Genomic DNA, 105,866 nt, shown 5'->3' with positions numbered 1-105,866 from the left:
CCAAGACAGTCTATTCTACATATGAAAGAATTCTCCCCTTCAGCACCAGGGTGGTGGGATTAAGGCATGATAGTACTGTTCTCATGTCTTTCAGCCCTGCACAGATGAGCAGAGCACATGGATTCAGATGCCTCCAGAGAACTTCCATAAGCCTCCGTTTAAGTCTCATGTTTGGCTCATTGTGACTTGGATGTGTTCTTAAACTTCTATGAGTCTCAACGTATTCTCAAACCTTACATTTGGTGCCCAACATGAATGGAACTTGGAGGCCCCGTTTTCTTTCAAGGTAACCACATCTGGCTTCCCATAGGGCTGAACCCCTTTGAGGTTCGGCAGGCCTTCAACATGGTGGACTGGAGAAACTGCCATGGGCCAGTGATGATGTCAAAGAGCGCTCCCAGTGAGTTTGGACCGGTGACATGGGCTTGGCCGGACACCAGCAGATCCTGAATCCATCCGGTCCTGAATGCCAAAGAGGCTTGATGTCAGGCCTGTAGTTATATTCTTTTTAGGATCTTTGGCCTGCCACACTTTCTTATAATTTTCTATGCTGTTTCATTAGTGTAGTAGTTGGGAGGGGGGAATAGAAAGGAGTAGGATTGTGGAATGTATTGTTATGGATTTTCTTAGAAGCTCAAGGTCGTCTTTTGTCTCCGCACCTCGACACCTGGCCGGAAGAATAGGGGTGTACATGCCAGCGTGGAAGATGAAGATTGGACCATGTGATGAATTATGGGGTGTGGGGTTAGATGATGAACTTTTAACTGGGTGAACTCACAGGATGTACATTAGAGTTGAAATTTAACAGCATAATGCCAAAATGTCTGTCTTATTAAATTGGAGTTTTAAGGATAACTTTGCCTTGGACAATGATTTAATTCTGCATGATATTTGGAACGCTGACACCGTAGTTGTATTAATTCTAACTCTACTGCCCTCCCAAAATATCAGCATACCTTCTGGCAGAAGCCACCGGAACCAAACCCCTTTTTCAAATAGTTTTTTCGCTAAAAGCGAATATTTTTTTCTTTTATCTCTAACTTTCTTTGGATTTGTTTCAGGATGACTATCTCTCTATCCTTGTATTTTAACATTTGCCCCCTTTGTGCACTCAGAATCTCATCTCTTGTAGTCTTTCTAAGAAATTTGATGTGAACCTCTCTTGGAACATTGTGTGTTCTAGCATAAGCTGAATTAACTCTATAGACCAGGTCAATATCCTATCCCAACTGCTGTCTGTCTTTTTTAATATATTCAGCCAATAATTTTGTCATAATCTCCCTCAAATCTTCATCATCAGCCTCAATTACATTTTGAAATCTAAGGAAAAAAGACATCCTTTCAAATTCTATTTTTATCTGGTGGTTCTCAAGTTCTTGGTTTCCTCTCTGGACCCCCCCCCCTCACCTCCCCCTTCATCTCAGCCGTCCCCTCCTCCAAAACTTCCAGTCTCTGTGTATTTTGAGCTGTTCGGTTTTCGTTCTCTCTGAGCTGTTCATTCATTTCTTTCAGTTGACTTTTCAAGTCCTCCTGCCCCTTTAAGAGCTTTTGAAGCAACTGGTGGGTTAGGTCCTCCTCAGGGGCTTTGGGTTGTAATAAAGATGTTAATGTCTGTTGCCCACTGGGGCTGGACGTTGAGGATGTTGGAGCAGAGCCAGGAAAGCCTGGTTTCCCAGATGGCGGTCTCTTCAGTGCCATTTTAATAAAAAAGACTCAGAGGTGTCTGTGTCCATACGATGAGATGGCAACTATGATAACCAAGAGAGATCACGAGGCAGGCAGTCCAGGCAATAATAGGGACCTTTTCTATAGTTCAAATCCAGACAATAAAATCCATTATTCCAAGTCCAGGATACAGTATATCAAGAGATATTTCTGGGTGTCACGGAGACAAAGACAAAATGCCAGCAATTTCCATGGGTGGAGTCAAATTTCAAAGTGCCTAAAGACAGCGGAAGTGTGCCATCTTGCCTTGCCAGCACCGGGATCAGAAGGCAACAAACCAAAAATTTTCAGAGTTTTCAAAAGAATCAGATCATCACTTCTCTTTCACAATTGCAGCAGGGTATTCATCTGCTTGCTTGCTATGAGTGTGATTTCATTCTAAAGCTCTCCCTCTCCTCCTCCGAGAACAGAGAGCAGTCCAAAGCCGCTTTTCCAAGGGGGGGGGGAAATCCCCCTCCCTCCAATCGCACTTCCCAGGAACAGATTGAAGACCTTTAAAAAGCTGCCAATCCTTCATTAGACAATCAAAAAGGGAATTGGGGAGAGTTTCCATCTCACCACATTGCAGCTGTAGCCTTCAGATCATCAAGTTCGTCCAGCAGCCTCGATGCGAAAGCGCACAGAAGCATGGAAGCTCCTCGCGCACCCCCTTTCGCCTCCTGGCTCCTAGGGCAATGCCAGGAGCCCCCCCGCGGCCGCCACCGATGCAGGGGACCCCCAGCTAGCTGCCCCTTCGGCAGGGCACCCCTACAGGGCTCCCTGTGCCCCCCCAATCGAGGGGAGCCCACCAAGAGCGCGCAGGGCGAGCGAAACACGCCCGTCGCTCTCAACAACCGGAACCGGAAACTCCATGGATGTGTTCTTTAATGGGTCACCCTCTTTGTTTTAGGTTTGAAGCTCATCCTCCATGTACTGATCCTCCTCCACCTCCTCAAATCTAGCTTCTAGTTTGTATAGGAAGTCGAAAATATCTTGCAGCTGGGAGGATGTCCTCTTATGGGGGGCTGCTAGCCATTCCTTTGTGTCTCCCTCTAGGTCCCCATTGATGGTATTCACTATGGCTCTGTGCAATAGGTAAAGGTGTCTGTAGCGCTCTAAGACTCTAGCAGAATCAAGGAATAGAGCCAGCTGATCTGAGTCCCCATCGAATTTCCCCCTGAATTGGGGCCGTTTGTTCAGCACTGCTCCTCCCTCATCATGTTGGCCTCTGTATGCCTGAACTTGGTGTGTCTGGCAGTCTCCCTCAGCTCTAGTTTGTAGAGAGAGGTGGCTTGCCTGTTGCATGGAGGAGCCACCAGTAGCAGCTTTGGGCTCATTCTCCTTCTGGTGGGTGGAGAAGGGGGCTGCATTCCCATCTGTGTCTCCTCACTACACAGGGATCAGTTGCAATCCCCCTCTATTTTGGGCAGCACGATGGCCCCTCATCACAAAGGGTGGTTCAGCCAAATTTCTCCCTCAGCTATTCTAAGGATCCCTCCAAGGGTTCCATCAGAGTTTTTGGGAGTCTGACCTGTTCCAAGTCCCCCACCCCTTCCAGTCTTTCTAGCTCACTCAGGGGTTTCCCCCAGCCCTGGGTGCTAGGGTGGGGGAGCTCAACCTCAACCACTTTAGGAACTTTTTTCCATCAATACTCATCCATTTTCATTTCAGTTGCTGAGGCGCGCATCTCAGCTGTCTTGGCTTTGATGTCCAAAGAGAGCTGCAATTTGGTTCCAATTGAGCTGCTGGTTCCTGGAGTTCCCTGGGTGGGGGCAAGTTCTGCCCCACTCTGGGTTGCCTGGAGCAGGCTCTCTTCAGATAATCCACCCTCTACCAGGGTAGCCTGAGTTTCTCTCCATGCACCCCAGGTGTTGGGAGCGAATGGAGAGCCCAGGACTCAGGAATCCCAGTCATTTTGGTTAGTTTTGGGAGAGTTGTCTTGCTGTCAGGTTTTGACCAATGCCCTAATTAAATCATGATCCTCAAGCCAAGTTTCAAAAGAAATCCAGTTATTTATTAGGAGCTTCATGTTGGCACGGACCAAGTGAAGCCAACTCTGACCTCACTGAATTCATGCCTTGACTCTGACCCTGTTTCCTCCTCCCCTCAAGGTGTGTCATAAGTCACATTCCCCAATGAAGCAATTTCACGGGTTGTAGAAGTCACTCCCTCTGGCCACTGTGGGTTCCCATGGAAATGACCTTGATGTTGCCGGCTGGAATGTACTTTGTTTTGACTGAAATGCAAGTTCCTCAATGTAGTTGACAGGCTCAATTCCCCATCCCCTTGCCTATGGCAATTTGAGAGCAGATAAGGAATGCTTCATGAGTTGACACTATGCTGCTATAAAGCAGGAGAAAGAAGGTGCGAACAAGATCAAAAGAATCAAAAGAACAAAGATTGCATTCTCTTCCCCCATTGTACCACCTGTTAAAGAAATATAAAGGCAGCCTTTTTATTTTTCCCTTGAAAACCGACACAGAATTAGAACAGTGTTTTTCAAACCTGGCAACATTAAAATGTGTAAATTTCAATTCCCAGAATTCCCAAGCCAGTGTGAAGTTCACACGTTTTCAAGCTGCTGAGGTTGAGAACTACTGTTTTAGTTTAACTCCTGCTCAAAGCAAGAAACCACTAAACTATCCCCAATAGTGTAGTCTCCAAATGAAAGAGAAGATCATCCAACAAGGTAATTTCCAGGGTTAACCAATGTTTTTACACTTTGTTCAAATGTAGCCTTTCCTCCCATACTTTGCTCTGAACAGAGCAAAAACAATATTTGTCATGAATGATCACAACTCCACTATTTCTCTGGTGATGAAGTAACACCAGGTAGTTTAGTGATCCTTGTGTAGCTACTCCATTGAGGGAAAGACACTGGTTTACATCCATATATTGATGCTAATTTAGAACTGTTGTAATAAAAATGTATTTCATTGCACTACAATTTTATCTTGTGATCTTTTAAAAATACTTTCCAGTCTGCTTTGAAAATTAGAAATGTGACCTAATACATTTGAGATCAATACAAAGTAACTAAATGGAACTGGTTTGGCTACAAAATCTTTGTTCTTTGAGCACCAGCTATTGGAGGCAGGAAGAGCTGTTGGTTTCATGGTCAGCTAGGCTTTCTTGAAACAACCTGACATCGCAGGTTGTGCAATCTACACGACCAAGATATTGAGCTGAAGCAAGCTTTAATCTGACCAGTAGGTCTGTTCTGCTGACGGGCCCAATGGCGGAAGACTCAGCTGAGCACATGGCTGGTGGCCAGGCAAGTTCCTTGAGAGGGGGCTGCTATTCATCCATTTTTCCAGCTTGAAGGAGGGGCAAGGGGCCTTTCCTGCACTCCTCCCATCAGGATTCTGAAGTCCTCTGTTCTGATATCAAGGAGGCCTTTTGTGGCTCAGGCTCAGCATAGCTGGCATTGCCTGAAGCAGAGGAGTTTGTACTTTCCAGATGGGGCTTGTGCTCACTCCCAACTAACACATCCCTCCTGGCCTAAGAAAGCTTAGCACTGTGCATAAGCAACAGAAAAACACCCACAGAATGATTACCCTCGTGCAGTCAGCGCCCTCACCAATGCACAGTAGAAGATGCTGCCATGGTATGTGCTGAACAGCTGACTATAAAATGCCAGAAAATGATGTTTCTCCCACTTTTCAACCATTTTCTGGCATTTCCTTTGGCAAGATGTGGGCAAAGTTTGCATAACATGCTGAGATAAAAATGTAATTAACAAGTTTGAGAATTTCCCCATTTTAACTCCCTCTGCTAGCAGCTGCATAAAAAAGCTCCGTATTTTAGGTTCAGAGTTATTAGGAACAGTAACTCTTAGAACTGGCCAAAATGGTGAGATGCCACCTTGATTAAAGAAAATACTTTGTCTAACTTTGTTTCTATGTGGAAATCACTTGGAGTTTTTGCTAGATCTGAAAGGCATGCTCTATTAATTTGGGGATTTGATTATTAGAATTGTTTATGTTTATAGAAATGCTATGTAATATTGAATTTTACATCAAAAGGCCAATATATTTTATATTTGTAATTTTTGAAAAAAGTTTTTCCATTTTTTCCTTATTTTTTGCACCTTCCTCTTTTTTCTTTTTTCATTCATTTTTCTTTATATTTTATCTTTTGCACAACTTTAATAAATAATATTTTTTTAAAACAAGCTCCATGGGGTTTTTATAACTCATTACATAATCTGAAATAACAGTCATTTGGGGTTTGAACTCGTCTTTATACTCAAGATAAGTCCTGTGGAGATTGGCTGGGTTTGCTCAATACTAGAAAACATGATCAATATCTCCTCCATAGTATTATTAAAGAAAGATAATTTTATCTTTTAATAGCTAGTTTTCATAGAATATCAAAATTTGTGTGTTAATTATCATTTTATTTTACAGGTAGTTCTTGATTTACAATCATTTTTTATTGATTAGTCAAAGTTACAATGGTCCACAAAAAAGTCCACATACTTATAACTGTAGAAGCATCCCCTGATCAAAATCCAGGTGCTTGCCAACTGGCAGATATTAATGACAGTTTCACAGTCCTCGGTTCATGTGATCATCATCTATAATTTCCTGACCAGTTTCAGACAAGCAAAATTAATAGGGGAAGCCAGATTTGCTTTATCACGTAATTCACTTAATAACAGAATAACATTTGGAAGGGAGGTTCAAGCAGAAAACCCTATAACATTTTGGACAAATGATTGTCAAATCTCTTCTTAAAAACCTCCAGAATTAGAGCACCCACAACTTCTGGAGACAGATTATTCCACTGGTCCTTAGTTCTAGGTTGGTTCTCTCCTTGATTAATTTCCATCCATTGCTTCTTGTTCAGGTCCTTTGGATAGGTTGATTCCTCTCCTTTGTGGCAGCCACTTAAATATTGCTAAATGCACAGAACAGACTCAATAAAACAAAACATGTTATGATTTACCATTATACTTGTATCTTGGTACAGAAATTTAGCTCAGAACTAAGAATGGAAAATATATAATTTCTAAATAGATGTAAATCACAACCTACTTCTTGGAAAGATCGAAAAATATGGAATAGACAACATCACCACTAGATGCATTCATAACTTAGCTAAGCAACTGCACTCAATGTGCGGTCCCCAATGGATCCCAATCTACAATACATGGAGTGAAGCATGCAGCTCAAGGGTTTGTCTTAGGCCGAGTACTCTTTAGCACACAGGTGTCAAATTTGATCGCATCACGTGATGTCACGCGATGTATCGTGACGGTTTTTGCCTTTGTGGAGATGGGGTGGGTGTGGACTGTATGTGATGCATTCAGCCCACGGGTCTCCAGTTTGACACCCCTGCTCTAGCATTTTCATGAATGATCTAGATGAGGGGTTCAAGGGGGACTCATCAAGTTTGCAGATAATACCAAGCTGGGAGGAATAGCCAACATTTTAGAAGATAGGCTCAATATCCATAATGATTTTGACAAACGTGAAGAATGGGCCCTATCCAACAAAATGCAATTCAGTGGTGAGAAAAGTAAGGTTTTACACTTTACAAATGCACAGGTATAGAATAGAAGGTAGCTGGCTCAATAGCAGTAATTGTGAGAGGGATCTAGGAGTCCTAGCGGACAACCACTTAAATATGAGCCAACTGTGTGCTGCAGCTACCAAAAAAGCCAATGCAATCCCTGACTGCATCAATAGAAGGATAAAATCAAGATTATGTGAAGTAATTGTACTGGTTTATACTGCATTGATAAGACCATACTTGGAATACAGTTTTGGTCACCATAATAAAAAAAGATGTTACAACTCTAAAAACAGTGCAGAGAAGAGCAACAAGATGATTAGGGAGGTTGAAGGCTAAACATATGATGAATGGTTGCAGAAACTGGTTCTTTGTAACCTAATGGAGAGAAGCACTAGAGGTGAGCAGTCTTCCAATATTTGAGGGGTTATCACAGACTAGAGGGGATCAACCCATAGCACTTGAGGGCAGGACAAGAATTAATGGATGGAAGTTTATCAAAGAGAAATCCAAAAATTTCCTAATATGGAGAACAATTAATCAGCAGAATGGCTTGCATCCAGAATTTATGAGTGCTCCATCACTGGAGGTATTTAAGAAGAGATTGGACAGATTTCTGTCTGTAATAGTATAGGACAGGGCAGAGGTGAAATTCAGCAGGTTCTGACAGGTTCTGGAGAACCAGTAGTGGAAATTTTGAGTAGTTCGGAGAACCAGCAAACACCTAGCTAGCCCCAGAATGGGGTGGGAATGGAGATATTGCAGTATCCTTCCCCTGCCACACCCATCAAGCCACGCCCATAGAACCGGTAGTAAAAAAAAATTGAATTTTACCACTGGGGCAGGGGTGTCAAACTGGCGGCCCGTGGGCCGGATGTGTTACATTCAAGCCATCCCCACCCCAGCTCTGTGAATGGGAAAAACATCATGAAATGTCACGTGATGCAGTTTGACACCCATGGAATAGGGGGTTGGAAGACCTTCAAAGTTCGTTTCAACTCTGTTATTCTGTTAAATTTCTGTACTAGGGTTTGAATATCTATATACTGTATGGCTGTGGGTTTATGTTCCAGCATAACTCTAGAACGCCTCAAGCAATTTCAACCAAACTTGGTACACAGATGACTTACTCTCTGGAAACAAATACTGTGTGGGTAAGACACCCCTAAAACTCCTCGGGGTGTGTGTTCTGTTAAGATACAGCCTGTTGTGTCTTAAGATGGATTCTACTGTACTACCGTAAAATGGCTTCAACTGTGCAGCACAGTGGAGTTGCCGTGGTAATGGCTTCACAGTACTCCACAAGGAGCTCCCTCTGGGAAGGGGGAAAATCCAACATTAGAAATTACATTTGGTCCGGACATTTTTCCCCTATAAATAAATACCTGGGCAATGCCGGGTTATCGGGCTAGTAATTTATATATTTAAAATGCCTTACATATAATAATGATGTGATGTGATATATATAATATAATATGATATATGATAATTTTAAAGAAATGCAGTGATGTTCTGCTCCTCCTATTTTATGGCCCTGGAAACTGCCCTCCTACAAGGTTGGTGTTGAGCTGAACATGAACTAATCAACTTGAGCAAGAAGCAGGTTAGCAACAGTCATGTTCTGTGTCATGACAGGATACTGAAACGATATTCAATGTTCCAAAAAAACATGCACCTATGGGAAAATGCTTGGAAGGAGGTGATTCATACACACATCTATATGTACACATACACTCAAAGTTGTTACGGTAGTAGCTTTTCTATCAAAAGTTATCCAAAGCAATATTTAATAGGAAATCTTTTTGTTATTGAATAGTTTATTCAAACAGACTAGATTATTTACATGAACAGTAAAAGCAATACAAGTCATATATTGGTTTGCAACATGCATTCTAATTATCCCCATCATCCATAACCTTCACCTCTCAGTTATCAACCTCAGGATGTGAGTGTAGTTATGAAGTAAGTCAGCTTTTAATTTCTAACCTGTGCTGTGTCAAAGTGTAACCTGTGCTGTATCAAAGTGTCACATTTTACAAGGGTAATCATACACTTTTATTTGGTATTTGTAGGTTCTTGCCTCAAAGTATACTTGGGACAAAGACTCATGTTGTTTTACAAATACAGATCCTGAGATCTTTCACCATCTTCACCTTACAGCCTCTTAATGGGCCAACACCAAATTATTGATTCTCTTGGCATTCAGCCTGTAACTTAGAGAGTTGAAAAATGAGGTCTGTTTTATCCTAGAAGTCACAGTGTGATTAACTATGATTTCTTTTTTTATATAAAAAGTTTTTTATTTTTCCCTTTCAAATTCATTCACAAATATACATTCTTACAATTGCTATTAACACTTATCTATTCATCATTAATCTTTATCATTATTTTCTTGCAAATATATATTCTAATGTATTCTAATATATAATATAGAATACAGTTTGGGTCACTTTCTTGCCACCCCGTGCCTCCATCTTATATTGCAATAACCTTGCTCCTTCCATCTTCTCAACCTCCCTTCTCTGCCTTCTTCTTTCCTCCTCTCCTTCCTCCTGTCTTCTTCCCCTTTTTTCCTCCCTCCTCCACTCTTCTCCTCCTTCTTACCCTCTTTCTACTCTTAATTCCCTTCCCTTACTTCCTCTGCTTTACCCTTTCTTCCTTTCTCTCTCTTCTTCCTTCCTCCTTTCCTTTGTTGCCCTTGCTTATTTACTTTCTCTGATGGGTTCTCAGGGTGGCATTTTAGCAATCCCAACTTTATATTTTTATATAAATAATTTTCTCTGTTACATTTTATTTCTAATAATAATTCCACTTGTATCATTTTTAACTTGTATACTTGCATTTTAATACTTTCCTATCCCCCCCCCTAATTTAATAATGGGTTGTCTGAGTTATTTATTTTATACTTTGTTCCTTTCTCTTTCTCTTTGTATCTCTTTTCTAACCAATTGTAAAATCGCCCCCATGTCCTGTAGTACACTGATTTTCTTTGTCCCTTATTCTCAAGGTCGACCTGTTCATTTCTGCACAATCTAATATCTTCTTTATTATCTCTCCTTCTGATGGGATTTTATCTGCTTTATAATTTTGTGCAAATACAATTCTAGCTGCTGTTATTATCTGTACAATCAAATATGAATCTTCTTTACTATATTTCTCTGGTAGAATAGCCAATAAAAATACCTCTGGTCTAAGCTCTATGGGCTGATGTATCATTTTCTCTAACCATGTTTGTATTTTAACGCAATAGCGTTTTGCATTTCTGCATGACCACCACATGTGATAATATGATCCTGGCAATTGATGACACTTCCAACATTTGGCTGATTTATCCTTAAATATTTTTGCTAATCTTTCAGGTGGCATGTTCCATCTATAAAACATTTTATACAAATTCTCTTTATATTTATTTATTTATTTATTTATTACTTGAACTTATTAGTCGCCCCCTCTCCCCACAGGGACTCGGGGCGACGTACAAAAGTATTATATAGCGTACAGAGGAGGTAAGAATAAATAAATAAGTTACAATACCTAAAAAAGTTAAAACCCCACTGAAATTAACCCTTAAAAACTAAAATTACCAATTAAAAATTGGTATTATACAATTATATGTTGTATCCATTGTTAATTTATAGTTCCTTTCCCATAATTGTGGCCATTTTTCTAGTTTCCAAAGTTTTTTGTCCATCTTATCATTGTTTCTTTAACCTCTTCTTCTTCTAAGTTTATTCTGAGTAAGTTACTGCTTTAAAATCATTTTTTCATCCGTTCCCATGAGTATCTTATCTAGTTCTGAATTTTCCATGTTAAAACCATACTCTTTAACATCCTTCTCATATCTTGTTTTGTATTTGCATTTGTTTAAACCATCCTATATGAAGAACCCTTGTTCTTCTAACTCTTTCTTCTGTTTTAATTTTCCACTTGCTGTTAGTATATCTTTATATCTAATGACATTTCTCATACTACTAATATTTGGGTGTGTTAAAGCTTCCACCTTTGAAAGCCACATTGGTATTTCCATATAATGCTTTTCTTTCACTTTTTCCTAAATTGTGTATAAACCATTTCTTACATGATGTCTCTGAAAATAACCATGTATTCTATAGTTTATTATGACATATAAAATTTGCAAACATAGTTTGCAAACAGTATTTTAGCATAACGGGTAAATTGAGCCAACTTCGGATTAGTCAAATCAACACTCCAATTAAATCGCCAGCAGCAGTACAAATGTATAAATCCAATCCGTTTTCGCAAAAATAAATGCTCTTATCAGACGCTTATTTTGGAGTAAACCCAGTTCGCTGGCCACCGAGATTCGGGAATGGAACAGACCAGAAGATTCGAAAAAGAATGAAGAATTCGAGGCTATCCCGAAAGCTCATAAATAAAACAGATCTATGTCCCGTCCCCCTATATCCGACACTAGCCTTTGAAGCCGGCTTCTCCTTCGAGAAAGTAACCGCAGTGTGCTTGAACAATTGCAGGTCCAAGCGCTGCTGCTCGTTTCCTTTCTGTTTGAGGTTTTCCATTACTCCCCTGACAATGTCTTTCCCTTTAAGAAACCTAGCTCACCTGAAGGTGTAGCTAGCTCACCTGGCTCAGGTGGTTGCAAAACTCAGTCGAATAGGAGGAAGTAGGTCGGCGCGACAGTATGTCTGCCTCAGCAATTTTCATCCTTGACTTGAAAGGCAAGGTAAGTCTCACTACGGTTTGTTTCTTCCTCTTTGGCGCTTTGTGGCAGTTTCAGATGTTTGTGTGAGGGAGAATAATAATCCCCTTGATACAGTAGTAATGAAGGTCCACGAATATTGGCCTTCCTGCTTGTTTGTAGATAAAGCTTTCTTTTGGTAGAGGATCGTAGTGGAGGGCCTTACTTTCTTTTCCTCCCATGGGGGGGGGGGAATGCAAATTAAACAAAGGGGAGTAAAAGTGGAGTAAAAGTCCTGATTTAGACCCTCAATGTCTTGATTGTAGCTCCTGACTTGATCATTCTTTTTCATTAGCACTGCCTGACAAGTCTGCCTCCTTCTCCACCCATTATCTTTTCCCTACATTTTTCTTCCTATTAGGAAATTGAAGAAAGACAAGAAGTTCTGTAATTATGTTTATTGCTTCTGTTGTAGAGCTGAGACCTGGGAAAGTGGTGCTCTCTGTGGTATAGGGATGGGGAGTCACAAAGGAATTATCCTCCAAAGGCTGAAAAATTTAGACTTTCCTAACAGGAATCTGGGCACAATTGTTTCCATCCTGCTAGAAGCTTGCCTTGAAAGTTTGTTAAATAAATTGGGTTGCTTTAAAATTGCACGGAGGGTCAGGTTTGTAGCAGGAAAGCTGGATTTGTCCATCGTGTAAGGAAACAAAATGGAAGCATAGTGACAGCATACTTGGCTAAACAGCTTACATGCCTGGTCTGTGGAGTTGCCTTCCACTTCTGGAAAAGAGTTTGAAGTAATACTGTCAATAAAGAATTATCGGTATGCCAATGGTGTGAGACAGAATGGCTGAAAACAAGAGCACAGAACCTTATCCCTGGCATAAACATTACAGTATGTGGCAATTTTTGAGAACAAAACTAATCTTTAGAGTACGTTTGTATGAAAAGTTATCATTTAAAGCTGGTGAAGACAACATATCAACAGTATTCATTTATTTCCTTCCTTTTCCAAATTCTACATTGTGGTTTCATTTCAACAACATTATTAAAGTAATATGTAAGCTGAGAATTGCTCACTCTTACTACTATCATTAGTATTACTATGATTTTCTGTATGTTAAACAAGCCCCATATTCTGTTTCACATACATGCACCCACTACCCTTAGTATCTAGGTAACAAAGTTAACCAACTGTCCCCCTGTATTGTTTTATTACTCAGATAGTGGACCTAAAACACCCAAAATCTGTATATGGTATGTTGATTTTATTAAGCAAAGTACCGGTAGCTGGTATCCTGCTGCTGCCAATACCCCTCAAATTAAATCTGAAGTACTGCATTCTACTTATCTTTTTGTTCTTACAAGTTCACAGTGCAGTTTTTATAAGCAATACCCAGCTCTTGACAGAAGGGACCTGTTGAAGTATGGGATTCCTACTATTGAAGCTTCCCCTCAAGATATCTAAGCAATGATTTTATTTTTCACCACAGATACATGGAAGCACATCTGCTCATCCATCAGTGTTGCTACTGATGGAATAGCTCTTTTTTATTTGCCCTGGATCTGCAATGTGTCTTGTATATGCAATCCAACATAGCCTGAAGAATATAGTGTTAGAATTTAATTGCAGAAACTGATGTCTAAATTGAGAAGCAGCTGGAGAAAAAGATGTGCTTTGCACTGTAGTAAAAGGAAAGACTCTTCTCCCAGTGCTTACTCCAAACATACATACTCAATGTTTTTGAATTCTACATTGTTTAACCACTTTTGTCTACTGTAGCCACTAATCAGCCGCAACTATAAGGGAGATGTCAGCATGTTGGAGATTGATTACTTCATGCCACTTTTAATGCAAAAAGAGGAAGAGTGTGACCTGACCCCAGTCCTCTCCCATGGAAAAGTTCACTTCCTTTGGATAAAGCATAGCAACCTCTACTGTATCCTTTCAGAGCCTGAATGAAAAGTTATGAGATTCAGCCACGCTGCAAATATATGTCTCAAACAAAAAAAACAAGCATCTTATTTTGTTACGAAGAGCAGATCTGTAATGGTTGAGGATACAGTATATGGCCATACTTGAGAATGGCTCCCTGCTTTGTACTTGGTTGTGTGTAAATGCTTTTGTATATGCACTACAAATTGTCATTAACCAAGGGATAGAAAGAGGTGGCATGTAAGTTTTGCTTTGCTGGATCACACCCTGTAAGTTAGTGTTTAGTCTCAAAGGTAAGCTACAAGTAGTACTCAACTTAAAACTATAATTGAGTCCAAAATTTCCATTGCTGAGTAAGCAGAATGAGTTGCACCTCATTTTACAACCTTTTTTTTGGCCACTGTTGTTAAGGAAATAATTACAGTTAAGTGAATCATGTGGTCGTTAAGCAAATTTGGATTCCCCCAATGACTTTGCTTGTTGGAAGCTAGCTGGGAAGGTTACAAATAGTGATCATATGGCAGTTGCCAAGTGCCTAATTTTGATCAACTGGTCATAAGTTACTTTTTTCAATGCTATTGTAACTTCAAATGTTACTAAACAAATTGTGAATCAAGGATTACTTGCAGGTATCTCAGAAAAGCTTGCATACAAGATATGATAAAGAGTTTCTCTTTGATAATTAAAGAAATACAATCTCAATATAAAACACATAGTAACTATCAGTGCTATGCAATGATAATTGTTTATTTGCCTTTTTGAGTCAATTAGAAGATGAATAATTTGAATCAATTAGAATATAAATTCTTGTTTATTTATGAATTTATAACTTGAACCTTCAATTCAAGTTTAACTTGAACAGTATAGAAAAAAATAGTAAAAGTATGGGTCAAATAAAACATGCAGCCTCATAACAGATAATTGTTCTGTTGTGTTTATTAAATTAAAACTATTAACATTGGCATTTTAATTTTTTTCTCCTACCTCCTAATAATGTGTGTGTCAAGTGGGCCTTCTTGGAGATCATTCTAAATTTTAGTAGCCCGTTTTGAAGATGTGTGTATGTCCAATCTATCTCTTTTTAACAAGTGAAACAAAAGCGGATCTGTTTCAAGTAGGACCTCAAAATAATGTGTTGATTAATGCAGAAAGAGCTGGTAGCAGTTCCAAACCCATACGGGGTTTTAAAGTATAACCCAGCCTTTTGAACTGAATTTGGAAACTTATTGAGAAGGAATAAAGCTGGGATCACTTCCGGTCCCTGCAGGCGACGGACGTTTCGTCTGCCGCTTGTCTTCATGGTGGGCTCCTTTTGGAGCACAGGAGACCTTGGAGGGGACTCCTGCCATAGGGGTGGCTTGCTGGAGCCTCCCAGACTTGGCGGCAGCCGGTGGGTTTTTTTCCAGCTTTGCCCCAGGAGCCAGGGAGCAGAAGGGGGGGGGGCATGCTTGCCTCTTCGCCTAATGGATTCCGGAGGAAACAAGTTACATCAAAGGAAACGTGGCTGAAATGTTGGCCGTGGAGGATCCTTCCTAATCTCTTCAATTATTGGTAATGGATAAGCAGCAGGCTATCGTAAGTTTTTGTTCAATCTATTTTAAGCCGAAGATTGGAGGGGGGAGTTTTTCTTTTCTAACCCCCCTTTGGACAAAGCGGCATTCAAACTTTCTCTCTCCACTCCGGAATGGAGAGAGAACAAAGGCTGACTTCTCACTTGAATTAACTATGTGAGAAAGATTAAAATCACAGTTGCAAGAGTGTTTGCTGAGCTGTTTTTAAAAAACTAAAACTTTTGCTCTTCTCCCTGTGGAAAGGAGGAGTCGAAATGGCTCCCCTCCGCTCTCGCTTTTGTTCTTACAAATGAAGTCTGCTTTTTAAAACCACCCTGGGGGAAAAAAGAAATGATTTCTGGCATCTTTTAATACCTCCCATGAGGGTGCTCCGGACCTCTTCTGCTTCGTGGACCTTCTGGATTTGATTTATTTGGTTTTTCCCTTCTTGCTGTACCTCTGTGTCTTGGAACAGTGAAGGAGAACTGACTCTTTACTTTCGGATTTGCCTGTTGCCCTGGACCAGCCCAGCTGCGCGCCCTGGTGACGCCATTTTCTTTGCATAAGATTTACTATCTCTGAACTTAGACAATGGGACCTAAGAAACCCCCAACGGGCAAGTCACTTTCGGCCCCAGCTTCAGTGGCTTCCAGTCCAAGTACTCAGCAGCCGAAGATCACTTCCTTGCTTCAAACAAAAGCTGCTGGAGAGAGTTCAAAAGAACTATCTGTCAACCAAATGTTCCAGGAAATTATGAGAGGTCAAAACGAACTGAGGAAGGAAGTGGCAGACCTCAAAAATGAACTCAGAGGGGTACAACATAATATAGCAGAGAATAAACAGAGAATTGTAGTACTTGAGGAAAGCGCAGCTGGGATGGAAGAAAGGGTTAAGGAGGTCTGAAAGGGAAATTTAGAACTGGAAAATTTTATGGCCAAAATAGAATTGGAAAGGTGGATAATCTCAATTTTTCCATCTGTTTTTCCTGTTCTTTGTTCAATATTCTCCATTCTCTTCAATAATCTCTATTCTTACTTGTATTTTTTGCATAATCATCCGCAATGTCAATTCCTTTTCTTTTTTGTGATGCAACATCATCTATATTGATCTTTTCCTCCAGATAGTAAACAACTGCCACCTATATAGAATCCAAGGCTTTTTTATTAAATTCCAAACAAGTTCGCTGCAATTTTGTCTCTTTCAAGTCACGCTTTCTTTTCACTCCAGTCCAGCTATTGATAGTACCCCGAAGGAGCACCTGTATAAACAATCTATGCTCTTCCCACTATCATTTTCAATAACAAACTGCAAGACCTTGAAGTATAGATCAAGTGCTCAAAGGAAAAAAAAATATTTCCAAGCCTCCAAGTGGCAGTGTTACTTCTTTTCCTCTACTTTTGGGTGCATAAGTGGAATTATTGATCATGCTATTTGCAATAAGCATGTTTATGCACCCGATAAACTCTGATTAAAACAGGAGTGTCTTTTTTCCCACAGTAACACATTTATGCATGTTGGCTATCAACTAACCACTATGCAGTATATGCAGTTTTGTCCTTTGTATTAATATTCTCTCTAGAGTACAGGTGTCTAATATAACTGTTCATATATGTCTCATCTTTATCCTTAATCTTTCATATAGTGGTGGCCATCACCATGAAGAATGCCAATGCCTCACTGGTATATTCCTTTCTCTATAAAGTGGTTGAGGTACGTAGCCTTTTTCAAACATTCAGGACACCAAACAAAAAATATTCTCTCATACTTCAGAAGGAAAAAGAAAGTGGCCATTCCTTAACTCAAAAGTGCTTTTTCAAGAGCAACTAGACTTCCTGGTTTTTCTTTGAAGATGTTTCACTTCTCATCCAAGAAGCTTCTTCAGCTATGACTGGATGATGGGGAATGGAAGGATTTATACTCCTTGCAGACAGATGGTCATTTGCATTCATTTAGCCAGTCATTAAACTCAATTGGAGGTTTATCTGGGTGGTGCAAATGGGTGTGGAGCATTATACTGCATATACCACTTTCCTCAGTTTGTTTCTGGGTGTTTTATCCTTGGGGTGGACAGATTTCTGCCTTAGTGTACCTTGGGTTTGAAGTGCGCAGGTATGTTACTTTGGCTGAAGATCCTCCTGAACTTTTCAAATATTCCTGCAACATATGGAATGACAACATTGCTTTGCTTATTGTTCTCTTCATTGTCCATTATGGAAGAGTTCCTGTGGGGTCTTTTTGGAGATTTGATGAAGGCCGACTTGGGATAGCCACATGTTCTGAGAAGCTCCTGTGGGGTCTTTTTTGAGAAGCTCCTCCATAACAGACAACGAAGAAAACAATAAATGAAGCAACATTATTACAGATGAGAAGTGAAATGTCTTCAAAGAAAATCCAGAAAGTCCAGTTGCCTCTTGAAAAAATACCTTTGGGACTACCATGACCTAAATGACTGTGAATCTCCATAGACATTTGCCATTCCTTAACTTTTTGTTGCATTTTCCTGTTTATTCAATTTCTGAATTCTATCCAAATCTGAGAAAATAAATCTGATAAAATAGGTTATTTACATGCACATTCAATTATTGTTTGCCTATAATCGCACAAGTTGACCTTATAGAAAGGTTTCTGTGTTGAGAAGGTGCTCCTTCATTGATTGGGAACTGCCCACAGTTGGTTACAAAACAAACAACTATATAAATGTATTAAATAACTGTAAATAAATATGTGTCAGCTGTCCCAACTTAATTGATTAGAAAAGAAAGACAAAAGAATCCATTTTTATCAAAAGTACAGCCAAGTACCCCCCCTCCCTTTGAAGTTACCATCTTGTTACCATCTAGACATTATTTACCATCTATTTACCACCTATTACCTACCATCTTCCTCTGAAGTTACCATCCAGACTTTACTTACTATGATTTACTTACTATGATTTACCATCTAGACTTTAAGACTCTGGTCCTTTATTGAGACCCTAGCCCTGCCGGCTATTACCTATCAACTTTGTTTTATCAGTACCTTACCCTATTGGGACTTTTAATAACATATTCGAGGTTAGACTTGCTCCGCCTGCGGGAGGCCCCTCTCTCGCAGGCTTGGCCCTTGGCTCTTTCAAGGGCCCGCCTTGAGGACGGGTTCGTGGACCCCGAGAGGTGCAGGAATCGGAAGCTAAGGGGATTTTTAGTAAAATGTTTTTTATCTTTTTTAGGGGGTCCCAGGGTGGGGGGGAGGGTTAATCAGACCGGGAGGAGGACCAGAGCCAGACAGACAGGTGAGTCCAGGAAGGACGGGGATGCGGTGGAGGGGGGGAATATAAAGGTCACGAAAGCAGAGGGGTGTCCTATTACAACGGTCGCAGGGAGGAGGGGATGCGAGGACAGGATAAGATCCCAAGGTCGGTTGGGAGACCGCGGCTGCTGGTTACGCCCGGTCGCTTGTACCAACCCCTGCAGTCTAGGTGGACAGGTGCTACAGAGCCAGGGCCTGCGGCTGATGCTTTGCAATGCAAGGTCTGTCACCAACAAGGCCCCCCTCATTAATGAGTTGATCTCAGAGGGGGAGCTAGACCTTGCAGGGATAACGGAGACCTGGTTGGGCCACGAGGGTGGTTTACCCCTCGTGGAAATGTGCCCACCGGGTTTTCGAGCATTCCATCAGCCTCGGGCCCTGGGTAAGGGTGGTGGGGTGGCGGTGGTTATGCGGGAATGTTTAGAGCCGAGGGAGTTCACTGTTCCTCAGATACCCGGGTGTGAGTCCCTTGGTGTGAGCTGGGGCCCAGGGAGGCAGTGGGGCTTGCTGATTGTATACTTGGCTCCTCGCTATGCATCAGCAGCCCTGCCTGAGCTCCTCGAGCTAATCTCAGCGACGGCAGTTGAGACTCCCAGACTTTTGGTCATGGGGGACTTCAACTTGCCGTCAACGGGAGCGGCTTCCGAGGTGGTTCGGGAGTTCATGGCTTCCATGACGGCCATGGACCTGACCCAATTAGTGCAGGGCCCCACTCACGAAGGGGGCCACACACTGGACCTCATTTTTGTATCTGAACAGTGGACGAGTGATCTGGGAATAGGGGATTTAGTTATCATGCCCCTGTCATGGTCAGACCACTCATCCCTCCGGCTGGACTTCCCTGGCGCTATCCCCCACCGCGAGGAGGCGGAACCAGACTCTATAAACTGGTACCGCCCCAGGCACCTGATGGAATCTGATAGATTCCTGACGGAGCTTGGGCCAATACCTGTAGCCTTGTCCCGCTCCCGTTCCGAGGACCTAGTGACCGCCTGGAATAGGGCGACGACTGGGGCCTTGGACCGGGTTGCGCCTTTGCGACCTCTCCTGCGGCATCGATCCACCCGGGCTCCTTGGTTTACTGAGGAGCTCAGGGTGATGAAGCGCCACAGGAGACGTCTAGAGAGCAGGTGGAGATCCTCGCGCTCCGAATCTGACCGAACACAGGTAAGAGCCTATTTGCGGACTTACCTTGTGGCAATAAGAGCGGCCAAACGTAGACATTGTGCTGCTCTTATTGCGTCCGCGGATAACCGCCCTGCCGCCCTGTTTAGGGTGACTCGCTCCCTTTTATCGCAGGGGGCGCGGGAGACACCCTTACAGGGTAGAGCAGAGGAGTTTGGGGAATATCTTCAGGACAAAATCGATCAGATCCGGAGCGGGTGGACCTCCGTCAGTGGACCAGACGAGCCGCCAACAGCGAGTCTTGAGAGACCATTCTGGGAGGAGTTTGACTCTGTTGCCCCCGAGGATTTGGACAGGCTGCGTGGACGGCTGCGACCCACCACTTGTTTAACGGACCCGTGCCCCTCCTGGCTGGTACTGGCAGCCTGGGAGGTGACACGAGGCTGGCTCCTGGGCCTGGTGAGCGCCTCACTGAGTGAGGGATACTTACCAACCGCCTTGAAAGAGGCGGTGGTGAGACCCTTGCTCAAGAGGCCTGCGCTCGACCCAATGGAGCTAGCTAACTATCGTCCAGTCTCCAACCTCCCCTTCTTGGCGAAGGTTGTCGAGAATGTGGTGGCGCAGCAGCTCCCACGACACCTAGACGAATCCGACTATCTAGACCCACGCCAGTCCGGCTTCCGACCCGGGCACAGCACCGAAACAGCCTTGGTCGCGTTGGTTGATGATCTCTGGAGGGCCAGAGATAGGGGTTGCTCCTCTATCCTGGTCCTATTAGACCTCTCGGCGGCTTTTGATACCATCGACCATGGTATCCTATTGCGCCGGTTGGAGGGGATGGGAGTCGGAGGCACCGTTTTGCGGTGGTTCGGCTCCTACCTCTCCGACCGGAAGCAATGTGTGTTGACAGGGGGGCAGAGATCGTCCCTGAGGCCACTCACTTGTGGGGTGCCACAGGGGTCGGTCCTCTCGCCTCTCCTGTTCAACGCATATGTGAAGCCGCTGGGTGAGATCATCCGTGGTTTTGGGGTTGAGTACCATCTTTACGCTGATGATACTCAGCTGTATATTTCAACCCCAAACCACCCCAACGAGGCTGTCGAAGTGATGTCCCGGTGTTTGGAAGCCGTCGGGGTCTGGATGGGGGACAACAGACTCAAACTCAACCCCTCCAAGACCGAGTGGCTGTGGTTACCGGCACCTCGGTTCAGCCAGCTGACTCCATCGCTGGCCATAGGGGGCGAACAATTGTCCCCTGTGGAGCGGGCGCGCAATTTGGGCGTCCTCCTTGATGCCCGGCTGTCAATGGAGGACCATGTGGCAGCCGTGGCAAGGGGGGCGTTCCACCAGGTTCGCCTGGTGCGCCAATTGCGCCCCCTACTGGACCGGAGTGCCCTGCGCACGGTCACTCATGCGCTGGTGACGTCTCGCCTGGACTACTGCAATGCCCTCTACATGGGGCTTCCCTTGGGACGCATCCGGAGACTGCAGCTAGTTCAGAACGCAGCCGCGCGGGTTATTATGGGAAGTACACGTTACTCCCACGTAACACCTCTCCTGCGCGAGCTGCACTGGCTACCTGTGGCCTTTCGGGTGCGTTTCAAGGTATTGATCACCATCTTTAAAGCGCTCCATGGCAGAGGACCTAGTTACCTGCAGGATCGCATCCTACCACACACGTCCCTGCGACCTATCCGCTCACACAGAGAGGGGCTCCTCCTGGTGCCGTCTGCTAGTCAATGCCAGCGGGCGACACCTAGGAGTAGATCCTTCTCTGTGATGGGCCCAACCCTCTGGAATGACCTCCCCCCAGACATTCGAACTACCACCGACCTCCGTTCCTTCCGGCAAAAGTTAAAGACTCACCTGTTTCAATCAGCTGGCCTGGCACTTTCTTAGTTTTACCTCCCAGGGATTTATTTTATTTTAGGGTTTGGGGTTTTAATTGTGATGTTTTAAGATTAGAATTATTTATTTCTTAGTACAGCCTATTTCCCCCTCCAAATGTATCTTAAATGTAGTTTAAATGTATTTAATTATTATGAATGATTTTATTATATTGACTGTACACCGCCCCGAGTCCCTTTTTGGGAGAGGGGCGGTCTAAAAATCTAAGAAATAAAAATAAATAAATAAATAAATAAATAAATACAGTGTAGCAAAGCCAGATCTAAACTTTCACATCCATGGCATCTGGTTAACTTTTCTCTTCCTCCCACTTTCCCCCCACCCTGGTTGTCTCTGTGCAATTACATTCAAGCAAATTGCTTTGGTAACAGTCCCTGGCTTGAAAGGCTGTAAGGTGTTTCATTCCATGATGTGATCTTGGAATGGCCAGTGGCTCTCACGGAATGTCAAGATGAGTAGTTTTGATTCCCCTTATGCTAGCTCACCTCCTTATTCCACCCCACAGTTCCCTCCCCTGTTGCTTATGGCAGACTGGCATCCGATGAAGCATGGCTGGCGCAGCAGCATGGCAGTCCTGAAAATATGATAGAATCTATTTCAAAGATTAGCACCAAGGATCTGAATAAACTTAAATTGGCAGTTGAGCCCACAGCAAATGACATTTTCACTCACTTATTCCATTTAATACTTGTCAATGATTTACAAGATATATTTTAGACCAGTGGTAATTTTTAAGACATCTTCAGAGGAAGATGTATCAGAACATGAATAACAGCTGATTAGCTAGAATAGTGAACAGTGAGGAGCCTACAACTAAAGCAATTTATCATTCAAAATGATTGTTTTTCTTTCAGCAACCTTCATTCTAGTAAGGATTTTCAGTTTTCTTCCATATCTCCATGTACTTTATTTACTTCTAGTACAAAAACATAGCAGAACACCCTATACATAGAGAAGCAGCCCACAGGTGGGTTCCTACCGGTTCGCACCAGTTCAGTGGAACCAGTAGTGGAAACGGTGACTGGGTCGCCAAACCGGTAGGGATGGCATGCTTGCCATGTCCCCGAACTGGCTCCCCGGTCGCCGCAACATCTTTTTTTGACCTTTCAAAATATTCTGCACATGTATAGACCTATTCACAGGCAACTGCACACACCGAACCGGCAGTAATGCCAGGAGAAACCCACCCCTGAAGCAGCCTTAGTGGAATTGGAACACTCAATTTGATGGATGTTCTGAATAAGAAAATATTTTACCAGAGGTTTGAGGAATATTGCTTGCAGGACCTAAGAATAGGTTGAAGGGAGGTTACTTCACCCAACTTTATACTTAGCCCCTTTTATAGTCTCCTCCCAACCCCTGTGAATAATTTGACCTGAGTCCCTACCTGTTGTCTTTTCCAAGTTCCATATGTGTACAAAACTGGACATTCCAGAAGAGACACTTGAACCAAGCAATAAGAATTCTGGAAACTTCACTACAGGGTAATAATTCTTTAGTATGAAATCCATTCTCTCCTTGTCAGGTTTTTTCTGAATACTTCAAGGAGCTGGAGGAAGAGAGCATCCGTGACAATTTTGTCATTGTGTATGAGCTACTGGATGAGCTGATGGACTTTGGTTTTCCTCAGACAACAGATAGTAAAATTTTGCAGGAGTAAGTAATCTGTTTACTTGTTCTTCTAGGATCTGGATCTGTTTTTCTGTTGCTGTTCAGGATTTTAAAAACTGTAAATGTTGCAGTGAAACAAAATTCTAAGATGCATACAATTTTAGGTTTTTAGTTTAGATATTCATACTTACCAGTACATTTTTCAAAGATCACAGAAAGGGACTCTTACATGACATCTGCCAGACTTTCAAATTTAAAATTAGTTTTATCCTGGAGACAAACTTTTTTTCATCACTATCTTTTTTGGGTTACTAGACTCTAGCTTTGCCAATAGTTGCACTTAGGTATATCTGAACACAGATCCCCCTTGGGAGCAACATTGAAGCAAAATAGTTGAGTAGCTCTCCCAGTCTCTTGGCAGCAGGCCCACTTCTTTGCAATTATTCTTTTTACTATTACCATAATTTTAAAAAATGATATTGCTTTTAACTTTCCTTATGGTCTTAATGCATATTTTGCACTAAGCTTTCTAACTGTCTTTCTGCAGATATTAATGGCTTATTGGTATCCCTCCTGGGTGATTACGCCCTATTCAATTTCCTGTAACTCTGAGTTCAGCCAAAGCTCCCTATGCATCCACAATAATGTCTGCTTTGTTTTGTTAACGTTGGGGTGGAACATTATGAAATTGAACTTGTGGTATCTTATTTTCAATAAGTTTCCAATTCTCCTATTCCTCCTTTGACTTAATTCATTCCCATTTCTGTCCATGGGGTCCCATCTTCTGTTAAACCTGGTTTTCTTGAAATCCTAATGTGCATGTATAAGTAGATTCTAGTTTTTGAATGTGAACCTTTAATTTTTTTGTCAAATATACAGGTATGTCTCAGCATTATAACTAGGAAGGATTCAGAGAGAGGTCATTCTTAGTCCTACTAATAAGAATAACTTTTTACATTGGAAAATACATGTGCCAGCACATCCTTCCCCTCCCTGCCCAGCTGAAATGCTGTTGATATTTTAATGGTACTCTAGACAACAAAATGTATCTGAGACAAGCCATTCTGTAGTAGGATGTTTGATCAGGAATTCTTTCACTGCATCATAGGTACATCACTCAGCAGGGCAACAAACTGGAGACAGCTAAATCCCGAGTTCCAGCCACTGTCACCAATGCAGTATCTTGGAGATCGGAGGGGCTTAAATACAAGAAGAATGAAGTCTTCATTGATGTCATTGAATCTGTTAACCTGTTGGTGAGACAGACGTCAATTATTTGTGGTAGAAGATTATATAAATGAGTTTTTTAGAAGCTTCAACATGACTGTAACAGGTTCAGAAAGCTATTTTAATGTGTGTAAGATACAAAAATAGTGAACTTTGAGTTTATGCCCTGAACATGGTGGCATCTTTAAACACTAAGGATACATACATTACACTTTTTCAAGTACCTCAACTATCTTTATTAAATAATGTAAAATTTAATATATATAAAAATGAAATATTATGTTATTTTATTAAGTTAGTAAAGCCAACATACTTGAAAAAAATGTAGCTGGCATAGAAGTTTATAAGGATGTCATACCTTAAGCAATGGTACTTTAACTGAGCAACTGAAAAACATGGAAAATTAGTTCAAAGAATAACCCTATGAAGCAGATGAAGACTATCATTTTGGCAATGGACAGAAAAATAGAGAAAGATCTTCATTTTGCATCTGCACCTGTGCATCTGCCTTGTTATATATGTAATTTTATAATTATATAACTTTATTAATGTTTAGAAAGATAAAACTAATAATAAAGTAATATAAAGTAAAAAAAGAAAAAGAAAAAAGAAAGGAAGTAAAGAGAAATCAAAAAGAATGCAAGAAAAGAAAAAAGTTAAAGAGGAAAAAAGTTAAGGAAAAAATACAAAGAAATGACTTCCTATATTCTTTACAGTAATTATAAGTACAATTTAACCTCTTTAAACTTACAGTACATCATGATACTCTTCTTTCTATAATTTCTAGGTCAAAGCCATAAATCTCAAGTTCATTTTTTTCATTGGCTGACTGACAAGTCACACTCAACATGTAGTCCTCAATATCTACATGGAAGGAAGGAAGCAATGGAGTATCCCAAGGTTCTATTTTAGGCCCAATATTCTTCAAAATTTTCATAAATGATTTAAAGGGGGGAATAGAAGGGGAACTCATCAAATTTGCAAATGACAACAAAGCTGGCAGGAATAGCCAACACCCGAGATGATAGGCTCAAGATCCAGATGGATCTGGACAGAATTGAACACTGCACCCTGTCCAACAAAATGAAATTCAGTGTAGAGAAAAGTAAACAAGAAAAACCAAATATACAGGTACAGATTAGGTGAAACCTGGCTCAATAGCATTAACTGTGAGAGGGATCTTGGAGGCCTACTGGACAATCAAATATGAGCCAGCAGTGTGCAGCAGCAGCCAAAAAAGCCAATCCGATCCTAGACTGCATTAGCAGAGGGATAGAATCAAGATCATGTGAAGTACTACTATAGTTTTATAAAGCTTTACTAAGACATGTGGAAAACTGCATCCAGTTTTGGTCGCCAAAGAAGGGCAACAAAGATGATTAGGAGCCTGGAGGCTAAAACATATGAAGAACAATTGCAGGAATTGGGTATGTCTAGTCTAGTGAAAAGAAAGACTGGGGTGACGTAATAGCAGTGTTCCAATATTTGAGGGCTACCACAAAGGAGAAGGGTCAATCTATTTTCCAAAGCACCAGAAAGCAAGACAAGAAACAATGGTTGGAAACTAATCAAGGAGAGAAGCAACCTAGAACCAAGGAGGAATTTACTAACAATAAGAATGATTAATCAGACTTGCCTTCAGACATGCGTTCTCAATCACTGTATGGAATGGGACAACCAGTCACAGTTAACTTACTGCAACCAATTCACCATGGCCAACTTGCTGTGGGACAATTCGCCATGGCCAACTTGCCATGGAACAACTAGCGACAGGACAATTTAACAATTCAGTTTAATTTTTTAAAATAAATATAAAATTATTTTACTTGATGTCATTCTTATTTCATTTTATCATTATTACTCCACCATTTGAGTCTCATAGGATTACCCACTCTGATTTAATGGTGGTGAAGTTTTTGTGTCCATGTTTTGTTGGGAACTTCAATATGACTATGTTCAAGAGGAGGAGAAGCCATATTTCCTCATGGAGAAGATGTGGAGAGTAAATGGAGGACCTCAGACCCTACTTTGTCTTTCAGGTTAATGCCAATGGGAGTGTCCTGCTGAGTGAGATAGTGGGTTCCATCAAACTGAAGGTGTTCCTTTCTGGTATGCCAGAGCTACGCCTGGGCCTCAATGACAGGGTGCTTTTTGAGCTCACAGGACGTAAGTAAATCACAGTGTAATGACATTTGCATTTGGGGAGGAATAGACATTAGGTGAGTCTCAAATTTGAGTCTCATATCAATAATGTCCCTGCACTTCCATATCCATCTATGGAAAGTGGTAGATTGGTTATAAAGTTAGGAGAAAGAGCAAGTTTGCAAATTTGCTTTGAGAATGTCTATAAAAGTCCATACATTTTGATTTAATTTCAATAGACTACGCTATAATTTTTAATTGGAATTTTGTATTGTTAAATTTTATTTAGTTTTTAGCTTCCCACTCCGCAAAGCTGTTCATAACTTTATATGTTTCTTTTGCAGCATATTCATAGGATTTGATTATCAGAAAGTAGGGCTCATTATTTTTCTTTTCTTTTGTGAAACTTCGCTTCCATTGAAGATTTAAAGTTTTGTGAAGTTTCAACCAAAAACAGGCAATTGTTTCATCTAGTGTTGAAACTGTGCCAGAGATTATATATGTCTTTTAATAACTATACTTCTGACTTTCAGGTGGAAAAAATAAGTCTGTAGAACTCGAGGATGTCAAGTTCCACCAGTGTGTGCGACTATCACGTTTTGACAATGATCGTACTATTTCCTTCATTCCACCTGATGGAGATTTTGAGCTTATGTCATATCGTCTGAGTACACAGGTAGATCTTTGAAGTGTTCCTGGCAATAGAACAGAGAAAAAAATATTCTGGGACTTTACTCACAGCAAGAGTGATCTCCTGTACCAACTTCCCTCTGCTGAGATAGGTATCCCTTGCTTCTGGATTCACCAAGATAACACCTACACTTTGCTAATGATTGATGTCCAAGAGTGTCAGTTGCCTATTTATAAAATTAGTAGAAATTGTAGAAATTGCTGTGGAAGGGAGGTTTTATTTTGGTAAGGAGAGAACAACAGAAAATATGTCCAGATAATTAATGGTTTCCTTTTTCAAGTAGGTGGATTCTTTGCCTATCAGAAACCTGTCTATTGAGATATCTGAAAAACTTTGCAAGCATGATAAATGCCTAGTAATGGCTGTATATAGTGTCAGGGCTCTTTGCACCAATAAGCCAGCCATGCATATGTAACACATGCAACCAGTCCAAAAAGAGTTATATAGTTTAATGCAAAGTATGAACTCAGTGTTACACAAGATAATTAGATATTCTCTAATCTGATAGAATCCCAGCACTTTCTTCTTCTTCTGCGCATTTCCCCAGCAAAATAAAATTAAATATGTTGTTTGGTGCTGAAGTGATTAGAATGCAGTATTGTAGGCACAGCCTGGAGTTCGATCCTGATGGGGCTCAAGATTGACCCAGCCTTCCATTCTTCCGAGATTGGTAACATGAGGACCCAGATTGTTGGAGGCAATATGCTTATATTGTAAGATTCCCAGAGAGTGCTGTAAAGTTCTGTAGGGAGGTATATACAGTAAATCTAAGTGCTATTACCAAATAGAATACAATACTTTTCAGCTAAAGATAGCTGGGGCAGTTTTGCCAACCAGGACGATCTCTCCTTCCTATCAGTTCTTAAATAGTATTGATGACATTTTTGCAGTTAACAAGTAAATTAGCCATTCTTTTATGATTTTACTTAAACATATTTCTATGCTGCTGCAATCAAAAATTATTTAGAATAGGGTGAAATTCAGCAGGTTCTGACAGGCTCTGGAGAACCGGTAGCAGAAAATTTGAGTAGTTCGGAGAACCGGCAAATACCACCTCTAGCTGGCCCCAGAGTGGGGTGGGAATGGAGATTTTGCAATATCCTTCCCCTGTCACGCCCACCAAACCACGTCCACAGAACTGGTAGTAAAAAAAATTGAATTTCACTACTGATTTAGAAGCTCTATAAATGATTGTTGATGATGAGCCACAATGGCGCAGTGGTTAAAGTGAAGCTACTTTTGCTGACTGCTGGCTGCCTGCAATTTGACAGTTCAAATCTTACCAGGCTCAAGGTTGACTTAGCCTTCCATCCTTCCAAGGTGGGTAAAATGAGGACTGTTTATTGTTGGGGGCAATATACTGACTCTAAACCGTTTAGAGAGGTTGTAAAAGCAGTGTGAAATGATACATAAGTTCTATTGCTGCTATTAGACTATGTTTCATAGAGTATTATTCCTGCTGTTGCTACATTAAATAAGTCTGCTCAACTATGCAGTCTAATTAAAACTAATGGAGTTTTAATTATAACAGCTCCAAGGAGATGATAATTTTCATCATATTTAATACAATAATCTTTGGATTATTCTACATTTTCTATTGTATTAGAAGCTTTGAAATTCATGCATATCTTTTGTTCTTTCTCTCCCGCTCCCCATCCCAATAAGGTAAAACCTCTCATCTGGATCGAATCTGTCATTGAGAAGTTCTCTCACAGCCGAGTGGAGATAATGGTTAAGGTGAATTATTTTGAGCAATATCATCATTTATCTGCAAGCTCCAGTGTAAAAAAAAGACTAGATCCTAATAAAACGCACACTCTTACGTTTTATTCCTGTAAATGCTATTGATTGATTCAAATTGGCAAGCATAGAGAGAGATCCCACCTAAAAGTAAGAATAGCTAGCCTCCCAAATTGTGGGTGCTCCATCACTTCAGGTTTTCAGAAATAGACTGGACAACCATTTGACTGGGATGGTGTAAGGCTCCTGCCTTGAGCAGGGGGTTAAACTAGAAGTCTTCTGAGACCCATCCAGCTCTATGATTCTACACTCTGCAATATGTTCTAAAGGTATGGAATTTGCAGAAAAGAGCATGTGTGTCTTCATTGAATAAAAATAAATGAGTCCAAACCATCTTGAGTTTTGGATCTTTCTCTTGTGTCAGAGACTTAATTCATCGGGGAAATATGTCTTTTTCCATATTTCATTTTATTTATTCTGATTTTTTCCCTCTAAAAGGCAAAGGGCCAGTTCAAAAAACAATCAGTGGCCAATGGTGTGGAGATAAGTGTGCCTGTCCCAAGTGATGCTGACTCACCCAAATTCAAAACCAACATTGGCAATGCAAAATACCTGCCTGAAAAGAATACTGTTGTCTGGAACATAAAGTCCTTCCCAGTAAGAAAAATTCCTTTTGTTTTCTCTGATCAGTGCCCTGCATCTTTCACATCAGTAGTACTTTCCAATTAGTTAGACTTTTACCAGGAACTTTCATTAGGTTATATGGTTCTTTTGCTGAATTTGGAGTAGGGCACTATTTTATTGGAGAGCTTTTAACTGTACCTTGAAGTTTCTGACAAATATTGTAAGATCCACTGCTAGGGTGCTATAATAGGTAATGAATTCTTTCCAACTAGATTATAATGAAGCTTGGACTATGATAAAAACTGGCAATAGTGGTGGTGGTGGGGGTTGTCTTCTAGTTATTAGAGCCATACTGTGGAAACAAGTGTCTAGGAAATCTGGATTCAGATCACCAGGAAAAACTCTTTTGTATTTGCAGGGCGGTAAAGAATATTTGATGCGAGCCCATTTTGGGCTGCCCAGTGTTGAGAACGAACAGCTGGAAGGTCGGCCACCCATCTCAGTCCGATTTGAAATCCCCTACTTCACGGTCTCTGGGATTCAGGTAAGCCAGATTTGATGGAGAAGTGGGAATGGGGACATTTTTGACCTTGGGACTATATAAGATCAGGTGGTTTTGAGGAAGAGAAAAGAAAGCTAGGATGACTGAAGGTTGTGAGCTGTATAGACTGTGGTTGGTTGCAGTTAAGAACAGGTCACTATTACTAGTTGCTGCATTTTTTTTCACATTTATTCAAATTACTATATACCAAATACATGGGATAATTATCATTCTTTTTTTTAAACGTTTTATAGCAATTTGTTTTCATCATACACACTTTATGGACAGAGTGTTGACTGGGTCAATTATACCTCTCTTCTATTAACATTTTCCTCCTTATCCATCATCTCTTACTCTTTTAATGTTTCAATTTTTAATGATTTCTTGATCTGCTTTTTATCCCGTTCTCTCAAAGTCTTATTTCTCTCTTTTTTTTATTTTTATGTGTTGCATTTTCTCTTCTGTGGCCCTTTTATCCCTTTTTGTTTTATTTTTTTGCACCTCCCACACCGAAACTTTCATTTGTCTCTGCAAAATGTCCCTTTTTGTCTTTTAGCTGCTTCCTTTTCTTTTCTGAGGAGTTTTCCCCTTTTCCTCTCTACTCTTTCTCCTTTTATATAGGTTTCTGTGGCACTGTCTGGTTGATTTTTATTTTTTACTTCTTCCTCTTCTAGTTTTTTAGCTTCTTGTATTTCATTTACATTCCCCCCCTTCAAATTCTTCCTGTTTTCTTTTCTGTATGTTTAAACAAATTTTCTTTTTCTTTACTACCTATCAAAGATTCACATGCTTCTTTTAACATCAGAAGTATTTCTCCAAATATCAGAAACCCCATTTTAGAACAATCTGAAAATCTTTTAAAACCTCCCCAATTATCTCTTTTCACAATTAGTCCAAATTTAAAGCCTATTTATTTTCCTTGTTTTTTTCTTTTCTTCAATTATTCTCTTCTCTTCAAAGATAGGTGCTCTGCTATATTAATATAGTCTAATAGTGATCCAATTCCAAAATTAGACAAATCCAGTTAACAATTAGTTTTCTTCAAAGAGAGCAAAAAAAGAAAAAAGAAAAACACAAGCACTCCTTAAATTTTCTCATTATCGCCAAATTATCTTCTTCTTTGTAGCCAAGGTCAACTCTTCCAGCTCTTATTTTATCTGTTTTAGTATATATTCCACTCACCAAATCTGCTAAACTTTGTAGCGCTTTTTTTCTCCAGTAGATGGCACTCTGAATTTCTATTCCATATAATGTACAGCTAATTGATCAAAATATCCAGGGAGTTTAAAATACACATAAAATGCTACTTTCTCCTGAAATTCATTGGATTTTTTTTAGTTCTTTGGTTTTTCCCCCCGCTTCCCAATTACATGAATTCTTCTTCGGTCTTTTATTTTATAGTCTCAGGGTTTTCTTTTTTTGTTCCAAAAGTGCCAAATAGCTGCTATTCCAAGCTCCGGAATTAATTTAAGAACATTGATTTCAAATTTCCAAAAAAATTGTTTTAAGTGAGAGTTGGCAGTTATCTCACCCAGTTCCAGCATCGCTCTAGCACAATTCTTAAATTCGGTTGCCCCAGCTTCAAAACGACCATCAGAAAATGGCCGCCACTGCTGCCGCCAATTGGGAAAACTTGTTTCTGTCCTGGCGAGGAAATTGCCATCCACGAAACGCCTCTCCTTTCTTCACCATCCCTGCAAGGCTCCTGATAACTGATACTGACTGGTTTTCGTGGAACTCATTAGAGCTCCGGTAATTTCCAGTCCATTCTCGCTGCAACGTCAACTGGAAGTCCCTGGGATAATTATCATTCTAAACTGGAGAGGAAAAGATGCTTTGACTACAATATAGTGTGAAGTTAAAATTCAGTGGAAGTCTTGAGATGCCATCAAATCTGAATGAATTAAAGATAGTTAATGCACATTATTTTTTCTCTTTTTTCTCTCTCTTATATATTATCTTACTCTGACCAGGTGCGGTACATGAAGATCATTGAAAAGAGTGGGTACCAGGCTCTGCCATGGGTCCGCTATATCACCCAGAGTGGAGGTAAACTTTAAAGCCCGTGAAGAACCTGGATTTATATAGAGATAGTAACCACATTCACCCAGCAAACTAAATTTAGTATTGAGCACAGTTATAGCATTAACTTTCAAATATGCTTCAGAAACCAAGAAAACCACAATTTGCATGATTTATTAATCTTCATTCTGGTAGCTATCTGAACAATCTTTGCCAACCAAACCAACCTGGTTTGGTTTTGTGTAAAAATCAATATTTAACCAATGTCCACTCGGGCATGTGGGAGTTAGAGTTAATCTGCATGCCATGAAATAGAATTAATATTTTCCCTAGCCCTTTTTTTAATGAAATAATCCTCTATACTCATAGTTGAAATACAAAGCCAGAACAGATGAAGTGTTCTGCTTTATAGAAATTCCTACACTCAGTATCATTTTCCTAGAGGAGGAATGACAAATTTTAACTGTCAAGTAGCCAATAATCTAGATTTAGACATACACCTGTTTAATAAATAACTGCTAAATTATTTCCTCCCACCATATCCTTTTGTTTTTCTAGAATATGCGTGATTATTCTGCAGAGCTCTGGATTGGAATTTTAAATGTATGGGATCCTATCTTGTGATAGACTTTTGAAATGAGAAAATATGAAGCCAGCAAACATTGTTGTATCTATGCTATTCCGCTTTGTAGGCCAAATTTGCAGTGTATAAGAATTATCAATACCTATTAGTTCTGATGCCTATGTAGTTCTCCTGGCATTCAGTGCTGAAGGGTATGAAGTGGTGGTCCTATACTACTTTGCTTGTAGGTTTCCCAGGAATATATAATTGGCTCTTGCTGAATTTGATAGCCCTTTGTTCTTATGTTAATTTCTCCTTGATGAGACTTGTAGCAAGCATTTGATCAAAGCCCTTAGAGCAGGGTGTCAAACTTGTGAGGTCATGTCATGTGATGTATTGCGACTAAAATGCAGGTGGGTGTGGCCAGCACATGACGCATCCAGCCCATGGCCAATGAGTTTGATACCCCTACCTTAGAGTAAAAATTTCAGGAAAAGTTGCCCTATCTTGTTATAAGCACATGCTGTTTACAGCCTAATTTTGTCCAAATGTTTTTTTCATTTGGACAAAAAAGGTTTTACATAATTCCATAGTGTGTATGCAGTAGTACTTTCACATCCAATATAATTCCCATCATATTGATCATGTTTGTTTTCATCTAGAGGAAAGTTTTTAGATGTTTTTAGTAAAACTATATTTTCCTGGGATAATTGTAAGGTTGCCAGATATGTAGACAATAATAGTCCTACTCCACAGGGAAATTTTGGAACTTAGAAAGTTTCAATATGTGAACATTTTCATTTTTCAGCAAACATTGCAAGTTCACCTCTGAAAGAAATAGAACTATTTGCAGTCAGGAAGATTAAACTACATGGGAGTTTAACTTATTTGGTACTTTTCTCCCCAGATTATCAACTCCGGGCACATTAATCATATGATTCCACAGATTCTGATACTCTCAAGAATGAAGAAGTCTGAATGACTTTTAATCCAGGCTCTATTTGGATCTGATCTTGTATATTTGTATATTTCCTGGCAAAGTGCTACTCTGGTCCTCAGTCCATCCAACCACAACTTGGGTAGATAGTTGTTGGACAATTACACCAAAGGTTGATCTGGGTGGGAGAGAATCTTATTCTTATTCTTCTTGTTGACTACGATGGCATGTATACTGCTTCCTAGCTTGAATGAAAGCAACCCTGTTTGTATACTGTACCTTGCAAGGGTTTTGGGTGAAAAATCTTTGATGAGTAAAAGAGCTGCTGCGGCGCAGTGGTTAGAATCAGTACTGCAAGATACTTCTGCTGCCTGCCAGCTGCCTGCAATTTGGCAGATCGAATCTCACCAGGCTCAAGGTTGACTCAACCTTCCATCCTTCCGAGGTGGTAAAATGAGGATACAGATTGTTGCGGGCAATATGCTGACTCTGTAAACCGCTTAGAGGGCTGTAAAGCACTGGGAAGTCTTAAGTGCTATTGCTATTGCTTCATTCAGAATTTCTCTCTTAGAGAATTCCTGAGACAAAAGAGTAGATGTGGTAGTACCACTGGTGAGTGGGTGGGTCTCTTTATTTGGAAAACTTTCTCCAGGGGAATTGATGTTGCCTCTTACTAGTGCCTGAATAGAATTTGGTTCATCCTGAAATATAACCAAGTTTCTTCAGAGGGAGAGTTGTGTGCAGGAAGAATGCAATGACAGAAAGAAGAATCTACAATGTTATGGAATCAAGAACTGTAGGTCTGGGTTGAAATATCAACTTGTACATGAATTTTCTGAGAAATTGTGGTAAATTCTTAATGTCTGTTCTTTTTTTGTAAAATGAGAATAGTAACTGCCTATCTTTTGTTATAAAGATGATGAAATGACTTAATAGTTTTCTTGTTCTTAAAGTATGATTAACTCTAAATGGACAGAAATAAATCTTTTTCAGTGAAATTATTATTATATTGGTATGATATTCATCCTTATTTCCTTTTTGTTTCCAACAGATCAGTTTTGCATTTTACTTTTACTCCAGTGTTTGAACCCTTGGATTGAGGTTAGAGATATAGATATGAAATTTTGGGGGAAAAACCAGGGCAGTTAATAGTGCTCTCAGGAGTCCTGCAGGATAGGAGTGGTATCTAAATACTAGCAAACTAATCAACAAACAATTATTTGCCTGACCTTATCAAGGCAAAATGTGTAAGCTCTGGAAGTTGCTTCCTGGGCAATGTTTTGTTTATCTTATTTTCCTTCAAAGGATGATAAACTAAAACTAGAAACATTGTAGGCAGTTCTGTATGCAAGCAAAAAGAGATAGAAATGTTTTGTGTAGTTTATGTTGGCATTTGACAATTATTTTATTTCTCTTCTCCCAACAGCCTTCTTCTAACTTCTTCCTTCCTTGATTTGGATTTTGTAATTTCAAATGCAATAGTTGGAACTGCAGGATAAGCAGATAATGATATTATGATGGTTCTCATCCTTTTATTATTTCCTTTGTCATTTGACTATCCATTACCTACAAATGAATGTCTATATATGCAGATGCATATAGTATGTAATTTCTCTTTTACAGAATGATAGCATTAGAAAGAATTTAAGAATCCAATCTATAGCTCAGTACAAGATTCATTAAACCACCCCTGAGAGATGTTGAAAACCTCCAGTGAAGGGGAAGAAATTGCTCCAGGTAGTAATTAATTCTACCAATTAGCAGTTCTTATTGTCAAATTCTTCCTAATATCTGATCGGTATCTACATCCTTACATTAGTTCTAATCCTACCCTTTGGAGCAAATGAGGATCTAAACCCTCTACAGTGTGACAGCCCTCAGATATTTGAAAACTTGCTCCCTTTCAACCTTCTTCTAACTGTTACTCATAGGATTTGCTTTCCAGTCCTTTCATCAGAGGTGGTATTCATCCGGTTTGCACCAGTTCACCCGAACCGGTGGCAGAAATTTGGCTGAGTTTGGTGATGGCCAGCTGGCCCTGCCCCCGAACTGGTCCCCCTGTCGCTGCTTGCTCATCCCGCCCATCCGGTTGCTGCTCACTCACAAAGAGGCTGTCCAAGAGGCGGCGGCTGACTGCAGGCTGCCGAAAAGTGTTCCGGTGGGCGAAAAAGCTGCTACCATCGCAATCATGTCCTTCACACATAAGCATCCCATTGCCTTGCAAAATCCATTGCCTTTGCAAAGTGGCTCTCAAAGAGGCGGTGGGTGGGAGGTTTCTTTGCCAGTCAGCTGTTTCTCAGCAGCTGCAGCAGCTAGTTGGGGCTGCCCAAAACTCTGGTCAGCTTGCCTTCCGGAGTCTGGACCAGCCGCTGCAGAAAGTAAGCAGCCCGAACAAAGAGGTGGTGTGGGGGGAGGAAGCGGGGTTAGGGCGGGTGCTGCTAAAGGAGGGGAAACGGGGGTGACTGGCGAAGGGAGGGCTGGGGTAAATAGGTAGAAATCCCAAAAATTTCCTACCTTTTCTTGTGGGCATAGCTTTGGGGGGCGGGGGTTCATGTGACTGAGTGGGTGTGAGTGACATCCCACTCAGTCACATGGCCCTCATCTAGCCACGGCCACCAAACCAGTAGCGAAAATTTTTGAAACCTACCACTGCCTTTCATCATCATGGTAGCCTTCTTTGACCTTGCTCTAGTTTATTAATATCTTACAAGTTACAAACTTAACATTTGTTTAATGTTAAAATAAAGCCTACAGTAAAAGATTTTCCAAAAAATGATTTGTTACTCTACAATTTAAGAAATACAGTAACTGCAGTTGTTTTATAAAGCAAAACAGAATACTTGCTTTGTGGCTATACCTTTTTATTAACCGATTGCGATACTGATTACAGACTAATAGTTAGTACTCCAACTGAAGAGATTTGTTTTGAGTGTTAACATTAAAAGGAGGTCCCAATTTTTTATTCAAATACCAGTTCATTCCACGTATTGTTAATTTAAGTACGTTGTTGCTGTTGTTATTCTTACAAGTGTTGTAGAATATCTTTATCAATCAGTTAGTAAAATTGAACTTGCCTTATGTATACTGTCCAGATATCAATCTATTCTTCAGTTTGGAAATGATATTGACTAGGTACTCTCCATACCTTAAATTAGTGCATCCATCTGATCCTTTATCTCTCATTTGTGCTAGAAAAGGAGTCATCAGTTATTTCTTTTCCATGGATCAGCCTGAGGTTTTCACTGATACACCTTTTGTACAAAATCCTTCTCTTGATTTTTTTTGTATTTGACACCTTCCCTAAGGTGGCCCTCTGATGGACCAGTAGGAATATGGGAATCATAACTTTTTCTTGTTTCCTATTGTTGGAAGGAAAACCCATGATTCAGTTCCAAGGTGGGAGAAAGATGCTGGTAATAAAATGGAGACTGGAGGCAGATTGGAATGGAGGTCCATTTATTGAAGAACAGAATCACCAGGCTTGTGGTTTTGGGTCAGCTGAACAATTATTAGCTAGATGATTGCCAGGATTTTATATTGGTCCTGAAATGCTGTGTGTGTGTGTGTGTGTGTGTGTGTGTGTGTAATGAAGGGGCTTGTGTTCTGAAAGGATGTTGGGCAATTCTTTTTGTGTCTAATGGCTTTCGTCCTGTGCTGGATCTTGGGTGAGGGGCTGATGTACTAATCCTACCATTCTGCTTTTGTTAGCTGTCAAACTTTGCTGCAAGGAGTTTTGAAATATCCTGTCTTGAATGGATTTCTGCCTGCTGTGTTTGCTTTGCTTATGAATAGAGCCATCTAGATCAGGGGTGTCAAACTCAAGGATCTGGCTCATGGGGTACTTAGATCTGGCCTGCGATGCCACTCTGGAAACAGCAACGGTCTGGCTCCCGAGCTTCATTTTCACTGGCAAAGGGATACAGGAGGCCGTCACAGCCGAAAATGGAGCTCAGGAGCCCGTTTCTGCTGGCAGAGCACTTAGGCCACCACAGTTGCCCCCAACATGAGTGATGTCAAGCTAGCCATGCCCACCTTGGCCCCCAGAAGTCAAACACAACCCTGATGTGGCCCTCAATGAAATTGAATTTGATGCCCCTGATCTAGATAGCTGGGTTCCTCTTTCAGTAAGCTCTTTATCTCCTTAAGTGCTGGCATCTGCTGTGGGCTATTAAGAAAGACTGGAGACTGTTTCTGCCTCTAAAAATATGTTTCTCCATTTCTCCTTTAGGGAAATATTGTATTCTACCTTTTTTAATATTTCCCAAAATATTTCATTCTTCTGGGGACGGGAGAGAGGGGTTCCCTCATTGGGTTAAAAGAGGAAATTAGTACTTTTGTTAATTTCTCTTTTAAAGAAGCGTCCACTATTCTAATGACCAACAGTGAACTTGAAATATTTTTTAAAAAATGAAAATCCAGCCTTTACCAGTCCACTGGTGAATTTTTAAAAATTTAAACAAAACAAAAGTGTATTTCAACAGTCTGCCATGTGAAGATCTCTTTAAAGGGGGAAAGAAGCCCAGGATCAAATGATACAGAGGGCAGGGACCAGCAATAGAAGAGGAAGGGACATTCTGATCTCAGTTCACATTCACCAATTAGAGCAGAGATATTTGCCTATAATGAAATGAAGAGCTTTGCTAGAAGTGACGGTATTGTCTGGGCTGGTGAAAATCAGATAAACATTTTTTACTACAGCTCAAGAAAAAGCAGGCAAAGGCTGCCTTTACAGTGAATGGTGGGGGAGGGGCAGGTGAAGGACACAGTATGAAAAATCAGGGATAAGTGCAAATTCTGAGGTATTAGAATTGCGGGAAGCTAATCAAAACCGAGTATAATAACTGAAGATTGAAAGCAGGATCTTCCAAATCCTTTCTATGAAAGGACAGTCGATAAACCACCATGTGATGGAGTATATATAGAAAACCTGACTTGGCTTTCTTAAAAAAAAAAACCTAGCTAAATCCGGGGGCTGCTGTTCAGAAGCCACCTGTGACGTTAATCCCAACTAGATCAAATGCATGTAGTTTCCTTTGCTCAAAAGCAATTATTCCTGTTGTGTAAGAGCGAGCAAGGCGGATTTTACAAGGAAAACTTGGTGGAGCGTAGTCGAAAGCACTGATTTCCAAACTCAACAGGACTGGGATTGGCTGACCGCTTACACGGGCAGGACGAGAATCATTTTAGAGAGCCGTTCCCCCTCCCAGGTCGCGACCCCTGACTTGCCTTGTCTGCCTGGGACCGAGAGGTGAAAGCCGGAGATAGCTTCTTCCCGCCCGAAATACTGTTTGAATCGAAGAGACCCGCCTAGTAGTCCGCCACTAGTGAACCAATCAAAAGACGAGGCTCTCCGGCTCCCTGCCCGGAGCTGGCTCATGATTGGTCAGATCAGGCGAGGAGGGTGAAATGGAGAATCAGACAGGTTACAATGTATCCAAATTAATAGCGCAGAATGAAATTAAAAAAGTCACAAACAGCGTCCGTCATGAGAGGGCAGGGCCAAGGAGGGGAGGTTACCCTGCCGGTGCTGCAGCTCAATTAGTTGGGGCGGGCTTGGCACGATTTGTGCCGACTCCTCGCTTGGACGGGCAGACGAAGGAACGGGCGGCGCTGCCTGCCACGGCAGTCTTCGGCGGCTTTTCTTCTCAGTGCAGCCCAGCCTCGAGGCAGCCGACCGTCAGACACCTCCCTGGGTCGGCATTCTAGCAGCTTCTGCATTGATCTGTCTTGCCAGGACCCGACGCTTTGAACCTCCTTAGGGGCAGCAGCGAGGCCAGTCCTGTAGCCAGGTAGGCAACTCGGAAAGCGCTGATTTCTGCTCTGCTTGACAAGTACTTGGAGAAGAGGCTACCTCCCGGGAGTGGAAGTAAGCGCCCAAGAGCGAGCAGGATTCCCGCCCGAGGGAAGGCCGCTGCCGCCAGGGAGATGGGAAAATTTTAGCTAGTCCCTGCCGGCCTGTTGTCAAACGTCAAGGATGAAATGCGATGCGGAGCATCTACGCCTGTACACAATGCTTTCCCTGCATCCTGGAAATAGTGCCCACTTCCAAGCAGGACGGGCAAGCAGCATTGCAACTTCTGCGGGAGCTTCGGTGCCCACACCTCATTGCAAAAGAAAACTGCTTGTGGCAGCGCAAGAATTCTTTTCTGCTGATTGTCAGTTCATTCATTTTCGCCTGTTCTTTTTCTCTGCAGGTGCCTGTGCGGGCATGCAGCCGGGAAATGCCGAGATCCGGGCTGGAGACCGGCTAACCGGAGCTGCTGCCCGGGGGGATATAGCTGAAGTCCGACACCTTCTGCATCTGGAGCTGGTGCATCCCGACTCTCCTAATCGCTTTGGGAAGACCGCACTGCAGGTGAGTGAGGCATCACATGGTTCCTGTATCCTACAGAGAAAACAGTATCACCTGGAGACACCGGAGGCTTGGGTGAAGGGGCTCTGATTTTGCAGTTTCCCCCGATCTCAGTTCACTCCAATTGGTCTGGCACTTCTGGGAAAAGTGGCTGTTGCCAGATGGGGCCCCCTGTTTCAAGGACATTTCCCTCAACCAAACATTGATTCTAGATTGCAGCCCAATAATTAAGGCCACAGGATTCTCCCCACATTTTTATAGTTTTATAATCTATTCCATCTTTTCTACTTTTGCATGAAATCTCATCCAGCATGTAAACAATCGTGTTTTAAATAAATAGTACACAGACATAGGCCAAACAGGCTAGCCCTATTTTCTGTTGGGTTCAAACCAAATAGGGTTATTTAAAGGGCATGAGGTATCTTGTTTACAGCTATTTTGGAGAAAAGAGATACACCCTGTCTTGTATAATTACAGGAAGATCTGCCTGGGCTCTTCAACCAATCAACCACTATTCTACAGTTATTTGTTTATGTCTCACTACAGTATGTTGTACAAACACAGCCTTCAATAGAAGATAGCCTTCCCTATTACTTCCCATAATCAGCAAATGGGATTAAGGCTTGCCTGCTCACCTGAGAGGTGGTGAGGCTGTAAATATCCCTTGCTTCATCCTCTTTCATCCATCTTCCCACAGGTAATGATGTTTGGCAATATCTTTGTGGCTGAAGAACTGCTAAAGCAAGGTGCCAACCCTAACATCCAAGATGGGTCTGGCACAACACCTGCCCATGATGCTGCCCGCACTGGCTTTCTTGACACCTTGAAAATCTTGGTGGAGCATGGTGCAGATGTCAATGTCCCAGATGCTTCTGGCTCACTGCCCATCCATGTTGCTATTCGAGAAGGTCGCACAGATGTGGTTTGCTTCCTGGCACCTCAATCCCAACTGCAGCAGAAGGACTCCAAGGGGCAAACACCACTGGAGCTAGCAGAGTATCTCGGGCTTTCACACATCCAGTGCATCCTTGAGCAACACCTCTCTGTCCCAGCTTAATTTCAGAAAGAGCACTCTGGTCTGGACCAAACTTTCCCCTGCCTACTAGGCCCCTATTCCCCAAGACTGTCCTCCCCTCTCCCCTCAAGAGCTCTGGAACAAAAATAGTTGTTCTGCCCTACCTCAAAATGTGTGTTGAATTATTTGTTTCTATTTATTCATATTATATGAGTTCTCTTCTGTACTTCTGATTTCTAGCTTTTTCCAAATGTGCCAGTCCCTTGGGAATCACATTGCACTGCAGCATTTCTGCTTGACCTTCTCTAATTACTATCCTCTTGCATTTCTTCTCTTGAAATGGTCCCAAAAATTAGAAAAAGCATTTTGGATACCATTCAGGTTCAACAGATTTGGGTCTTTTTGACATTTGCTACTACATTGGGACTTCCTTCCATTACCACCTACCCCAGAATTTCAGCAGTCTTGTGATGCTTGGTGTTTTCCTTTCAGGGATATAATTCTGCCTCCTCCTAAGAATCTAGCAATTGCACTAGGTTTCTAACAAGAATGATAGTGACTACCATACTAAAGCACCAACAGTAAATATTAAATGGTGGTTGGCAGAAAACTAGCCTTGAATGGAAAACATGACTAGGATTTTTTTCTTCTTGGTGGACAAGATATTCGTTCCCATTTCTCTGCCAAATATGGGATCCAGAACTCCACAAGGTCTTATTGTATAGGGGTCTAACTCTTATTTTTTTAAAAAAAGTTTTCATCCATTTTGTGATCTTCCTAGTTTCTTTCTCAAGAGATCTTATGATTCCTGAGCCATTAGTAGCATTAGAGCATTAGTAGCTCTTGGCATTTTGGTGGTTGGCCATGCCTTTTACACACTTCTAAAGTGTGCTGAATCTTTTATCTTTGGCTAAAGTTTAAGGCTTGTTTTGAAGGCTTGTTCCCTGTAATGAATTTGTGGATCCAAGCAATGTATATAGTAGGTTTTAAAGGAGGCAAAATGTATTCTATTTATTGTGATTTGCAAGGGTGCATTTTATGGAATGACTAATTTAATTATTAAAAACATTTAATCTATTTGTGATTTATTGACATTTGATCTTGAGAAACACTCTAAGGTGAAATTTTTCTTTTTGCTTTCAAGGGGCTCATTCCTGACCATTATGAGTATCTTTCTGAGTAGCCCTTAATAAAAGTTGAATCCCAAAAGCCTGTAGGGGTAAAAGTGTGAATCCCAGCTCTTGCCCAACTTTCTATACTGTAAATGGAAGGCGGCTGTTTCATATCACAGTCCTGGAAGCCTTACCAACTTTGAAGATCTGTATGCTCTGATGCTTCTTACTATCAGCACCATTAAGAATGCTATGGAATCAGAATCCTTTCTACATATGATTCTCAAGAACAGACATGTCAAACTCAAGGCGCATGGGCCAGATCCAGCCGTGATGCGGATTTGGTCCATGGGGCCACTCTGGACTGTGCGCACAGAAGATGGAGAATGCGTGGAGGTGATATCCCCTATGAAAAGGAAGCACTCGCAGGCTGCAGGGCCAATGGGCGAGGCTGGGCTCTACTGATCTTCAACAACTTCATGGCAGCCACCCAGCCATGCCCACCTAGTCGCAGTGACCCGGCTGTCACCACCCAGCCATGTCTATCCAACCACACCCACCTGGTCGGCCAGGCTTTTGAGAACTATAGTTCAGCAGTATTTAGATAGCCATAGGCTGCCCCATCTCTTACTTGGAACATCTGGTAGGTAAATTTATAACTTCAGAGGTCAGGCAATTTTGTCAGAAATACATTGTCCCAGCCCTGAAAAAATAGTTTGTTATTGCGTTTTATATTGAATATGTGCAGCAATCCTAAATCAAACTGGTGCTACAATTTACTATTTTGGATAACTAATATCTAAACAGGTCCTCACAGTAGGGTCATTAGAGACAGATATAGTAGAAGTAAAATTAATACTGTTGAAATTGCTCTGACAAGGTAAGGTGGATTGAGACTGCAAAATGTACCAGATAAAATCAAGATTTTTGTATCTTGTCTCTAGGATGAAAAGAGAAGTGAAAGTTCCATTGGGTATCACCCAATTCAAAAACTGCTTTCTCTAGTAAGGGTATTCTAGTTCAGGGGTCCCCAATCCCCGGTGCATGGACCAGCTGCTTGACCGCTGCTTGACAGAAATTGGTCCACGTGAACAGGGAAAGCCTGAGGAGCATATGAAACCACACCCCCTCCGGTCCGCGGAAAAACCTCTCCATGGAACTGGTCCCTGGTGCCCAAAAGGTTTGGGGGCGCTGTTCTAGTTGACAGAACTTTCTGCCCAATACATGCATTATAGGCCTTGTTGAATCCTTAGCAAATCTAGAGGGAGCTGTTCCCATAGTTTTAATACTACTTTTTGAAGATTGCTACTGTATAACTTACGAAAATCATAACTCAAGATTTCCTGCTTGTTGATGTTTCATTGGGAGGAGGAGACTACCTTTTCAATCTCTGTTGAGATTATACTAGGTTTGTGTTTCTAATGCAGCCCTCACAGTGACACCAAAATAGCACAGCAGGATTATTTGATGCTGGACAGAAACTATGAAAGGAACCTGTGGCTTAAAGAGTTGAACTTTATTGCCTAGAATAATGTCCCAGTTGCTAGGTGTGGCCTTCAGGGATTCAGAAAAGGAAGGAAGCTAAATGTTTTGTAATACCAGCTGTCTGCCTGCTTGTCAAGCATTGTAAGGAATAGGGGATGGCTGGGTGCAGCTATAGATGTAAGCACAGAAGAGATAGAACGTTTTTAAAAATGAAACCTTAAAACAGCTGAGCTTGTTTTGCAACTTGTTTTGAATCCTTGCCAAATGCCTAGCATCTACCAGGAAACCACAAACAGCTGAGAGTTGAGAACATCAAAAAATCTCAATTGTAAGAAACAAGTCACTTCTTTCCTAATGGATGTACAGTACGTTTTGTTTCTTAAAGAAAAGCAATATTCATAAAACATGTTTACTACATGTAAATTACTTGTGGTTTATTTAATTTAATATTATGGGTTCACACAATACACAAAACTGTAAACAAAACCATGGATTGCTTTTGGTACCTGGTAAGATAAAATATAGTTGATTAGCATTTTTACTTAGCATGACTCCACAGAGATTGGTTATAATTTAGTAAATCATGTTAATAATGTTAATTTACCAGGAATTGGCATGTATGAATACAGCAATTCAATTAGGATTACTTATTAACCAGGAGAAGTAGTTGTAATTTTCCAAATGACAGATTTCAATTTTCATCAGCCTAACCTATATTGCCAATAGTTGAGAATGACAGAATTTAACATAATCAGGAAGGCTTCATGTTGCTACACCTGCTTTTAACACTTTGCTTGACAGCAATTAACTACTGAAGAACTATTGTTTTATTCAATAAGTTATCGAGTAATATTCAAGTCTTTCAAGATTCTCCTGAATCTTGTTTGTATCATCTAAAGTGTTAGCTATTCCCCCCAGCTTGATGTTCTCTGCAAATTCATGTTCTAGCTCAACTGCATGCTTCCCTCCATCTAGATGTAGTTCTATTGAGAACCCACTGAGTGTGGTTGGTAACCATTTGTGATGCAATCTGGTAATGGTAGTCTATCTACCCCACATTGTTCTACCTTACCAAGTAAATGGTCTACTTTGTCAAATGCCTTACTGAAATCTAAATAAACTATGTCCATAGCATTTCCCTTAACCACTAATTTAGTCATTTTGTCAAAGAAGGCAAGAATGTCTGGCATGATTTATTTGTGACAAACCCTTGCCGGCTTCTAGTAATTGTAGTTTGTTTTTAGGTGCTCACAAATGTGTCACTTGATTAACTTTTCTAGGATCTTCCCAGGTATTGATGTCAGGCTAATTGGTCTGTAGTTTCCTGGATCCACTTTTTTTTGTAGATTGGAACATCAATTCATTTCTAGTCCTCTGGTAGTTCCCTGATGTTCCAGCTTTGAAATATTTTATTCAGTGGTTTTGAGATCATGTCTGTCAGTTCCTTCAGAACCCTGTAATGTAATCCATTTGGTCCTGGCAATTTTAACTCATTATAGTGGATAGATGTTCTCTTACATTTTCCTGCCTATTTTAACTTGTGTTCCTGTTTTGTCACCTATGATATTGCTTTTGATAGGTTGGATTGTTTTTTCTTTTGCATAAAGACAGATGCAAATAATGAATTCAGCAGTTCCACTTTCTCCCTGCCACCCATCACCTCATTTCTGTCTTTTTAGTTTATTGAATTCAGTTTATGAGTAGGGCTGCCAATAAATTCGATTTATAAATAAATAAGCTATCAGACGTACAAAACTTTATTCTTGCGTGCATCTGTGTACGCATTCACAAACATCTACGTATAGAAAAAAAATAGGTAATTTAAATACAGATGAAATGAAAAACAAAATACTTTTTACATTTTATAACCATACATTACTATCTCTAAAATAGTGCTTGATATGTTCAATCCAGTAGAAGCTCTTAAATAATAATGCGTTTAGGTTTTTAACATCCCGTTTTGGAATTCTGCCCCGTTTTGAGAACAGTTACGTTAAGGACGTTCACCCCATCTACTCAATATTAACATCGGGCAGGTTCTGCGTAGTCTAATTGGCCCCGCCTCCAAAGCACTCACTCCAGTGGAACAATTAGTTGATTGATAACTTCCCGGCGACTGGGAGAACATCCAATTATTTCCGCTGGTGAGCCCAACCCTTTCCGTGCTGAGCGACCCGGAAGTAAACCTGCTTTCAACACAGTAGGCCTGAGTGGTAACACGATGTCTGGCCAGCCGGCATTGCGGGTCAACGCGGCGTTTGCTGCACGTTATGGGAAGTACCGGCGTCGGGAGGAGCTGCAGCGGCGTGAGTGGTGGACAATGTGGTCGGGTTTGGGCTTTGGGGGATTTGTTACCGCGCTGTCTAATTGTTATGCCTGATTTCTCGCTCCCTCAGTGCAGGACAAATATGGGGAAGAGGATAAAGTCTCGAGTTCCGAGTCGGCGTCTAGCGAAGAGGAGGTGGGTAGGCGTTGAGTGACAAGAAGCCCTCATTTCTGTTAATCCGGGAGAATCGGGTTACGTTTCCTGACGGGTGGTGTTCCCCTGCTGCTCTGAAAACTGAAATTCCAAAGCACTCGGAGCTACGTTTGGGATGAAGTTTAAGGGCCGTTTCTCTCGGCAAGTGAAACGCTGCCTTCCCAGAGTTCTCAAGGGGGGTTTGCTCCCAGGGGCACGGTTTTTATCACCTTCCTAGAAGTGCTGCTTATAATTTAAATTTCTAAATTCTGAATTTATCTCTAATGCCTTCGACTCAGTGAGAATTATCCGTGATGGGCAAGATTAAAAGCAAAAAGCCCTGGAGAGGGCTAGGCAGAATTCTTAGCAATTAGCACTGGATAAAGCTCTTTTCTGGAGAAAGGGCCATGTCTTCAGGGCTCTTTTGAAGAACATTAGGGTCAGACCTCTTAAGGGACTCTCTTATAAAGGGCAGTCTATAGAGCTTTCTGTTGTCTATATTTTGGGGGTTCTATCTTTGCTGGGACAAATTGGAAAATAGTACCACAGACCTTTTTTTTTCTTGAAATGTTAATATTCACCTCTGGTGGTTCTTTCCTTCCATGATAGGAACTTGACCCCAAACTGGAACGTGCTTTTTATTCCATGTTAGGCTTATTAAAAACAAAGGATCCCCGAATTTATCAAAAGAATGTCACTTTCTACACTGAGGAAGGTGAGTATTGTTTACAATTTTGGGGGGATTAAGGCAACTGTCCAATGGCTTTGTCCAAATATATATATACATACATATGTATTTATTTGAATATTTATATTGCTGCCTATTAGCACATGGCAACCCAAGGTAGTTTACAGGTGTGTGTGTGTGTGTGTGTGTAAATAATCAAATGATAAATTAATAATATAATAGCCCCCCCCTCCCCACCTGGTGATAACACATCATACCAGCCATTTAATGGGCTCCATCCTGCTCTGGGTTCCCCAGGCCCTCTGGTAGAATCAGGTCTTTAGCGCCTTTCAGAAGAGTGTTAGAGTGGGGGCCATTCTAATCTCTGGGGGAATGATGTTCCAGAGAAAGAGAGCCAATACGGAGAAGGCCATTCTTCTGGATCCCACCAGTTGTATCTCCCTAGTGGATGGGACCTGCAGCATTCTTTTCCTCCCCGCTCTAATGGGTCAGATATATATGACCGGCAAGAGATGGTCCCACAGATAACCTGGTCCCAAGCCATGAAGGACTTTAAAGGTGACAACTAGCACCTTGAATTGTGCCTGGAAGTAAATCAGCAACCAATGCAGCTCCCGCAGAAGAGGTGATACATGTGCACACCAAGGTCTGCACAAAACCATGCGGGCTGCTGCATTTTGCACCAAAAGGAGCTTCTGGATGCTTTTCAAGGGCAGCCCCATGTAGAGCATGTTGCAATAGTCAAGACGGGAAGTGACTAGGACATGAGTGACCATGAGTAGGAATTGTTGGTCCAGGAAAAGGTGTAACTGGCACACAACCCACAGTTGCACAAAGGCCCTCCTGGCCACGACTGCCATCTGTTTTTAATGCAGGAGTCATGAGTTCAGGAGAACCCCAAGATTGCACACACGGTCTGTTTGGGGTAGTGCCACCTCATGCAAGACCAAAGGTGACAATTCTCCATGGGCCAAAGAGCCCCAAACCCAGAGCCACTCAGTCTTGCCAGGATTCAGTTTCAACCCATTGCTCCTCATATAGCCCCTAATAGCGTCCAGGCACCGTGAGAGGGCAGACACAGCATCGCTTAACTCACCCCAGGCTGAGCCATACAGCTGAGTATCATCAGCATATTGATGATACCTCAGTCCATGGTGATGGATGATCTTACCGAATGGCTTCATATAAATGTTGAACAGGAGTGGAGAGAGTACCGAGCCCTGTGGCTGAGGGCTGGATCTCTCTTCTCCTATCAACATTGACTGAGAATGGCTCCAAAGGAAGGAAGTAAACCACGATAGCACAGGTCCTCCCACTCCCATGTCACAAAACTGCTCCCGAAGAATACCATGGTTGATGGTATCAAAAGCTACCAAGAGGTCAAGTAGAGCAAGGATGAATGCACTACCTCCATCCCACTCCTGCCAGAGATCATTCAAAAGCATGACCAAAGCTGTTTGTGTGCCATATCCAGGCCTGAATCCTAACTGGTAGGGGTCTAGATAATCCATTTCATCCAGAAACCTTTGGAGCTGCCGCGCAACCATCTTCTCAACCATCTTCGCCAAAAACGGAAGATTGGAGACAGGTTGGAAATTATCCAACAGGGTGGAATCCTGCTATGGCTTCTTAAGAAGAGGGTGGATCACTGCCTCCTTAAAGTGCTGCCCCCTTCTATAGGGAGGCATTAATCACTGCCAGAGTCTACATGTCTATTACCTCCCAGGAAGCTTTCACAAGCCAGGAGGGACATGGATCTAAAACACAGGTGCTTGCATACATACTCCCTAGGATAATGTCCACTTCCTCAGGAGCGACAGGGTCAAACTGTTCTCAGATAACAGCGTAAGATAACAGCGTAAGAACCTGCCTCAGACTTCCACCGGACCCACATTGACATTTAACTGGGAATGAAGTCGATTTTATCTTCCAGAAAATCCGCAAATTCCTCAGCATGCCCCTTCAGGTGGACCTCAGTCTCCCCCTTCATCCCTTGTGAGTAGCACTCTTGTAGTCTCTTCATCCCTTTCAATTCCTCTGTATACCACAAAGGGCAGAGAGGTCTATGGATGAGGAGAGTCGCATGGGCATAATGCAGGTTGTATTTGGGTTGGGTAATGATTTAGCTTTACTAGAAGTTTCAGGTGATCAGTTATGCTTGATTCTTTTCTCAGATTCTTGCTCAGCCACTGTTTCTAAGAAGACTTACATAAAGAAGAAAGAAAAGCCCATGCTACTTAAGGATTATGAGAGAAAAGTTATGGTGGAGAAGGCAGGGTAAGACATAAAAAGTTGGACCACAGAAGTGGACCACTAAACAAAAAACGATGTAGTAAAAAGAAAAGTCAACCAAAAGAGTAACATGCAAAGAAAAGCAAACAAAACACCCCCAGGAGCAAAACAAATGGAAGTTTAATTTGTGTGTATTGTTTAATGGACTGTTAAATTGGCAAAATGGACTGTTAAATTGGCCATGCCCACCCAATCACATGACCACCTAGCCACGTCTACCCAGTAACATGACCACCTAGCCATGCCCACCCGCCCGGTCTTGCCCCCCCTCCCCCAAACAATCTGAGGGACTGGGAATTGGCCCCGGTTTAAAAAGTTTGAAGACCCCTGCAATAGAATAGAATCCAACTAGTGTCTTAAACTTTAAAAGAGCGGATTTTAACAAATTCAAAACCTAAGCAAATTTTCATGAATAAAAATCCTAAAGGGGAAAACAAGAAATGTGGAAAACATTGAAAAATATGATCATAAAAATCCAGTCCAACACAATACCACTGGAAAAGAAAAAAAAATCCAAGAAGAAACCAGCATGGTTGCACAACCATCTCTTTAATAAAAAGAAAAAGGATAAGTATAAAAAATGGAAAGAGGGACACATAACAAAGGCTGAATATCACCAGATAGCCTAATCTGCAGAGATGAAATCAGGAAAGCAAAGGCTCAGAATGAACGAAGACTTGCAACAAAAGTCAAAGATAATAAAATTTCTTTCAACATATAAATAGCAGGATAAAAAGTCAATGAAACAACCAGTCCATTAAAGAAGATAACAGGCAGTAGAGAGATTGCACAACTGCTTAATGCTTTGCATCAGTTTTCACACAAAAAGACTTTAGCCCAAAAACACAATTGTGAAAGACACTACAAATAAAAATTAAAATAAGCATGAAAATAGTAAGAGAACATCTTTCTGACCTTGATGAATATAAATCACCAGGATCTAAGGGATTTACATCCCAGAGTTCTGAAGGAGCTGGTAGATGTTATCTCAGAACCATTGTATCATACCTTTAAGAAATCTTGGAGCACCACCAGGCAGGATAAGAAACAATGGATGGAAACTAATCAAGGAGAGAAGCAACTTGGATTTAAGGAGAAACTTCATAACAATAAAGACAATTAACCAGTGCTATGCCTTCAGAAGCTATAGATGCTTCATCAGTGGAAGAGTTTAAGAAAAGACTGGACAGTCACTTGTCTGAAAATCTCCAGCTTGAGCAGGGTGCTGGATTAGAAGATGACCAAGGTCCCTTCCACCTCTATTCTGATTCTGATTGACTGAAGTACATATCCTCTGTGTTCAAGTATTTTTTAAGTAGTAACTGTAGTTCTCATTTAACAACCACAATTTGGATTGGGACCAGGAACTAAATAAGTGGAAAATCTCACGATCAATGCTGTGCTTATGATTTTATTTCAGTTTTTCTCCCCCCCCCCCCCCCCCCAGTGCCTTGCCTTTCAAATGCTCACCCAGGCAGTGGGATAATTAGCAGGAAGAATTAATCTTTGTATTTACATTCACTGTCAAAGTAGGAATTATAAGAGAGGAAATAGGCACTCAATGAGGATACACATTGAAAGAAATGCAGTGACTATGAAACAGATTTCCTGAAAGCTATCTGCTAATTTTTAATGTCATTTCTTAGGCATGTAATGTTTAATATTCATTGATACACTATACAATCTACAACCACAGTTGGGACCAAAATTTCTATTGCCAACAATGTGATTTTTAAGTAGAATGTGCCTGATTTTACAATATTTTTTGCCATGGTTGTTAAGTTGTTAACTGAAGTTAAGTGAATTGTGGTTGTTAAACTTTTCCTATTGACTTTGCTTTTTGGAAGCTGACTGGGAAGCTCACAAATGGGATCACATTGTCCCAGGATGCTACAACCATCATAAATATATGCTTGTTGTCAAGTATCTAAATTTTGATCATGTGAACATAGGGATACTGCGATGTTTGTAAGTGCGAGGATCAGTCATAAATCACTGTATTACAGTGCTGTAATAACTTTAAATGGTCACTGAATGGTTGTAGGTTGATGTCTGTCTGTAATATCCCAGTCCCTATGTGCATTAGTTTAAAATAATGTAGCAGCAATTAGATAGTATAAACAGTGCTTGACTTGCTTTGTAGCCAGTTCCTTGGTTTATAATCTCACCCAACACAAATTCTGCTTGTCCTATTACCCATACTGATTCCTTATTCTAGAAAAAATTCCATTATCTAGCACAAGGAAAAATATAAATACTTAAGTGGTAGCTTAAAAAAATAAGGCTGTGATAATATTTGTGAGAAAATTAGATGATTATGAGATCCTTATATAGCCTGCATAATTTCATACAATGTATGTAAAGTTTTCAAATTATACTCCAGTATTTAAACTTACTCCTAGAAAACTGGGTGACAGTTTTGTGCTAGGCTCCTTTCTGTAAGGCTGCTTCCAATTGGTGTTGATAAGAATGAGAGATCCAGCCCACGGCCACTCTTTTGTGGCATGCTACATGACTCAATATTCTCCACTCATTTGGAGCATTAGGGGTGGGGAACATCCAGCCTGCGGGCTGTATAAGACCTGTGAAGTCATTTAGTCTGGCCCTGCCAAGGCAACCGCAGGTGGGATTCGAAATTCAATAAATTTAGGAGCTTTTTTCATAGCAACATACATTTATGTTAAGTGAATCATAATAATAATAATGTAAATTTTGATGGATAAGCAAGGAATATCCATTACGAGGTAGGACACATACGACTACATGACAATCCTGCTACATATGCACATACCCTGCCACATAAGCTTCTTGTTAGTTGTCCGCAGCCTGTATACGTTGCAATGGATCAAAGCAAAATAACTCACTGGTGACACACATGCATACTGGATAGTTAGTCAAACTTAAGTGGTGTGATATTCTGCAAATCGCAACTACAAAGAAAAAAACTGATGCTGAGTGTTGTTCTTTCCAAGAGAAATAGAGAAATGATTATTTTTTTGTTGAACTTGAAGAGTGTAATTACAGCTCAAAACATGCTAACTGCAATGAATTGGGAGGCCAAATGCATCTGGATAAAATCAGTGCTCTTCTTTGGAGTTTGGAATTGCAACAAGCCACCTTCACTAGGCCTTGGACAGAGACAATGTTATTTAGACAAGTTGTGTAATGAGCAAACTAATTGCAAAGAAGCTCAGGCCTCATATAGAGGGAGAATTTGTGAAAGAATCATGATATCTGCTGTGGAGTTGTTATCACCAGACAAAGTAAAATTGTTTCAGAATGTTAATTTGTCTTGAAGAACCTTGGAGTAGGTTACTGACTTAGTGCAATATATTGAAAAACACAAGGATTTTGTAGGAGATTTTCAATTTTTATCTCTTGCTTGTGATGAGACGATGGATATAACAAAAACTGCCCAACTGGCCATTTACGATTATGGGATGTGCAAAGTTTGACAAACATGACAGGAACTGCTGTCATTGAAAGCCATGCATGGCACTACAAGAGGTGAAGACTTGTTTAAGAGATTTTGTCAACACTGATTCTCATGTTCACCTACATTCTTCCTTTGCTCGCAGTTTGACAATAACAGGGAGACGGGTGAATGGAATGCAGGGGTGAGAGAGTGGTATTCAAGCATTTGTCGGCTTCTGTGAGATATGCTGGCAGATGTCCCGGTGTGGCTGGCTGTTTTTTATAACAAATGAACAGAAATGATTGGTGGACGTTTTGGACTGTGAGTGGCCGTAGTGAAAAGTGGGAATTAACTACACTCGCTTTTGTGCAGGAAACCAGGTCTGGTTTCACTTCTTCTGTGCCAGTGTGGTTTATTCAATAAAGTTTTATACTCTTGGTAAAATAATGTACCAGTAGTTCCCTTCTTGGGTTTCGCCAACTGGACAGTTGACATCGAGCCAGCTGTCCATGTAGCCGCCTACCTGGACTACACCAGGAAGTTGGCAGCTTCGAGATGTCGGCAGCTGACAAAGAAACAGATGGAGGGCGCCAAGCCCCTTCTCAAGAGGCCCCAGTGGCAGCTGAAGCCAAAGCCAAAATGCAAATGGCTGGTGCATGCCCCAAACAGAGCTGAGAAACCGGAGCAACAGCCCATGTTTAAGGGGGAGAGAGAGCGATGTAAGGATCATATTCAGGCCCCAATGGCAAGTCACATGGGGCAGACGGTGGAAGTGGAGCACCAACATCCATCTTGGAATCACAGTGACCCAGGGGAGCAAGGGGAATGCTAGGTGAGCAGCTAAGTGGGATTACCCAACTGAGTGGAAGTTTCCAGCCGTGGTTAACAGTCTCTCAATGGAATAGCTGAAGGAGACGTTCAGCAGGCTGGAAGTCTGGGAAGCTACCTCAATGAGGGCCAGAACTGCGGGAACTGGGATGAGTACCATGAAACTGCTGCCTAAACCATCTCCCCTCCTGCAGCCAATGGCGCCTACCCCATCTCCCATCCTCCTGCAACCGATGGTGCCACCCCTACTTGGGGCAGTGATAGCCCCCCAGCAAAGGAACAGTGGCTTCTGTCCCCACTGCCTTCCCACTGGTGGGAAAGGGGCCGGCACACGCAGCTCCAGCGGCAGCTGGGGTTCCTGACAACCCTGACTGCAGTTGGGTTGCCACCTGGATACTTCTTGATGCAAGAGGACCAACTGCCACCTCCCCTAACCATCTGAGTCGATGGGCAACCAGACAACTTGGCCTATTTCTTGAGCCAGGTCTGGAACTAAACCAGAAGGCAGTGCGGCAGGATAACTGGTATCTCTCCATGATGAGGGGGCTCTGGAGCTACAAGACCTGGATGCTTTCATGCATGCATTGTGGGACAGATGCAAAGATCCTAAACAGCTGGCGAGCAGAGACTCACATCCACTCCCTATGGCAGGGCAAGCGGCCAGTGGCAGAGTACATCCAAGATTTTTGTAGTCTGCTGATTCACTTGGGAGATTGACCTGAGCGTATACTGGTCTACCAGTTCAGGGAGAGGTTGAACAAGAAGCTATAACACAATTACCTCAACCTTCGAGTGTGATACCAGTTAGCCACAAATGTGGAGCTTGACCTGATGGAGTGCTGGGAACATGTGGCACATGAGAACCGGCCCCGCTGAATGCCTGAGAGACACTTGGCGCCCTGTAGAGGAAAAGGGGGTGCACCCTCCTACTACAGAGGAGAAGCCCACTGGAGCCCAGGAGCATGTTTCTGATGTGGGAAGGAAAGTCACCAAGCAGCCAATTGCCTTGTGCTGTGGCCAGCATCTTGCATCGCAAGCCCTGGCCCAGCCAAAGCCAAGGAAACCAGCCGCAGAGCCGAAAGAGAAAATATGGGTGGCACAACAGGGCCTGGAGGTCTCCCCCTCATCCAGTGAAGGGAACTTCGACCCACGATCAGCCCAGCTTGGTCTACTATGAAAGCGATAGCAAAGGGGAAGACGACCCAGTGATAGATGCCACCACCATCCCTATGGAGATTTTGATGCCTCGGGAATAAGAGGGGGTCCTCACGGCCTTATTGGACTTGGGGTGCACTTGATACTTAATTAGCCTTGGTACCTACTCATTGGGTATGGTTTGTCAGTCAGTTATGATAATTTGGTTTCTTTCTTTTTTTATTATTAAAAGTTTTATACAAACAAATTTTCCTCCTTTTTACCCCCCCGCCATATAATGTAAATCACATACAAATACTGTACCCCCTCCCCTCCCCCGTCTTAAAATAGATTTCTCATTCAAATATTGTGCCCCCTCGCCTCCCAACAATCATAGTATAAGATTCTTTTAAAGTAACAATAGCCCAATAACCCCATCATCTAAATTAATTAAACATATATAAATCATAATATAGGTTTCTCTTAAAATAGCAATATCTCATTAATCCCATCTTCTAAATTTATTACGCATATATATTTCCCCACCCTCCACCCTAACCCTCCCCCACCTCCCAATCAAACCCACCCCCCTGACTTCCGCTATACACCACTCAACAATTCCAAGCATCCCATATATTATTTACTCTGATCATCTGTCAATCTGAACATTCTTACCTAAAGGCTACATATAATTTGGTTTGTTTCATTTCAAGTTTTTATTAGCAAGGATTGGTCAACTCGTTCTTTTTTTCTGCAGCAAATATGAAGATGAAGAGGAAGAAGAGATAACAGTTAAAAAGCAACAGGTGAGTCTGGAAGGGGTCTGCAAGGAGTATATCAATTTGAAGTCTCAATCCTCTCATAAACTGTTCTAGCAATATGTAAAGTTTCCGGGTAAATCTTCTTTTTCCCTGCCTTCTTTTTCCAGACTTATATAGAAGAACAGAAGGAGCTGAAGGAGAGGTAAGGCAAGAATTCATTGTAGTTATTAGCTGTCTGAAAACTAGGAACTCAATGGAAACAACTTGGGTGGTTCAAAATCTTCATGCTGTTTGCTCAATATGTGTACGTATCCTCCAAATGATAAATGTCTATAAAAAAAGAGAGGTGATTTGGGAGTAAATCATCTTGGAACACTGTTCCTACATAGGCATTGGGCAGTGGTGGGTTTCCAATTTTTTTACTACTGATTCGCTTGTGCGCATGCGCAGAAGCATCCGGACAGGTGGGTGGAGCCTCCTGCCAACGCCACTACCAGTTTTCTCGATCTGGGCTAAACTGGCAGAAACCCACCTCTAGCGTTGGGGGAGTAAGGTATAATTTTTTAATATTTGCTTAGTGCACTTTCTATATGCTCATTAAACTGTCCATCTTTTTTTACGTATCTCTTAAGATTGAGTAATGATAGATTTTGAAGTTTATTTCAGTTTCACTTTATTTTTCTGGAGTTGTGTTTGTCCATAAGCAAAGAATATTTGGTGGCAACTGAAGTATTTAAGTACTGAGGTTGTTTGGAGCAGAGAATTTCTTTTTTGTTGGATTTGAACATTCCATTGAACCAAAATGTAATTTGCCTGGCTTTGTTTCTTTGAACCCAGTTCTCATTAGAAAATTATAGTTCTGTATTAGTGGTTTAATGAAACCAGTTACTTAATTGATAAGCCATGGATAAAAGTATTGCAATTTACTAATTGAATCTAATTATTGTAGTTGTAAATGTTTGTGACTATGTGCTGTGTTGTATTAATTTTTAACCTCAAAAAGCACTTTATATTATATTAAATCTATCTTTGTTTTGGATGCAGCTTCCGAAAATTTGTGCTAGAAAGTGATGAAGAAGAAGGTGATAATGGCAATTCTTCAGCTCTACTTCAGAAACGGGTTAAAAGTAAGGAAGAGAAAGTATGTGTCTATATGAGGTAGTATTATTTAGGTCTTTCTTTTTCTCATCTAAGCAGGATACTGTTCTGGAACTCAGCTACTTAGTTTCTGAGGGGGAAAGATGGGAAATACATATTTTTTTTCCATTTAGTTCTCCAGGCTGTCTGAAATAGTAATAATCTCTTCAGATTGGGAGGAACTTTACTTGAATGTCACAGAGGGTATCTTCTTCCTAAGATGACTTTTTCTTGACCATTTCTGATATTCCAAAGGTTCTCAACAATGACGTGTTTCTAATATTTCAGATACCCTTTCTTTAAAAGAAATAGGATAGTGAATGTGTTCTTGGAATCTTCTATGCAATTTATCTGTATTATAGAATACACTGGCCTCTCATGAGATGCTTCACTGGGTAGGGTTAGTGCCTTGCTTTATAGGAGCCTGGGGAGGTCGAAAAGAGCCTCTCCCCCCTCCCGAGGCCCTCCGGAGGCTTCAGAGACCATCCGGAGGCTTCCCTGAAGCCTTCGGAATGCTTAAAACAACCCTCCGATCAAACCGGAAGTGCTTCCGGTTTGCTCGGAGGGTGGTTTTAAGCGTTCCGAAGGCTTCAGGGAAGCCTCCGGATGGTCCCTGAAGCCTCCGGAGGGCCTCGGGGGGGGGGGAGGCTCTTTTTGACCTCCCCAGGCTCCTATAAAGCCTCTGGAGCCTGGGGAGGGCGAAAAAAGCATGTAAAAATGGGGTCGCACGTTGTGCGCGCATGCGCACTGGGGGGGATCACACGTTGCATTATGGGTGCGGCATGCCTGCACACGACCCCCCTGTGCTCCCCCCCTTTCTGGCACGCGAGCCAAAAAAGGTTCGCCATTGCTGACTTAGAACAACTGAATCCCAGTGAATTATATTAGTCAAACATTGTTTTATTTTTATACTTCTCTGAGCAAACAAAGGAATGGATAAAAAAATGCAGGGAGTACAGATCTCACTGTAATGTCCATGGTTATTCCAGTCTGTATTGGATCATTGCAGATTTCTTTTTGGTGTACAGGTAGCCCTCAACTTACAACCACAATTGAACCCAACATTTATGTTGCTAAGTGAGAAATTTGTTAAGTGAGTTTGCCCCATTTTACAACTTTTCTTGCAACATTTGTTAAGTGAAACACCTCAGTTGTTAAATTAGTAACATGGTTGTTAAATGAATCGGGTTTTCCCATTGACTTTGCTTGTCAGAAGATTGCAAAGGGGGATCACATGACTCTGGGACTCTGCAACTGTCATAAATGTGAGCCGGCTGTCAAGCATCCAAATGTAAATCATGGGAGTATGGGAGTGCTGCAGCGGTCATAAGTATGGAAAATGGTCATCTTTTTTCAGTGCCATTGTAACTTCGAACAGTCACTAAGTGAACTGTAAATTGAGAACTACATGTGATTTTTAAAAAACAGACTGCCGGAGGGATCGGAAGTACCTCAGCAAGATAGACAGAAAAAACTGGGCTCTGAAGAGCCTTATGTGAATTCTGGCTGATAAACTGATAAACTGATGCCGAGGATCTTTGGATCAGAACTTTCCTGGAGAGAAAGTGAAGAAGGAGCTGCATCTCATCAGACCTAGAGGAACGTGTTCATTGTAGGTCAGAAATTAGTTCTCTGAATCAGTGTCATGGGAGGCGACATTGTAAAATGGTCGCTACAAAGCTGAAGCTTCTGGACTAAGCATTTGAGCAGCAGTGTGTGGAAGGAGTGATGAGGCCTCGTGAGAAGATTTAAATAACCAACTGACACAAATCAGAATTTGGAAAGGCAAAGATTCTTGCGAGTAGAAAATAACAAAGGATAGATTCGGATTTTGGTGGAAAGAAGAAAAAGAAGGAAAAAATATTGTGGTTTAAATCATTAAGCCCAAAGAGCTTTAAACAACTTGGAGATAGAAGTGAGAATTGACTAACCCAGTGAAATACAAACTTTGAATATGGATCTGAAAAGATTGTGTCTTTAAAAGAGATTAACTGACAATTGGGAACCTCACAGGGGAATAGAAGGAGGAAGGAATGGAAGCTAAAAATAGACTTGCTTTGTTGGAGCTTCTTCTAATTTACATATCTTAAGCAACCCTAATCAATGAGAGGTGGAAGATAACAAGAGGAAAAATCAAGAAAAAGCATTATTTTTTCTGTTCATACCGTATTTTTCGGAGTATAAGATGCAGCTTTTTTCCTCTAAAAAGAGGCTGAAAATCTGGGTGCGTTTTATACACTGAATACAGCATTTTCTGCCTCCTGAAGCACCGCCCCTTCACCAAAATGGCCGTGCATAGCCTTATGGAGGCTTTCAGAGATCTCCTGGGGGCTGGGGAAGGCTGAAATGAATGAAAAACGGACCGTTTTATTGCTACCCCCAGTTCCCAGCAGCACTATGCATGCAATTTTTGACAAAAAAAAAAGGGGCCGTTTTCACAAAAAATGGGCTGGTTTTTTGCTCGTTTTTGCCCCCCCCCCCTCGGAGTACTCTGCAAGTCCCCCCCATGCCTTTAAAAAAAAATGGGCCCGTTTTGGGGAGGATTGCAGAGTGCAAAACTTTTTTTCCCCCTTTCGGAATGCTGTTTAATTAGTGTGGTTGATGAGAATTACATTAGTCAAGTGCTGTGCCAGCAGAAACAAAGTTTTAGGTGCTACAGGTTGTCAGCAATTTCCTTCTCCAACACATGGATAAATACACCTGGAAACATCTGCCTACCTACCTACCTACTCTCTCTCTCCCTCCCTCCCTACCTACTGTATTTCTCTCTCTCTATCCCACTCTATCTACCTATATACCTACCTACCTACCAGTGGTGGGTTCCTGCCGGATCGCACCGGATCGCGCGCTCCCTTTCGGCGCTAAACCCGGAAGTACGGTGTTGCCCCGCCCCTGGCGATGGGACGACGCTTGCCTGCGCTCCACCAGCTCGGCTGGGAACGGAGACGTTTCCTCAGCGGAGCGGAGCGCCTGAAAGGGACGCAGGCTCAGCCTGTCAGGCTGCCACCACTCCACTGAAGACATTGCTGGGCAGAGAAACGTCTCCGTTCCCAGCCGAGCTGGTGGAGCGCAGGCAAGCGTCGTCCCGTCGCCAGGGGCGGGGCAACACCGTACTTCCGGGTTTAGCGCCGAAAGGGAGCGCGCGATCCGGTGCGATCCGGCAGGAACCCACCACTGCTACCTACTCTCCCTCTCTCCCCCTAACTATCTACTGTATTTCTCTCTATTTTTCTCTCTCTATCCCTCTTCCTACCAACCAACCTACCTTCTCTCTCTCTCTCTCTCTCCCCCCCCATCTACTGTATTTCTCTCTATCTCTCTCTATTTCTCTCTCTCTATCCCTCTACCTATCTACACACTCGCTCTCTCCCTACCTACCTACTATATTTCTCTCTCTCCCCTCTACCTATCTACTGTATTTCTCTCTCTATTCTCTCTATCCCTCTATCTACCAACCTACGTACTCTCTCTCTTTCCCTACCTATCTACTGTATTTCTGTCTCTATCTCTCTATTTCTCTCTCTCTATCCATATACCTACCTACCTATCTACACACTCTCTCCCTACCTCCCTACCTACTTATTTCTATCTCTCTCTATAAATATCCCTTTACCTACCTACCTACCTAACTATTCACTCTCCCTACCTACCTACTGTATTTCTCTCTCTTTCTCTCCCTCTCTATCCCTCTATCTACCTACCTACTTTTTAAAAAAATGCCTCTTCAAAACTTGGGTGCGTCTTATACTCCGGTGCATCTTATACTCCGAAAAATATGGTAATTCTATCTTTCCTGGATTTAAAACGGCATTTTAAAATATCGAGTTGTATTGTTGAAAATCATTGAATTGAAAGAATCTGGAGCTATTTGCCGGAAGGAAGAACAAAGAAAGCAAAGTAAGAAGGGTTTGAATTTGTGGCTGTGGTGGAAAAGAAGAATGCCCCCCCCCTTTCTCTTTCTCTCTACTTCAGCAGAACTGGAATATAGAATTGGGAAATAAGAAGAAACTCTGGAACTTAAATTATAATTAACTGTAACTTTTGAACTGGACATTATGGAAAGTTGGGAATTTGAAGAAATACATGAAATTATAAAAAATATGCATGAGTCATTAAAATTAAACTTAGAATTTTGAAGTTAGAAATTAAGGAGAAAAAGAAGCAAGGGAAGAAGAAGGGGAAGGTAGTGAAATTACAGAAGCAATAGAAAATAAAAAGCAGACAAAAGATTTCACTGGGTTTGACAGTGGTACAGGGAAAATTGAAAAGTGGGGGGATATGTCCCAACAAAGAAAAGGGAAGGGATTATAGAAGAAAGGAAAGGAAATGGCCAGACAGGAATAGAGAAGAAAGAAAGGAGTGATAAGAGAAAAGAGGGAGAGAAGACAGGGAGCAGGGGGTGATGGAAAAGTTTGAGAAGGAAGAATATATACCCAGTAGAAAGAAAAAGGAGTTTAGAGTTTGGAGTAAAAGACTCACTAGGAAGAAATGAAAATAATAGAGATATGTGATTTACTCTTTTACATGATAGTTAAACTGAGTTGCTAATTGATTGAATATGATAATGAAAAGATAATCAAATATAAGTTAAAGTATATGAAATATGGATACATATAGAACTTTTAAGAAGATGAATATAAGTGAGGTGCATATTGCTTGTTGCTTTATATAGCAGATCAACAGAATTGTAATAAGCATTGAATAGCAAGGATTGTAATTAAAAGATAATTAAATGTAAGCTAAGAAAAGATATAGAAAAATGGAGGGGGAACTTGAAATATACTTATAAAGGAAAATTATTGAGATTATAAAGAGAGAACTAAAAATTTGGGGCATGTAATGATGTATCTATACAATATTATGATGAGAATAGCTGGAAATTGTAACCAGGTCTACATTTCAGCCAAAAAATAAGTTGGTGTGTGTGTGTGTCAAAATATAATTGCTATATATGTATACTTTTTTGTTTTAAAGGAGGATATAAGTTAAAATTATTAATATGAAAGATGTGTATTGAAATGAAATTACTAATACCATCAACATTAAATAGAGCCTGCTCCAATGCTGAAATACACCATGTAAATGAGATGAAGAGTGTGAAAGAAATGAGAGAGGCAAGAGGAAGAAGAGAGGGTAGAGCAGCGATGGCGAACCTTTTTTGACTTCCGGTTTGCTTGGAGGGTGGTTTTAAGCGTTCCGAAGGATTCAGGGAAGCCTCCAGACGGTCCCTGAAGCCTCCGGGGGGGAGGCTCTTTTCGCCCTCCCCAGGCTCCTATAAAGCCTCTGAAGCTTGGGGAAGGCGAAAAATAGCTTTTAAAAAGATGAACTCAGCTGGCCAGCGCACGCATGCGCGCTGGCCAGCTGACAGGGCAGCGCCTTGCGTGCCCCGACAAATGGCTCCGCGTGCCACTTGTGGCATGCGTGCCATAGGTTCGCCATCACGGGGGTAGAGGGAGGCGGGAAGAGGAGAGAAAGGAGTGGAAAGAGGAAAGAGGAGAAGGAGAGAGGAAGGGGAAATAGAGAAGAGAAGGATGACAGGGAAGAAAGGAGGTAGGGAGGAGGAGAGAGGGAGAAGAAAGTGATGGATAAGATATAAATATGGTATATGGAGAGCAGAAGAGCCAATTATAGTTTTTGGGGGTTGATGGTAAGACGAATTGACATACTACTTAATAATACAAAATGGTGTTGTATGTAATGGTATACATGTGGTATTTGTATGAAAATGAAGAAAAAAAAACTTAAAAAAAAAACCCAGACTGCCTAGAAATGTAGAAAACACTTCCAAGAAATATTAATAACTAGTGATGATATATAAAATAGCATTTTGAAGGAGGAAATGGAGGAGAGAGTTGAAAAGAGGGAAGATGCACAAACGGATTTTTATTTTATTTTATTTTTGCAGAAAAGGTAATGATAGAGGTATAAAATCTTTGGGATCATTCAAACTATATGTAGTATATAGAAGTTCAAGTAGACTCTACTATAGAACAGGGGTGTCAAACTCACGTCATCATTGTGGTGTCATGTGACGTATTAGGACTTCCCCCCCCCCGCTAAACTGGGTGTGGCCGTGGCCAGTGCGTGACGCATATGGCTCACGGGCTGGGAGTTTGACAGCCTGCTATAGAATAACTAAATATTTACGAACAAGCTATTTAAACTAGTTTCAGCCAACAAAGCTGGAATATCTGGAAATTTAATTATTTTCAGTTCAATTGGAGCAGCTTTACATCTTGCTGATTCTCTGCTGTTGTGCTGAATAAATCATTTACTCAACTGTCTTATGAGAACTTGGCCATCCAGTTTTGTCAACTGCCAATGACAAATGGCAGATATGACATCATGAGGCAAAGGATAATATATATTTAAATATATATTGGTATTTTTAAGGGCAAAATAAAGTACAAATATTTTGACTAAAAATAACCTAACTCAAGGATGAATTTGAAAGTAATTAAAAATGTAAATAAAAATCCCCACAACATAATGCTCGAATTGTAAAGGGGTGTTAGTGTTGTCAGTTTAACACTTAATCTCTTTCTTCCAGGAACATGAGGAAGCAGACTATATCAGCTGGTTGAAAGGTCAAAAGAAGCTAGAAGCAGAGAATGAACTTCAAGATCTGGCTAGTAAAGGGCTGGGGACAATTGATGTGGATAACTGTACAAATGGGTTGGAATAACTGGAAGTTATTTTGGTTTAGCATATAATTGATTCTTGGTGATTTAATAGGTCCTGTAAATCCAGATAACAATTATTCAACTGACTTGGATTATTCTCTGAAAATAATCTATTTACTGATCTAGAACTTCCATTTGAGAGTACTAAGTAGGGAAGAAGGACAGACTTTATTCTTTACCATTTGAGTGGTTTCTTTTATTGATCATCCTCTGGCTAATTTTAATTGCAATTTGTTGCAATAAAATAATGGAAGGAAAAAGGCTCATTATGAAGATGACATATCAAAAAACCAAAAACTTGAAAGATCTTGTTAGGGTTCTTTGTGTCTCATAATTTGTCCACCACCTTCCATGGTTTTAGGATAAAATGGTCATAAAAGAGTTCTGTAGATCATCCCTGAGTAAAGAAAGTGGGCTGGCAGTTATCTTTCAATTTAATGGTGATTCTTGTTCACGTTTTCATTCTTAGTAATATGTTTTGGATTTCATCTGTGTATTTCTAATTATCTCCACAGATACCACTGAAAATGTACTGGAATGATCCAAAACTGGATGAAGGGGAGCAGTTTCTGAGAGATTATATCTTAAACCAATGTTATAAGGAAGGAAGCAGTGAGGAGGAGGAGGAGCATCAACAAAAAGGGTCAATACTTTTTAAGCTTTTGACTTTTTTCTTCCCCTTCAAAATTGGAGAAAGAGTGAGCTAATAGGAAAAGAATCCATTGATTTCTCAGTCTACTAATAATGTATTACACAGATCTATATTCAAATTTATGTATAAAAACTTTGAGGTTATCACTACCATGTTTCCCTGAAAATATGACATGTCCTGAAAATAAGGCCATGCCACATTTTTCAGGTGAGCAAAAATATAAGCCTCCCCCAAAAATAAGCCCCCTGGACAACCCCAGCCAGGCACAGCGCCGCTCACCGACCTAGTGGTATCCCGAAGGCACCAAGCTGTGGGAACCTGGGGTGGGTGGGTAAAGGCGCTCGTGTTGCTTGGTGCCTTCAGGATACTGCTAGGTTGGTGAGCGGCACTGTGCCCAGTTGGAGAAGGGGGTTGCCGGGCAACTGCTCTCTTGCGAGCAGGCTCCCGAAGAGCCAGGCACAGCTGTATTGCGCTGTCACAGCAGCGCAACACAGCAGCCATGAAGTGACCATGCTCACGAGCAGTCACCCGGCAAATCCCCTTTCTAGCCAGGCACAGCACCATTCACTGACCTACAGGTATCGCCAAGCCATGTGAGTGCCTGTTCGCCACCCCCCCCGGCTCCCGCGGCTTGGTGTCTTTGGAATGTCCCTAGGTCAGTGAATGGGGCTCTGCATGGCTGGAGAGGGGGGGTTCTGCAAGCGGCTTTTCCAATCCCCGCTCGCGTGCCTCCCAGCCTCACGATGCCCTTGCCCAACTCTCCCTGCAAGCCAGGGCACCTCTGCTGCCGCCGCCGCCATCCCAGCTTGGCTTTTTCTGTGGCTTCCAAACCATGGAGGTAGAATGCCGAGTCTTCCGGCAGTGGCCGCTCTGGGAGTACACTCTATGGTTGTACTCTCTGGGAATACGCTCTGCTGGTAGCCGGCCCACAATCATAGAGCGTACTCCCAGAATGGTCACTGCCGGAAGCCGCTTGCTCAACCTCCCTCTCCAGCCCTGCAGAACCCCATTCACTGACCTAGGGGCATTCTGAAGGCACCAAGCCGTGGGAGCTAGGGGGCAGTGAACAGGCATTCATACAGCTTGGCAATACCCATAGGTCAGCGAACGGGGCTGTGCCTGGCTGGAAAGGGGGTTTGCCGGGTGACTTCTTGTGAGCGTGGTCACTTCATGGCTGCTGTGTTGCGCTGCTGTGATAGCACAACACAGCTGTTTGATCCTGAGGCTGTGCCCAGCTCTTCGGAAGTCCGCTTGCAAGAGAGCAGCTGCCTGCCTACCACAAAACAATAAGCCCTCCCCTGATGATAAGGCCGAAGCCATATTTTGTGGGGCAAAAGAAAATAAGACTGTCTTATTTTTGGGAAAACACGGTAGTATCTCATTAAGGATGTAACTCGGTTTGCAACAGCTATAAAAAAGGCAATTCTGTTTTAAGGATCATTTGGAAAGGGATTGAAAATAAACTTGACCACACCATAATACTCTTTGATACCTCTGTGAGACATTCAGATTTGGAATTTTGAGTACTAAAGTGGATGTGGTAGCCACATTTGAAACAAGAAGTGATAGAATAAGTGTGAAAAAAACTGATAGAATGATTGAGGGTTACAACACCATCTCTCTGAATGGATGAATCTGTTTCATTTATGAAAAAGCAACTGAAGGATGATGTCACTGAAATGTATAAAATCATGTACAGTGTGGGGCAGATGGCTAGAGAGAAGCTTCTCTTCAGACTTTAGAACTAGGGTCATTCAGTGCAGCAGGTTGGAGATTTAAAATAAAATAAAATAAAAGGTTCTTTGCTTGGCACATAGCTAATGTTATCTGTGGAAATTAATTTTCACAAGATGGGATTTACACTGACTTGAATAGCTTTAAAGGAGGTTTGAATAAATTAAAGGAGAATAGTCCTGATATACTGAATGTTACCTCAGATGGGGACATGTCTCAAACTACCAGTTAGAAGGGAATATTGGTAGGGAGAGTTATCTCTCCATTTTGAGGTTTTCAGCACCCTAGAAACACTGATTGACTACTGTGAGAAACCAGTTGCAAGATTACCTCGGTTTAATAACAACAAGGCAATTCCTCTGTTCTTATGTTCCTCTTGTTCCTGGTATTAGAGTAGCCTAATTCTTCCATTATTTGTTCAGTATGTTTGCATGCAATCTAAGTATAGCTTTAGCTACCAGGCATTATATAGAATTACATACACTAGCTAGGCTCTGTTTTTCAATTGTTAATTAGACTGACAACATAGTAATTTGGCCAATAGTATTGTAGCAATCTCTGCAGTTCTCCTAGAAATTGAACTTTGGCCCTATTGGCTGCTTGAAAGAATGTTTGATTTATGTGGTCAATCATATTAGGAGTTGTGAGAAATGGTCATTGGTTATTGGTTATTGATAGGGGCATATTTACCACCAGGCTGTTTAATTGAAATATGGCCCCTAGACTGCCTAAATTTGGATAGGGTCCAAACGTTCAGAGTAAACCACTACATAGCATTGACATCATAAGATTGGTGTATTCCATTTAAGTGCTATACTTTATAAAACAGTTCCCTTGATTTAAACTTAATTCATTTGCCAAATATTGTAAATTGTTCTGTATCTACTAAAGTTTATAAAATGCTTTATAAATAATTTAGCTACAATTTAGATATAACTCCAGTGGAGATAGGACCTATTTTTGAAATAATGCTGCTTCTGAGAATTCCGGAAGTGTTATGTAATGGGCTGGGGCAGAAAGAGGAATATTGGATTGTTGAAAATATTTCAGCTGTGTTTGATCATGTCAGTTTCTTAAACTTTTTGCTCCCAGGACCCCTTCCGTCTTTTAAAAATTAATGGGGACCATGAAAAAGTTTTCATTTGTATGGATTATATTTATTAACATTAAACATTAAAATTGATGCATTATAAAATATTTATTTATTGAATAACAATATTAAGTTCATTAGATATTAACATAAATATTTTTCATGAAAATTCCCAATATTTTTAACAAATTAAGTTTACATTGTTTTAAAGTTTTGCAAATATCGTTAATATGCGGCATTTTGATTTCATGGACCCTTAAGAGGGTCTTGGGACCTCCAGTGATCCTAGAATCATGCTTTAAGAATCACTGACTTACTTAATACTGTGTCCGATATGTGCTGCCTCACCATAGGCTACCTGGGGTCCAGCTGGCTGTTTCAGACTCATCAGATGAGGGTGAATTCTTCTTAAAGAAGCAAGAAGATTTTGAGCGCAAGTATAACTTTCGTTTTGAGGAACCTGAAGCACAACATGTAAGTGTGGTGGAAGTGTGGTAGAAATCTGAATCGGAAGGCCAAATTCTCAGTTCCAAAAATGTTGGGTAAAAGCCCCTTTCTCTTTTCACACCCATTTCCTCCCTAACAGGTAAAAACATATCCCCGCATTATTGCAACATCTGTCCGTCGAAAGAATGAGCACCGCAAAGAGAAGCGCCAAGAAATACAGGAGCGCAAGATAAAAGTGAGTGGCATGGAATCTGGCCTAAATCTTGATCTAATGTACCTCATTAATTAATGTACCACCTTTATCTCTTAATCAACACTCTCTTTCCTAGTTCATGGACTTACTAATTTGTTTAAAAGGAAAGGGAACAGAAGCAGCAGGAGCTGAAGCACCTGAAGAACCTGAAGCGTCAGGAGATCCTGGAACGGCTAGAGAAGCTACATAAAATCACTGGTAGAGCAGGTAGCAGTTTTCAAGAAAGTGACCTGGAAGGAGACTTTGATCCCCACCTGCATGACCAACTCATGGAGGTGAGGGTTCTTTCTTTTGCTTAGACAGAATAAGACATAGACTGCTCTAGTGTAAACCTGATCCCTAATTTCCAAGTTTAAGAGTCTTGATTGTGTGGAACTGGGGCTGTGGTAGAATAGCAACCAGCTTAAAGTCACCTAGGGAGTTTATGGCACTAGTGAAATTTAATGGTGGAACTGCTCAAAATTCAGTTTTTTTTTTCTTTGTTCTTCGCATTTCAAGACAAGTCCTTGCTTGCCTAAGTACTGGCTTACTGTAAATCTAGATTTGACTTTGTGTACAGCTGGTTGATTGATCATTTTTGGAGAATATAGCAACTGAATGCATGAACTAGAAATGCCTGGAAAAAGTAACCTTCCCAAGAACCCAGCAAAATATTTAACTGTTAAAGGCATTGCCCTTAAAGTCTGCTGAAACTAAGGAGGAGTAGCTCAGAAATGTGCCAGCATCTTCACTAGAAAACAGACAGTTTTCTTACTGCATTGATCAGAGTAAAACATTTGTTGTTATAATTCAAAATGACATACTATTTAATATCTATGAGTATCCTAGTAAATTTGTAAGGGCTTGGTTGCTCACTTATCATTGTCCTTGTTACTCTCACCATTTGCATTTTTAAAACATCTGCCTTCAAATAACTGCCCTGCTAATACCTAACCAAGCCTAATTGATCTAAAAAAGGTGAGCAGGATTATATTTGTTTATTTTGTGAATGGGAAATGATGAAGAGATACCAGAAATGTAGACTAGGCTGGAAAGCTGTAAAAACATCCTGAAAGAATGCAGACCTCTTCCATTTAATCATCAAAAAATGATATGTCCATGTCCATAAAATCACTGCTACTCAAGCTTGACTTTTTTTAATAAACCTTTTTATTTTTTCATTTTTATAACATATAATCACATGTATACTATTACATAGCCAACATCATATTGTATTATTAAATGTTTACATCAATTCATCTTACCAACAACTCCAAAAGCCAATTATTGGCTCTTCTGCTCTCCATACACCATATTGTACTTTAGTCATCACTTTATTCTCCCTCTCTCCTCCCACTCCCTACCTCCTTTCCTTCCTCTGTCATCCTTTCCTTCTCAACTTCCCCTTCCTCTCTCCTTCTCCCTCCCTCCCCTTACCACTCCTCATTTCTCTCCTCCTCCTCCCCCCTTGCCCTCTCTCCTATCCCTCTCTTCTTCCCTTACCTTTCTCCTCTACTTCCCACTCTTCATCTCATTTACTTGATGTATTTCAACTTCTGAGCGAGCTCCATTTTATGTTGATGGTATTTATAATTCCTTTTCAATATACATATTTAATTTTAATTTTCTCCTCCTTTTAAATAAAAAAAACCAATATAACAGAAAAGTATACATATGTAGTCATTGTGCTTTTAACACATACACGCACACACACCAGCCTAATTTTGATCAAGATGTAGACCTGGTTACAATTCCCTGCTATTCTCATCATTATCTTTATATAATTATACATTCTTACATGCCCCCAATTTGTGATTCTGTCTTTTTATCTCAATAGTTTCCCATTGTAGGTATATTCCTGTTCCCTCTCCATTTTTCCATATCTTGGGTTAGATTACCTTTAATTGTCTCTAGATGGCAATCGTCGCTGTTCAATATTCGTTACACTTCCCTTTATTATATAAAATAAGCGGTAAACATCTCACTTTATTCATCATCTTAAAAGTTCTATATATGTCCATGTTTCATATATTTTGACCCATGCTTAGTTGTCCTCCTATTGTCATATTCAATCAATTTGCAACTCAATTTAATTATCATGTATAAAAAGTGGATCACAAACCTCTGCTTTACAACCTCCCCATATCAGTTTCATATTTATCCATATTCCTTATATTTTAACCTTTACTTAGCTATCTTTCCATTATCATATTCTACCAGTTAGTCTTTTGACCCACTTCTCTGTTCCTGTCTTCTCCCTTTTCTTTATTTTGACACATCCACTCTCTTCAATTTTCCCCAGTCACCATCAAGAGGATATTTTATATTTTTCCGGTGGATTCGAGGGAGGGGTCACATGAGGGTTTTAACACAGCCTGATTGGTCCATAGACTGAGAGAAAATTGTTAAATGCTCCTTCCTTTCCAGTAGCTCCCAGTTTCCTCTCAGTCTTTTGGTCCTAGCACTGTGTAGTTCTACTTCTGGTAGGAATAATAGTTTTTAAGGTAGATTGAAAATTTGATTTGATTTGATTTTAATTGGATACACTAAATTCAAAATTATAGGCTGCGGCCCAGAGACAGTCTTCCTGTCTGAGCGGTTGGGGAAGGGCCCTGTGGGGCAATCCTTTCCTCTCCCCCCGCGGGCCAAGGAGTCCAAACCGGTTCCCGGGTGTGCAGGGGTGTCGGCCTCAAACTGTTGCAGCCTTGGGAGTCCGCTAACCTTTCCGGCGCCTGAGAAGCACGCGAAGAGCTCCGTTTTGCCGCCCGATTCAGCGGCAGCAGTTAATTTCAAACTGCTGCTCCCGGCGATTGAGAGGAGCGCGTGAGTGACTGACGCGCACGGAGGCTCGTAAGACAAACGGGCCTCTGCGGAGCTGCAGAAAGCCGCGGCGCTTTAATTCGAGCCGCGGCACTTGGGACAAGCTGCAGCTGCTACTTAGAGCAGAGGAGCGATCCTCAAGGACCTCGTTAAGCAATTGCGGCCATTTTCTTGTTGCGGCGGCCATTTTGATTCGCGTCACATGCGCGGAACCGCAAACAGCCTCCTGAGAAGCCTTTGACTGCAGCGCCTCACTCCAAAGGGGAGACAGCAGTCAAGGAATTTCTCCAAGAGCCCAGCAGTCTACAGAAGGCACGTGAGTGGGGCAATGGCGACTGTTCCGGAGGCAGACCTTCCTCAGGCTCCAGAGGGTGCCCTTGTAGAGGGTGGTGAAGCACAGATGGACAGGGCTACCACATCTAACCCCAAGGCCTCCCAGCGTTCTTCTAGGGCGGCCACCAGAGATGAGCAAAGGAGGCAGAGAGCCTTGGATAAAGTGGTGGCCAGAGCAGAGAGGCAGGCTCAAGGGCCCAAACCTAGGCCTAGGTCTAGATCCCCAGTTAGGCCTCCTTCGGTTCAATCTGGATCTTCTCCCAGGCGGTTCAGCCCATCTTCACCCTCAGTATTCCCAGAATCTACAAGGGGTTTCAGGCAATCCAGGTCTCCTTCTCCCCCAGCCTCGCTTACTCCTCTTGGGGGGGGGGGAAGCTGACCCCTTGGAAGGTTCCTCTAGATCCTTTCTGCCCGCTTCCAGGTTGGCCCCTTAGAATCCTGGCCCACTCCAGGATGATCTCGAGGATTTGGAGCTCTTACCCGAGAGCATTAAGAGGCTCATTTCAGCTGCCATTACACGTGGCATAGCACAGAAGGACAGGGCTCCTCATTCCAGTAGATCCCTTGGTCGCCACCTTTCTAGGACCTCTTCCCCATCTGTAGTGAGCGAAGCCTCCACCCGGGGGAGGACAATTAAAACGACATGGGGTTTTCGGAGGACGAGGATTCCGCTCTTCCGGATTCCCCCTCATCCTCAGCCTTGCTTCCCCCAGCCATGTTTAAGCCTCTGCTGCACAAGACATGGAAGACCACAATGATTGGTACTGGGGATCCCACAGTTCCCCCACCCAGGGATCCTGACATGGCTATGTTTTCCAACACAGCTACTAACAAGGCGGAGATCCCTGCTCCGCCTTTTTTCTTAGAAGTAGTCAAAAATCAATGATCTCGCCCTTCAAATTTCACCAATCCAGGTAGCAATGACCGTCGTTTTTATTAAGTGGAGCAAACCTTTGCTAAGGCATTACAGCTACCCAATATAGACACCCCCATAGCCGCTTTGATCTCCTCCCCTCCTGTGGTCTCTGGGGATGCAGCGGACAAAATGAAGCCAAAGGATAAGAGGGCGGAGCTCACCTTGAGGAAGAACTTTAATGCATCAGCCTGGGCGGTTAAATTGGCGGCTGCCGCCTCCTATTTTAATTGTACCACCGTCATGTGGCTTCAGAAACTTCAGGAGCGTATTCCAATCCAGGACGAGCGTCTCCACCAAGATATAACTAAAATCATAGCTGCCTCTCAATTTTTGGCCGATGCTACCCTAGACGCTGTGAAATTCGCCTCCAGTGCCCTGGCCACCTCTGTCACATCCCATCACCTGTTGTGGCTCCGCAATTGGCAGATGGACAATAAGGCTAAGTGGAGTCTGGCGGCGGCCCCCGATTCGGGTCCCAATCTTTTTGGGGAGGCCCTGGACCCCATATTAATAGAAAATAAGGATAAGAAGAAGATCCTCCCTTCCAATGCCAAGAAGACAGAGTCCAGACCTACCCCTTACCGCAGACCCTCTTGCAGGGCTCCGGAGCAGGATCACCAGCAGAGGTACTCCTCCTTCAGATCGGATAGGCAGTTCTCCCACCCCTACTACCAGGACCGTAACAGGTTCCAGAGTCAGACCAGGCGGCCCTTTCGTGTGGGGGGGGGGCGGCTGCCCCTTCCGCAGGGGGAAGTGACTCGAACCTGGGCCTTCCCATAGACGGCTGTCTGGCAAACTATGCGGATCAGTGGGACGAAATCACCACCAACGCCTGGGTCAGGGCTACCGTTCGGCACGGACTGAGACTGGAGTTCCTCTCCAACCCCCCGAATCTTTTCAGGACGTTTCCCCTCTCTCGGGATCCGGAACGTCGACGCCTTATGGATCTCGCCTTAGAACATCTTCTCGAGATTCAGGCCGTCGAACCCGTTCCACCCGCAAAGCGCCACTACTCCAACCTATTTGTGGTCCCAAAGAGCTCAGGGGGGCTGGAGGGTGATTCTAGATCTCAAGCGTCTGAATCAGTACCTCCTTTACAGATGCTTCAAAATGTCATTCCTCAGGTCAATTCTCCAGGGCGTCAGGCGGGGGGATTACATGGCCTCGATAGACTTGACCGAGGCCTACCTCCACATTCCCATCCTGCCTGCCCACCGCAAATACCTAAGGTTTTCCCACGAGGCCCTACACTTCCAGTACCGGGCTCTACCCTTCGGTCTGGCCTCAGCACCCCGTACCTTCACAAAGGTTCTGGCAGCATTGGTGGCTCACCTGCGCTCGATGCCGGTGTGCCTCCAATGCTACCTGGACAACGTGTTGGTTCAAGCAAAGTCCCTTCCCCAAGTCACTCACGACCTCCAACTCACCATCAAGTGTCTTCAGTCCCTGAGGTTCTCCATCAACTTCCCCAAAAGCCATCTCAACCCATCCACACGAATCTTACATCTAGGGACAGTAATAGATTCAGAGACAGGGGTGGTCCAACTCTCCCCAGACAGACTTACCAGTCTTCGTCAGCTCGTAATCAAGGTTCGCAGAAGTCGGTCAGTTTCCATCCTGACCTTGTCTCAGCTACTTGGCAAGATGGTCTCCTGCATCGGCATAGTTCCGTGGGCCCGACTCCATCTTTGGCCACTGCAGTGGGCCTTGATCCCATACCAGAGGAGAAGGATGAGCAACTCCCGGCAGTCTCTTCGACTTCCAACGGCAGTCCGGGTGTCCCTCCAGTGGTGGCTTTCTCCAGCTCTATGTCGGGGCAACACGTTCTGGGAACCGGACAGAGTGACGGTGATGACAGATGCCAGCCTGTTTGGCTGGGGGGCCCTGATGGAGTCCAAGATGGGATAGGGTTGTTGGACGGGCTCAGATCTCCGCCACAACATCAATTAGTTGGAGCTGAAGGCGGCTCGCCTGGCCCTGCAACACTTCAAGATCTTTGTGCAAGGCCGCCATGTACTGCTTTTGACGGAAAATGTCGCCACAAAGGCCCACATCCTTGGGGCGCACAGGACGCCCCGTAGAGGCTCCTGCCGGAGGAGCGGCACCACGGGGGATCCCCTGGATCGGCGGCGGCCGGGGGGGGCCGCCTCGCTCTAGGCACCGGGGAGCATGATGGGGGACGCTCCGGCGTCTTCGCTGCGAGGCTGACGGAAGAAAAAAACAAGCAGAAGGACGTGGCTAGAGGCGCTGAAATAGGGCGCGTGGGCGGAGAGACATCTATCTTCAGTGGTGTCCGAACACATTTCTGGGGAGTCCACCCATCAGGCGGACTGGCTGAGCCGAGCGACCCTCGACAACGGCGAATGGAGTCTCCAGCCACAACTGTTCTGGAAGATATGCCTGAGATTCGGCACCCCGCTGGTGGACTTGTTTGCAACGCCACTCAACGCTCAGCTCCCGAGGTTCTTCTCTCATTTCAAGAACCGGCTGGCGGAGGGGACAGATGCCCTCAGGAGCAGATGGCCTCGGGGCCTACTTTATGCCTTCCCTCCCATTCCCCTTATCCCAGGGACCATCAGGAAGGTAGTGTCAGAGAAGGCCCGAGTCATTTTACTGGCCCCCTATTGGCCCAGGAGGCCATGGTTCACGGACCTGATGTTACTCTCAGTGTCCCAGCTGTGGAGGATACCTCAGGAGGAGGTCGTCTTGTGCCAGGGGATTCTAATCCATCCGGAGCCCCAGTGGCTCCACCTGACTGCCTGGCACTTGAACGGCAGCTCCTGAGGGGAGCCCACCTTTCCGCCAAGGTCATTCAGACCTTGGAGGCCGCTAGGCGTCCGTCCACCACCAGAATCTACAATTCGACCTGGTCGGCGTTTGTTAGGTGGAGCGTGCTGCTGGACCTAGATCCAACCAAGGCCTCGGTGGCTAACATCCTAGACTTTCTGCAAAAGGGATTGGATGACGGCCTGGCCCTAAACACCCTATGCAGGCAGGTAGCCGCCTTGGCCACGGTTCTGGGGGGGGGGGAAGGGGCTCATTCTCTTTCTCATTCCCCTCTAATCAAACAGTTTTTGAAGGGGGCGGTGAACCTCACCCCCCCCCCATTCACAGGTTCCCAACTTGAGACCTTCCCCTGGTTCTCAAAGCCCTGACGGGTCTCCCATTTGAGCCCATCAGGGTGGTTCACATGTGGCTGCTGACCCTTAAGGTGGCGTTTTCTGGTAGCCATCACGTCGCCCAGAGGCATCTCGGAATTTTTCAAATTTTCCAAATTCTGATTTATGGCAGTTGGTTAATTAAAACTTCCCACATGGTCAAGGTTAGGTTATCAGTTATCAGTAAGAAGAAGTGCTTTTTTTTTTTAAGTTAAAATATATTAGTTGGACGAAATTCAAACAGAGTAAGTCTTTCGGAATGTTTGGTTTCTATTTCAAATCCAAAACCAAGTTTAGAGTTTATATTTGAGTGGGTTTGTCACTTCTCTGCTTTTTCCCTTTATGTCCGAGATTGTTTCAAATAAATAGCTTTTGGGAGGGCTGGTGTTTCAACCCTCCATTTTCCTTTTCTTTCTTTCTTTCTTTCTTTCTTTCTTTCTTTCTTTCTTTCTTTCTTTCTTTCTTTCTTTCTTTCTTTCTTTCTTTCTTTCTTTCTTTCTTTTTGAAAGAATCCCAATCTGACCATCAATATTATTTATGTTCTCAAGATTTCTTTGCCTTTTCCAGGTTTGATTTATGGCTGTGGGTTGGATAACTTTTCTTACCAGTCTTTCATCTCTTCCACACCGTCCTGTTCATTGCTTTGACAAGAAGCCAGCATCTTGTCAGCCATATTGCAGACTGCTACCCCGACTCCGATTCATAGGGCAAATTTCCAACCTGCGAGGGACCTGTTGCCTCCCTCTGGGTCTGATGAGACAGTGCCCACCTTCACCCTGCCTTCCAGAGTGGTTCTGATCCAAAAAGGATCTCAGAGATGGTTTGTCAGACAGGGTTCATGTGAGGCTCTTAAAAGCCCACACCCCCCACGTCTGTCCAGCTGAAAAACTTCCTGTCAACTCTCAAGCTTGACTTGAAGGAAACTTGTTTGTTTGCTAGGATGTGTCAACCATCCCACTCAGTGCATGGAGGGGATCTTGGGGCCACAAAGTAGGCTCATTTGGAGAAAAGATCCATAACAACCCAAATCACGGTATTCCCAGTGCTCTCTGGTAATTTCATAATAAAGTTTATTGATATTTCCTTCCTTGAGGGGCTCACCACGGTCTGCAGCAGCCCTGGGGGTCTTCTGGGTAGCCTTTTTCTCAATGCACACACAGGGCAGCTAGCTACATAGGTCTCTGTCCTTCTTCATGCATGACCACCAAAACGTTTTACTTGGTGGAGAGTTTTCACAAACCCAAAGTGCCCTGCTGCTTTTGTATCGTGGTTGGACTGTAATACCAGGACTCATTGGCTTGCCGGAATATACAATTTGGCCCCCATCCCTGCCAACCCATCTCTAATCGAGAGCTCATTTCTATGTTGCTGAAACAATTCATTTCCGCTAAAGCCCCTCCTAGAGTTTGCACTAGACCTTCGGCTACTGGCGATGGCTCGCTGTTGTCTTGTGAGGACTGACATGAACTACTTGCTTAGATGGATGATGGAGTTGACTTCTTCTTTGGTATTGTTTGACTATGGCATCTGGAGAGGGCATCTACAAGGAAGTTCTTTTCCCCAAGTAGACAACAAAGTGTGAAGTCTAACTGACTGAAGTACTAAATCAATTGAACTTGCTTGGGGGATAGCTTGGGGGTGGGGGGTTAGCTCTTCCAAATTCTTGTGGTCAGTCCACACTTCAAAAGGAATTTTGCTGCCTTCCAGAAACTGCCTCCACATGAGGAGGGCCCAGTGGATTGTGTAGGATTCCTTATTCCAGATAGCCCATTGCGTCTCCCTTTCAGGAGAGTGAGAAGTATAGGCACAAGGCTGTACTTCCCTCTTCGAATTCCTATGGAGAAGCATTGCTCCCACAGCCACGTTGCTTGCATCTGCTTGAATTATGAATGGCTTGCCTGCGTTGGGATGCTTTAAAACTGACTCAGTGGTGAAGAGATGTTTTAATTTCTCAAATGCCACTTGGCACTAGTTACTACTTTAAGGGTTGAGTCTGGGTTAATTAGCCCTTCTGTCTTTTTATAAGTTTGTGATGGGCAGGACAATCTGGGCAAATGTAGAGATGAACTGCTGATAAAAGTTAGCAAAGCTGAGGAAACTCTGCAGCTGTTTCTTCATATAAGGAGCCTCCTACTCCAGAATTGCCTACACTTTCTCAGGGTCCATTTCCACACTTTTCTGCAAAATCCTGTACCCCAGTTAATCCAATCTGATCTTATGAAAGTCACACTTGGATATTTTTGCATAAAGCTACGCCTCTCTGAGCTTCTTGAACATAGCCCTGACCAATTTTACATGCTCCTTAATTGTTTTGGTGTAGATCAAAATATCTAAGTATACTAGGACTCCTTTTATGCAGATGTTCATGTAGGACCTCATTTACCAGTTGCATGAAGATGGCTGGGGCCCCATGCAGTTCAAATGGCATCACTCAGACCTCCTCCAGCTTTTCAGCTTTTTCTGATGGCCATGCCCCATCGGATTGGGCCCCTGCTCCACACTGGGATAGCGCTGGTGCTTCTTGAGCCAGACTTTCTCGTGACCTCTTTTTCTCTAAGTCTTTCTCTGTAAACAGCATCATTCCTCAAGCCTCCTGATGGGTTCCAGGCAGAGTAGTACTTGAGAATTAGCTTGATGTCAACTGTCCCACTTAGTGCATACAATAAATAAAGACTCCTGGGCCATTTTTTGTTTCTAAGAGTATAATTTACTGAGCAGTTATGGATATGGAAATAATGAAACAAATTCTAACAGCTTCGCATGCAAACAGCATAGTTAAATGTTCCACTTTTCCTTGCCCTCCACCCCCCATCTTATTCCATCCAATCAATTATGTTCAGTTTGTTTGGGGAACAGACTCTGGTGAACTTTCACAGCCGGTGACCTTGGAATACTAGTAGGTCTTGCTTTGGAGTTAGTGCTCTTGCATTCCATTACTCCTTCCCTTGCATTCCAACCATCTCCCTCTACCTGTTGCTTCTTGTCTGGCTGTGAGCAGAGTTTGCAAATCGAGGCATAATTCGAGAATATGTGCCTGGATTATTATTAACAATCATTATCAAATTTATTTTCCACCCATCTCGTAGTTCAAAGCGACTCTTGAGTGGGTATTGTGGAGTTATTGTTTGGCAAAAAAACCAACCACTTTCAGGAAAGGGGTCCCTTTCAGAGCTGGGAACATGGCTAGGAGTCATGGTGGTGCAGTGGTTAGAATGTAGTACTGCAAGTTAATTCTGCTCACAGTTGACTGCCAGTAGTTCGGCAGTTCGATTCTAACCGACTCCAGGTTGACTCAGCCTTCCACCCTTCTGAAATTGGTAAAATGAGGTCCTGGATTGTTGAGGGCAATATCAATACTTTAAACCGCTTAGGTGCTATTGCTATTTACCGTATATGCTAAGTTTTGGATAGAGGTTAGTGAGATTTATAGGTGCAATTATTTGTTTTTGTAGGGATGAGCCCCTCATTATACCTAATTATGCCTTAATTATTTAAGTATTTTTACTTGGTAATAAGAGTAAAGGTAAAGAAGTAAAGAAGGTAAAGAGTAAATAAGGATAAAGGAAAATAAATGCCATTTATTTTTGCCAGTTTAATATACTAGCATGTTAATATTTTTATAAAATTTGTGGCTTCCCCATTATTTTAAAATCTCAAATTGTTGGCAAACTGGTTGCATATGAGCTTCTGTTGCAAAGGTAAACAATTGCAGCATCCAAACAGTTGCAGATCATGTCTGTCTCGAGGGAGGAGTTTGTTACAGAGAGCTGGCACTGTATCCACAAAACAGTTTTAATCAGCTATACTTTTTTGTTTAAAAAGATCAAATGGGGAGGAAAAATGTGGCTTCAAGAATGCTAAAGATTTATTTCCTCCAGGACAAATAAATCTTGAATATTATCTTTTCCTTATCTAGAATTATTTTGGGGATGTGTACTATGGAGTTGGTGAGGAAGAGAAACCACAATTTGAAACTGAAGAAGGAATTGACGGTATGTTGGGACATCTTGGAGCAAGGGAAAGTTGCTATTCATGTGAAAAAAAAACAGGTATTTGGGGAATTAATATAAGGAGTGTCAGGGTTCTGACCAATATTTTAATTAAACATGAATCTCAAGCCGAGGTTCAAAAGAAATCCAGTTATTTATTAGGCTCTGATCTTGTTTCCCCCTCCATTTAAGGTGTGTCATCAGTCACATTCCCCAATGAAGCAATTTTGTGGGTTTTAGAAGTCACTCCCTCCAGCTGCTGTTGATCTCCATGGAGATGGCCTTGATTTTTGCTAGCTGAAATATGCTTTGTTTTAACGGAGATGCAAACTCCTTGATACAGCTGCGAGGCCCGATTCCTCAATCCCCTGCCTATTGTAACTTGGGAGCAGGTTAGGGAAGCTTTGGGAGTTGACAAGGAGTTTCTAATCAACTCCATAACCTGGAGGACAGACTCCTGAGAAAAAATGATAATTTTTAAAAGGGACCATCACAAAATTAAGGATATGACAACATTCTGTGCATGGAACAGCAGGATGGATTCTCGATGCCTGAAATGACACATACATGGAACCTTGGTGGCGCAGTAGTTAGAATGCAGTATTGCAGGATAACTCTGCCCACAGACAGGAGTTCAATCTTGATCAGCTCAAGATTGACTCATCCTTCCATCCTTCCGAGGTTGGTAAAATAAGGACCTGAATTGTTGGGAACAAAATGCTGACATTGTAACTGCTTAGAGAGTGCTGTAAAGCATTATGGAGTGGTATATAAGTCTTAAGTGCTATTGCTATGTTTCAGATGTTTTGACCAGAATACAAAATGAAATGGGACTTGTTCTGGATAGAAGTGGTTTGGGGGATAGGGAAGAGGAACTGGGAGAAAATGTCACCAAGTTTCTGTGGTGACAGTACATGCGGATATTGGTGGAAACAGCAGCAAGGAAGGGATTGGTAGTGCTGGGAAGATGAGTAGGAGAGTCATCATCCAAGACATTCCTAGAAGAGAAGTGAGAGGAAAACATGAACTAGGCTTACCTCCCATAAATCACTGAGGGATCTCTTTGGACTTTGTTTTGGCCAATACACAAAATAGCTAAAGGGGGCTTTGTTACAGCAGACCTTCCAGAATGTAATTGATTGCTTCCAATTCAAACCAAAGCATTTTCCATTGCATGTAACCCCTAAGTAAAATGTATGATTTATTCTTATCTGAAACAAGTACTTACCATATTCTCCTGTGTGCTGCTTGGGGAATCCAAGCATGGGTTAACTTTGTCCTTTAGCCTAGAGACTGAGTTATGTAAATGTTGACCACGCCTCCTTTGACTGGATGGATCAGTTTTTTAACTCAGTCCAGCCTAAAGAGACACATAAATCCTTTCTCCTCTAGGATAATGGACAAAAATAACTCATTTGCTTTGGATTTCTACCTCGACTGGATTATATTACAGAGAGTCCTTGTTGTGAATGGGAGTTTGTGTGTTATGTTCCCTGCGGCTCCAGCAGCCATGAGAACGGGCGCCTCGTTATTTGGATAAATTGCTGCCCGAGGCTGTAACTCGATTCCTGCATCTCCAGTGGCCGCAGAATCGCCGGGTGAGTCATCTGAAGGCGCCAGGACGCCTGCGATCAGCTGAGGGTCGGTCCGCCGCCCTCCCTTCTGAAGGCAGCCGCGGTGAGAGTCGGTGCGCTGCTCTTGTATCGGCGCGCGCACGCGTGCCGGAGCAGCCGCTGCTTGCGTCCTCGTTTACTTACTTTACTGTCGTTCTGCAGTGCGTTGCCTGCAGGGAGGTAAGCCAAGCCAAGCATTTCAGCTGCGACGGCCTCTCCCTTCCCGGGTAGACATGAGGCGGTGGCCATTTTGTTTCAGTTTGAATTTCGTGCCAAGAACGCTGTTCACGCCGGCCATTTTGGGCAGTTAGTTTTTCGCGCCAGAATTAACTGGGGAAGAGGGCAGAGCTTGCTTTGCGCGCCCAAACGCCATTTCACTCGGTGAATTTTTGCTACAGAGGTCGGTTCGCCGCCAGCGATTAGCACTGTATCTGGCTTGTTTTCTGCTGCGTTTCCACACCTTTCAAGTGAGATTGAGCCTTTTCTCTCATGTTTAATACCATGGCTGATACTTCTCTTTCTGGGGGCAGCGAAGGGACTCCTGGTTCCCTCCCACCTCTATCTGACACCCCGGGGCCTAGCACCAGGGCCAGTAGACCCTCTACCAGGTCCTCTAGGCATAGGGCACGCGCAGCCTCAGCAGCCCCAGACAGAGCTACTAAGCGCAAGGAGCAGACCAGGCCTCCAGCCTCAACTGCTGACTATACCCCTGGTTCTCCTCCTCACCTGGTGGCCGAACGCCACTCTCCTGCTCCCCTGACTCCTCCAGTGGGGGTCCAGGGTTGGTCTCCTGATCTCCCCACCTCTCAGGGTAGGGGTTCAATGGAGCTAGCTTTAGGGCCCGGGCCTGCCTCGGACCGTTCTGCGGGTGATCCAATTAGGGGTCAGGCTTCTCCAGGTTCGGAGCCTGCAGCCACGTTTACACCAAGGGCTGCAGGCCTCAGGGGAGGGGATGGGCCAGAAATGACTCTGCCCCCTGAGATTCATAGTATGATATCTGCTGCTATTTCCCAAGGGGTGGAAGCAGAATTGCAGCCAGGACCCATCGCCATGCCCCTGCTGCCATCACCAGGGACCTCTCTACTGATCAGGCTGACCCTCCTTCACCACTGCCCTCTGCATACAGCGAGGGCTCAATCCTTGGTGAGCAGGAGGATGCAGCAGTCCTGCAATTATCTGATGGTGATGGTCCGGGCCAAGAGGCTCTGGCCTTCTCTGGCTTATTTCGGCCTACCTTATTTAAGTCTTTTATTATATAAGGCCAAGGTGACTACTAAAATAGGGGGGGGGGGGGCGGCCACGCCGGCTAGTATAGCTGTAGGTCTTGATTCCACTGACCGGTTCTTTGCAGAACAGGTGCAGGAGCAGGAGGCCATACCTGTTCCCAAACTATTTTTGGATGTGGTCCAGAAGCAGAGGACCCAGCCAACGGCTGTTCCTCTTCCCAGCAATGGGGACAGGAAGCTGTACGGTTCCACACCCGAATTTGACAAACTTCTCCAGTTTCCCACTGTGGATCCCCCAGTAGCGGCCTTGGCTTCTCCGGCCTTGATCCCTTCTGAGATCTCAGAGGGTCTTAAAGCCGAGGACCGAACTGGTTATCCGTAAAAAGTACCAGGTGGCTGCCTGGGCGTTGCAGGCTGCTACAGCAGCCTCTTTCATCAATAGGACATCCCTGGTCTGGCTGCAGCAAATGCAGGCCAGGCTTCCCCCCGAGGACCTGCGCCTTCACCAGGATGTGAACAAGCTGGTGGCTGCACTGGAGTTTTCTTCAGATGCTACTCTTAACATGGCCAAGTTCGCATCACGCGCAGTCGTCTCCAATGTGGCATCCCGCAGGCTCCTCTGGCTTCGCCACTGGCAAGCTGATCTTCGTTCCAAGTGGCGCTTGGCTTCCACTCCTTTCACGGGAGGGTTTCTATTCGGAGCTGCCTTGGACCCCATTTTAATTGAAAATAGGGACAAGCTCAAGGTGCTTTCTTCCACCACTAGGCGTGGGGATCGGAGGCAGCAGCCATACCACAGGAGGCAGCACTTTCGGGCCGGGGACCCTGGGTATTCGTCTGGCCCATATGTCCCTCCTTATTCCAGACCGTTCTTCCAGACACAGGATAGGAGTCAGGACCGCCCGGCTAGCAGGGACAGGGGCCGCCAGCAGGGCCAACAAAAACAGGCACGGCGGCCATTTCGCGGGAACAGCAACCGTTCCTTTCGTCGGTTCCGATGACTCACACGAGGGAGATCCCATTGGCGGGCGCCTGGCACTATTCGCCAACCAATGGGCGGAAACCTCCTCGGACGCATGGGCTCTCCAGACTGTGAGGCTGGGCCTCACACTGGAATTCCTTGGGCTTCCACCAAGGCGCTTCATTAGGTGCCCCGTGCCACGGTGCCAGGTAAAGAGGCACCTGATGAACTCGGAAATCGACCACCTGCTTTCTGTAAACGCCACAGAACAGGTTCCCAAGGACCAGGTAGGGTAAGGGTTCTACTCGATCCTCTTCCTGGTCCCCAAAAGCTCGGGGGAATGGCGGGCCATCCACAGCCCTCGACCAGCCGGCGTCCCGCCCTTGAGAACTATTGCTTTGGCATGTCCCATGCTTGGATTCCCCAAGCAGCGCACAGGAGAACGACCGTTGACTTACCTGAACGGTCCTTCTATGTGCGCTGCGAGGGGAATCCAACCCCGCCCTCGGCTTCGGCTGGTCCGGGCATTGACACTGTCTCCGTCGACTCACTCACATGGAACACAAGGCGTCTGTCTTGCCTACCTTCACAAGTCTTCTGGGCATCTCTTGGTCCAGCTGAGCCTTCGTACAAAACTGATCCATCCAGTCAAAGGAGGCATGGTCAACATTTACATAACTCAGTCTCTAGGCTAAAGGACAAAGTTAACCCATGCTTGGATTCCCCTTGCAGCACACATAGAAGGACTGTTCAGGTAAGTCAACGGTCGTTTTTCAGAGTATAGATGCACTGGAGTATAAGACGCACCCAAGTTTTGAAGAGGCAATTTTTTTAAAAAAGTAGATAGGTAGATAGAGGGATAGAGAGGGAGAGAATGGGGCGTGGTTCTTACCTGATGTGCCCCTTCTCTAGGCAGGTGGAGACAGCAGCCATGCATGGATTAACTTAGCCAGTAACCAATGGATTGAGTCTACCAAGGTGATGTCATAGCCTCTGGGGAATGTCCTCCCGCTTTCTTGACGAAGGAGAATAAGTAGACTGCTGTGCTGCATTAGATTGCTTTCTGTCGATCCCTGCTCCATAATCTTTCGCACCAAACGGTCCAGACATAGGCCTGCATCAGAAAGGGTGGGGATGGCTGCTGTCTCCACCTACCTAGAGAAGGGGCATATCAGGTAAGAACCAACCCCCCATTCTCCAATATTGGTGGAGACAGCAGCCGTGCGTGGGACGTACCAAAGCTCGGAGTGTCCCCGGGAGGGAGTGTGAGTGGCCTATGAGTCTGGAGAAGTGAGCACTTGTTGTAGCACCCGCCTGCCAAACGCTGCATTTGCAGAAGCATATCTATCCACCTTGTAATGGCGGATAAAAGGAGTAGGTGTTGTCCAGGTAACTGTCCTGCAGATTTCTTCCACCGAGGCTTGTGTGGTCCATGCCGCTGAGATTGCTGCACTCCGCGTCGAATGAGCAGTGATGTTGGATGAGGAGTGAGTTGATGAGCCAGGTAAGCTTTTGAGATGGCAGATCTGATCCAGCACCCTATTAAGGACAAAGAGGCCTTAAGCCCTTTATTATTGGGAAGAAATGAGACAAAAAGAGCTTCACTGCTGTTGGTCTTCTGGTACGGCAATAGGAACCACTGAAGGCATCGGCTTTGAAGCCGTGCCCACGGAATGATGGAGAAGCATGAGACCATCTTTCCAAGTAGCTGGGATAAAAGAATCAGTGGAACCAGATGTTTCCTCTGTACCTCCTTGGCTAGCTCCCTGAGGCTCGCTTGCCGTTCTAGGGACAGGGAGACCTTCCCCTGAACTGAATCTATCAGGGCTCCCAGATGGACCAATCATAAGGTGGGGACCAGATGGCTCTTTTGATGGTTTAGGGAGAATCCCAGATCCTGCAGTACTCCAAGGGAGGTGTGAAGATCCTGAAGAGCCTGATTGTCGACCTGGACAGTTAAAGGATGTCGTCCAGGTAGCACAATATCCGTATGGGATAGGCTCGAAGGTGAGCTGCAACCACTGACAGTAGCTTGGTGAATACCCTTGGTGCTGAGGACAGCCCAAAGGGGAGGGCCCGATACTGAAAGTGGTTGCCGGTGTAAACGAATCTCAGGAACTGCCTGTGGCGTTTGAGAATGGCGACGTGGAGATAAGCCTCTGTGACGTCACCGAGGCAAGGAGATCATTCCTGCACACACTCTCCAGAATTGTCCGAAGAGAGTGCATCTTGAATCTCCTGTACCTTATATAACGATTGAGAAATTTGAGGTCGAGAATCGCCCTCAGCCCCCCGAAGACTTTAGCACGATAAAGAGACGAGAGTAGAACCCTCGTCCTACCTGGCCTGGGGGCACAGGTTGAATGGCCCGAATGTGGAGCAGGTGATGAATGGCTTGCTTCACCAGAAGCCTCTTGTGAGGATCCCTGGAGATTGGGTATGGGACAAGTGGTTCGGAGGGCTGGACCGCAAGTCCAGAGCTAGGCCGAATCTGATGGTGGACCTGACCCATGTGTTGTTAGTGATGTCGTCACAACGATCCGCAAAGGCCGCCAGGCGTCCCCCTATTGGGAGGGGCTCTGGGCAGTCACTTCTGCCTCTATTTTTAAAACACAAGACAACACATACAGAACAAAAGCAAGGAGAAAAAACAACTTTTCTCAATTTCATCAAGCATGTCGTTTGGTTACAAGTTTTTGTGCAACAGTTTTTACAATTAAAAATAAAGTCAGTGGTTATCCATTAAACATAACTAAATATTTCATTGAGCATTATGTGTTCAGATTACCATTAATATGCTTTCATTTGTGACAGCCCTTATTTCCTTGAATCCATAATTATCTATTAAGTAACAATAAGTCTTTATAGAATTATAATATCGCCTATCTAGAGAGTAAAAACAAAGATTAAAACAAAAGATTCCCATTAATTCATATTGCACATTTATACTTTCAATTAACCATAATGTCATCAATCATCCACAACTCCAAATATAATTTTCCATAGTTAATTATTAATCCATATAGTCATTAGGTATTTCAATTCATATATGTATCCATTGTTCATTACATCATCATTAGTCCATTTAGTATAGCAAAAATATTTATAGTATAGAATGATCACTACCAACAGTTATACCTAGAGGTTCAAATCATCCCACTCTTATACATTAGGTTCATTATTGTTCTTCATATATCATGTAGATAAGTACTCAATTGCATAATAAAAAATAAAAAAAAAACTTTCATAACAGTAAATATAACTTTCTATTATTGCATAAGAAAACAATTTCATTTCCAGGTTTTTTTATCTAACCATTGGTAAAACAAATCCCATACTCTATAAAATTGCTCATCCTCTAGTTCTCTAATTTCAAATGTAAGCTTACTCATTTCAGCACATTCCATTATTTTCCGAATAATTTCCTCCTGTGTTGGTAATTTCTCATTTTTCCAGTTTTTGGCAAATACAATTCTAGCAGCTGTTAAAACATTTATAATCAGATATTTCAAGTCCTTGTTGTATGTTTCTGGTATTATTCCCAATAAGAAGAGTTCTGGTTTTAAGTCTATGTGTTTATGTATCATTTTCTCCAGCCACCTGTGGATTTTTGTCCAGTATCTTTTAGCTTCAGTACAAGTCCATCACATGTGGTAATATGTGCCCAGCGTCTGATGACATTTCCAGCATTTTTCGGATTTATTCTTAGACATTCTTGCTATTCTCGCTGGGGATAAGTGCCACCTGTAAAACATCTTATACAAATTTTCTTTATATGCAGTTGACATTGTCATTGTATAGTTTTGAGTCCACGGTTTTTGCCATTTTTCTAAATCAATTCCATGCCCAAAGTTTTTTCCCCAAGCTAACATAGTTTCTTTGACTTGTTCTTCCTGTAATTTCACCTCTAATAGGTAGGCATAGAGTTTTTAAATTACTTTTTCATCGTTACCTGTTAAGATTTTATCTAGTTCAGTCATTTTATCATAAAAACCCTCCTTTTTTCTATCTTCATTATATGTAGAATGTATTTGCACATATGAATACCTATTAACTTCAATATCTTCCTGCTTCAATTCTTGTATAGATTTGAGTTCACCCTCTGTATTTAACAATTCAGCATATCTAACTGTTTGTTCCTTTTTATATATTATTGAATACGAAAAAGCTTCAATGGTTGATATCCAGACTGGAATTTTTAAGTAATGTAACTTCTTAACCTTCTCCCAGTTTAATAACAAAGCCTCTTATATAGTGCCTTCTAAAATAACCTTGTTCTTTAGTTTCCTTATACCATAAAAATGCATGCCATCCCAACAACAAATCGTGACCCTCTAGGTTCAAAAGCCTAACATTTCTTAACATTATTCATTCCTTGATCCATATCAGACTAGTTGCCTGATAATATAGCTCCCAGTCAGGTAGGCCCAAACTTCTGCCTCTTGAATGACTTATTGGAAGAGTCCCTGAAGGACTTCCGGGGGGAGAACCTTTGGTTACTTCTGTTTGAGCGGTTGGAGAATGAGGGACCCTGCCTGGGAGGAGCCTGACATTGCGGACGGGAGTTGGAGAAAGTGCTGCCTATGGTAGACGGAGTGGCCTCAACCTTCCTGTTTCTTAGTGGCCGCTTGGAGAACCTTCCTCTTATCTTTAGATTCTACTAAGAGGGACTCCAGTGGGGGACCAAAGAGAAGGTTGGAGGAGTAGACTGTAGAAGCGAGCCTCCACTTAGCCTGGGCCTCTGTTTGCCATTGCCTGAGCCAAATGAGTCTGTGGGAAGAGATAGAGGAGGCAATAGATTTGGATGCAAAGCGGGCCGCGTCCAAGGAGGCGTCTGCTGTGTACTCCAGGGCCGCCTTTAGTTTGTTAATGTCTGCGAGCCCTGGAATCTCTAGGAGGAATCTTTTCCTGAAGCTGCCTGAACCACAGAAGGGCAGAGTGGCTAAAGAATAAGGAGGAGGTTGCAGCTCGAACAGCCCACGCCGCGGCTTGATGGGCCTTGACAAGAGGCTGTTCGATCCTTTTATCCTCCAAGCGAAGCGCCTCCTCAGGAGCAGCTAAGGCCACAATAGGAGAGGACAACACAGGTAAATCAATAGAGGGTACCTTGAGAGCTTTGGCGAGGTCGGGACCCATGTTGTACAGCCGCTTGTCCAATGCGGAGGGGAGGGGACCTGTACCTGGAGACATCCACTGGTTCTGGACCACGTCGATGAATAATCTGGGGGAGGGAATCACTTCCTTCTCTACCCGGGGTTGAGTGAAGAGGATCCGTGGTCTGTCTTGTCTGCTTCCGCCGCCTGGCGAGTCTTCGGGGCTGGGATGCCCGCAATCTTTCTTGCCTTGAATAGAAGAGAACGAAAAACAGCTGGTTTAAATAGATCAACAAAAGAAGGGGGGTCAGGAGGGAGACCTTCATCTTCAGATAGGTCCAAATCTCTGGCCGGACGCTTCTCTTCTCCAAAAACGGAAGGTTGACTGGAGATGCCTGGAAGCTCGTGAGAAGCGGAGGCCGGAATGTCACCTTCCCTATGCCTGGAACTGGAAGAGGAAGACCTGCGAGGAGTGGAATGAGAAGAAGATGAAGATCTGTGCTTTAGTCCTGCAACAATGCCACATTCAATGGAATCTGAAATGTTTATAGGGCGGGGGGCTGAAGGGTGTAGCACCAGAAAGATGGGAGAAGACCTCGTCTTCAGGAGTGAGACTTCTATTCCCGTCTGATTCCTCCCCACTGTAAACCTGGGCATCTGCACCCCTGGCTTCCTCAGGTTGAATGATGGAGGCTGCAAGAGAGAGTTCCTCCTCAGTCTGAAGAAAGGTCTGGATGAGGGCTAACCTCAACCCACCTCTGAGCCTGGAAGGGATGGGGTTCCACATGTTTAGTCTTCTCCCTGGCCTTCCTGGGGGGAGGGCTGTTGAGCTCCCCCCCCCTTCCTCTGTCGGGATACCCGAAGCAAGCCTGCGGTCGGGCTGGGGTGTCTTAGTTGGTGGTGGAGCAGAAGAGACCCAATTGGTGCCCCTGCATTTGGAAGCCCTGGTGGGGGGAGGATCAGCCTCGGGAATTGAGGCCTGGTTGTCCGAAGGAGCCTGTGGACCTTGATCTGGTGTGGCAGACATGGCCAGTACTCACTGTGATCCTTAAAATGGCTGCCGGAGGTTTCCCGCCAATACACAATAGCCACTGAGGCAGAAAGCCTTTGGGCCAGAAAGCAGCGTGGCCGAGAGAGCCGCAGGAGAAGCTGCGGAGACAGAGGACGCTGCTGGAAGCCTTGGCTGGGTCCCCAATGCTGAAGTGGCAGTGAGCGTGGCAGCGAGGACGGGGACAACAGCGATGGTGGCAGCGGTAGTGATGGCGGTGATAGCAGCAGCAGCAATGGCCAGAAAGCCGGTCCCGAAGCTGGAAGGCTGGAAGGGCTGCCTGATGGGCGGTAGCCTCCAACGGCCAGTGCCCGGCAGCGCCGCCACCCGATAAGCGCTGAGGGAAAAACGAGGCGCCTTGTGGTTCTTCTTTCCCTCAGCCATGAAGGGCTGCGAAGCCCAGAGCTCCAGGAGGGAGCTGGAAGTCCGCAATGAGATCCTCTGCCTTGTGGAAGTCAATTATTAGCAGGGGAAGCGAATTTAGGTAATTTAATTTGAAATAGCCAATTTTTTTCTTAATTTTTTGAAGCAGAGAAAGCAGTCAGCACAGCCAGTCCCAATCGACTGAGTCTAAAAAAGCGGGAGGACACTCCCCAGAGGCTAATACATCATCTTGGTAGACTCAGTCCATTGGTTACTGGTTAAGTTAACCCACACATGGCTGCTGTCTCCACCAACATTGGAGAAAGAGAAATACAGTAGGTAGGCAGGGAGAGAGACACAGCACTTGACCAATGTAATTCTCAACACTCTAACTAAACAGCTTTCTGAAAGGGAAAAAAAAGTTTTTGCACTTTGCAAATCTGCCCAAAATGGCCAATTTTTCGTGAAAATGGGCCCATTTTTAAAAAAAAGCATGAATAGCCTTGGGGGAGCTTGCAGAGTGCTCCTGGAGGGAGTGGGGGGGGGATGAGCAAAAAATAGCCTTATGGAGGCTTATAGAGTGCTGCTGGGGGGTGGGGTAGCAAAAAACGCCCCGTTTTTGCTTATTTCTGCCCTCCCAAGGCCCCAGGAGCTTTCTGAAAGCTTCCATAAGGCTATGCACGGCCATTTTGATGAAGGGGGCGGGCCTCGGGAGGCAAAAAAATGCTGTATTAGATGCACCCAGATTTTCAGCCTCTTTTTAGAGGAAAAAAGGTGTGTCTTACACTTCAAAAAATACGGTATATTACAGTTTTATCTACCCAATTGTGGCCTGTGGTTACAAATATGCTACACTATAAACTTACTTAACAAATTGATTGGCTGTTTGGGGAGGGACATAGAAGAATAAGAGCCATTTGGAACCTTTTTTAAGGAGGAGTAATTGGTGCATTATTTATTATGCACAACATATCTAGAATAGATTTAGAACTGAAAAATTTAAACAAGGGAATGGAGTTATATTAAATAACATTTAAAATGTAGTATTTTTTATCCAGATTCTACGCCAGCCTGCAAGTATGCATTGAGTACAGGAAGAGGGAAGCCCAATGAACTCTATAGTGTTTCAAGTGTGTCCTCATGGGCTAAATAAAGTTCAAGAAGCAATAAAAGCTATAGAATCATTGCTTTAAAACACTTTCTCTTCCCCCCTTTTTTTACTCCAAATTCAGGTGAATTGAATTGGGACAAGTGGATTGGAAGGGACGAAGGAATGTGGCGGTGGCAGCAGGAGGAAGATCACCAACCACACTGTGAGGACCCTGACTTTGTGGTATGTTGGCTTCTTAATGATTCTAGCTGTATGTGGCATAAGAAAGGGAAACTGTTGTCTTCTGGCCCCTTTGCAGTACAACCAGAGCTGCTTAGGGCCAGCAGGTAATGCCCCAGATTTGGAGACAAACATTAAATCTAAGGACAGCCAGTCTACAGGCAGTTTTATTTATTTATTTAGCGTATGGCACGTGTTAGCCAGGGATCACAGAGGGCTTACTGCCTCTGTGAAAGGGATTTTTTTGGCCGGTATCTTTACTCGCAGGACGCCTGAATCCCGATTGGGGGAGGCTCCTTTCTTTTCCCTATGCGATTTATTCGCTCACAGGAATCGAGCCACCGAGCCGCCAGCTTCAGTGGTGCGCAGACCCAGCATCTTACCACGTCAGTCACCGCGGTCCCAACTACAGGCAGTATAACCATGTACAGTTCAAAGGATTAAAAATACTCAACAAAAACTGAGGAGTATAATTAAATAAGGAATCAGAGGTGATTGAATCTATGGTTTGGCTTGATTTTTTTCCTTAGTCTTTTACAGAGTCTACAGACTTTCCTGCTAAAGTCTTTTTGTGCAGTACTTGTTCCTGTGTGTCTTTTTTGAGGGAGGGCCACCAGAATGATCTTTTTATTAAATGTAAAGTGTTTACAAATCCGAAATGTTGTGCCACTTTTGACTCATGGCATGCCTGCATAATTAAGAGCTTTCACATACTGTTTTGCTCCCCCCCAAGCCAGTCCATCGTGGATGGAGCAGATATTATTTTGGTTGCAAAACCATTCATCATCTGTTAGTGCCTTTTTTAGGGCAGAAGCCACATCGCTGCTAACTAGAATCTTTTCTCTCTGCTGCGATCTGGTGGTTACTTGGGCTGCCAGTTGAGATGGGAGCATTGGTTTGATTATTTCTGCTTTGGAGCAATGGTATTGTGGCATCCACAATGGCCAGGAAACACCCACCCCCACCCCCGGGAGGTAGGACAAGGTGAAATCAAACCACTGGAAGTGTTGCACCCAACGTGCTTGCTTAGGAGAGAACCTACAGTGCTGCAGTGCTTCCAGGTTTTTGTAATCAATCCATATCTGGAAAGGGATTTTACTCCCTTCTAAGAAGGGCCACTAGGAGAGGAGTGACCATCTCACGGCATAAGCATCCTTCTCCCATACGGCCTAGTGTTGCTTGGTTTCAGATAGTTTCTTTGAAGTGTAAGCACACAGTTGTAACTGTCTGTTCTCACTTTCTTGCATTAACACTGCCCCCATCACAACATCGCTGGCGTCAACTTGTATAATGAAGTGGTGGTCAGGGTCTGTGTGTTTCAGCACCATCTCAGTGGTGAAAAGCCGCTTAAGTTTTCCAACTGCACCTTGACATTCCATCAACCATTTTAAAGGATGGCTGGGTTTGGGTTTGTCTCCTCTTTTCGTTTTTAGCAAATTTGTGATGGGAAGGGCTATTTGAGCAAACAAAAGGATGAATTGCCTGTAAAAGTTTGCGAATCCTAGGAAGCTTTGTAACTGCTTCCTAGTACAAGGCGGAGCCCATTCTAACACTGCTCTGACCTTTTGGGGATCCATTTTGATCCCCTCATGGGAGATTCGATAGCCCAGGTAATTATTTTGTCCTGATGGAATTCACACTTGAAAAGTTTGGCATACACATAGTTTAGTGGCCTGAAGTTTCTGCTTTCACGTATTCTGCTTTAGTCTCGGTACAGATTAAAAAGTCATCTAAATACATCAGCACCCCTTTATAAAGATGTTCATGCGGTACCTCATTAATGAGTTGCATGAAGACTATAGGGACTCCTTGTAATCCAAAGGGAAGCGCTTTAAATTGGAAACAATGGGACTGGGGCTGCCAGTGGTCACCAGTTGGATAAGTCCACGAATTAGGTTTTTAATAAGTTCCTCCAATTCTCTAAGGGTGATTGTAGTTTCGGTTTTGGTAGCTTGTCCCCAGCATGATTTCAATGGCACAATCTGTGGGCTGGTGGGGGTGGATGGGTTCATAGCAGTTCATCCCCAGGACGCAATGATCTTGGTAACAGATTAGAACTGGCTGGGAGAAAGTCTGACATGTGTTCGAGATAGTCCCCCTCCCTAAATCTCATGCAGTTACAGCAAAAGCAAAAACATGCAGAGTATGCAACCCTGATAGCCTACTCCCCTCTCCTCCATCAGAATGACAGTGTCCCAGAGGAGGACCTGACACATTGTTCAATGCAAAGAATAGCAGTCTAGGTTCTCTATGGTAAAAAGTCAAGGGGTCAATTTGATGTTGGGGAAAATGCTGGAGGTGGGTAGATGGATAAATATGGACAGCAGTTACTTGTGTCTGAGAAGTGAGTTGGTGTCTTGCCTTATGTGAATGCTGGGGAAAGGGGGCTCTGCTTCCAACTTGGCATTTATGGCTTTGAGACTGAATCCATGTTTTTCATCCCTGCTGTCCTCTACACTCGTCTACAGATGGATGCAAATTATGACCCCTCCCAGCAACCAACCCATTCCAAAAAGAAAAAGCAGCTGGAGATTCCTCTTCTAGGAAAGAAGAAGAGCAAGTCACCTTTTGCAGAAGCCATCTCGCAGGGAAAAGAACCATTTGATACTGGTAAGAATTTGGGTAGGAAACTTTCTGTGAGTGAGTCATTGGCAAGGCTTGTGAAAATTGATTTAAAATTATACATTTTTAAAAGATTGATTTATTAGTATGAGCTGTGGTGGTGCATGCAGTATTGCAGGCTACTTCTGCTGACTGACGATTGCCAGCAGTTTGGCTGTTCGAATCTTACCGGCTCAAGGTTGACTCTACCTTCCAGGTTGATAAATGAGGTTGGTAAAATGATTATTGGGGGCAATATGCTGACTCTGTAAACCACTTAGAAAGGGCTGTAAAGCACTGTGAAGTGGTATATATGTCTAAATGCTATTGCTATTAGTTAAGTGTCTATCACAGATCGGTGTCTTTATTACAACCAAGCAAAGTGCCATAGAAATATAAAGGTGTTTGAATTACCTAGAAATATTCACTAAGCTAGGTAATACAAAAAGCAGAAGGGGGGGGGAGAAGTAGATTCATCCAAATATTAGAATTATGGAGGTTTGGGGGTATGTATTGCAAATGATCTAAAGAAGATGGGACTAGAGAAGAATGATGGGCAGAATCTGAAAGAGTAACATCTCCTGACTTCCATTAATTCTCTTGAATTTTGCAGAAACAAAGACATTTGAACAATATTTGGATGAGTTCTACCACTTGGAATATGAGGACCTGATAGGGGACCTTCCTTGTCGTTTCAAGTACCGCACAGTTGTTCCCTGCAACTACGGACTGTCAACTGACGAGGTAAGCCTTTCCTATAGTAGAAAATAAGACTATTTTCTTCATAGTGTAGGAAAGAATCAGAATGGTTGCATTCTGTACTACGAAAAACATAAAAAACACAATGGTCTTTCTGTTTTTAGATTTTGGCTGCTGATGATAAAGAATTGAATCGCTGGTGTTCTCTACGGAAGACCTGCATGTATAGGTGAGGGGCAGCAACATAAAGTGGAAAGGTACTATTTATAACATGGCTGGAGTCCGGAATCTGGCATGGAGATCAAGACCTGGGCTTTGAGCCCAGTTGGACAGGGTGAAAGTTGCAACTTAACCTCCAGCGTTTCTTGGCTCCCCCCACCCCCACCCAAAAGGACTAGAACAGAATAAAACAATAGAGTTGGAAGTAACTTTGGATGTCATCTAGTCCAACCCCCTTCTCAAGCAGGAAACCTTATACCATTTCAGACAAGTGGCTGTCTAGTCTCTTCTTAAAAGCATCCAGTGATGGAGCACCTACAAATTCTGAAGGCAAGCTGTTCCACTGGTTAATTGTTCTCACTATTAGGAAATTTCTCCTTAGTTAACTACTTAATATTACTTTTTTACTATTTTTATTATTTTTATATTACTATTGAATTATATATTAGATTATTGCGATATTTTGCATTGTAATGTTATATTTATTATATCATATAAGTATATTTATTATATTATAATAAATATTACTACTTTATAGTATTACTATTTCTTTAATTAGCTACTAGTTTAAATAGTTAATTAACTACTTGTAGTTAATGGGCAGAGAAGCTTAGTAATCAGCAAGTATTCGGTGGGGCGAAGAAGCAAGATCACAGAATAAGACATGGTAGAACCAAAATTGGACAAAGAAATATTTTTAGAACTCTCTCTTGTCTTGAACACCTGGTAACATCCTATTGCTATCCAATAGCATGGAATATAGCATGGGTGTTTAATGGGGTTTAAAAAAATGAAATCTTGTAATGATAAGAGCTGATTTTTATTAAGCGTGAAAATACGCATTCCAGTATTTTCCTTCCATAAGATAAAGGCAAAATATAAATCAGTTATTCATTTCAACTTAAAAGAGAAAGCCCCTTATTTCATGCCATTTTCCTCTCCCATCCTACACCAAATACTAAATGGTGCTGGGATGGTTCAGGAGAAGATGGATTTGCATGTTTTCTGAACAGATCAGAAAAAGAAGAGTTGCAGGAGAAGGCAGTCTATGAGAAGAAAAGTCAAGATGCTTGGAAGAAGAAACACATTCTCAAATCTCTTCAAACAGGGTATGTCTTCTGAGGCCTAGGCTATAGCAAGTCCAGCCTAAAAAGTAGTTCTTTTCCTATAATATTAACTACAGTAATTCAGAAAGTTCAGATTTAGAAAGTAATATTGAATAAAATGAAAGCAATTACATTTACCCAGGGAGGGATATTCCTACGTTAAAACAAAATGAAATTGCCACCATGCTTTCTAGCCCTTTTCCAGCCACCATGGGAGCCTTTCTCTTTTAAATCATTATCCACTTTGTATAGTTGCCATTTGCTTTCACTTAATGTGTCTGAAAATTTTGACCCTGAGGGGAAAGAAACTTTTTTTCTTTCCTTTCTTTAGAACTTTAATTTTGATGTTGAGCTGAGGGTCTTTGATGTTGAGATAATGTTTTACTTGTTCTGCTGCCTTGAGACTAGATTTGTTGTTCTATGTACTTATGGGATCCTCAGGATCTGATTTTGCCATATGATCTTTTTGCAGAATGGAAAAAGAAAAAGATGGAAAGCAATTTCAGCCCAAGAAGAAAAAAAAGAGCAGGGAGACCAAGTGTTTTGGGCACCCTTCAAAAGAAATACAGCTGGTTAGTGCCAGCTGTAAGGAGGAAGGACATTTGTTTGCCAAGACCACAACAGATTCTGTTACAGGGAAAGAATTTGACGCTCCTGCCTCAAATGGCTCTTGTTCTGTGCCCCCCAGAATTCAAAGATCAAAAAAGAGAGGCAGAAAGGGATTGGTATTGGGCACTAAGATACGAATGAAAGGCTCAGAGTTCAGTTGCCAGAGGCTCCAAGCCTACGGTCTCAATCCCAAGGGCTTGCGCTATCGCCAGCTGCTTCGTGAGAAGAGGCGGAAGAAGCAATAGGGGGGAGGTGCCATCATATTTGGCCCATCAAGGGACCAAGCAGTGTCATCTACTTTGATTTCAGAGTTCAGCCTCCTTTTCTTGGTGTGGAATCTACCGCTCGTTAATAGTGGCTTCTAGGTTGGCTTTAAAATCTACCGCTTTTATTTTTGGGAAATTGATATTTTAATGCATTTGTTGCCTTTATATTTTGTATCAACTTTGAGTCAAGAATCCTATGCAGTAGCTAATCCTGTATTCTTCCTTTTGATCACTTCCACTTGTATACTAGGAGGGCCACTGCTTGCAAATTACCTTATTGATAACTGTGACTTAATATTAAAAAAAATATTTGGGAGATTGTGAAATGAAAATTGACCTCCATCTTTATTGCCCTAAATACCTTTCAGTTGTATGACAGTATTTAAAGACTAAAGCTGGTAGCTAGCTATCAGAATCATCACAATGTACTTTAATACCGTATTTTTCGGAGTATAAAACACCCCCCCCCCCCAAAAAAAAAGTCAATGAAAGTTTGGGTGCATCTTATACACCAAATGTAGCCAAAAACACGAGGCACAGAGGAGGCTATAGTCTGTGGCAATCCCTGCAGCCTGGTATAGCTGATTGGGAGTATTCCGGGAGGCCGATTCAACCTGCCAATCAGCTGCTCATGATGAATCAGGCTGCAATAATGTGCTGAAGCTGACCTGTCTGTTCGCTATTTGCTGCAAGGACGTGTCAAGAGTTTGCAGCAGCAATCACATTCAGAAAGCAAACACAAATAACTATTTCAGCAGGATTCAATAATTTCTCTTTATACATAATATAACACATTAAGTAAATATACAATATTTACAAAATATACAATACCAAAAGCAGGTTTTCCAACGTGGTAGTTCAGCAGAGAAGTCTCACTTTCAGTTTTCATTTCAAATATCAGCGCAACATGCAGTTTTAGTACAGAACAAGCTGTCTCCTTCCTTGTTCATACAGCAAATACTATTTGTTTCCAAACAGCCCTCAACTCTCACACACTGACAGGACGCTAGCCAGATAAATACCCTGGAAAGCTGGAAGGTAGAGGCAGATTTTTTTTTTCTTATTTTCCTCCCCAACAATTAAGGTGCATCTTATACTCCGAAAAATATGGTATTTTGATTACATTGACACATGGTGTTAGAAGAGCCATTTAGGTTTCAAGTCCCTTTTGCTCAGTGCAGGAACCCAAATCCATGACAGCTTGTTGTTGAAAAATACCTTGTTTTCAAAAATGTCCAATACGAAAAGAATCTTCCACTTCTTTGGATAACTGGTTCCATTGTTCCAAATTTTATTGAAAACAAACTGCAGAGTAAGGTGTGTTATTCAAGTGACACAAGGATGTCCCAAGCCCAAATAGGCTCATGTCAGCACATATCCCAACATTTAGAGGTTTTGCTTCGCTAGCAGACTGTTTAAGTATACTTTGAGTATAGAGAGAACTGGTGAAGCTGCCTGACTACTACATCAGGAATGTCGCACATATGATGAATAACAACAAAATAGTCTGCTTTATGGTAAACACTAGGACCAATTTATGTCTTAAGTCTGAATCATTCTTGATTTACATCCCTGAGTTCATGGATGAAACAGGGAAAGGACAAGGACATAGGTCTGCAAAGAAACTGAATTAAGCAAGTGTTTCTGAGGAATTCCAGAAAGCAATGGAAAGGAAGAATTACTGTTACGAAGAATTCTACCAATTCCATGATAACATGCCATAGAAATGATTTCATACTTATAGTAGAAAATGTTACAGCAAGAAGTGTGGAGAGAAGCAAAAGTACAGGTAGTCCTTGATTTACGACTGATTACTTAATGACCATTCAAAGTTTCAATGAAAACCTATCCTACTTACATGCCAGTTCCAACATTCTGATGTCCGTCTCCCTCCCCTGTGGTCATATGACCACATTTTGATGCATTTGTGGCCATTTGCAATGCCACAGTTACATGATTACAGTTTATGTAACTGGCCTGGTTTTCAGCAAAAATGTTCTATAGTGAACAATAGATTCGCTTAAGAACAGTGGTCTCTTTATAACTGCTGCAAAAATAATAAAATCATAAAAGTCAGTCCCATGGGTGACTCGCTTTATGATTATAATGGACAGGCTCTTTTAGGGTTTTGAGGACTAATCAGTAGTAACTGATTCCTAGTGCCTGGTGGATGAACACAGTATTGCAGGCAAACACTGCCCACAACCTGTAGTTTGATCCTGGCATGACTCAAGGTTAACTCAGCCTTCCATGGTCAATAAAATGAGGACCTACATTGTTGGGGGCAATAAGCTGACATTGTAAACCATCCAGAGAATGATGTAAAGCACTATGGGGCAGTGTATAAGCCTAAGTCCTATTGCTATTCCAAAATGGGTCAAAAATGTGGCATGAGATTCCACTGGGGATAGATGCGATCACTTCCTTGTCCTGACAAAGGGGTTTACACAGGTCAAAGTAGCTATTAGCTGAGCCATGCAGGGCCACCCAAGATGGACAAGTCATGGAGAGTTCTGGCAAAATGTAGTTCACTGGAGAAAATGGAAACCCACTCCAATATCCTTGCCCAGAAAACCCCATGGACGGTATCAAAAGCCTAAAAGATATGATGCCAGAAGATGAGCCGCTCAGGTCTGAAGGTTTTAAATATGCTACTGGGAAAGAATGGAAGACAATTACAAATAGCCTCAGAAAGAGTGAAAATGTCTGGGCCAAAGTCAAAAGGACACTCAGCTGTGGATGTGTCAGGTGGTGAAAGTAAAGTCCAATGCTGTAAAAACCATTATTCATAGGAACCTGGAATGTAAGATGTATGAATTAATGGATGTGCTCAGATATGAGGTGGAAACATTTATAATTGATACCTTGGGAACTGGTGAACTAAAGTGGATGGGAATAGGGAAATTTAATTCAGATAACCATTATATCTATGTATCACTGTAGGCAAGAATCCATTAGAATAAATCGAGTAACCTTCATAGTCAATAAAAGAGTTGGAAAACCAGTTGGTCATTCAGGTATGACCCAAGTCATATCCCTTACAAATATGCAGTGGAGATGAATTGATTTAAGGGATTAGATCTGGGAGACAGTGCCTGAAGAACTATGGATGGAGGGTTGTAAGACTATAGGAGACAGCAACTACAACCATCCCAAGCGGGAAAAAGTAAAACATAGTGGCTGTCTGATGAGGAAAGCAGGAAAGGGAAATGCAGATTTCCAGAGAATAGCAAAGAGAGATTAAATGAACAATGCAAAGAAATAGAGGGAAAAAGTAGAACAGAAAAGATTAGAGATCTCTTCCAGAAAATTGGAAATATCAAGGGAACATTTCATGCAGATGGGCACGATAAAGGACAAAAATGGTAGACGTCTAACAGAAGCAAAAAAGAATGAGATTAAAAACTAAAATCATGGCATATGGTCCCATCACTTCCTGGCAAATAGAAGAAGAAATGGAACCATAGCAGATTTTGTTTTCCTGGGTCAAGATCACAGCAGAAGGTGATTGCAGCCATGAAATAAAAGACGATTACTCCCTGGGAGGAAAGCTATGGCAAATCTAGACAGATTAAAAAGCAGAGACATCACCATGTCAACAAAGATCCATATAGTCAAAATTATGGTTTTCCCAGTAATGTACAGATGTGAGAGTTGAACCACAAGGAATGCTAAGCACTAAAGAATTGATTCTTTTCCATTGAGTTTAAGAAGACTCTTGAGAGAGTCTCTTGAACTGCAAGATCAAATCAGTCAATCTCAAGGAAATCAACCATAACTGTTCTTTGGAAGGACAGATACTGAAGTTGAAATTCAAATGCTTTGACCACCAAATGAGAAGAGAGGACTCATTGGAAAATACTCTGATGTTGGTAAAGACTAAAGGTAAAAGGAGAAGGGATGACAGAGGATGAGACAGATAGTGTCATTGATGTGGTGGGCATGGATTTTTGCAGATTCTGGGAGACACTGAAGGACAGGGGAGCTTGATGAGTTCTAGTCTATAAGGTTGCAGCAGGTCAGGCAAGACTTTTTGACTCAACAAAACATTTTATAAATAATTGGTTCTAGCTTCAACTTATTAACTACAGTATCCTAGAGTGAGAACTTGTTAACTACAGTATCCTACAGTATCTTAAGAGTGAGAATTTGCTTCTATAAGCAGTCTGGGCAGAACATGCTTTTGTGGACATTTCTGAAGGATCTGGATTAGTAAAAGAACTGGTTCCTCATGTATTTATTGAATACCTTGAATAAATGGTGTAACCATCTCAAACTAATTATTGTAGAAAAGACCACAGCATTAGTTCCCAGATACAGACACAGGTAACTTGCAAATTTTCAGAACATTTATTGATTAAAAGAGGGAGTGTTGCCTTTGAAGGGAGGATTTTCCTGTTATTGTAGAGACAGCAGCCAGACTGGGTATGCTCTGTCCATTAACCAATCGGACTGAGTCTACACTTACGATGTCATCGGGCCCTTGTGGCTCCTCCCCCGTTTTCAGACTCAGTCCAACCTGGAATGCCTGTGAGAATTGATCTCTCCTCCAAATTATTTAATTATATCTTTAATTGGTGAATTTTTCCAAAAAAAATTGTTGTTCCTTTAAATTCGTTCCTTAAATAATCCTTTATTCTACAAATTGGAGGGAAATTCGAAACTGAACTCTGGCTGCCTCTCCTCAGCTGTCTGATTGCCTACGGCCACGAGTTCACTCAGGAAGCCTGACTTGCAATCAGATCGGCCAGCTACAGCTCCACGGCTGTTTCCCTGCGGTGCTCCTTGATTCTGGGCACTCAGAGGGACGCGCGACTGGCCATTTTGCGCTCAGTGGTTCCAGGTGAGTCCAGTGGCCATTCTGCAGATCGCCTGGCCACATTTAGCATCGGTGGCCATTTTGCGGGTCGGAAAAACCCACGAAGATAGCAGTGGCCATTTTGAGGTTCGGAAAAGCCTCAGAGAAAAAAAGTCAGCCATTTTGGACGCTTTAAAAAAGGCGCGAACTCTACAGCAGCCGTTTGGAGTGCCCAGCAACGTGGGATCACCCCAGGTGGACTGGATCAGGAGCGCCTGGCCAGAAAACGGGTGAGACCGTTGCCTATCTTATTGGGGTGTTGATTTATGTTTGGGGAAATGGCTGATCCAGCTATGGATACGAATGCAGGATTAGAGGAGGCAGGGCCATCAGGGGCAAAGAGCAGCAGGAAGAGGCAAGACAAAGAGGCCCCTTCCTCAGGAGTAAGCCCCAAGGTCTCTAAAGCAACTACCAGGACAGAAGAGCGCAGGCAGAAGGCCATTGAGAAAGAATTTCAGAGGGCCCCAAAACAACATATTCTAACTGCCCAGCCCTCCCTCCCCTCCCTCCGAGGATCACCAAGTGGTGTCCCCAGCTCCACCTGTCTTGCCTCCCATGGGCCCTTGACCCTTCCCCCCGGCCGATTCAGAAGGGGAATTGTCTTCTTCGGAGTCCTCATCTTCGATGGAACCTGACAACAGAGGCAATTTCTTTGATGTCCCTCTCAATAGGGAGCACATCTTTGAACAGGCTTCCCTCCCAGTTACACATGGTTCTGGGGGCCCCCACACCATGTACACCTCTCCTGCTGATATGGCAACCATCACTGCTGAAACCATTAAACAGGTCATGGCTGCTGGCCTACAACAGCAACCCCAACCTGCTCCATCACATGGCCATAAGCATAAATCTGCTGCTGCGGCTCAGCAACCTGATCCTCTGCCTCTACTTCTCAGGCCTCAATTGGCGGGGAGCAAGATAACCTGCGGGACTCAGACCTGTCTGATGGTGAGGTGGTCACCCCAGATACCCCTGCCTTTACTAGATTATTCAAAACTGATCATTTCAAGTACCTTCTTAAGGCCATTAAAGCTGCTAACTTACCATCTTCTGCTTCAACTTCTACTTCACAGGATAAACCGGAAGAACCGGCTTCAACTGAGGGTCCCAGTACCTCATTCACCGAACCCACGGTGGAAAAAGAGGTGATCCCTGTTCCCAAGATATTCCTGAACGTCATCCAGAAGCAGTGGGAGTCTCCAGGCACGAGCCCACAGCCGACCAACCTTGACAAACGTCTCTACAACATTGCACCAGACCTCACCAAGTTCTTCAAGACTGCCCCAGTGGACGCACCAGTTGCAGCCCTGTCTTCACCTACTGTGGTCTCTGGAGCCTCTGAGGGGATTCTCAAGCCTGAGGAGAAAAGGTCAGATCAAACCTTAGTCAAAAACTACCAGGCTAGGGCCTCTACGGCCACTTCCTTTTTCTCTAGGGCGGCCTTGGTTTGGATTGAACAGCTTCAGGAGCGCATCGCTCCTACTGACACTAGATCACATAGGGATCTCAACAATATCAGGGCAGTGGTTGAATTTGTGGCTGATTCTTCCCTTAATGCTGCTAGATTCGCTTCTAAAGCCATGGCCTCTTCGGTGACGGCCAGGCGTCTGCTTTGGCTCAAGCCATGGCAGGAGGATGTCCGTACCAAGTGGCACCTAGCAGCCTCCCCATTCAGTAGCATCCAATTATTTGGTAATCCCTTAGACCTGTACCTCATGGAATCTAAGGACAAGTGCAAGGTCCTTTCATCCATCTACGAGAAACAGGACAGTTGGCCCGCTCCCTTCTATAGAAAGTTGCCCTTTCGACCGGCGGACGGGGGATCTTCCTTCCCCCATCCACCAGGCCAATCCTACACTCCCAGACAAGGATTTCCACCAGGACAGGTCCAGTAGAAACACACTATCAGAATTCCAAATATCATGCAGAATTAAATCAGAGTCCACACCAGAGCTATCTCTAAAGTTCCAATTTAATAATACAGACATGTTGGCACATCTGTGGGAATCCCAATTCTGGAAGTTACCTGGGATTCCCACCCAGTTGAAAGTTCATGATCTTGTCCCCCACCCACCAATCCATCACATGGTCCAATCTTCTTCTTCCATGCTGGCATCTCCACCCCGCTGGTTCTGGTCAGGTGTCGATCGAGGTGCGGAGACAAAGAATAACCTTGAGCTTCTAGAAAGGAATTTTTTGTTTTGAAAACAACACATTCTACCCCTTGCTATTCCCGCCCCCCTTAATGAAAAGGCATACTAAAGATGAAGCTAGACAGAGTGTGTGTGGCAGGCCAAAGATTCTTAAAGTAACGGCTGCAGGCCTGACAGGCGGCCTCTCTTCAAAACGGAAACACTTTCTAGAAAAGAAAAACAACATAAAAGTTACCATAACACCATTAACCACCTCTACCTCCCTCAGTAGGACTCTTTGGCTTATCAGGGAACTTCTCATGGAATTGTTTCACTTATTTATCCGCTTTTAGATCCCAACTTTTCACCCACGTAGATTCAGAAAAGGGTACTCTTTCCAATGCACTAAATACTGTAAGCGACCTCTATACAGCCTGGAATCTAAGATTTTTTTCACCTCATAATGTGTTTCTCCTTCTACCACTATAGGAGGAGGGGGAGCTTGGGTGGATGGTCTTATGCTAGATTCCATTACTGGTTTCAACATGCTACAATGGAATACCGGGTAAATTTTCCCTAGAATTCTGGGTAGGCTGAGTCAAACTGTAACTGGGTTAATTATCTTTTCTATTGGGAAAGGACCTAGAAATTTTGTACCTAATTTCTTACTAGGCATTCTTAATCTTATGTATTTGGTAGATACAAAAACTTTATCCCCCACACGAAAGGGGGGTTGGAGTGAGCGATGTTTATCAGTTTGCTTCTTGTAGGCTTCTGCCGCATCTGCTAGAGCCTTCTTCGTATTTTCCCATCCCTTCTTTAGTGTGTCCATCCATTCATTCAGAGACATGGAGGAGAGAGGTTCTTTAGGCAACTCGGGCATGGGAACGAATTCCATGCCACTGGTAATCTGGAAAGGAGTTAATCTGGTACTGCTGTGGACCACATTGTTGTATGCCACTTCGGTGAAGGGTAGCAAGTCCGACCAGTTGTCTTGCTGATAGTCCACATAACATCGGATGTATTGCTCCACCATCGCATCGGCCCTCTCCGCTGTCCCATTCATGCTGGGATGAAATGCTGAGCTGAGTCCCTGTGTGGACCCAATTGATCTCAAGAACTCTCTCCAGAACTTGTGGTGAACTGAACTCCGCAGTCTGAAATGATCCTTTGTGGCACCCCATGCAGGCGATAAATGTGTTTCACAAACATTTTCGCTAATTTCTTTACGGATGGCAGCTCTGAGCAAGCGATGAAATGCGCTTGCTTGGAAAACAAATCAATAACTCTCCAGATTACTCTATTACCGCTGCTGTCTGGGAGCTCAACGATGAAGTCCATTGCGATCTCTTCCCATGGTCGGCTAGGGCTGGCCACTCTTTGTAGTAATCCAGGGGGCTTCCCCGGCCAGGTATTCATCGTGGCACAAGTAACACAGTTTTTTACATAATCTTCCACCTCTGATTTCATCTTTGGCCACCAAAATTGATGCCTGATGAGGTGGAGCGTTTTTAGGAATTCAAAGTGGCCTCCTAGTTTTGCGTCATGACTCCGCTGTAGAACATGTAGCCTCATCCCCGCAGGGATGTACAGTTTGGACCCCTTCCAGGCTAAGCCATCGTTCATCGTTAGGATGTCCTTGTTGTTGATGAACTACTGGTCTGTCGGGAGTGCCACTTTCAGCTCGGTCATCATCTTATCTTGGCTTCGAGTGTTGACTTGAGCTGCCTTTTGGTGAGAGGAAGATACGATGGGGTGGATAACTTCTTCCTTCTTACTGTCATACTGTGGTTTTCTTGACAGAGCATCAGCTAACAAGTTCTTTCTTGCGGGGATGTGTTTAATTTCGAATTTGAACCTTTGAAAGTATTGTGCCCAGCGAACTTGTTTGGGGGATAACCTCCGATGGGTTTGGAGAGCTTCGAGGTTTTTATGATTAGTCCAAACCTCGAACGGTATATCCCCCCCCCCTTCCAGGAGATGTGTCCAGGTGAGCATGCTTCACCTGATCGCAAATGCTTCTTTCTCCCAAATGGCCCACCTCCTTTCAGTAGCGGTGAGTTTTTTGGAGATGTAGGTGCATGGCAAGAGGTGGCCTTTTTACTCTTTTGCAGTAGTACTGTGGCTATTGCTACATCACTGGCTTGGATTATGAATGGTCGCTCTGGGTCGGGGTGTTGCAATGTGGGCTCTTTGGCAAATAGCAGTTTTAATTTTTCAAAGGCTTTTTGACAGTCCATTGTCCACTTTAGTGGTTGGTTTGCTTTTGGCTTTGTTGGGGAAGGGCCCGTCTTTAATAGCTTAGTTAATGGAGGGCAATTTCAGCAAAAGTCGGAATGAACTGCCTATAAAAATATGCAAATCCAGGGAACCTTTGTAGTTGTTTGCGAGTACTTGGAGGTTTCCAAACACCACTTTAACTTTTCCTGGATCCATTCCTATCCCTTCACTGGAGATAAGATAACCCAGGTAATCTAGCGAGGTCTTGTGGAACTCACACTTCAACAATTTTGCGTATAGTTTGGCAGCTAGAAGTTTTTTCAGGACTTGCCGTACCAGTTTTACATGTTCTTCCAGAGTCTCAGAGAAGATCAAGATGTCATCTAAATAAACAAGTACTCCGGAGAGGCGGGGCCGAAGTCGCGCCGATACAGCATGCGATCTCAATGCTCTGAGATCGCAGTTGACACTTTTGCCACTGGGGGAGTCCAAATGGACCTAAACCATCCCGCAGAGATGGTGAACAGGAAGAATACGCCTTGCTGATCTCAGGGACATCGCAAAGTCCCTGATTGATCCAAGAGAAAGTCTTCAAGCCGGTGACAAAAAATCCAGCCATTTGGCTGACGAAGTTGGGGCGGCTCCAAAACGGGAGGATATGGAAAGAGAAAGTGTTTCCAGCTGGTAAGGAAATTTTATTGTTTTAAGAGTGACTGCCTATAAAAAACTTAAAATAAATTTAAATTGGAGAACTGAAGAAATAAGCGGCGGAATTAAATTTGGAATGGTTTTTGACAGGGGGTTATCCTTTTTTTTTCTCAATGCTATCTTCACGGACGGAATTTATGTAAGACCTTTAAAACGAATGGACTAAGCTTTCTTCTTCTATTTTCCTTTTTTTCATTACTTTCTGTAACCTATGGTCTAAAACTCTCATCTGTCATTACTGTGGATGTTTTTTCAACTCATTTAAGAATTGGACTTTCTCTTCAACTTGAAATACAAA

The 105,866-nt window shown here is 42.9% G+C and overlaps 2 protein-coding genes across 4 annotated transcripts; both read left to right on the top strand.

Annotated features, from left to right (window-relative positions):
- Window positions 1-11,442: 11,442 nt before the first annotated feature.
- AP1M2 (adaptor related protein complex 1 subunit mu 2) lies at window positions 11,443-42,223 on the top strand. 3 transcript variants are annotated; one of them, XM_081938139.1, is made up of 13 exons: window positions 11,443-11,923; window positions 13,665-13,821; window positions 17,010-17,077; window positions 23,093-23,172; window positions 24,408-24,555; window positions 26,566-26,692; window positions 27,202-27,344; window positions 29,025-29,096; window positions 29,598-29,756; window positions 30,142-30,267; window positions 32,238-32,313; window positions 39,980-40,140; window positions 40,835-42,223. In XM_081938139.1, the coding sequence occupies exons 1-13, from the start codon at window positions 11,882-11,884 to the stop codon at window positions 41,192-41,194; spliced, it is 1,719 nt and encodes a 572-aa protein (XP_081794265.1). In that variant the 5' UTR covers window positions 11,443-11,881; the 3' UTR covers window positions 41,195-42,223. The 3 variants fall into 3 exon arrangements, with proteins under 3 accessions (XP_081794265.1, XP_081794264.1, XP_081794266.1); XM_081938138.1 differs by lacking the exon at window positions 23,093-23,172 and adding an exon at window positions 23,214-23,344 and having other exon boundaries at window positions 11,449-11,923; XM_081938140.1 differs by lacking the exons at window positions 23,093-23,172; window positions 39,980-40,140; window positions 40,835-42,223 and adding exons at window positions 23,214-23,344; window positions 33,756-34,789 and having other exon boundaries at window positions 11,459-11,923.
- A 3,647-nt stretch (window positions 42,224-45,870) lies between these two features.
- On the top strand, window positions 45,871-95,982 carry KRI1 (KRI1 homolog). Its single transcript, XM_081949859.1, has 19 exons — window positions 45,871-46,055; window positions 46,146-46,210; window positions 46,817-46,922; window positions 49,070-49,172; window positions 55,322-55,370; window positions 55,493-55,527; window positions 56,370-56,466; window positions 63,013-63,090; window positions 63,661-63,788; window positions 66,975-67,095; window positions 67,208-67,303; window positions 67,426-67,596; window positions 78,444-78,519; window positions 90,053-90,153; window positions 92,619-92,760; window positions 93,365-93,495; window positions 93,615-93,679; window positions 94,683-94,778; window positions 95,248-95,982. The coding sequence occupies exons 1-19, from the start codon at window positions 45,971-45,973 to the stop codon at window positions 95,627-95,629; spliced, it is 2,127 nt and encodes a 708-aa protein (XP_081805985.1). The 5' UTR covers window positions 45,871-45,970; the 3' UTR covers window positions 95,630-95,982.
- The last annotated feature ends 9,884 nt before the right edge of the window (window positions 95,983-105,866 follow it).

The sequence above is a fragment of the Natrix helvetica genome (genome assembly GCF_964273705.1).
Source record: "Natrix helvetica genome assembly, chromosome: 1".
NCBI lineage: Eukaryota > Metazoa > Chordata > Lepidosauria > Squamata > Natricidae > Natrix > Natrix helvetica.
Note: the sequence above shows the minus strand (reverse complement) of the source record. Positions and strands in the feature narration are given on the sequence as shown.

What these genes read in the sequence shown, in the direction of transcription:
- AP1M2 (XM_081938138.1), top strand. Translation starts at nt 11,882, where the DNA reads ATGTCTGCCTCAGCAATTTTCATCCTTGACTTGAAAGGCAAG. An exon ending in AAAGCATAGCAACCTCTACT is followed by an intron (nt 13,822 to 17,009) that starts GTATCCTTTCAG and finishes TCTTTCATATAG; the next exon opens with TGGTGGCCATCACCATGAAG. An exon ending in TTCTCTATAAAGTGGTTGAG is followed by an intron (nt 17,078 to 23,213) that starts GTACGTAGCCTT and finishes TCTCCTTGTCAG; the next exon opens with GTTTTTTCTGAATACTTCAA.
- KRI1 (XM_081949859.1), top strand. Translation starts at nt 45,971, where the DNA reads ATGTCTGGCCAGCCGGCATTGCGGGTCAACGCGGCGTTTGCTGCACGT. An exon ending in GAGGAGCATCAACAAAAAGG is followed by an intron (nt 63,789 to 66,974) that starts GTCAATACTTTT and finishes GCCTCACCATAG; the next exon opens with GCTACCTGGGGTCCAGCTGG. An exon ending in AAAAGAACCATTTGATACTG is followed by an intron (nt 92,761 to 93,364) that starts GTAAGAATTTGG and finishes TGAATTTTGCAG; the next exon opens with AAACAAAGACATTTGAACAA.